Genomic DNA, 125,896 nt, shown 5'->3' on the forward strand with positions numbered 1-125,896 from the left:
TTCTGAGTGATTTATAGTAGTCTGCATGGGAAAAACTTGGTTTCTGACGGATGGCTCAGGAAGGGGACAGAATGTTGGCACTGTAGGGGTTTTTTCTTTGTTTTAAGGAGGCAATACTGTCCAAAACTAAGTGCTTAGTTCAGGTTTTCGCTCTTAATTTTATTGCTGAGAATTTTTAAACTTTCATCACAAAAACTATCAGAAATAAACTTGGACAATTTTTGCTTAGGAATTACTCATTCAATGACACTGGCAAGCACTGCACTCCCAGGAGGCAGCCTTTGGTTTCAATAAAACATGTTTAGTTTTCAGTTCAGTTCCTCCTTAAAAAAAATAAAATCTTCAAATAAAAATCAAGCTGTCTTATAGTCAGAGTCCCTTTGAAAGAAGTAAATTCCTCTGCCTTTTTAAAGAATGTTATATGAAACTAGCTGGAATTTGCAACTTCCTTTCAAAAAAACAAAAAGGTTATATTGTTTACAACAGAAACTGAAGTTTTGAGTGCAAAATCTGAAATTTATTATTAATAGGTAGAGTTATGTTTTACGTATCATTAAGGACTATCACTTAAAACATCTGTCAGCATGGCGTAAAAGATACTAGAATACCACTGAGTAAGATGGTTGACAAGTATGGTCACAGGATAATTGCGGCTGGAAGGTGTTCCCGGCGGTCTCTAGCCCAACTTGCCACTCAAAGCAGGACTGGCTGCAAGATCAGACCAGGTTGCTCAGGACTTGTGTCCAGTCAGACATTTAAAACTTCCAAGGACAGAGATTTCACCACCTCTCTGGGTAACCTGCTCCACTGCTTGACTGTCCTTGTGGTGAAAAAGATATCCCTTGCTAATTCGAGTTATACATTTCAAAAGCTGGCCAATGTAAGAGTCAAAAAGAGACTATGGACGCAAAGATCTGAATACATAGGAAAAATCCTATTCTGAACGCTCACGCAAATATTTAAACTAGACTGGTTTTACAAATACTACTACCAGTAGCCTAGTTCCCTAGATAAATAATTTTAAAAACTCATACATCCGAAGGATTTTTAGAGCTATTTATTAAATCAAAGTCCCGTCAAAGCCCAACCAGGCAAAGCACTAGGCAGATACCTGAGAGAAAGTGGAAGAACGTAAGTAATTCGTCCACTAACAGGCTCCCCTTGACTTATAAAGTCAGGTCCCAAGGATTGCTCTCAAGGAGGTTAACGCTCTTATTCAAACATTCAGCCTCTCCAGCTAGTGCCTACCTGAGTGACAGTTATGATACAAGCTATATAATCGACAAAGGAGAGTCAATGTCATTTAAAAAAAAAAAAACATTAGTGGAAAAAAAAGAAAAAGAGCACTAAAAACCAGTACTCTGGAAATAACATTTCACAACTGAAATGAAAGCTGATCAAGTAACCATTCTCTTTGATCTATTGAGGCTATTTACGCTACATTTATAAAAGCATTTTTAATACTCATAAACCTGGTACATTCCATTTAAGAAGACACAAATTTCAGGGTGGGGGGAGGTTTAAAATAGTCCCAGATTTAGTTTTATATCTTAGCATTGTTAAACATCAGCTTTATGACTGTAAACACCAAGGAAGATAAATGACTGCAGTACCAACTGAAAGTCTGCAAACCATGGTAACTGCTGTTCAAACACAGCCTGAAGTACCAATGCTGTCAGAGAAGGTTTTAATATATCATCTGGTTCTGAAATACTCATGACTTCTTTGCTCATAAAGGTCTCAAACTTAAGGCTCACCCTCAAGATTTATTGACAAATCATTTCATCAGCTAAGCTCATGTAAATGTACTATATACTTCTAATTTACTCACTTGCAAAATGACAATATTCTGATTTAGGCATTAGCAAAATGGTATTTTTACAGCACTTTTCACCCTGAACACCTAGGCAAAATTGGGAGTGTTCAATGCTAATAATGAACACTGCACAGGTGCTGGGTCTGAGCACCTACTTCGCAGCTGGTGGCACAAGGGCTTTTGTGTAGGGATGGCTTGACAAGTCTAAAATTCAGCAGAAGATTACCACAGAGGGCAAGAGAAAGAAAACTTGACAAAACTGTGGCAGAAAGAGAAAAAGAGAACACTGAGTAGTTCTGCTTTGTGTCGTGAAGTATGAGAGAATTCAACTTTTTTAAAGAGAAGAAAGCAACAAAAGAAAACAGTACACTGGAAACTCATTTCTCTGGTTATCTAGCAGTCAATAAGCCTGTGAAAAATAAATGTGAGCTCAGTTTTACACAACGTACTGAAAATACTAATAACAGACTTATAAATTAAACACTTTTTAAAACCTGCCACTTATCAATAGCACATGCCATACTTGCTTGGCTTTCGGTCTGTAAGAGGTCAGCTGCCTCAGAATAGGGAGCTGTCATGCCAACAGAGAGCAGCTCTTAACCCCTGAAACAGGCATTTCCCGAAACCTGTAGCCTGCCCCTTTCGCACTGGAGGTGGTGCCGTCTGAAAGAGAAATCAGCAACACTGAATCTCACTATGTCTCATACACCTTCCTATGGGCATCAGTTTCCAAAGAGATGATTCAATGACTTGAAGAGACAAAGCACCAGGAAGGAAATTGCCTACTGTCTCCAGAAGCAAATCCTGTCTTGAATCCCACTGGTACAGCAGATGAGCAAGAAATTAGGGGGATAAAGAAATAAGCTCAAACACAAGAAGATTACTCTTTCCAAGCGTAATTTCTTACCCAAGCATTCATAAAGAGACTGGCATTGCTGTTACCAAAGTCTACGAAAGCAGTAATTTTAACTTACCTGTAAACTGAATATAAAATAGCCACTAACACTTTGTTCTGCAATCACATCCTCCATGGTGCGCAAGGTAGTGCCCAAGTATGAGTTCAGGAGCTGAGTAGGTAGCAGCCCAACTGAAGAAGCCATCAGGTAGTTGGGTAGTGACAAATCTGTAATCTGAGTAAAAGACAGCGTAAGAAATCAAGCACCGTTACAACACAATCTATGTGCACAAACAAGTAGTCTGCCGTTTCCACAAACATCCGTGCAAAATAATGAAATAATTCCTTACATTCCTTCACTGAAACTTTCCACTGTGCATGAATCTAAGATAACACAATAAACCAGTATGCGGCCAGTTTTCATCTGGCCTTTTTAAAGTTTCTAGGTTTTCTTTCATTTCATCTTTCATTACACAACATCTCTGTGCAGAAGTCATTAACTAAGGATGCGATTACACTGTCCACTTAAGATGTTTATTTCTTCATGCTAAACAGAGCCCTGCAAGTTAGGAGACCTCGCTTGCGGGAAGAAATTACTTTATCAAATATGAAGGTCTAAAACCAAAATCTGTTTGTTTTGCTTTTTACAGGTATGGCAACTAATAAAAGAGGTAATTGTTCAAAATGTCACAGTATTAAATATGATCTAGGTAAACACAATGGCAGATACAATTTGCCTCTGCAAAGGAAATTATATGCTCCTTAAGGGACATGTATCTATCAGTGATCTCTAGCAGCAATATCTGCCTGTATCTATCCGTTACACACATGGGTATCGTTAAGATTCTCTACCAAAGATATTATATATCACACGAATTAGTGAAGAAAACAGTACACATGACTACAGCTTTTGTTAGTTTCTCTGGAAAAACCAGTAATAACACTTCAAGGTATTTTACTCTTTGCTGTGAAATTTCTATGCTGAGTAAATTCGTGGACAGTTTACATGGGAACAAAGTACACAGCAGTAGCTAAATTATTATCAGCAGCCATTCCGAAATATCAAATGCAAAAGCCAAGACACCCAAAGATATTTATGCAAGAAAAAATGAAAACAAGAGGAAACTATGGGTTAAAAATGAGTATGAAAAGGGTGATTTTGAAACACGCAGTCTAAGGAATTTTCCAGACAATTCAGTTGATCACATAGTAATAGAACAAGTTCTAATTAAGAACAGCCCCTAACACCGGGAGCCTGCATGGAAATTATTGACCTTGACAGTTTCATCCAACGTCAAAGACAAGAGAATAGCAGCAAAGTTACGCATTTCATCATGCTATTCTTAAAATAAACTTTAGCTACTATGAAAGTCACAGTGCCAAATTCTCAGAGCTCTGAGCACCATCAGTGGAAAGTTTTTAGGAAGAAGGAAGGGCAACGGAGGAGGAGAATGCAATGAAGCATAAAGATTAATAATAATTCACTGGAACAAGATCCAATAAGCCAATTCCAAACTTCACACTGTGAATTATACTTCCCACAGACTGAAATATATAGCAGCAAGACAAATAATACATTTCCCTCTCTATACAAGATTAATTTAGATTTATAATGAAAAAGCACTACATAATTATGTCAGAACTTCATATTTGACTGATGCTTTGAAAAGACTATTTTTTAAAAAACATTATAGTAATCTGGGCCATGTAATAAGAATGCACAAGCAAAACTTCCCGTACTGCCAAGGGAATGAAGAAGCTCCTATTAAAAGTGTCTGAAATACTAACGCTGAGGCAAGATTTGCTAAGTAGGACACTGTCATTAAATCTAATGGAGCTGGGAAACTTCCCAAAGATTGTTTTAACACTCCTGGGGACCTCTTTCATTTCTGTACACGTATTCAGGACACTTCAATTGCAGAGCAACGTGTCTGCAAGTCAGGATCTGTCCTAAGCAACTGGACCTCCTGGGCCATGAGAGAGACTGTTTCCAAACGAAGGGGAGGCTGCCAATGGCCTGGACTGAGACTCGAGCTTCCCACTAAAATGAAAGTTAATGAGAGGGGGTAAAAAAGTGCACGTGCCCTCTTACAGAATCATAGAATGGTTTGTATTGGAAGGGATCTTAGAGACCACTTAGTTCCAATCCCCCTGCCATGGCTGGGGGGGTTGTTCAAAGCCTCATCCAGCCTGGCCTTGAACACTCCCAGGAATGGGGCATCCACAACTCCTCTGGGAAACCTGTTCCAGTGCCCCACGACCCTCACAGTGAAGAATTTCTTCCTTATAGCTAATCTAAACCTACTCTCTTCCAGTTTAAAGCCATCACCCCTCATCCTATTACTACATGCCCTTGTCAAAAGTCCCTCTCCAGCTTTGCTGTAGGCCCCCTTTAGGTACTGGAAGGCTGCTACAGTCTCCCCAGAGCCTTCTCTTCTCCAGCCTGAACAGCCCCAACTCTCTCAGCCTGTCCTCACAGGAGAGGTGCTCCAGCCCTCTGATCATCTTTGTCGCCCTCCTCTGGACCCTCTCCAACAGGCCCACATCCTTCTTATGTTGGGGACGCCAGAGGTGGTATCTCACAAGACTGGAGTAGACGAGGAGAATCACACATTGCCGGGTCATGTTGAGCTTCCCATCAACTAGCACACCCAAATCCTTCTCCTCAGGGCTGCTCTCAATCCATTCCCCATCCATCCTGTATTTGTGCTTAGGATTGCCCCAACTCATGTGCAGGACCTTGCCCTTGGTCTTGTTGGTGTCGTCAGCACATGTGCTGAGGGTGCCCTCGATCCCACTGTCCATGTCACCAAAACAGGTGTTAAACAGTGCTGGCCCCAATATCGACCCCTGAGGAACACCACTCATCACTCGTCTCCGCTTGAACATCGAGCCATTGATCACAACTCTTCGAGTGTGACCATCCAGCCAATTCCTAATCCACCGAGTGGTCCATCCATCAAATCCATGTCTCTCCAGTTTAGAGACAAGGATGTTGTGCGGGACAGTGTCAAAAGCTTTGCACAAGTCCAGGAAGATGGCATCAGTTGCTCATCCCGTATCCACCAATGCTGTAATCCTGTCGTAGAAGGCCACCAAATTTGACAGGCATGATTTGCCCTTAGTGAAGCCATGTTGGCTGTCAGCAATCACCTCCTTCTTTTCCATGTGCCTTAGTATATTTTCCAGGAGGATCTGCTCCATGATCTTGCCAGGCACAGAGGTGAGGCTGACCGGCCTATAGTTGCCCAGGTCCTCCTTGTTTCCCTTTTTAAAAATAGGGGTTATGTTTCCCCTTTTCCAGCCAGTGGGAACTTCACCAGTCTGCCACAACTTCTCAAATATGATGGATAGTGGCTTAGCAACTTCATCTGCCAGCTCCCTCAGGACCCATGGATACATCCCATCAGGTCCCATGGACTTGTGCACCTTTAAGTTCCTCAGATGTTCCCAAACCTGCTCTTCTGCTACAGTGGGTGGTTCTTCATTCTCCCAGTCCCTAGCTTTGCCTTCTGACTTGGGCGGTGTGGCTGTAGCACTTACCAGTGAAGACTGAGGCAAACTCCTGGTTTGCAGGGTTCAGACCTGCAGTGGTATCCTTTCCCCCAGCAGGCATAGGAAGTGGATAGCATTCCTACCCAAGAAACCCGAGAAATTTTCAATGAAACCTACAGTTTTCCGTGTCTTTCCTTCTATGAAACTTTACCTGTTCTAGAAACCTGCCAGACTGGGTTCTGTGCGGCCAAGCTGCCAAACAGAGGCTACCAGGACTCTGTTTCTACAGAAAGCTCAAGCCAATAAAAATTAACAGTGAAATCCCAATGGAAGCATGGATGCAAGCGTTATAGGCCATATCAATGTATTAAAATAAAATTAAGAACTATCTAACCACTCTGGTAACAAGACTGTTAGGCAGAAATTCTCCCACTAAGCCTTGGACAGGCTTTGTCCAGTGAAAGTTTTGTGTATTCTTTGCAGCTGACACCTTTGGTTCAGTCCTGTCAAAGAATAAACGCTTGTGTCAGGACTTTATTGTAGGCTCACATGCCTTTGTGGATTGCAGCACATTTCTCTCTCCTCAGTTTATGAAATCCCGTGTTGCAGATCAGGTTGGCTTAGCAACTGAGAGCAAAATACAATTCTGATGCTCTTTACTTCCTCAAAAAAAACCAACCCCAACAGGTAGGGAATAAAAAAACAAAACAAAACAAAAAATAGCTAGCAACTTTCCCACGAGCAGAGTAAGCAGCCTGCATGTTCCTGCTAAGCAGGTACCATTTCTTGAACTCTGATTTCACTGCATGCATTTCTGGCACCAAAGATGCACAACTGGACAGATTATTTCTTCCATACAATACTTCTCTCAGAAGAGAAAGAAGAAATATGAATTCTAATCTTAGCTACACCTGGCACTACAAACAATCAGTCTGTACAAAGCTAGCTCCAGGGACCCAGCAGTGGGAAGGAGGTGATAACCTGCATGCCAGGCCTCCTTACAGACCTGCATTCAGAACACTCACAGTTGCCAAGGGGAGAGGGCTGTGCGTGGGCAAACACTTCAGTAAGAGCTATCACCCTGGCATCACAGGAACGACAATTAAGCAAACACCACGCAAACAGAAATACAAACATGCTTTCAGTTAAGAAGTTTCTAGGTCTTCTAGAAAGGCAAGTAAATGCATTATGCCACTGCTCCTACTATCAGTGCTTTCCTAAAGAGCAGCAGAATGACCTTAAGCAGCAAGATGTTCATGCCTGGCTGGTAAGAAACTAAGAACTTTGTGTTAATTTTCTTCTTGTCTCTGCTGTTTCAAATAATATGATCCCATCACTAATCAAATGCTAGGAAGCTCTTCCTCCTGTATGTTCCCCCGCAATTCAACCTCCCCAAAACCCTCAGCAAGTGGTACCTGCCACTGAACAAAGTGCTTGTAGAAACCCTTTAATCCCAGCCCTGCAGACGACCCCTCTCCCCTCAAGGTTATGTCTTGCGCTGGACCTTATGTGTCACTTCCTCGCTACCCTCTCATTTAAATATTCTCAGTATCTCCAGTTTACTCACGAATATGCACATAGAAAACACTTATAGACCAGACTGCTGGAAAATTAAAGATGCGTAGGTTTTCTTAAGTTCACTGTTCTTACTTCTACTATTAACAGCAATCCTTTCCAAATTCATTGCTGAAGTTGACAGCATTGGGAATGGATAATTAGGGTACTCCAAACCCCCCTGCATTTTAAGCTTAAGCTTAAAATGCTTAAGCTTTTCCAATAAGTCCAATTTCAAAGCAATGACAGCTCGGCGTGTGTAGGTAGAATTTTGTATTCCATATGTAGCTCAAACTGGACTCACAGTGGGAAACTGCCTTGAATTCCCAGATTTGCATGCGTTTTTATTTTTCAGTAATCTAGTAGCTCATATTAAGTGTTCCTGGTTAAAAATTGAACACATCGTGCTTTATTTGACTATGCTGCAAAATAATAAATCTGAAGTAATAAATGCAACCCAAACTAATTATAGCAGGCAACATCCAAGTTATTTGGTATACTCAAGAACCTGGTTTCATCTCATTTTCTGTTACTTTAACCCTGAAACTTTCCACTTGGAAAGAAAATTATTTAGCTTGCAGTACTCAGAGAATACAAAACACTGATTTACAGCATCATTTTAATACTGCACTGGCCTGAATACTCTGCTGAATCGTGTTTCCAACTGAACAGTTATGCCAGGAAGGAAATAATTTTAACTTGGTAATTTTCTGGTCAGTTCTTCAGAGCCAATACTACCCTACGACATCAGCTGACTACTTCAAGTGACACCCAGAAGCTGTGAACAACCACAGCACAACAGCTCTCCCCACTTTAGAAGGGTCAAACTGAAGCTTCATTTGCTACATCGAGACCTTGGGCTCCAGGGGGACTCTGCTTCCAGCTGCATGGGTCTACGCTTCCTCAGTCCTGTACCAATATAGGTAAATAAATAGAACAGCTAAGGTTTGTCTCATTCACAACAAGGAAATGGTTAAAGGATCTGCTTAAAAAGAAACTGTAAGTTGCTGCAGCTTTTACAGAGATTGCAGCTCTTGAGATGAATGCTCCAGCACACAGTTTTATGCACAGCAATTTTACATATTTGACATGGGAGTTAACCCCTGAAAATTGTGTAGATTAATTTTTTCTTAAATAACAGATTTGGTATTTGATGACCTACTAATTTCAACCAGATGATTCTGTCAAAATTAAGTAAGCGCTTCAGCAGGGTACGGGATCAGAATTCTAGATGTGGGAAAGGAAAGCATGCTGTAAGAATGTGGCAGACCAAAACACTCATTTAGAGGGTCTGCTACATTAAAGAACATACAAGTTACTGTTAAACGTTTTAAATATTTCACAATCTGGTTTCATTGTTTTGATTTCACTGAGTTAGCAGACACAACTGAGGCAGAACACACAGCCAAAACCAGATCCTTCAGATCACTTAGGAAGAGATAAGGGTCTGAAATTGTCATCATTGCATGATGGCAATCAAAAAGGGTACCTTCTATGTTCTTATTTTCTCCTTTAGGATGAACAAAGAGAACAATAAGATTATAAATTTTAAATAATTATTCTTAAGGAATGTACCAATCTTCATCTAAAAGTAGAAAGAAAAGCAAGACTAACCCTTGTCCAAACTAACTTTCAGTACCACTCTGCTGTAGAGTCCCTTTTCAGCTCTGAGTCTGCATCTTACTGCTCTGCCCAAAATACGCAGCTTCTCTCACGTGCACAGACTTAACACCCTGTATGGATTTGCCAGATCTATGCTACAAACATCAACCGAGTGGAGCAAAAGTTTTAATCTGTTCACTTCTTCCTCTCCAATATGATTATTTATATTAAGTAGTTTAGGGAGATCTGGCAAGATTGCTTAAAAACACATTTCCTCCCACTCGGATCAATTTAAAAAACACAAGCACTTTAAAACTGTCGAGTTCTCTGCACATTTTGCTACACAGCACCTTGGTGCTTCTTTCTAACACCAGAATACTGTCTTGAAAGCCAGAGAGCAACTCTAATGCAGTGCCACTGAACAAGGCGCCTTGAGAATTTCCCTGCCGCCCCTCCACAAGCAGGGAAGAGCCACTAGCAAGAGCAAGCAGGAGAGCTGCTTTTATTGTTAAAAGAGAAAGAAACCAAGGTTTCTTCCCAGCAAAGGAGGCAACCTCCATCCATACAAGCCATCCTTCCAGACAGAGCTTCTTCCTTGGCTGCACGGCCCAGGCTGGGACTCACCGCGAAGACTGCGTTCTGCAGCCCGAAGGGGATCGGCGTCAGCCGTGCCAGAGCCACCACCTTGAGGCCACTGCCGCCCTCCACAACACGGACGACGGCGCTGAGCGTCTCGCTGCCCTGGATCCTGGCCCGCGCCCAGCGGGCCAACAGCCGCTTGCAGGCCACGTGGGCGACGAAGGTGCCGACGAGGACGCCGAGCACCATCAGCCCCATGCCCAGCACGAAGCCGTAGAGGTAGCCGGCGGCCACATTGAGCAGGATGTAGCCCCAGCTGCAGGGGAAGGACACGACGATGAAGCCCACGGTGAAGAGCAGGAGGCCGGCCAGGCTGTCCAGGCTCTCGGCCCACAGCAGCAGGTCCCGCAGGTATTGGCGCACCAGAGCCAACGAGGCGAAGCAGAGGGCGGCCAGCACGCACACGCTGAGGCAGCTCTTGCACCAGCAGGTGCCCAGGAGGCAGCAGGAGCAGCGCCAGCCCCGGGCCTCGCCCAGCCCGGGCCCGCCGCCGCCCGCCTCGGGCAGCTGGCAGAGCAGCAGCTCCGCCGGCGGTAGCCCGCCCTGTTCCCCGTAGGGCCCCAGCAGCAGCCCGCCGGCCCCCGCCGCCTCCGCCGGGACGAAGCCGACGGGGTCCCCGCCGCCGCCTCCCGCGGCTCGGGACAGCCAGCGGCCCACGTCCTGCCGGGCCCCCTGTGCCGCCGCCTGCTTCACGGCCCGGGAGAGGAGCTGCAGCGCCGCGGTCCCCGCGCCCCACATCCCCCCGCCCCGCCGCCCGGCTCTACCGCCGCCCAGCCACCCGGCCCCGTCGCTCCCCGCCTCCCCTCGCAGCCTGCGGGCAGGGGCGGCTGCTCCCTCATCGCCCCGCCATGGCCCGGCGACGGAGCCCAGCCGAGGGCCGGGCGAGGGCGGGGAAGCGGCAAGCGGGGAGGGCGGGGAGGAGGGGACCGCGCTTCGCCGCCGCCCGGGCCCGGCGGGCGGAGGGACCGCGGCAGCCTCCGCGCCGCCTCCCCCCTGGGCCGCGCCGGCGGGGCTGCGGCGTTAAGCGGCGGCGGCGCCGCGCTCTCCGTCCCGGCAGTGGTAGCGGCGGCCCTGGCGGAGCGCAAGTCCCGGGGGGCGGCAGCGGCGGCGGCGGCAGCAGCAACCGCGGCAGCGGGGCTCCATCTCCCGGCGTGCTGGGCTCCCGCTTCGCTCCGGGGAAGCGCCTTCTCGGAGCGGCGGTGCCGATGTGGCAGCCCAGCCGCCGCTCGCAGCGCAGGAGGAGGAGGCTCGACTCCGGCGGCGGCGGCAGCGCCCAGCCCCGCTGCGGGGCTCGGCGGCAGCGCCGCGGCCCGCCCCCCGCTCCGCCCCGGGAGCGGCGGGCCGGGCGGGGTGTGCTTCAGCGGGGCGCCGCCGCCGTCCCGCCTCGCCCGCGCCTCGGGCTGCCGCGGGCGGGGACCGCCCCTCACGCCGGCCTTAGGCGGCCCCGGCCGGTGGCCGCAGGCCGGCTGTCCAGGCTGCTCTCCTGACCCCTCCTCCGAAGCCCTCAGTCACGGCTGGGCCTCGGCCAGCGAGGTTTGAAGCCGCCGTGCTGAAAAGCTGGTTATTTTCTGTCAGAGGAGCGCCTGGTTGAGGCGTCACTGTATAGACGGTTACTCTCGGGCTTCCGTGAGATGTCAGCCGCTCTCCCTCCCTTACGTGAAGGCTTTGTTTCATAAACACCTTGGTTTTCTCCTCTTCACAAGCGAGACAAACCCCTCCCAGCCAGCAGCCGGGGGTTTGAGCTGAGAGGTGACAACCAAGGCCCCTCAGCCCCACGGCCGCTGCATGGTGCTTGTGGCATCTCCACATCAGAACAGCTTGACTTGCCTGACTGCTCGACTGGCATGCCTGAAGGCTCAGACACACTTTTGGATGGTTTAAGCTTGAATTTTGAGCCATCGCTAGAAAGAAACAGCCTGACTACACAGCGAGGACTCAATTTAGAGAAGTGTTTTCTCAGGAGCCTTGCCGAGGCTTGACAGCGTCATAGGTTGCTGCTGCTCTGGCATTAGTAACAACAGGAGCTGTATAATGCAGAAAGGGTTTTGTTCTCTTTAAAACACTTAAACGTACAATGTGCACCCGTGCAGTTATACTACTCTGCTGGGAAATCTGCAAGCATATATAAAACGAGAATGTGTGTGGGAGTTGCAAATGTTGAAGGGTGATTGGAAAAAATACCCCATATCTCAGAATGAAGAATTATCTTGAAGGATGTACTGTAAATATGTTCACTTGCAGAATACACCATTAGAATCGATATAACCTGAGCAATCCAACACGTCAGCCTAAAAAAATGATAGATGCAAAATAAAAAAATCCTGGGAGATTCTGTATAATAGGTAATAGGGAAGTTGCCAATAAATATCTTCAGCATAATTTGCTTTCTTGCTGTTACCTGTATTCAAATGTGAGCATTGGATTTTGTGTGTGTGCTCTACTTATTATGCAAATACAGGCTGGACTTACAGCCATCAGAATAATAATAATGTCAAGAAAGCCCTGCATTACGGCTCGTAAAGGATGATGGGCATACCTGTACATTCAGTAAGACATTTCAGCAAACTGGGGAGGGCTAGAAGTTCAGTGGAAAAACAAGAAGACAAAATATTAATTTCTGGTTTTCTACTAAGAGCATGTATGTCTTTGATGTGGATTCTGTTTGCATCTATTTTTGTTCAGTACAGTTGCTTTCAGAGAATATGAAAAAGCCTGAGCGGAAATTTCTATCAGAATTACAAGCTTTATGCTGCCCCTACATTTCTGCATTTAAAGTGCATAACCTTGTACTCAGAGCTGGAATGAATCTGCTGCTGCTCCTAAAAGCTACAGGGTTCTGTATTTATAATCCCAAAAAACATTCTTGAAAAGGGGCCACAAAAGGGTTTGAGGAACATAATGGCCTATCTAAGTGACAGTCCTGACATTACACTCCAACCTATAAAAATATTTTAACTAGTTAGTTATTGGAGATGCTTCTCCAGTCCCTAGGAATACACAGGCTGAAACTCCTTGACCTCATCCATCACTTGGCTCCCCTAAAATAGCTAATCCTGGCATTGTACAGATCCTTGGAGCAACAGCTCCGGAAGGAAACAGAACACATGGTCAGATTTTGAGTGACACAGAGCATGGTCTTGCAGCAGGAGCTGAAGCATCTTTGGATAAACATCCAAGCGAGGCCGCAGGAATTGAACAGGATTCCGGCAGAGCTGGGAGCCTCTCCCGCACGCAGAGTGGGTACAGCTACAGAGCTGAGAGGCAGCGTCAGCTGGCTTCTGGTAGTCTTCCCGGCCCACTCCTATTGTCTGAAGGGGAAAAAAAAACAACCTCACACACCCTCGAAAATTTGCCAACTGCTGGACGAAATGGTCCACCTTTCAGGCTTACTAGTCAGCGAATCATAAGATATTCCTATACTATGGATGATGCAGTTGCAATGGTGTGATGATATAAGCAAGGCAAGGTCTGTAAGGAAAAGCAGTTATCTTTTCATAGACCAATCACGACACTTAGAAAAACACGCAAGCTCTTGAGCACACAGCTCCTGGACAAACACTTTGTGCTCCAAAAGATAGCACTATTTTTTTTTTCCCCAAGTAAGTTACTTGATTTAGTGAATAATTTCCAACAAATGTTGTCTAACCTGTTCTTTAAAAAAGCACTGCTGGCCTGGTTAGCTCCAGAAATTTTTTAAAGTAATAGGAATAAAAATTACAGGTTTAGTACATGCAGGCTTAAATGGTTACATTGCATCAACCAGAACTGCTCCTATACTTCCTCAGGCTGAGCTACTTAGATTTTCTCAGTTACTCATCTGTCATTTGAGCTGATTTCTTACCTGTCTTTATATTTTATTCTGGTATTTGTCAGTGAATCAGTTTAAATCTGAGAGGCACAAGGTAACAGCCAGAGGACTGTTCTGCTTCAAGAAAAGGTGTTTCTATAGAAGGATGCTCTTTTGATGACGTAGACTGTACTGGATTTTGAAGAATTTTTGCCATGCGAGTGTTTTTCCAGGCCCGTGTTCCAGGAAATTTCCTTGATCTGGCACAAGCAACTGAGAAATGCTGTTTTGCATTTTGAAACTCTTCTTCTCCTGTCTCATTTTTTTTTATTTCCAAGAATATTAGCATGCAAACACACCCAACTAAGCGTGTGAGTCATCCTGTTGAAATGAAAGACATGACTCACTTGGGCCCATGCGACTGGCCCACACTGAACAGGGGTCCTGAAGCTGGACAGTAAGATGCATTAAGCCACGAGTCAGGAACCAAAATAGTTCTGAGTTATGGGCTCCTCATAGTTATTTCTGAATTGTTCGTTGGAAGAGAGAAGCAGGACTTTTTTGAGAAAATGATACTAAGGACCATAACTTCAGTGTACTTCTAAATCTTATTCTATTTAATTCTGTCAGCATTAAAGTGAAAGTCATTTGGTGGGAACTGCAACATGAACTGATTTATATCAGGAGTAACGATTCTTTGGCCACAGCAGGCTATCACCAGAAAGTGCCTCCATCTTATCTGTAGTCTTCCTCATCCTGTGTTCCTGTACATTCGCATGAAGGATGGTGCAAACACTTTGCTCATGCTGGGAATACACTTTTTGCTGTTTAGCAGAGGATGAGTTGCAAGGATTTGGGGGAAGATATTAGCAAGGAACAAGCCAAGACCAGATAAATTATTTTTGTAGACCAAATGAGGTCTGCAGGCCATGGCCTGGACACTACTGATTTGGGTAGTTACATTTTAAATACATGTGTATTCACAGTTTTGTCAAAGCCAATGAAACGTATGCTGAAGGAAAACAAACTAGCACATAACTTTATGTCACATGGTTAAATTCCCAGTGAAAGGTGATAGCTGTGAAGTTGCTGTATCAGCAACTGAATGGGAGGTACAAGAGGAGAAATGGCACTATTAGGAACTTAGGGTCATCCAGTGTTTTAATTTTTTTGACAAATACTGATCCAGATGTAGCAAAGCTTGCATTTCTTTCACCTGGAGCTACCAAGATCAGAAAATATTTATAAATAAAAGATACAAACATTAAAAAAATGAAATGCCCATAAAACTCATTTAAATGTATCCATAAAGAGTACTAATTTTTAAGTCTTAGGGTGGGAATCCAGACACTGTTATTTTGCAGCTTGATGGATTAGGTGTTCACATATAGGACTAGAAACTTTATTTCAAGACTCCGCCTCCCAGCTAAGTGCCACACAGTCATGTTAAAAACAGTGAATGATTTTATATAATATTGTAAACTCATACAATTCAGAAAATGAATGTGTTTATTTTCATACATCTTTGTACATAAAATATATGGTTAATACAATGATTTTACAAGAAACATTTCAAACAGGTTTTAATAAAACTATATGTAAGACATGAACAAAAATTAAGTGCATTAAGCAGTGTGCTGAAATATTTACATGGAAGGGAAGATTCTGAGACATCACTCTGATACTAGGTATTATATAAATAGTGAGCCATCTAAAACAGGTCCATTTCAGTAGAACTGTGAGGATTTATGATGACTTACATTATGTTCCTTAGTGTCTTACCCCAGAAATAGCAAATGAGAAACCTTGACCATCCTTATACATACGGCAAAAATACAGCTATATACTTGGTACATCTATAGCTGCTTTCAGCTGTTGCAGTAATGGAAAATTTAAGCTATTTCATCTTAAAGACTCACATGGGATTCTTCCTTGCAAAAGGATATCCTTAGGTTGACAGAAGAAACTTCCGCCAATTTTTCTTTCCGTGAAGTAACTGTTTTGTTGCCAAAAGACCGCATTAGTCTGGGGCTATTGGTCTAATGCAGAGCAGCTAGCCTAAAGTTTGGAAGTCACAAAATTGTTCATGTGGACTTGGCTAGCATTGGCAGCCCTAGGAAGTGGTAAGCTATAGAAGAAAGACCAAGTTTATTACATTCATAGTGTTCTCCTGAATTGCACAGTGCAAATATTGGATGTATCTCAAAATGTTAACTGTACAATTACTCCTACCAGGGCCACACATTGGGAATCTACATTCTCATGCAACAGAATACTTGAGGCAGTTCTTGAGAGCACTAATGTTTAGACAGGACAAGAGGAAACAGCCTCAAGTTGCACCAGGGGAGATCTAGATTGAATATTAGGAAAAAGTTCTTCGCCAAAAGGGTTGCCAAGCATTGGAACAGACTGTCCAGGGAGGTGGTGGAGTCACCATTCCTGAAGATATTTAAACGACATATAGACGTGGTGCTTAGGGACATAGTTTAGTGATGGGCTTGGCAGTGTTAGATTAACAGTTGGACTGGATGATCTTCAAGGTCTTTTCCAACCTAAACCATTCTATGATTCTATAAGGTGTGCTTTCAAAATTAATTTTGTGTTTTATGAAACAAGGTACAGTGAGCAAAGAGTATCTGAGGAACAGGAAACTCTCTCAGTAAAGTAATTTAGTGAGATTTTTTACATACAGATTCTTCACTTAGAAGTGACTAAAAAAAGAAGTGTATCTAACTATATACCATGCTCAGGGCACTTTTAATGGGAGGGATGTAGGAAAATTGAAATGTTAGCATATCCTTAGTGTCATGTTTTTATCAGTTCCCACACAGCTGTGGCCTTCTAGCAGTATAGTTTGATATTCTTCAACAAGCTATCACACTCCTTTTGATACATCTGGAATGTTTTTTATCCAATCTCAAGCTGTATCTATCTCCTTTTATATAGATAATTTTAAAGTACACCAGACTAAGTTGCAAAGCAATGAAAAGTAGACTGCGTTTTCACTATTTCCCTGACAAGGGTATAGACCTCAGGTTAGTTTCTCCAAATATTTTTGGATCATTGATTTTTGTAAGAGTATTTAACATTAAAGGTTAACCCAAGATCCAAAGATTCTGTTTTAACAGCACAATAATATTTGACTGAGTGTTATGATTAAGCTTTACCAAGCAGCCTTAAGGTTAGCTTCAAGTCAGCACTGAAGCAGAACATGGTATTTGAGTTTGCGGGTTGGATACACAAACACACACTTAGGTTTGCTGGTATAAAGCAGGCCACTGATCTCAGTTACAACAATCTAAGATCAGAAAGAAGTTCATAGGTTTATTTTTTTATATGTTGCTTTGATTTATCATTAGCTTTTACTTAGCAAAGTTTGAGCAGCCTTTTCCCATTTTTGTTGTTATTCCTTTATCTGAGAAACCACAATGTGGTAACCGCCGGCAGGCATTGAACATAGCAAGATTTCATGCCTCTGAAGAAAGATGAGGACTGAAAAAATCCCAGCTTCTAAAAATCAATGGCAGAACTCTTGTCTGAGTGTTACATTAGATCAGGCGCTGCTGCTGCAACAAAGCTCAATTATACCAGTCTACATGTTTACAAACCTTGTTGTAGCATATCTACTAAATTATTTCTTTTTCTTAGTTTCCAGTCAGACTAACTCATGAGTTACAAACCTCCTCCAAGGGAATATTCACATTTTACATTAAACACCAGTGAAAACATGATGTGAAGCCTAATTGCCTCCCATTTTAATTGTTATGGCCCATGCAAAAGAGCATCTTAACTAGAAGCCCACAAAGTCAGAGTTTGGTAGGGAGCCTGGCTCTCCTCTGCTGTGTAGTTCAAATGAGAGGCAGATTCTGACTGAATTTGGAAAACGGTTCCCAGTTTTTTCTAAATGTTCTCACCTCTTATTTGCTGAGACTGCAAAATGGAAACTCCATTTTTTTTTTGCCTGTTTTTTTTAGGCTCTGGTATCTGCACCACTCCTCCAGCAGCTGAGACTGAGGGCACAATGTAGTTGCAAGAGCAGCAATCCATTAGGTTCACAATAAAGATTTTGCCAAAGGCTTGGAGTGTCCTCTCTTCCTTTTGAAGGATTCAGTTATGCTCAGCAGTCTTAGCGGGCACTCAGGAGCTCCTAAGAGGAGCTCCACATCAAGCAGCTTAGGAGATAGACACAGAACACAAACAAATGATTGATCAGACGAGACAGGGAGGGCGGCTGACAGGACTTAAAGAATGTTAGTGTTGATAGGACAGCACATGAAAAAGGGCTATGTGTTCTTTTCAGTCTCATTCTCCCTCCCAGTCGCAAGAGGTGCTGTAAACATAAAAATGCCTTTTAGTACTTTAATGGAGTTTCTCAGAAGGTACAAGAAATAGGGCAGAGGGACAGGGTCTGTGCATGACAGAGCCTGCTCTCTCCAGCCCCAAAACCACTCTATCCAAGGCAACCTTCATGCACCGTTTTCTGCACTTGAGGGCAGCTTTTCCATAACAAGAAGGAGGAACCTCTAACAGCATAAGAGACAACCTTGCACACAGTAATGAAGATTAGTGTGTTTGCTAAATAAGAAGCCTGTGTGCAGAGCAGATCTCTATAGGGCACACAGCTTAGGCAAGCAGGAGTCCAGGTGCACAGCTATTTGGACTTTTGAAAACAAACATTCCCAAATTGCACCTCTTACCAGATTCAATAGAGCCAGAATAGCTGTGTTGAAAAATATTTAGACATGTTGAAACTATTTATTGACTTTGAGACTGACTTACACTGCTTATACATCAATAACCAAAAGCATGTGTTTAGACTGAAGTTATTTAGTAAACCTGGTTTAAATGATATCATTAGAAAAAAATCAGACAAAAAGGTTTCCAGATGTGGTCTTGCACGGAAACAGCAGCATAGGAGTTTTAATCATATAAGGAGATACTTTGGTCTGCCCTCTTTTTAATGTATTCTGGACAAAACTGTGCTTTCTGCTGCCAATAAAACCCAAAGGAATATTGTAAAGAACTGCATACAGCATTATCAGACACACAGAAAAGTTACGCATGTCACTGGTAGATGTGTTCAGGCAGAGACATCCACAGAACCTGAAAGCATCCAGAGGTTTCCATCGATGTGCTCTACAGCTCATCTCTTTATAGCTCAGATCTTTACCTGGATTTAGAGTTTGTTTGTGAAGGTGGCTGGTGGAGGTTTTGAGCCATCTGTACCATTGCTGCTCAATATTTATGAAAACATTTTCAATTTCAACAGTTTTTACTGGGCTACAATGAATGTTTCAACTGTCTGGCTCTCTTGTATTTTGCATCCTCAAAACACTATATAAGCATTTTGTGTTGGATTTTATTGCCTCCATCTGTCCCTTGAAGCACTTAAAATTACCTTTATAAAATATGCATACATTAAATCAAACACACTGTATGTTTGAATGAGTCTGCTCTAAAGTGCTTTCCAAGTCATCAGGCAGAACAGGTCTGATGTTTGTGAGTTCTTTTTCAAAAAAAAAGAAGAACTTTTTCTCTTAAAAAATGTAAAGATAATATTTTTTTAAATAAGTTTGTGCCACGGGAAAAGTTCTCAAAATTTACTTCATGTTTTTCACAGTTTCTTTAACGTATTCTGAAATCATTGTTTCAATGTAATTTGTATTCCTTCATGAAATAGCATGCTTTATTAATATGCAGATACCTTGTACTTCTCCATGTTTAGGAAAATGTTAGCTTTCGTCATTATGTACAGTCCCAGCGGTAACACTTAACGCCATCCTTTATTTCCTCTTTCCAGTCAGTAACGGTGAGAGGTTCACCTCTGTTTTCCTTCTTCCCCTGCCTCCTTTCTGGCATTCTGCCTATGGCCATGGGGCAGCAGGAATACATTATTTCTGCAAGCAGTTACAGCAGTTACTTCAGGCACGCATATCTCTTCAAATTAACTTCTCCATGTCCCTTAGCAGCTGTTGCTGCTTTATCACTTTACTGCCAGATGGGCAGCAGGCACCAGACCTAAGCCAGGACCAGCTAAGATGCCATTCCATCCTCACAGCAGCACTGCTGTTAAATTCCTGACTGGAAACTGGATAACCTAATCAGCTATATTTTTTCATTAGAATCTAGTTTCATTCTTTAGGTGTGTTATTAATAATTGTCAATAAGACAGGACTAGTTTTGTACCAAAGGAAATACTGAAGAGCTATTATGTGGACATGTATCTATGATTCTTCCATGGGTTCTGAATGCAACTCCACACCACTCCAGCACAAAATTAGCCTTAATCTCAAGTATTCCGAATTTTCTTCTTTATGTGTCAAGGCCTTCCAAATTAGCCTCACATCTAGCAAGACATACAAGTTTATTAATTTGTTTTTGCTGTGAAATAGTTACATTTTAAAGTGTGAACTCTACCTCACCTTCTCTAATGTGCACAAAAATTTCCGTAAAATAATTATTTCACAGGGAGAAAAAAAGACAAAATCATTAAAATACATTTGGAGTTGACTTTGATGTTTAGTAACTTGAGCAAATTGTTACAGTCTGTGATAGCAACATCCTTCAGTATAAAAAGCAGACAAAGTTACACTGCTAAATCAAATATACGTACTTCCTTGATATTCTCAAATACACTGTATGGTTTATAGGAACTAACATGCTATTTGCTAATTATGGCGGCAGTAAGATCATGGTCTATTATGAGCCTCCCTATTCCACACTAGCTTATTGCAATCATAAGAGAGAAGCTGTGATGCCTTTTTTCTTAACCTATGACTTTTTCTGTAACATATACTTTGAGCCAAGGTGCCAAAAGAGAACTGTGAGATTCCTGCAACAGCCTTTACTTCCTCACAAAGCGGATGTCCTACGTGGCTTCCTTCTAGATCACCTTCATCGATTGTATCACAGACACATACTCCAGTAACAACAGAGACATAAATAACCTCTAGTCTGAATTCATGGGCAAACTCTACTTGCTGTCCCTCAGGACCTGTACTACCCTCAGGAGCACTGACATCAAATGTGCAGATGTCCCAAACTGTGAAGACCCAGTTCAATACAGGTAATGTCATATATTTTGCCAATTCTAAGGAAAATTGTGTTATGAATGCAAACTACTTGTCTGTCTTCTGCATGGTTATTGTGCTTACAGAGGTTGACAAGTATAGAGGAAGATCATATCTTTCTTATTTGCATCCACTGCACTAAAAATATTTGGGGCTTTTTTGTTTCTACGTTTGTTTTGTTTTGAGGTAGCTATTATTATTTTTTTCTGGTTTTTTTTTCCTTTCTTTCTTGCATGAAGGTAGAAATGGAGTCCCATGAAGCAGTTCCTTAAAGAAATCAGAAAACTGGGAGGAAAACTGGATTTAAGGTGTTGAGTTTTTGTTGAGAGCAGAGATCAAGTATCTTGGGTCTGTGTAAGGCCTTCAGTCTTTATGATTTCATCCTCTTGTTTGCTAGTTGCCCCTTCCTTTAAAATTTGTCATGAACTTCAAACTTTCAACCCTTCAGATGCTTCATGTTACTTCAATATCCAGTACTCCTTCACTTGCCCACTTGGCCAAAACTTGCTGGGCAGAAAGCAGACTACATTTCTTAGGCAATGCCTTTGGAGATTGCTTCTGAATTAAGACAACTGATCATAAACTTGGTGTGTAGTGATAAAGTCAATCCCTGTAGCTTCCCAAGAGATAAAGAGTGTTATCCTTTACAGACATACCAAACAGAGGAACAACTCATTGCAGTGGCATTTGGAATCCATGAAGCAGTTATTTATTTTTCCTTGTCTTGATTTTTAATTAGTGTTTTACTTAGCTAGGTTTGAGCAGCTGTGTCACATATACCCACCCCAAGCTAGGAAGCTTCCAGAACCATGTGGCTTTTGTAAAGTGGAATCTTCAGCCAATAAGAACTGATGTGACCATATGTGACCACAGCTCAGATTTGACTAGGGTAGAAATGAAGCCCACCAGAGGGTGAGTTTGAGCCAGTCCTCCTTGGAGCAGCGGGTCTGCAGTTGGAGACTCTCCCTTTAGGTCAGGATGCTGCCTCAGGAAACTCCTGAATGTTGAAAGCCCTCCCTTTGTTAGGCGACTGCACATTTTGGATCATCAGAACTCCCGAGTGCAGTATTAATTCCTGAGTAACATTTTGAATCTGTGGATTGTTAATGATACTGGAGTCTTAAAGCAATTTTTGTGAGTTTTCTGTGACAGCAGCCCTTTCCAATCTGTTGTTATTCCTTTATCTCAGAAACCAAAAACTAAGTCCGTCAAAGGTAATAAAATTCCTCAGGCATGATTTTCCCTTGGTAAATCCATGCTGACTGCTCCAAATCACCTTCTTCACCTTCATATTCCCAGAAGGCTTTATTTGCACTGGGTATCTTTTAGATAACATGCAGAAAGTATTTAATCAGAGTATATTTTTATTGCTGCTACACATTTCTCACCACATATTTTATGATACAGTACACACACTATGAGCACTGAATGTCACCAGTACATAGCAAATACAAGCAGGGCTGCATTCAACCCTGATCCAGATCTGGGGACTGTGTTGCATGTGAGCACAGACACACCATGTGTCTGAATCTGTTTCCCACACTGGAAGAGGCTAAAGAAGGGTGCACAGGGAGAAGGAGAAGGAGAAGGTGAAGGGTCCAATTACCTGCCTCCCTTCCCTCTCTGCCACCTTGCCTCTTCCAGTGAGCCTTACCTGCAGGATATTGTCCTCTCGTTAAGAACTATTTCTGTAAACAGATAACAAACTGAAGGAGGGAGATTAATAAAAACTCTACACAACAAGTAGTCACACAGCTGAACACTTGATCTGATTCAACAGAGCATTACAATCGCTCTAGGACAAGCTATCCTCCTTGATGTCAGAGGTTTTGCATGAGCAGAAAAGCAGGGAAACACACAAGTAGTCAGGCTTACCTAGCCTTCCGTGTAACAGAAGGCTGCTTCAGCAACAGAGCCAATAAAGAAGTTGTAACTCTGCTCAACTAATTATAAAGTTCCTAATTATGAATAATTATTTAGGATTTCCCCCAATTAGTTCTTTTTTTAAACAGTACTGGAGATAATCTCTAAAGACCTCTTCTAACCTGTCGCACTTAAAAGCATTCCAGCTTCTCGGATGTGCTGCTCAAGGGAGCTCTTTCTATTTTAATGATAGCCACTAGAGAAAAATAAGCAATAGCCAATTTGTAAAAAGGCTGGGTTTTATTACTTAACATTACAGCAATTTGCTGTTGCTAACTTCGCTAGGAAATTGCAGGGAGCTGAAGATGAGTGGATGAGCTGATTCACTGCGGAGTGTGATTGATTGATGGTGGGAAAATAATGAGAAGTCCCAGGGAAGCACATAGCAGAGAGAAACTTCAGCAAAATGAGAGTTTTAAAGGGAAGCACTCTATTTTTCCCTTTTTCTTTTTTTTTTTTTTGGCAAAAGCACCCAACATCTTCACACTACACTTTGATCTGCACAATTTTGACTAGGTTATTTTCAGAGCGCAGAAGGCCCTTCTTTCTGTGTGAAGCACTTGCCACCCATGGAAACAGCTGTAGGAGTCGCAGTTCACCCAGAGCTCCTAAGAAAGTAGATTCACATATGTAGCCTGTATTTCCTTCTAACAGCTGTTTTTAAGCTGTTTGTTAAGAAAAGTCTAGAGTAGGTCACTCGTGGTTGGAGAAAGTGGACATATACCATGTATGACTGGACAAAAAACTGCTCCTCCACGTGTCAGGATTTAGATTAGAGCAAATCACGTGTAAAAAGCCCCAGAATATTTCCCCAGCTGTTTCCTGCCTTTACACAAACTGTAACAGTCTCTGTGGTTTGGAAGCAGAACCAAAGAGGGAAGCTGTGATTTCAAAGCAGCACAACGTGAGCAGCATTCAGTGTGGCAAGAGGGCCTGCTGTGCCCACTGCTCCGCCATTATGAGGCACGTGCAGATTCATTTCATCTGTAGCGAAGATCACTCTGTGGTCTGGAACAGCATCTCTGCTTTACTATGAGCAGAAAAGAAAGAAAGTCTGGTCAACTGAGGGGACAAACTACAGAGCCAAGGGATTTCTTTCTCAGAGCTCAAGCAAGACAAAAATGTGGCAAGGGACGATGAAGACACTTCATACCAAGATCTCAGAGAGGAAAGGACAAGCATGTGTGAGCGTTAGAAGAAAGCCACACTGGAGGGAAGACAACTGACCTGTCTCTAGCAGACCTTTGCTTTCAGAGGAACTCAGGAAATGGGTGAACTTTCGGGTTCTTCCTCACTGCTCACGTATACAGGCGGTTCTGCATATAGATTACCACACAAACATGATTCTCCATTTTCAGGGTTTTTTAAAAGTAAATTGAAACATACACTGTAATAGCACAACTAGTGTTACCACTGCAACTTTACTTCCTATATTTCTGCAACAGGGGAAATAAAAATTAAAAGAATGAAACTGATTTTAAGATAGAAGAATCTCCTGTAAAGGAAATAGTCTCATCAGCCTTCTGAACTGAACTAAATAGTCCTGTTTCAGTGCAGAGCAGACCACAATTAATACTGTACCAAGGTGGCTTAAATTTACAGTTAAGCCTTATGCCTTCTTAAGGGATTGCCACACAGGAGCTCTCTTGGAGGGTTTTTCTGAAACCCCATGTCTTGGATGCTGCAAGTCCCTTGGCAACACCACTGTCAACAAATACACACAAAATCACCTGATGGTGTACACAAAACTCTCTACTATGACAGCAGAACCCAACACTGAAATATACGCCCCAAGATATGGACATAACTTTTCCTGTAAAACTTGGCTGGAGGCTGCAAGGCTGCTTTAGGAGTCGTGCAAGAGATCCTGTACTGCTTGTGCAGCTCTAGAAAAGGGGAGCAATTGTAAAGAAATTATTCCCAGCACTTACTTTGGACATCACTTTTCAGCCCAACTTTGTAACTAAAAGTAAAGAAAACAAGGATTATGTTATGATGTGTCATCATTAAGATATTAATTAAGTAATGAGACAGCTTAAAAATAAAACAGGAAATGATTCTTCTATTTTTACTTCCCGAGCTTTTATTAGCTAACCAACACAGGCCAGCTCCCGAAAAAGCATTTGTTTAACAATTGGACAAGAATCAAGAGATAAATTTGAAGGCCATCTCCTTTGCAGCCCTCATGACAGACCCCCTTCAGCGTGCAGTAATACTTCTTTAAAAATATTAAAAGTCAGTCCATCTAAGATGCCACATACCTCTCAGGAGAGGCTCAAAGTGAAACTAATCTGCTAGAGCTGTTATGTCCCATAATAATTTATTCTGTCTGTCCTCATCTAATGTTCAGAATATCTGCATGCCAGTCAGATTTTCCCAGAGAGCATGTTATTAAACTTTGCCATTTATAAAGTGTTGGTTTTAGCTCTATTGCACACAATATAAACCCAGGATCCTGTCAAGGATTCCTCCTCTATGGATCTCTCACATCCTGAGACTGAAAAAATGTCCTTTGTGATTTCCTTTACCATATGGAAAGGAGGAGAGGGGGAAATTATATTAACTATACACAAAGATAAGTAAATTACAGTGGCTTCTGTGTGTCCAACGCCAGTTCCAGGCATGCAATCAGGTGCATACACTGCAGCAAATGGGGACAGGCTCACACTTCTCTCTCTGGAACTCAATCACTCTCTGAATTAAGCCAAGCTTCCTCTTGGGAAAAGCCCCAGGAATTAGAAGCTTTAATGGCATTATCCAGAGAGATTTTGGGCATGGTGAGCAGCGACAGCCACGAATGAGACCTTGATACAAACTCTCAGTCCCTTGTCCATCTCTAGACACTTTCCAGAAAGTTTACCTATTTTAAGTCTATTCCTTGTATAGACTATACAGCTTTATAAAGCCAGCCTTGTGCCGGGAACTGAAGAAAAAGAAAATAGGAATACTTGAAGCTGGAAGGCCTGAGAGAAAGAGCAATGCAAATACAGCCCATCCAATAAAAGACTTGCTTGTGTTTTATTTAGATTCTGTTGCCATTTATGTTTAAAATAATCTTATTAGTTCAGGTTATTCAGCACCTGGAGCATTCTCTTTACTGCTTGCCAAAAATAAATCATTAAGCCTTGTTCTTTGTGATAAAGGACACTGGAAAGGGAAGCCATGGATAAAAAAACAGGAGAGCAGGCTTTGATAAACAGTCAGAATACTCAGAAGTGGGTTTGTAAGTATTTCTAAGTCCACCTGAGGCCTACAAGAGACCAAGATTTCTGTCCCAGGAACATGAGAGACTTCAGGAGCGGCTCAGCTGGGAATGATGGGCAGAACAGGTCTCACAGGAGTGCTGAATGGCAAGGATGCCTGAACCCTTGTCATATCCTTAGCAAAGGAGAAAATTTATAATTCTGTAATTTTGCCACTGATTAAGTATGAAACTCTGTGGGAAACGAAGTGTCTTGATGCTGTTTCCCTGCTCACAGAAGATGTTTTCATGCAGAGTTCTGTTCATATTTACTGCTGTGCATCAAATGCTGCTTTTTTTTTTCTCTCAGAATCTCTGCCAAACCATGCAATCTTTTTTTTTTTCCCAGTGTCTACAGATCGTTTGAGAGTATATAAACTGTAGCTCCTGCAATATACACACAAAAGCAAGGGAAAGAGATGAATAAAAAATCTCTTTCCTGCTTTGATGGCAGAATTGTCTATATAACAAGGAAGTGTAAATTCTTTTGCTCTTTTAAGATTCAACAGCTGCCAAACATAGTGCACTAAACTCCACAAAAATGCAGCGACTTAACTGCAAGGGATTTTGCTGATGGAGTGCCGTCCCTTTTGTTCTGAAGCTAGCTTTTCCAAACCAGCTTATACAGCCTGTCTTGTGTCTGAGTATAGAGATTCTCCCAGCTCCAACCTTAGCCGCCATCTTCTGGATGTAACGATCCTTTGTCATATTCTCTTCCCTCTGTTGTCAAAAACAACTTTCATCCTTCAAACTAAAGATGGAGATGTTAATTAGTACTAATTATATTAATATAGATGTTATAGTGTGTTGGTTTTGTTTAGTAGGGGGAGCTACGGTGGCTCCTGTGTTTCCCCTGTGTCCGGTAGACTCAACTCGGCCTAGGGTGGACCCACTGCTGGCCAGGGCCAAGCCAATTGGTGGCAGAACATTCAGTGATAATACCTCTGTGATAACATATTTAAGAAGGGGAAAAATTAACAAAAAAAAAAACCAAAAGAAGAAGAAGTGAAGAGAAGCTGAGCGGGGGCAGAGAAGGGGAGGCGCGAGCCTTGTGGGCCTTGCAGCCCTCACCCTCTGGCCTCCCACCGGGCAGCCGTCTGGGCCCAACTCGGCCCAGCCGAGCTGCAAGAAGTGGAGAGAAGATGAGATGTGAAGAGAACCTGAGAGGTGTCTGCCTGCCTGTTGTGAAGATTTTTTCTTGTGAGAGCAACGGCTGCAGATGCCGAGGTCAGTGAAGACGGAGGGGGAGCAGCAATGCCACTACTGGCCAGAATTCCCCTGCAGCCCACGGTGCAGCCCATGGTGCAGCCCATGGTGGAGCAGGCTGTCCCCCTGCAGCGCATGGAGGCCCACGGAGGAGCAGAGATCCACCTGCAGCCCGTGGAGGACCCCACACCGGGGCGGGTGGATACCTGAAGGAGGCTGTGGCCTGTGGAGGGCCCACACTAGGGCAGCCAGTTCCTTAGGGACTGCAGCCCATGGAAAATGACCCACGCCGGAGCAGTTTCATGAAGGACTGTAGCCCGTGGGTGAGACTCCACGATGGAGGAGGGGAGGAATGTGAGGAGTTCTTCCCCCAAGGAGGAAGGAGCGGCATAAAGTGACATCTGATGAACTGACCGTAACCTCCATTCCCTATTCCCCCCTGTGCTGCTCAGGGTTTGGGGAGGAGGTAGAGATAATTGAAATGAAGTTAAACCTGGGAAGAGGGAGAGGTGGGAGGAAGTTACTTTGTTCTCGTCCTCATTATCTTGCTTTGGTTTTAATAATAAATAAATAGTTTTCCCCAAGTCGAGTCTGTTTTGCCTGTAACGGTAACTTCAATCATCTCTCCCTGTCCTTATCTCAGACCTTGAGACTTTTTTGTTAGGTGGGAGGAGTGAGTGAAAGTAGCTTGGTCCCAAGTGGGGCTAAACTATGACATATAGTTAACAAAGGACTTGCCAGTGGAATCTGGGAAAGGAAGAAAGAAGGAAGAGGAGGAAGGAGAAGAGAGAGTTTATTTGTGGAAACCACTTCATAAGCACCAAGGACACCTCTGTTGCTATTTCTGAAGTACAAAACCAAAGCAAAGACCTGCATTTGGACCCGTAAGCCTGTCTGAAACCAGTACAGCTGCCAAATAATTAGGCCATCTTGGGAAACTCTTTCACTAAGCAGTACTCTCTATTATACTTTTGTTTTCTCATCTAAGTTACTCAGTAATGAGAGCAGAAGGAATGGGTCACTGACTGAAGGAAAGTCTCCAACAAAAGGGAGAATCAAAGGCTGTTACACAGTGCCCAAGTGCAAAAATTCTTCTGCTGGAAAGAGCACGCAAAGCTCAACTGTTGCATTCCAAATAAGTGTATTTGTCCTGCTGGATATTAACAGGAATAACTGCAGAAGAGTTGTGGGGGGAATGAAGCAGAGCAGAGCCATGGCATCTAGACAAAAGCAATTTCAAACGTATGCCGAGAAGAGGGGAGGCCTGTGTTGGCATTGATTTAACACAGGATGATGAGGTCATGTGAGCAGAGTAATAGAACTGCATCCCAGAGATGCAGTTCCCACTGACCCTAATAAACGCTATACAATGTATAATAATGAATAATCAGTCACCATCTTGATATGAAAGGTAATTGTCTTACACCATGGTTGTCACGTAAATGGAGATGTGCTAACCCAATTGAAATTTGTGCAAGTATCATCAGAGACTAATCATACCCTTCTTCTCTATGGGTTTGCTTGAATTTGCTTATTTTGGAAACAAAGGAAAGCTTTTACTTCATTTGTTTAAACTGTATAGGCAGTAGAACTAGCCAGTATTAGTAAAGTTCCCAGAATCAGCAGATTTCCAGGTGCAGAAATTTTAACTGGTGCCAATGCAAGGGACAGAAGTGACTTGTGAGTTGTAAGATTAACAATGAAATAACTAGCACCGACGTGTGTCCCAATGATGTATTCCACTGGTGGATATTTACCATTTTAAACCAGCACATTTCTGTAAGATGTCCTGAAGGTCCCCAGCATTAAAATTAAGACAACATAGTTGAGTTCAGTCATCACTCAAAACAGTACAGATCTTGATTAACATCAGTATTAAATTTACATCTGCAAGAGAGTGAGACACGAAGAGCACTTGGCTTTTTCTGAAAAGACCCACAACAGAAAACATTAATGTTAGCTTTCCCACAAGATTTTACACTGACAGAAGTGACGGGAGAATGTGGCTAATAATTCACCAGCCTTAGAATTAATTTCTAAATGTTACTATTGTCTTCACTGAGACTCTCAAATTACTTTTGCTATAACTTTATTCCAATTACTTTCAGCTGCTCAGCAATTAGAATTTGTAGAAAAATTCTGACTTTTTTGAAAGCTGTGCTCATTGTGAATAGGAACAAAATCAACTTTTAATAGTTTCCTAAAACACATGGTTCTGGAGGAGATACTGTTTCAGGAAATTTGAAATGCATTACCCTAAGATAATTAACCAGAAAAGAGCTTTGAGTTTCACACATGACAATTTATTCTAAAAAGGATAAAAATTAATCACACTGACATTGTTAAATTTTTTTCAGTTCTTTTCACCATAGAATTTCATGAAAGGCAATGCATTTTTCAGATGGTTCAGTTCTTAATGAACCTTCATTTCCCAAAGGAGAAATTTTCCTACAGTATATTTCTTACCTTTTTAATTTTATCCATTGTTTTATATACTCTGCTCATCTGAAACTCAATTATATAAATGCTGCAGACACTTGCACAACCACCACTACCACTTTTTCTAGGTATGAGCCTCTTACTCCATCTGCCAGTACAAAAGTGTATTACAACACAGACATTACAGCTCTATGTATAAGGCATTTAATCGTTTGAAGATTGTCTAACGGTTAAATATTTATACCAAACAATACCAGTAAATACTGCAAATCTACAGTACACCCCAGCTTTACCTCTAGTTTTGCATGATTGAAGTGAGTGCTAGCTAAATGAGGCCCTTCTGCTTTTTAAGAGGTGATCAGAGAGAAACGGGTAGATTAGGAAAAGAAGCTTAACTAAAAAAAATTAGAAGGAAGGAATAAGGCTTGAAGCTGCAAAATACACAGACAGTATCTCAATTAACAGGCAAAAGCTTTCCAAAGAACGGATGTACTTGGAGCATGGTGAAAAAATTAATTGGTTCTCTTTAGGGTAACAGGGAATTAGAGGGAGGATGGAGTTGCATTGCAGACCTGTTGTGTAATTTCCCTGTCTGCTCTTACAAATGAAATGGATGGAGATTTGCTTTAGCTGGATGTCCATTTTCCCAAAGACAAGGAAAAGAATTCTGAAATAGTGCTCAGGTGGTGTAGGTACAGGCAGGATGCAGCAGGGTCAGAGTTAAAGCAAAAGAGTTGTGAGTGGGAAACTGCCAGAGGTAATCACTGACAAATATTTGCCAGGCTGGTTTTGGTAGATTTGAACCCAACATCTGTTCTGAAGGACAGGAAGCAAACAAGTGTAAAACAAATACCAACACAAGAATCAAGGCTTATTTGCCAGAGATTGCAGGCAATTATTACTAAGCACACAGATGGAAATCTGACCTTTGGCAAGGAGATACGATTAGACAAGAGTATGCACACTGCAGATGGCATGGCCTTCCCACTGAAGGAGAACGCTAGAAGAAGCAGCGGCATTCTGTGCACATCATCTGCGTGGCAAATAATGCACGTTGTCCTTGGGAGGAGGAGAGGGTGCACACCCTCTTTGCAGCTCTAGCACCTCACCAAGTCGGTGAGATGCATAAGATCTGGCCACAGCCTCTCCAGCAAGCCCAGGGTTTTAATCTTCTGCACATGCATCTTTGCCCTTACTGTAAGTAGTCCAGAGGTAGAAGAGGACTTATTTCCAGGCTCCCATGGACAGTGGTGATGTTATTTTACTAAGGGCTGCTTTACGGCCTTAAAAAAAAATGTCTTAGATATAATTTGCTTCCTTTTCAAGTGAGATCCACCTGATATGTACTTATGTTTTTTATTCAGCTGCCTGTACCTTCCTCATTGTTGACAACATAAAGCAAGATGGGATGGTGAATCTTAGCTGTTAATTAAAGCTATGCTGAGAGTTAAGGACTCTGCCACAAATGGCCAATTTGTTGCCACACACAAGAACCAAGGAGCACAGCACAGACCATTTCAGTGTGAGCTACAAAACGTGAAAGGATGGTTTATAGAACTCACCTGCCAAACATCCTTAATTTCAATGTAGATGCTCTTCTGGAGCATGTCAGCTCCCAGGCGGACTCCTGTTTTCCATGTCTGCTGAGTGGGTAGGCAGGATGGTCAGGATCGGGATGGTCCATACAATGATTTGCACAACATGAACCAAGAAAGTTTGTGGGAAGAAAGCTGGCGTGGGGATAACACAACTGCAGAGGCAGATGAAGGGAGAGACTCCTCTGGATCAAGGCCCTGGGGCTAGAAGGATCTTGTCTGTTATAGACAAAGGAGACATCAGCTAGGATCTTGTGAATGTTTAAAAAAAGAAAAAAAAAAGGGGGCAAAAATGCAGCTCCCATACATCTCCATAAACTTTGTCATCCATACAAGGGTTTCAGGCATTAAATCCCCTCTCAGTCAAGAAACTGGAATTGTCTAAGAATATTCATGCTAACAAATCAAGTGCTGAGTAAAGACAGATGGGGAAAGGATTAAATCCGGCACTTTGGTAATTTTTTATGCATTGTGTCCATGACAGAATTTCTTCTTCTATTCACCAGAATTAAAGCTTCCTCCTCGTAATCTTTTCTCATCATTCAATCACTTTCTACGTTGAGAAACAGAATCAGGAGCCAACCGTGAAAGATGATCCAGTTAAACCCACAGTGCTACTAAGGAGAGAGGAGCATCCAACAGACCACGCCAGCTTCTGCCAACAGTGGACGTCCTTGTCTTCTATGACCAATGGGCATGCGCTCTCAGTGTAAACACTTTCCGTGCTTTAATTTGTGGTTTGTAGAAATTGTTTGATAGCCCATTAGTAGGTCTTAGGTCATCATCCTATTAATTGCTTTCATGGCTTAACCAACTACACCACAAATACTACTAATCCTTGTTAACTCCCAAATTCTTAACCATGAGGAAGGGTCAGCATGGACAATGCTCTTTGTGCAGATGGAGTTTATACATGTATGCATTTTATTTCTGCTGCTCTCATTTAACCTGTTAATATACTTTCAATTGTAGAAATTTAAATGCAAATCAGAGGGAAAGAAAAGAATACAAGTTGGGAACCAGACATGACTGGTAAACCTCTTTCCTATGCACCACAGCTTTCTAAAGACTAAACAAAATTGGTGAATGTCATACAGATGGGAATAGAAGACTAGCTTTGCACAGCTGTTTTAATGATTTGGTAGGTAAGAGTCAGAATTTCTAAAGCATTCAGTTTCAGAAACTCCCTGGAAATGACAAAGCCAATAAACCAAAGAAATTATGCTGTTCAAACCACCTTCATGGTGTTTAATCAGATTACAATTCTTTTTTTTTTCTTTAAATATAATAAGTTCAAAGTGAGTTAAAATGAATATAGCACCATGTTTATACTTAAAAATATAAATTATAGATTTATAAACTCTATATTCTAAACAGGTAACATAAATGAGAGAGCTGAGGCTGTTCAGCCTGGAGAAAAGAAGGCTCTGGGGAGACCATATAGCAGCCTTCCAGTACCTAAAGGGGGCTTATAAGAAAGACAGTGACAAACTCTTTAGCAGGGCCTGTTGTGAAAGGACAAGGGGTAATGGTTTTAAAATAGAAGGAAGCAGATTCAAGCTAGACATAAGGAAAAAAAATTTTACTATGAGGATGGTGAAACACTGGAACAGGTTTCCCAGAGAGGTGGTAGATGCCCCATCCCTGGAAACATTCAAGGCCAGGTTGGACGGGGCTCTGATCAACCTGATCTGGTTGGAGATGTCCCTGCTCCTTGCGGGGGGGGGTTGGACTAGATGGCTTTTAAAGGTCCCTTCCAACCCACATTATTCTATGATTCTAAATTTCCTTTCCTTTTACATTTTAAGGAAGAGTGATCTGAGTATTTGCCAATGTCATTTTAATGTTTTACAACTTTTGTCAAATGCATTATTCACAAGCATGTTTGATGATTTACTTGTTTAGTTCTGAGCAAACAATTTAATGTGGAAAGTTGGAAATATTATTCAAATATTATTATTTATTCAGTCAACTCTCATTGAGAGCCAGAAGAAGGCACATTTGCTGAAAATATGCTGTTCTAGCACTTTAATTAGGAGAGAGCGGAGAAAATTCCCTAAAGCTTTTGGCTAGACGTTATTAGGCTGCTGTGTAAAAAATAAAATCTAAATTAAAGGCGGAGTGCTCCTCCCATGGCAGATTAGAGTTCAGATGGGAGACTAGAGGTGCCTGCAGCCTGGGTCATTTTGCTCGAAAGCTGAAAACAGTTTGGGTTTTGTAGGCTTCTACAGCAAAATTGCAACAGGTAAAAAGAGGAAAATGACAGATATCTGAGATTTAAGACAAGACTAGACTATTTAAAATAAAAATAAAAATCTGAGAGGCACATGCTATTCAGAGACTCGGTAGTGGTGCTCATTGGAGGCGGAGTATTTGCTTCTGTGGCCAGAGGACAGCCCGAGGCTGTGCCCAAGCAGCCCAGCTGGAGTACGGAGAGCCCTAGTTCTACAGCCTTTGCGTGTGATATTTCAGTCCTGACTTCTCTAGCACAGTCTGTGGCAGATGTGAGCGCAGCATTTCCTAAGGCTATAGTCTGTGCTGTACCTGATCTGTGGATTAATGGAGTTCAGCAAGCCCAGCTATTAATCTCCCGCTTTTCAGGAACATGATATGTATATTTATTTACACTCATGTTGATACTGATGAATGTAAAAGCAAATGTGAAGGAAACAAAGGAAAACCATTAAAGCAGAAATAGAAATGAGACTCATGGGAACTCTGATTTCTAATTAGAAACACTGCACAGCTATTATAATTTTAGCTCACAGAGGTTAATAGAAAATGAGATCAAAGGCAGCATGTGTTTACCAATGGTAGATCATGCCAGACTAAGCTTCTTTGATGTGCTAACAGATCTGAATAGGAAATGCAGATCTCATCTATCTGAACTTCAGGAAAACATTTAATGTGCTGCCACTTGGGACCATCTCTGTTAGATGAATGAGAAAGGAACTCATAAAAGAACTATAAAAGTGCACGAGGTTTGGAACAAGGCAGATGACAATCTAATTCTGTTGAAAGAAAAATGACTGTGCTGGAAAGAGGTTAGTAGTAGAGGTCCACGGGGATTTGTGGTGGGTTCGCTCATCTTCTGTAACAGTACTTGCACTGTTCCTCCTAACCCCAACCCTGTACGTTCCTGAGATTTCTTTACCAGATGCTCCAAGGCTGACCACGAAACAAATGCAACGCTGCCCTGGATGCTGAGCTGCATCACCCAGCCAGTGTGACTCCACATTGCAAGTCCCTCTCTTCCTCCTGTGGAAATCCTCACTTGGGCTGCAAGCCTTCCAGGGAGGGCCTCAGTATCCAGCAAGGGCAGGGGTGGCAATGCCTCCCACTTTCCTCGAGCATGAACAATTTCAGAAGAGCTTTGCAGGCCCACACAAACACCGCAAAACCTTCTGGACTGAAGTCCAACTGATAGCACTGACAGGTCATCTTTCAACTGGTAAAGAAAGTAACTTCCTGTATTGGTTGGAAGCAAGTAATGAACACAGAGAGGGCTTTTGTTCTTAACCTTAAGATGTTATTTTTAATTGAAATTCCAGATGTGACAAAGCAGAAGACTGCTATATGATTCAGGAGGTACTAGAGGACCTTAGTGCATGAAGTCACAGCAGTGCAATGAGCTTCCATCAAATATATTGTAAGGCCAGGCCCTTTGGACCTACTATAAGATTTGTGTTACAGACTGGAGTTCATCATCTGGGGAGACGATAGACCAAAGATGCATTTTCTAACAAGCAAAGATACCTAGAAATTATTGTTTGAGCAATCCCAAGCACAAATACAGGATGGGCAGAGAATGGATTGAGAGCAGCCCTGAGGAGGTGGACTTGGGTGTGATGGTGGACAAGAAGCTCAACATGAGCTGGCATGGACCTGTTGGAGAAGGTCCAGAGGAGGGGCCACAAAGATGATAAGAGGGCTGGAGCACCTCTCCTATAAGGACAGGCTGAGAGAGTTGGGGCTGTTCAGCCTGGAGAAGAGGAGGCTCCAGGGAGACCTGATAGCGGCCTTCCAGGACCTAAAGAGGGCTTATAAGAAAGATGGAGAGAAACTCTTTAGCAGGGCCTGTTGCGATAGGACAAGGGGTAATGGTTTTAAAATAGAAGGAGGTAGATTCACATTAGACATCAGGAAATAATTTTTTACAGTGGGGGTGGTGGAACACAGGAACAAGTTGCCCAGAGAGGTGGGCATCCAGGGTGCCCCATCCCTGGAAACATTCAAGGCCAGGTTGGACAGGGCTCTGAGGTCCCTGCTCCTTGCAGGGGGGGCTGGACTAGATGACCTTCAAAGGTCCCTTCCAGCCCAAACCATTTTGTGATTCTGTGATTCTATACTTCTAGCAAAGAAACATATAACAACATTTCCCTTGTGCAAGATGGCATAAAATCTTTGTCCCTTGCTTTGAAAAAGATGAGCAAATGTGAACCAGTGCAGAAGAAGCAGACATGACGAGACAACTGACAGCTTCACTTAATGAGAGGAATACTCTGAACTGGCAGATGAAGTTTCCAAGACGCTGGCCATCGTATTTGAGAAGTCGTGGCGGTCTGGTGAGGTCCCCGATGACTGGAAGAGAGGGAACATAACCCTCATTTTTAAAAGGGGGAACAAGGAAGACCCAGGCAACTACAGGCCGGTCAGCCTCACCTCTGTGCCTGGCAAGGTCATGGAGCAGATTCTCCTGGAAACCATGCTAAGGCACATGGAGAGCAAGGACGTGATTGCTGCCAGCCAACACGCTGGAAGGGAGGGATGCCATCCAGAGGGACCTTGACAGGCTGGAGAGATGGGCCAGTGCCAACCTCATGAAGTTCAACCAGGCCAAGTGCAAGGTCCTGCACCTGAGTCATGGCAATCCCAGGCACAAATATAGGCTGGGCAGAGAATGAATTGAGAGCAGCCCTAAGGAGAAGGACTTGGGAGTGCTGGTGGATGAGAAGCTCAACATGAGCAGGCAATGCGCCCTTGCGGCCCAGAAGGCCAACCGCATCCTGGGTTGCATCGAAAGAAGCATGGCCAGCAGGTCGAGGGAGGTGATTCTGCCCCTCTACTCTGCCCTAGTGAGACCCCGCCTGGAGTACTGTGTCCAGTTCTGGAGCCCCCAACATAAGAAAGACATGGACCAGCTGGAGAAGGTCCAGAGGAGGGCCATGAAGATGATAAGAGGGCTGGAGCACCTCTCTTATGAGGACAGGCTGAGAGACCTGGGGCTGTTCAGCCTGGAGAAGAGGAGGCTCTGGGGAGACCTTATAGCGGTCTTCCAGTACCTAAAGGAGGCCTACAAGAAAGATGGGGACAGGCTGTTTAGTAGGGCCTGTTGTGATAGGACGAGAGGTAATGGTTTTAAAATAGAGGGAGGTAGATTTAGATTGGATATTAGGAAAAAAATTTTTACACTGAGGGTTGTAGACCACTGGAACAGGTTGCCCAGAGAGGTGGTGGATGCACCATCCCTGGAAACATTCAAGACCAGGTTGGATGAGGCTGAGCAACCTGATCTAGTCAGGGATGTCCCTGCTCCTTGAAGGGAGGGTGGACTAGATGACCTTTAAAGGTCCGTTCCAACCGTAACCATTCTATGATTTTTTGATTCTACTAAAGAGTTCAGTTTAGTTTAGTTTAGTCTAGCAAAACCAACGGTGAAAGACGAAGCAGTTATTCTCTGTAAAGCTATCAAGACCAAACCTCAGGGAAGAAAAAGGACTTTTTAGCTGACACAGTAATACATGGCAATAAATCGGCCACGAATATGTTTAGGCTGGAAAATAGGAAAATATTTTTAACTATCAGGGAGAAGGTGGTCTTCCAGAAGACAAATAAAAGCGTGTGCAATTTTAGGACAGCACCTAATGAGCATATGGAAGGGCCACCCTGAATACTGCCATCCTACAGCAGGAAAAAGAAGCCATAAGGCATTTCTAATTTGCAGCTGCACATACAGAAGCCCAAGGGATACCAAATCGCATGGCAGTAAGTAAAACTATCTCTTCTCTCAACAGAAGAAACTGCCATCTAAGCACAGGTTATTAAAGCTGGGATTTAAAGGCCAGTTCTACATCAAAAAAAGCAATTTCTGTGCTCTGGAGTTATAAGTGAAACTGGAATCAACTCTATCTAGCTCCTGTAGACCCATCTGCTGCTGCTCCTAAAAGCAGAGAAAGGCAACAACAAGAGCAACAAGCCCACAATAAGTAACCTCAGCCAACATTCAGATCCACAGCTTAAGCTGGACTGCGAGAGCAAGGGGTTGGCTATAAATCCTCTGCTTTGGAAAAATCACAAGACCTTACAGAAAAGCTTACATACACTTTTGCTATGAATTATTGAGACTCCAGGTAGGACATAGGTGCATTTTGAAGGTGAAAAAAACCTCTGGACATTATCACAAGGCAACCCTTGCTCTCCCTGCCTGCCAAGCCAGGAGCCTGCAGATCTGAAACTTTGGTTTGGGCATGTATCCATCTGTGAAGCATCCTCTGCTTAAGAGGGTGCTTGGACGATGGCTTAGGGGGCTGCCATTTGATTCCTGCCACCTTGGCTGTGGCCAATGACAAGTCATTACACTTCTGATCAATTTCCAAGCTACAAAACATTCCAAGCTTTGTGCAGACCACAAGATGGCACAGCTGCAGTAGCTATATAGAACTGGATAAGGCAGCCCGGCGTGAACAGATGAAAAATAAAAATTACCAAAGTATTTAATGTCAATTTGAGATGGGTGGATATGAGCAAAAAATACCCTATTCTGGTGAAAAGACTGTATTTCTAGTTGAAGGGCAGTGTTCTCTGAGCCTATAAATAACAATGCTGAAATTTTTACTTCCAGTAATGAACTGCTTACATACTTAAAAAAAAAAATTAAGCAGAAATGACTTTTGAATAAGGAAACCAGTTTTGTCTGAGACGTAATAGAATCCTGTGACTTCAGATTATTTTCAGTCAAATGTTACAATGACTATGGAATAGTTTTTTAGTTTGTTTTTTTTTTAAGGTGGAAAATTCTTTAATACCAACAAATTCTCTCTTTCCCATTTGCAACCACTTTCAATTTTTGAACAGCAAAAGAGTTTGAGAACAATCCCTAATTATTGTTAAAATCAGTAACAAAGAACATCACATCCTAATTCCTCCCCTACTTTTTTTTTTGCATTTTCTTACTTTATTCTCCTTAGCCTAGAATTGAACATAGTAACAGCAAACATAGTGCTTGTCACTGAATGCTCTGACAATACAAAGTTACTAGAGATTTTTTGAGATAAGATGGTTCCATATCTGCTTTTTCTGCAAGATTTCGGTCCCCTTGCAAAATCTTGTGAAAGCAAAACAGAGTATCAGCTACAATTGTAACAGCATGATCACAAACATCAGTCAAAAAGACCTTGAAGAGCCCTTGGCTTTCCTTCATGTAAGAAGTACCAGGAGATGTGCCACCAGCCTGGGAGCATTGCCCGTCATGGGGAGAGGGGGTTGCCAACAGACTCTGTAAGCGTAAGTGATGAAATCACTGAGCTGGAATAGGGCAAGTGGCCATTTCTGAGAGCAGAATTTCAACAACTGTCAGGGGGTTTCTGAAGAAAAGAAAAGAGCTGAAAAGGAAAGAAAAGCAAAGAGAAAGAGCTGGCATCGTCACATCAGGTACTGCTTCCTGGGTGATGTGCACCTTAGGAGCAGCAGCAGCCTGGGAAAGGTAGAGAGAAAATTATTCATTTCACAAAACCATTGGAATAATACAATATTTCTAAAAAATAATTGCAATTTTCTCAAGTCTGGCTATTGAAATGGATTTGAGATACTCTTCTCAGATCTATGACCTTGCTACTGGATCCATGTCATCAAATCTCTGTTGCATATGAAGGATGATGGCCTGCACCTAGGAAAATATTTCGGCACCTGAAGCAGAGCTTAGGGACCAAAGCTTTGCCAAAGTCCAAAAACGTGACTCTATGTCATAGGCCTCAGACACTCTCCTAGATGGCTGTGCTGTCTATTATACGTATATATGTGCTTACTTCTGGCCCGGTTGTGAGGCAGAAAGCCTTTGGCATTTTTCTCAGTGGCAGTCCTCAAACAATTCTTAATTCAGAACTTTTTACTCATAGGTTGCCATTGGTGGGAGGGCACAGATGGGAGGATACACAGGCACAGAGGAGGAAGGAAACAGTAATTATTTACACACCCCAGCAAACCTCAAGCACTTGAATAAATTAACCAGGCTCCTAAAATTACTCTGTAGTCAATGGCTTCTTCAGAGCCAATATAGACCGGGATCCTTAAGACTGGACTTAACCCTGTGGTGGAGCCTCACTTCCTTCTTCAGCTGTCTGGAAAACTGTCCTTCCAGGTTTGACCATTAATCAGTGGCTAAAGCTTTGCAATGCAAGTAACCTTATGATCCCCCTTCTGAAGGGGAAAGCAGCTGGGGTGTATGGACTGCTCAGGACCGTTGCCTATATCTGAGTCTGACAGGTACTGTGAACGGGATCTCTTTGGGTTTGGATTAAATATGAAATTATTCTTAGCTGCAGACTCGCAATAGCAGTTTTCTTCTACCTTTTTTTCTGGGAATGTTGTAAATACAAAGAAAAAAAAAAGTGCATCTTTTTTTTTTTACTGTGCTTTGCGTTGTTACGCTTCTGACTCACTGTCATGTTCTGATCTCTTCCTTTTTTTCCTCTTCTTAGATCTTATAAGTAAATATCTGGCTTAGCCATCCAGCCACACAGCAGGCTTTTTCACAACACGAGCTGTAGTCTCTGCTGGATGCCCCATTACAGTCATTTTTATTACACTGCTTGTTTTCAAAACGCTCCCGCAGGGCTGGTCATGAGCAGAATGTGCATGGGAGAGTCTACACGGTATATTAATTATCATCACACATCCTATGCATCTCACAGGTTGTTGTCCTAAAATTTACCTGTCCTAAAAAGTTGTCCTAAAATCTACCCAAATTGTCTGGGTCTACCTGAAGGAACATGTAAAAAATATGTGTTACATCTTGCAAGGGACAACCAATGTTCTGTGTACAGTGATGAGCATATGGTTTACTCAGGCACTTCTAATGCACCGCTGTGCATTAGTGACCCAGAACTGTTCCGTCTTTACTATGTTTATCTTTATAACGATGCTTTCCTATCCCAGGAGTATTATGTGTCCCCCACAAACAGAAGGGGGCCAGTAAAGAGAGACTGAGGTTCATAGCTGCTGGTCTAAAGCCTCCCTTAGATGCCAGGAGATCCCAGGCTTGGCATTTCCCACTGGCTGGGAAGAGTCTGTCAAAGGCACCGAACTATTAAGGAAAATTAGACTTTGGAACCTACATGAAAACTGGATTGAATAAGTAGGTCTTTGGTGATTTTCTCAAACATTTATAGAAAGAGCATGCAAATAAACAAAAAGAACAAAATCATGTTCTAGTGCAAGCTGTGTAGTTTCCTCCTGCAGGAGCTCTTACCAACACAGAGACCAGCATCTCCCTGAATTCCTCATGTGTAATTATGGCTTTACACTACATTTCTTTTCCTGGTGATATAGCAAAGAGCTCCAATACACACAGAGTGCATCCAGGTTCACCTGCTGATGTATATCCTGCATCCCAGTTGCCTACACTGAATTGCTGTTGGAATGCACTGTGGCTCCGGTCCAGCCTGTGTCTGTGTTTCCTTTCCCCCACAGAGTGGGTATAAAATGGAGGGGAGGAAGGGCACGGGAGTAGACTCAGGTCTTCCCACAGAAGGGATCAGGATGAGAGCAAAGTGACATCCCAGAGCTGGAGACTTTGAGGTGGTTTTCATCCAATGAACCAGACATAGCCACACACTCCTTATAGAGGTAGCTGACCCAACATTTTTCCAGATGCATCATCACTCCTTTTTGGATTTGGTAGATCTGTCCTTGCTGTCACTGGCACAGATACCATATGGAAGGGGACTCACTTTTCCATCCTCACAGTCCCATTTGTGGAAGCATGGAGCTGTAAAGATACTGGCTGGGATAAGATTAGTCCATGTGCAAGACACAAGGTTAAGGGAAACGTGGCCTCTAGCATCCTTTTACCGTTCATATAACAAGATACAGCCACACACATCCTAACTCTGAACTTTCTCTGTTGTTACAGCTTACAATCAAGAAATGTAATGAGGGAGCTATTACAGCGGGCAGCAGTTGGGCACTCAAGCCAGAGGCTGTTTTGGGGTTGGCCTGCAGAGCACCAGACCAGATGTTCAAATCGAGACAAAACTGCATGTTCTGAGAGCTGAAGAGAGACATCTTATTATGCTGACTCAGCTCCTTTAATTGAGAGGTACCAATCCACTCCTGTGGCCAAAAGAGGACCATAAAGCAGATCCATTTCCCGAGCCAAGGGCAAATCGTACTTTTCACCCGTGGTGTACCCAAGCGTGCAAGCTGTTCTGCTGGAAAGGCTGTATTTTGACACAAGCACTAGATAGTGTTTTTCCTGTCATTTAGAGGCAACATACATCGCTAACCATCATGAAGGGATTTAGAAACTTGATTAGACAGTTAGGCAGCTTGCATTTCCTCAGTAAAAAGGAAGCTTTGCTGTCTATCTAAGCGCTGATGGCTCTTGTTGCACAGCCCACTGCACCGCAAGTGTAAGGTAGCTGTTGCTGACAGTTTTCATTTGTTTATTTTTTCCCAGATAAAAGGGCAACATCATTAAATACTGGCTGACCATTTCATTTCACATGAGCGAAGATGTTGGTACACTATGCTGGTTTCTAAATAAAAGTTTAACTATATGACATGCGGCAAGAAAAAGAGCAGGCAGTTTTAGGTTTTATCCTCATTCGCACACGAACAACTCTATTTCTTGTAACAGATTATGAGCAGCATGGGTCTGTGGCTGCAGAAGTGAGCGTATCACTCTGTGCTGACCTCTGCTAACCTCACCTGGGTGTTTCACAAAGCCATCATCCTCCCAGTAAGGTAGCAAGTACCATACCCGTACTCCCACATGATGGGGAACCACGGGGCCATGTTCTCCTCTGCGTTCCCCTCTCTTCCCCCTCACAGCCTCTTGCTCAGAGACAGAGGGAAACCATTGAATGAATAGGGAAGCTGGTAAAATTCAGAGCTTTCATCCTGCTTGTGTTGTTAAAATGGAGATATTACGTCAGAAAATTTTAAAGTGGTATAAAGAAGAATCACCAGTAAGTTATGCACCTGCTCTATTCAGATATGTTTGCTTATCTGAACCTGAAAACTGAAGTCTCTAAAAATGATTACTTTCATGTTTCTATGTCACGCAAAGGTGATTTGCAAATAAGTTTTTAAATAGTGGAAATAAGTTATTTTTGCTTCTTATGTTTTAATTTTTGCCCTATAAAATATCAAGATTACACTTTTTTTTTCCTTACTGTTTTTAAGGAAGATTTCTCTAGACAAACTTAAAATATTCATGGTAAATGTTAAGACTTAATAAAAGGGGAAAGACACTGGCTCTTCAACAAAAGTCTTTTCATTCCAAGATAGTAATTAATCAATGAAGTTAAATATGTAAATTATTGTTGTGGTTGTTGTTGTTGTTATAACTGTAAACAAAAACAAGCCCCTGTACAATCTAAAGCAGCTTTTCCTTACCTCCACTAACCCTCCTGGCTCTTGAGACAACCTTTGGACTTTTTTCTTCTTTTCTCTCTTTGGAAAGAAATACATTCCCATGCTTCCACCAGAAAAATCAGATTAACTAAAAGCCTTTCAGTATTATTAAAAAATAGCCTGAGATAATTTTTTTCCATCACTTTTTAAAGTCATCTTTAGGAAGAGAGATAAAAATTTCTCACTCTGTGAAATGCCTTGCCTTTCCTTTTCGACAGTTGTCTCTCTCCTCTCTCAGATTTTGTTTTGAAATGTGGAAAGGGAGATGGAAGGAGCAGGAACACCCACGCAGAACAAGCCATGCCATGACCAAGGCTTTTCATACAAGAAGGTGTTTTAAAGTAAAAAATTCACTCTACCATCTATTATGAAGTGTAGTATCATCTATAATAACATATAATGAAATATATAATATTAGAGTGACCTGGTCTAGTGGAAGGTGTCCCTGTCCAGGGCAGGGGTTTGGAACTAGATGATCTTTAAGGTCACTTCCAACCCAAACCATTCTATGATTCCATTATATAATTTATATTATTGTAATATACAACATATAATTGCAATGCTGTCCGCTGGTGGTGTGTGGTGGGAGAACACAGACAGTGCCACGTAATAAACCTCTTGGCACACATCTGAAGTAACATGAGAGGGCAGTTTCCCTCAGAGCTGCTCTCCCCCCTCGCCCCGCCATCCTCCTCCTCACCTGCCCTCGCCCCGCAGAGCCCGCTCCTGCCCTATCCTGCAGCTCCCTGCTTCCTGCCCTCCACAAACACCAGCACCCCCGAGTCCCCTCAGCCCCTGATTTTTGGCCAGGCCACCTCGAGGGACTGTGTTATATTTACGGACCTTAGTTTGAAGCCGGAGAGCTTTTGCAGAGCCTGGCTTATCGTGACACCTGCATCGGCCATACAACAGGAACGTTAAGCCCCAGCACCCCTCCACGCTGCTGAGGCTTCCAAGCACGTGCAGTCTGGGGTCCTGCAGTCCCAGAAAGATCTTCCCCCCACCCCAATGACCGTTATTGAAGGGGAAAACAGCCAAAATGAGGATGAAAACCCGGCCTGACAAAGTCAGACTACAAGGACCGACTTTCTCGTGGAGAGAAAGCAGTGCCTACCCACGAACACGCTTTGAAAATGCCACAGGGGGGCTGCAGGGCAGAATAGGCCAAGCCCCCACCACGACCCCTGACGGGTGAGCAGCACCAACGGCCGCCTCTCCTTCAGCGCCTTTCGGGGTGGTTTCCCAGCGACGGGCGAGGCGGGGCGTGCGGCCCGGCCCCCCGGCACAGCAGCCAGCCCCGGCGCCGGGGGGGGCGGTCCGACACTCCCGCAACCCTCCACCCTCCCGCCTCCAGCCCCGGCCCCGGGCCAGCCGGCGCTGCGAGCGGTGTTGGCGGCGGCGGGCGGATGGCGGCGGAGCTGGGCGCGGGGCTGCGCATCTTCCGCGATGTGAGTACGCGGCACCCGTGACATCAACCCCTCCCTCCGGCACAGGCAGCGATTGCAAGCTGTTTTTGGGGGATAGCGTCTTTTTTTTTTTCTGTTTTGCCTTTTTTCCTTGTCTTTTTTTTTTTTTTTAAAAATCCTTTTTTAAAATATTTTTTTTTCCTTTTTCTTTTCTATTTTTTCCTTTTTATTTTTTTCTTCTTTTTCCCTTTTTTTTTTAAATTTCCCTTACTTTGGTTTTTTGGTTTTTTTTTTTCTGTTTGTTTGGGTTTTGTTTCTTTTTTTTTTTTCCTGGAGCTGGCATTTCCTCCCTGGGGTGGAAGGGGGTGAAGCTCAGCAAGGCTGTAGGCGTTTCTCTTTCCCTTTTCCCTTTTCCCTTTTCCCTTTTCCCTTTTCCCTTTCCTTTTTCCTTCTTCTTCCCGTTTCCCTTCCTCTTCCCCTTTCCTTTTTTAAAAATGTTTTTGCCATTTGAATGTTAATAAGGGGAATGAGTTTACTTCCGATGGTGTGCATGTGTGAGGAGAGCAGGTTAGCTGTTGGGGGTGGTTAGGAGAGGTGCTGGGTGAAAACGCTGTTACTTTTCAAAATACACTGCTTGGATTTTTTAATTATTTTAGGGTTTTTTTCCGGGCTTTTCACTGAAAAGTTTCTCACCCTGCAAAAGTTTTTTTTTTTTTCCCAAAATGCACAGGCTCCCTCACATCCCATTAGACCCTGGTGGATTTGAGGTGCTCTGGGTTGATGTGCGGAGCAACCCTGAGCCCCTCAGCCCATTGACAGGGAGCCCAGTGAGGTGCCCTCTTGTGCATTTGCCATCCTACCCCTCAGGGGTGCTGTGCTAGACCATCACCAAGGGCTCAGCATCTCACCAGATGCAGCTGTAAAGTTTTTTTTTGTCTAAACTTGTCCAGCATGGAGCGTTTCTTTGGTCCAAGGCGAGTTCTGATAAAAGGCAAACTCCTACCCAAAGATCTCTGAAGTATCCCCAGTCCTTGATGAGACCTACAAATCTCCAGACCAGCTCTACTGCCAACTCTGATCTGCTTCAGACCAACTCATATACCAGGGTTAGTCCACAATATCAGCTGGAAAGGACATGTTCTGTATTAAATGACCCTGTATCTAGATGTTTTCTCTAATGTGCCCACATTAACTTCCCCAACCTTTTCCTCAAATTATTTCAAACAGCCCTCACCTGCTTATCTCCTGATTTCTCTAGCCTCCATGAGAAATCATTTAAAGTAGACTTTGTTGACTTTTATTATTTCCATTCAAGTGTACAATGAAAATGCAGCTTTTTTTGTCTTATAGATACCACTTGTAGGAGAAACAGGAAAATTGCAGGCATACATCGCAAAGACAGAAGAGAAACCTAAGTTGCCAGGAAAGAGTTAAAAAACATTAAATGGAGCCAACTCTCCAATTTAACTCAGTGTACTGGGTTAGGAAACTGCATATGGTCAGAATATCTGATAAACTGAAAACTTTTGATTTCATCCGAAGTAAAAAAATAAATAAAATGAAAATTATTTGTTTAATTTTCATCAATTTCTTAAAGCAGTGTCAGGTTCATATTTATAGAAGAGCAGGGGGACACCCACTGCTCCTTTTTATTGGGTGTAACTGGGCCGAAGAAAACCATTAGATCTCAGAGCACCGTGTTTCTCCACCCTTCTCCAAATTTCACAAATCCCTCCACTTCCAGCTGAAAATCTGCAAAACCTTTCAGCACACCGGCTTTGCAGCCTGTTAACATAGAGTTACTAACTCCAGCACAGCACCAAGTCCTACAGGCAGCGTGGAGGTGGGTACCCTGACAAGCAGGCTGACTTTTCCTTCAGGTGACACAAAAAGGACACAAGGCTGCCTGCCAGTGAGGTAGGAGAAAGACCAACAACAGTTCCCCAAAAAATCCAGCCGAACCGGCCAGGAATCTAGGACTGTATTTTACCTGTTACGGACAGTAGAAAGAGTTTTTAATTTATTTTAATAATGCTTTTCATGATCTTTCCTTTGCTCTCTACATTCAGTCTTTAGTTCTCATTAGGAGAAAATTTTCAGTTTAAGAGTAAAAATTTAAAACCCCTAAATGAGTCCAGTCCTCATTCTGAAAACTGAGTTGCAATATATGATTTATTTGGATATGTAAGGAGGCAAGATGTCATGTTACTAAGTTTATTTCATACTTCACATGCTGTAAACTTGGGTCAATGCCAAGTTCAGCTTGTAGTGAAGTCCTGGATGTGGGTCACAATTCTGTGAGTCTCCCTGCCAGCCCCACCCTACAGAACACAGTCATGAAGGTTCTATTGGAACAGAGCTCAGCACCAAGATCCTTGGGTTTCTCATTTGGTTTCACGTCTAGGAGCAGAACAGTTACGGAATGCACTGGAAAGGCTGTTTAAATACTACTAGCAGTTTATCAAACCGGACAATGTTTCTATTGCTGTCAGCTCTCAAAAATAGATGTGCCCATTTTGAAACTCCTTTACTGATGTTCATACCAGCAATAGAATCACAAAATCATAGAGCAGTTTGGGTTGGAAGGGACACTGAAAGGTCATCTAGTCCAACCCTTCTGCAAGGAGCAGGGACATCTCCAACCAGATCAGGTTGCTCAAAATCCCATTCAACCTGGCCTTGAATGTTTCCAGGGATGGGGCATCCACCACCTCTCTGGGCAACCTGTTCCAGTGCTTCACCACCTTCAGTGTAAAAAATTTTTTCTTTATGTCTAATTTGAATCTACCTCCCTCTGTTGTGAAACCATTACCCCTTGTCCTATCACAACAGGCCCTGCTAAAGAGTTTCTCCTCATCTTTCCTGTAGGCCACTTTTAGGTACTGGAAGGCCGCTATAAGGTCTCCCCAGGGCCTTCTCTTCTCCAGGCTGAACAGCCCCAACTCTCTCAGCCTGTCCTCACAGGAGAAGTGCTCCAGCCCCCTGATCATCTTTGTGGCCCTCCTCTGGACTCACTCCAACAGGTCCATGTCCTTCTTATGTTGGGAGCTTCAGAGCTGGATGTAAATAGAAACTATATTCAGAACACAACAGAAACTATATTCAGAAGATCTGCTCTCTTCCCTTGCCAAAACTTGTTATTCCATTGCCCGGATGACTCCCCATTGTGGCCCAGTCTGAAGAAGCGATGGGGGCTATATCCGGAAACGTGGCAGAGTGACAACGGATGGCGGTTGTGCATATCTGAAGTGTCACATGTGCCACAGCAAAACCACTTCATCGGGAGCAAAGAAACTGGGGGAGACCCCGCTCTGTGGCTTCCACTCCCTGTCCCTGATCTCTTCTCCAAAGTGGTATGTTGTGGTTTAGCCCTGGTCACCACACAGTTTCCTGCTCACCCTCCTCAGCGGGATGGGGGAGAGAACTGGGAAGAAAGAAAAACTCATGGGTTGAGATGAAGACAGTTTACTAGAATAGCAAAAGAAAACAATAATAAAATACAAGGATACTAAAATATATTAAATAAACAATGCACAATTTCTCACTACCTGATGTCCCAATGACTGATATAGCCCGTCCTGAGGAGTGATCACAGAAACAAAACTGAGCGGCAAGCAAAGGAGCCAGCAAGGTAGAGAGAGCGATGCACCCCCTGCGGGCAACCCCCACTTATGTACTGAGTGTGATGTTTATGGCATGGAATACTCTCTTTGGCCAGTTGGGGTCAATTATTCTGGCTGTATCCCTCCCAGCTTCCTGCACCTGCACATTAGCAAGACCTGGAAAGCAGGACAGTGTCCTTGGTCTCATTAGCAACAACTTGTATCATCAGGGTGTTTTATCAACACTCTTCAGGTACGAAATCCAAAACATACCAGCTACTGAGAGGAAAATCAACTCCATCGCTGCCAAAACCAGAACATGGTAGTACCTGCGGTGGGACTCCAGCAGGGACAGGCAGGCACACCGGCGTGTCACTGGCAGTAAGACAGGGCCGGGGCACCTGCACACAGTCCCAGATGGGTTGGTACTGCGTCCCACCGCCAATGGGCCTGGAAGGCTCTGCCACCTCTCCTCGCGGGATCCCCCCACTATTATCTTCTTCTCAGACTTTGCACAAGGAGTTACAGACTCTCACCTATGTATTTAAATAGCTTCTCCAGCAGGTGCCATTTACAGTGGGGTGAAAAGGCAGACCGGCACACCGTGAGGGTAAGCTGGGATCACATACAGTTTTTGTGGCAGAAGTATTGCAGGGAAGGATCTATAGGAGGCACCCTCGTGCAGCCCTTGCCTTCCCAAATCCATTAGGGTCTAATGGGATGGGAGGGAGCCTGTGGATTTTTGGAAAAAAACCCAACTTTTGCAGGGTGAGAAACTTTTCAGTGAAAAGCCCAGAAAAAACCTAAAATAATTTAAAAATCCAAGCAATGTATTTTGAAAAGTAACAGCATTTTCACCAGCACCTCTCTTAACCTCTATGTCTTCCCTCTCCCCTTTCTTCTGTATCTGGCTCCTACTTGCTGTCAGAGCAATCCTCAAATTTGCTCCCGCACATCTGATCTCACTGCCTCCCACACCCAGTCTGATCCCTTCATGCCGCCCAGCTCCTCCACACACACAAGCCCTCGACTTCCTCCACACAAGCCCTGAGTCTTTCTCACCGTCACAGATGCTCAGCGCATCCTCCCAGCTATCATCCTTGCTCTGCTTCTTTAAATCACTTCTCTCAACCCCAAATCCATTATCATGGTAGCCAGATGGTATCAGGTTTTGTGCCTGAACATAATCCTTATAAGCTATGCATAAACCAGAAAATAAAGCTGGTTCTTATTATAGTCTTGGTTTTCAGTGCACACAGCACAGGAGGAGGTAAAGAAAGTGATACTTTGAGGGAAGGATGGAGACACACTAAGGGCTTTTCAATTTTATGCAGCGTTGTGAAAATATGATGTAGAGCTCAAACTATAAATGCCCACTAAATACAGCATTGTGTGCTATTAACACATTAAAAAAAAAGTGTTTCTGTTCTCTCTCTCTTTTTGTTTAGATATTAAGAAGAGCAGACAAGAATGGTAAGACCGGTCATGTGTCTTCCCCCATCCTTTTGTAATAAAAATATCCATCATTGATTCAGCATTTGAAGTCATGTTTTAAACATCCTAACAGGAAAAACCAGTCATCTCTCATGTCATTTTGTGGTTTTTGCAGGTTCAATGCAATGTATTTTGTTGTGCACTGATCCTCTCTATGGGTTCTTTAAAGGCAGATCTTGTGCTTTCACAATTTGGCATGTGAGTTTGATTGGCACTTCTGGTGCACATAGGTGTTTTCTTAGTGACCTTGTGTTCACAAGAAGGTTTGAAATACTTGTTAGTAGCTCTGTCTTACTACTTTTTAAAAACATCATAGGCTATATCCAGCAATCAATCAGACTTCTTTCCTGCATTTTACAGCTACATAGTTGTTTGGCATGTTAAGTCAGTGTAAAGTCAACTCACATAATTATAACACAAAAGTCATAACATTTTAATTATGTTCTTAACAGAAAGTTTTTCCCACATGCTACTGACTGATTTTCCTTCTGCAGATGTTTTTTCCCTTATTAAAATTCAGTATGTTGGAGCATAGTACCGTAAACTTCAGAAATGCTCCCCTTTTGGCTGCAGCAGGGGAAGGGCCTTGCTGTAAGGACCACAACTGTAACCGCTGGATTTCTTTGCTAGTGTGCATAGTCATGGTCTTGAACCTGACTTTAACTCCTTTTCCCATCTCAGAACTGCCGTACAATTTTGGACAAGTTACATTGTTGTTTTTGTGCCACATGCCCCAGTAGAGAAATGAAGCCACTCCTGTGTCCCTGGGACACACAGAGTGTGAGATTCAGTATGTTTCAGGCTGTGAAGAGCTTCTGTAGCTCTGCAGTTACCGTGATAGTATTTATACTTAATGCAGATACCCAGAGTTGCAGGACAAGAAGGAAAGACCAGCTTGCAATTATTTAGCATTGTAATACCAAAGTATGGGAAGAAGGAAGATGCGACTTCGATTGCAGAAGCACTGGCCAGACTTTGGTCTTTTCCTGAAAGCAGCGTCAAACCCACAGCTCAGACACATTTAACCCTGACAAGCAATTCCCACTCAATCCTCAGAAAACATGTGTTGTGTGGTTTCGATGAAGTGTACTCTCAAGTATCTTAGGGCAAATGGATGCCATTGAAAAAATCAGACAGAATCACGGTCAAGGAAGAATTATTGGATAATAAGGGGCTACTGTGGTTTGATGGTATAGCTGTGCCTGTTGAATAACCATTCACTGTTGCTAAGAGAGCAATCCCACTCCGGCAGCCCACCTCTGGTTGCTATTCCTGCCCCAGCTCATGTGCAGCAACTGGCACATCCCACAAGACCATGGCAGGCTCCTTCAGAGAGCTCAGGAGTCACAAAATCCGTCACTCTGAGAGTTTTTTGTTAGTGTTTTTGTTATCTCCCTCAGTCAACATGCCAGTGGCTTGCAAGGGCAGTGATTTATTACTTCTGTGATGCTATTAAAATAGGGGAAACAGCTGACATGATTAGTGACCAGCTTGCTTGTTCCACAACAATACGAAACCACATCAGCCCCAGAGACTTTGGTCACTGCCTTTCATAGCTCTATATGGATGCTTTACGTATTACTGGGAGAAAAGTGGCTAAGTTCAGCCACTTTAGTTCTATTAATTTAAGTCCATGAACTTGAAGTGGTTTCAGCTCTTACGTGCTTAATTGTGTTTGCTGAACCACCAGTTGCCTGTGGGACTTACACTTTGCTAATCTAGCACAGGCTCGTGCCACGTTAATAGGGAGGAGATTTGTTTCAAGGCTGGGAAGTGAAGTAGCTTCTCAGAAAGGTTTTGGGATATGTGAACACTTACCTAACATGTTTACGCTGTTGTCAACACAGATTATTAGCTTTTGTAAGTGACTAGGTTACTTACACTTTCAGTGTCACCTTTCTGTGCTACAGGAAACCAAGTACTGGCTTACAGCAACAAATACTGCGTTCCTGTCCGTGAGACAGCCCTGTTAACTTCTCCCATACACTTTGAATGGGACTCTCTTAGAGCTGCTGTGTTCATTCTCTCTGTGAGCTTGAAACACTCCCAAAAAACTTATCATCAAAACCCTTGCCTTGACAGCAAGAAAAATATACATCCAAAAAAAAGTGGTTCAAGCTGATAAAGAGGAGTATTATAGGAGACAGTGGTCTTGCTATGAATTTAGGGACTGTGGGACTTAAGGTTACCATTTCACAGTGAGGAAAGACAACTGTTCTTGCATAGACAATGTAAAATAAGACATCAAAAGAGCCAAGAAATCCTGCTGAATTGCTGTTATTCAAAAATACTACAGTGACTTACAACAGCTGGGTTTAATTGAGAAGCTCCTTTATCAAACAATCATTCCCCTATTTGAAAGAAGCTGTGCGAATGTTATTTCTTTAGGGGTGGTGGCTTCTTTCTTTGCCAGCTCAGGTACACATATCATTCTGTTACCCTCCTGTTTCTGGAAATACCAGCTGTGCACAGCTTCCACAAGAGGATCAACTTCAAAAACTCTGTCTATAGTTTTTATTTCATGGCTGAGCAGCTCTGCTCTGTATGGAGCAGATGCATGCTCCTCCCATAACAAAAAGGTCCTGTGATTTTCTTAGAGGGAGAACAAGGCATAGGGAAGGAATATTGCATTTCTAAGAAATACATGGTAATGTTGACAAAAGCAACAAAAAACCCTGAGGGAAAAAAAAAAGTAATTTCATAAATGTGAGATGCTGCACATTGACCTTTTTGGAAAGGAGAAGCTTCAGGTTTGCATCTCAAAATTAAGTTTTGTTCAGGTTTACTGTACAAAACTCCATGTGTTCAAAGGAAAACGTGGATTTCCCACAGAACTAATTTGGGAAAACTTCAGCTAAAAGACAATTTCTTCATTTATTTAATTCATTTTCCTATTTAAAACAAAATCAAACTCATTAAATTCCTCTCAAAAAGTAAATCTTGTCCCTAAGCTGCAAGGGAGGGAGTAAAGAAATATGGGAAACTGTAACTGCTGAATGCAATTAAGGTTTTTTTTTTACCTCCCTCATCTCACAGGCAACAGTGGTTACCTCACACGTCTGACTTCAGCACCTATATGTGCTTGTCTGCATGAGGTGTTCGTCTTCTACCGTGCTAAGCGGGGCGTGGGACACCCCATTAGCCTTGCAGTGATTTGCAATCAAGTGAAACGATACCCGTTATTGGTAAAGGTCACCCAGGAGCCTCTCCTGACCATGCACCAAAATGTTATTAATGCCAGAACCAGTGCGTTGATATCTGGTTTCATTATTTTTCTGACATTTCAACCAAGCACTCACTGAAAGTGTTTTTTCCTCCCTAAAAATACGTCTTTTATAACATCATTGAACTAGAATTTATAAAATGAAAAATACAGTCAGATGAGACTAAGCTTCTCATTCTCTCATGTGTCTTCATTCATCATCCCCTGATGTCCATGATACAGAGCAGAGACATCACACTTTTAATCATAGAATTCTAAAACTGTGTAAAATAGGATAATAATACATGCAGTAGCAAAACTTTTCATTGCAATGATCTGGATATTTCAGCTCTGAAACCATGCAAACATTAGCCCAACAAAAAAAAAAACTGTGGGTCATAAATAAAGGTTTCTTTAAAATAAGGCAAATGCAGCAGTAGAATCCTATTGCATCCACTGGTGTCAGTGACCAAAGGGATTGATTCGCAGGGCGTACACATTTGAGTCACCCAACAAGATTTCCACAGAATAACCAAAAAGCCACCGAGTTGCACCTGTAGGATGATCAAGAGGTCTCGCAACGCTCCCTCTAGGGTCACTTGCAGAGATCAGAATAGTTGTTTTCATATTCATTATTTATTGACAGTGCCATTGCAGGACAGACACTGACTTTGCAGGTGAGTCTTCTGCTGCATCTGCTCATGTATCTCCAGGTGAATACTGGCAGGATGACGGCTGCGTCACCGCAGCAGTCCTCAGGCAGTGACTGCTCTGGCCTGTAGCCCATCATTTCTGACATCCCAGAGGACTGAGAGAATATGTAGCCAAATAGATTCAAATCTACTTGGGTTTTGCCACCAACAAGCTCAGTGATGTGTCAGTCAATGTCAATAACATTCAAAATGTTATTGAGAATAAATAGCAATGAAGTAAAAGGCAATCTCTGCTCTTGGATGGTAAAATTAAAAAAAAAAAATAGCTGGAGTGCCCAATCTGGCTGTTGGCAGGTCATTGATTTTCTAGATTGGTGTAAAACCAGTGATCCTGAAGAACAGAGATAAACAGACAGGTGTTTCAGGTTTTCTGTCATACCCAGACTGTTCTATGAGTAGACTCTTAGGTTTACTACTATGTTTATCTCAGGAAAGTTGCCAAAGGTCACTGGTTTCTTAGGTACATATATAACTTGTGTGCAAATCACCCTTCCTAGCAAAGGCTAAAGCTGCAGAGGCAGTTAGATTAAACAATGGATTGTATGTGTATGAGCCAAAGGGAGCATAGCTGTGAAAAGAAGCTCGTTTCTACGCGCTCAATATTTGATATTCCTTCTCTGCAACCAGTGCCAAATGGCAGATGTATTTAGATTTTCAATTAGTTATCATGGCAGTTCTGTCAAAGAAAATTGCCTACCTTCAACACAGTATTGTGCCATCTTGGTTTTAACTCTTGTAGATCTTGACATTTTATTTTGATTGTAATGATTATTATCTCCAGCTACAATCTGTCTTTTCATATTAAACATTTCAAAATGTTTTTGTTGAAGCAGACATTCAATTTGTCCAATTTTGAAACCTCTTGTAGATTACATATATGAAGCCATATGTTGAAGTCAAAGAAATTATGAACTAAGAGCAATTAAAAGAGTGAGGGACACTCCTCGGCTTTACTCTTTAAATCTACATGCAGTAGTACAGCATGTAGTTACAGGATTCAGACACTGCCTTTATAATAGAGTCTTCACCACTATAAAATTAGGCCACAATATGTTGTAGATTTGTCTGGTGCTTAGGACATCTTAGTCTTACTGTCTACAGGTTTTTAGTGCCCTATGAGTGATTCAATATATTACTGAAGGAAGAGAGTCATGTGAAATTAAATTTAATGCTACCCCAAACAGAGTTATGAAGTGTTATGTTCTGAAAATATTCCTTATGCTTCATGCAAAAGCTCAATAAGTTTATTGAGCTTTATTAAGTAATAAATTATTACTTAACTACCATTTAACCATTCCAACTTCTTCTAAGTAAAAGCAAAAAGTGGATCTTCTTCCTTTGGCTTTTGTTAGCAGATTATCAATCTTGCATTTAAAACTCACTCAGATAGTGAGAAAAATCAAAGAATCCTAGAATCATAGAATGATTTGGGTTGGAAGAGCCCTTTAAAGGTCATCTAGTCCAACCCCCCTGGTAAGGAGCAGGGACATCTCCAACTAGATCAGGTTGCTCAGAGCCCTTTCTAACCTGGCCTTGAATGTTTGCAGGGATGGGGCATCCACCACCTCTCTGGACAACCTGTTCCAGTGTTCCACAACCCTTAGTGTAAAAAAAAAATTTCTTTATGTCTAGTCTAAATCTACCCTATTTTAGTTTAAAACCATTACCCCTTGTCCTATTGCTACAGGCCCTTCTAAAGAGTTTCTCCTCATCTTTCCTGTAGGCCCCCTTTAAGTACTGAAAACTCACTATAAGGTTTCCCTGGAGCCTTCTCTTCTCCAGGCTGAACAGCCCCAACTCTCTCAGCCTGTCCTCATAGGAGAAGTGCTCCAGCCCTCTGATCATCTTTGTGGCCCTCCTCTTGCCTCGGTCCAACACATCCATGTTCTTCTTATGTTGGGGACTCCAGAGCTGGACACAGTACTCCAGGTGAGGTCTCACCAGAGCAGACTAGAGAGGCAGAATCACCTCCCTCAACCTGCTGGCCATGCTTCTGATGCATCCCAGGATGTGGTTGTCCTTCTGGGCTGCAAATGCACATTGACAGTTTACGTCCAGCTTTTAATCCACTAGTACCTCCAAGTCTTTCTTGGCAGGGTTGTACTCAATCTCTTCATCCCCCATCCTGTATTGATACTGAGGGTTGCCCTGAACAATGAGGAACAAATTGCTATAACTGTTTTAATGCAGTTATGGATTTGCCTCATTCTGACCTGTGCACTTCAGAAGTCATAGCTGTACAGCAAAGAAAAGAGGACACTTGTTCTTTAGGACAGAAGCAAATGTCATCTGTTGCAGAGGGATCTCTGATGAAATCTTGTGGACTTATATGGGGTCAGCTTTCCATTTACAAACTTCTTTCTTTCACTTCTTTAACATCCTGTTGACAAACATTGGTTAGTTTCTTGCGTCATTTTCTATACAATGTCATTCCAAGCTCCATCCAGGATCTCATTCATTTCAGCAGCCAGAATTATTTTACATTTCTTCCTTTACTTGACTCCTTCTCCTTGCCTTTGAATCATATAACCAGGAACAAGTTAGTTGTGCTGACTGTCATATGTTATTTAAATAGTCATTGTGATATGATCAGAGGCCAGAATTGTCAGAGTCTAATGCTCCTTGCATCCCAGAGTCCTACTTTCCAGAACAGACCGTAGCCTAAGTCTGCTGCTGCTGTCACTGCAGGCATGGCCACCCTGTGAATGGGACAGGCTGTCCAAATTGCAGCACATTTATCTATTTCTGATGTCACTAACAAAAAAAATTAATTAAAAAAAAAACAGGCTTGGAAAATCTGCAGTATTGCACCTTTTCTGGGGTTTTTGGACATGCGTAGATGAGGTGAAATATAAATACCACCTCTTCTTCAATGAAATGCCAAAGCATTCATGGTTGTGCAGAGTTTGATCTGACAAAAGGAGGGTAGAGCCTCAATCTGAAGTGGTAACATCTGGAAAATACCAGATTAATTAATCTCTGCTTAATACATCTCCACTCAAGGATTTTGCCTCACGTAGCCAAGGATTTTCTATAATTAAAGCTAAATTAAGAAACAGATGAAACAGACTCCACTACGTAATGTAGTAGAGATTGTAATAAGGACTTGCTCCTCTTGAATTAATGTACATTCCATTACTGTTCTTCGAAATGTTGTCACACGGTACTTTCCCTCCCTCTGAGTCCCATTATTCCTGTAGATACTTCCTAACTACATGAGCATGTTATTGAGGATGATCAGGGCCCATGTGGTGATGACTGTTTTTGTTCCAAACAAATGAGAACATCAGGTACCTAGAAAATAAAAAGTCAACTTCTTCATGGTTAGGTTTCGCTCTATATTACATGGCCAATTCAAACTTCACCTGAGGATTTTGACTGACCTCTGATACAAGTCTAAAACAGTTTTCTCATTCCTAAATTTTGGTGTAATCTCCAGACAAATTACATGCTGGAAAATCGCAATTTATTATTTTCTATGCTGACTAAAGAAATTAGCTGAAATTCTTTCCAGTGTAAGAGGATGGAAAGCTGGCTTCCTATTCCATGAAAGTCAAACTTATAAAATGTATTTTGTTAATTCTGCACCAACCACAGAGCTTTTTGCGGCAGATGCATTTCATGAAGAAAGAGAGTATCATAATGTTGCAAATCGGTACAGTGTATTGATTAGTGTCCTTGGGCAGACAAGATATTCACTGCTATTGAATTGTGCACTTGAGTCTCAGTCTCCTAGGTAGAAGGCAGGGAGCAGAGGAAAGAAAGAGAAGGAAAAGGAAATAAATAGACAGCTCTAGATAACTAAATAAATTTTGACTGAACCAACATATTCCTCCAACAAATGTTTTGTTTTGCATTTCCGTGGATTTCTTTGTCCCCCTCAGTCTCAGGAGGTCACTGATCTGCTATGCAGGGGTGAGGACGCTGGCAGGGATCAAGTAGGGAAGAGTGGGGCAGGACTGGGAGAAGCTACAGGGAATAGGTTCAGGGCATAACCAGGATTATGTTGATGTGTCAGTAGACACTTAACAAATCCAAACTAACTTTCTTTTAAAGATGACTAGGAGGAAGAATAACAGTATTACCAGACAAACTGAGCAACAGCTGATGCATTTAACATCATGTTCTTTATGTGTCTTGATCAAATACATAAAGTTTCTACGTTTAGTCTGATGAGGTAGAGTTTTTTAATAGTTTAATCTTCTACTGCAGGAAGTAAACAAGCAAAACCATAAATGAAACTAAGGTGCTTTCCATTTCTTCATTGTTTCAGACGATGGAAAACTGTCCTTTGATGAATTCAAAGCTTACTTTGCTGATGGAGTTCTGAGTGGGGAAGAACTGCATGAACTTTTTCACACAATCGATACTCACAATACTGAGTAAGTGTCCCTTTCTTACAATCAAGTGCTACTCTCTGTGTCTGAAAATGGGAAAAAAAAAGATATCAGTCTGGTTTTAGAAAACAGTTCTAAGGAGAAAGCTACTTCAGGGAAGCTAGGTTGTGTTAAAAGGCTCTAAACTGTACAAATGAAATGTTTTTAAACCTTGTAGAAATGTCTACATGTTCCAGCAAATGTGCTTTATGTACTGAGAACACAGAGTGGAAACTGGATACCTTCTGTGTTCCCCACCCATGACAGTAAGGAAAAGGGTCTGTGGCTTCCTTGAGGCTTAAATAAGAGTTCCTCAATTCTTGACCCCTCTTCACTGACTCATTCCCTTAGATGAATTCTTGGAGCAGATATTGAGCAGGGGAAAAAAAAAAATGAAGCAATCATAGATAGTAAAGAGCAGAAAAAGCCATCTTGTCTGGTGCTGGCGTGGTAATTGTGTTGGTGTTGTCACTCAGGCTGTTTGGTCGTTTCCATTACAGTTGGGCTTAACAAGGCCACAGGTTTAGGGTGTGAAGAACCACACTTATTGCTTTTCACAGAGCCAAACTTGTGCCATTGTATGCTCCCTTAAGCTAAATTTTCCCTTGTGTACAATGATTAAGGTAGGTTGAAAACAGGATGAATGGCCAGGCCAGAGGGTGGTGATCAGTAGCCAGAAGTCTAGTTGGAGGACAATAACTAGTGTTGTACTCCAGGGGTCAATACTGGGTCCAATCCTACTTAACATCTTCATTGATGAGCTGGATGGTGGAGTACAGTGTACCTTCAGCAAGTTTACTGATTACACAAAATTGGCAGGAGTGTCTGATACACCAGAAGGTCTTGCTGCCATCCAGAGAGACCTGGGGCAATGAGTTGACAGGAACTTCATGAAGTTCAACAAGTGCAAAGTCCTGGACCTGGGGAAGAACAACTGCATGCGACAATATATGGTGGGGGTCGTCCAGCTGGAAAGCAGCTTGGCAGAAAAGGATCTGGGGTTCCTGGTGGGCATGAAGATGAACATGAGCCAGCAACCTACCCTTGCCACAAAGGCGGCAAATGGTATTCTGGGCTGCATTAGGCAAAGTATTGCCAGCGAGTCAAGGGAGATGATCCTTCCTCTCGACTCTGCACTGATGAGCCCACATCTGGAGTACTGTCCAGTTCTGGGCTCCTTAGTATGAGACAGACATGGACATACTGGAGGGAGTCCAGTGATGTGCCATGAAGTTGATTAAGGGACTGGTGCACTTCACATATGAGGAAAGGCTGAGAGAGCTGGGATTGTTCAGCCTGGAGAAGACAAGTCTCAGGGAGGACCTCATCAATGTATATAAATACCTCAAGGGAGGGTACAAAGAGGACAGAGACAGGCTCTTTTCAGTGGTGCCCAGTAACAGGACCAGAGGTAATGGGCACAAACTGAAACACAGGAGGTTCCTTCTGACCATCAGGAAACACTTTTTTATTGTGAAGGTGTCTAAGCACTGGCACAGGTAGCCCAGAGAGATTGTGGAGTCTACATCATTGGAGATATTGAAAAGTCATCTGAACATGGTGCTGGGCAACTGGCTCTAGGTGGCCCTGCTTGAGCAGGGGCGATTGGCCCAGATGAGCTCCAGAGGTGCCTTCCAACCTCATCCATCTTATGATTCTATGACTGAAGAAGAGAATGAATTTCCTTTTTATTTGCTTTCTGGCCATCAGCAGTTATTCACAGCAGGTCTCCCATTTGCTGTTATTTAGGCGGGTGTTACTAAGCTAGTGGTTTTTAAATTGGACTATTCCTGGGTAGAGAGGTCCTGAGGAGAGGCCATTTATTGCTTTTGCTAAGACGTTATGAAGACATTGTGTAGCAATCACAGCCTGGGTTGTGGTTCTGGTTACAAGGATGTAGTACACAGTAAATCAGTGTTGCTTTTCTCAGCTGCATACAGTGGAGGAACAAGTATTTAGATGCTATCGCAGCCCTGTTTCCTATGTTTACTGTAAAGAAAAGTAGAAGCAGTATAACAGGACCTTAGCGCATCCAATGCCAAACTCCACTGTGTCTCTGTTTTTTTTTTATCTCCTATAGGCAAAAAAAAAACCCAACACACTGTTATTTTGTATTTCATCTACTTCATAAACATCCAGACACTAGCTCACAGTAAGATATTAGTAGCCTTCTTCCTCAGACACATGAACTGGGCAATCACCTTAATACTTTAGGACTTGCACATTTCCTCAGGTAGTTCCGGATAGGCCTTTTCCCTTGGCCAGTTCTTTCTAACAGTGACTCTCCTACGGCTTTTTCTCCTTTGGATGTCTGTGTCACAGCATCCCACTCCTCCTTGTTCCCCTCTTCCTCAGTTTCTGTCACTCCTCGTCCTCAAACACCCAGTTCTCCTGACAGTTGTGTGTCAACATCCCTAACGCCGAGTCGAGACCAGGTCTGTCACCCTGGCAGCCTGTCAATGACCAGGCCCGATGTTGGCCATTGACATGACAACTACCTTTGCAGCAGAAGGGCTGGAAGACCAGTTGAGGGCTTTTTTGTGAACAATCTCAAGTTCATTCTTCTGAAGGAGCCTCAGTGAAGGGCTTGTGTGCTTAGAAGCTTGTCGATTTTTTCCACCATTATCAGCTAGTCTAATGAGTATATTCTCTATCCTTGCAAATTTTGCCTACCTCCAATCTAGGTGGAATTATTAAATGATTTCAACTTTTCCAGAAAGTATGAAGAAAGAAATCAATTGAAGTCTGAAATCTGATCAATATTGTACAAGTGTGTGCTAAGGAACATGTATCTCAGTTTATCATCATTTATGAACATCTTCCAGGATGATAAAAATAAATTTTTTAAAAAAGTTTCTAGACTTTCTTTAGCCAATATGCAGATTTTTTTTTTGTAAAAAAATTAGTAATTAAATTAATTCAGATATTAGTTATTAAAACAGTTGATTACTTCAAGCCATTTAAATATACAGTCTATATGCAGAACCACATTTCTTTGCTGTCTTAAGAGCTTGGTTACTTTTTTAAAAAGGTATATGAAGTACTTTTCATGAGCAGTACTGTCTGTGTGATTATATCGAGCCATGAAATGCCTATAGATAGGAATCCTCTTTTAGATCTTTTGTCTACAGTCCTAAAAGTATTCACATAGGAACCTAATGCATATAAACAGAGGAATATTTCCTCTAGGAGGGGGGAATAACTATGGATCTGGTTTTTAGCTCTGATCTCACTTATGTTTCTTTAAATCAGGCATAACCTCCTCAGAATTATTAGATTTAAGCGAGCACAAAATGGAAGTATGGAATTGGACTCCTAATCCCAAGGCCATCCTAAAGCATCCAGTAAACCACCGTGTGTTGAAGACTCTTGGTATTAGGATGCAAGAGAGAAACAGATTTCCCACATAAATCATTCTCCTTAACAGGCAACACAGGAGAAGAAGCAATATAAACAGATTATCTCTTATCTTAGGAAAAGAAGAGAAAAATAAAATTATTTCCCTAATTTCCCATATTTCCCTAATTTGTCAAAAGCACTTGTGTGCTATAAATTCACAGCAGAAGGTTTCAGAAATAGTGCTCAATAAATAGGTATTGTGTACAGAAGAAATAAGTGTAACATTTTAATTTTCTCAGGTTTCTTAAAATCAGTGGCAAAGACTGAGAAACAAATACAATCTTGAACAAATACGATGCATGCCATCTACCTAATCCTAGCAAAACGGATCACATGCTTCTTAGAACACCATGGGAATTTGCTTAGCAGATTAAAGGCCTTCAAGCAAATTTTTAACCCAGAGTAAAAGACTCATTTCAGAGCCAAAGATTCATTCATACAGCTTTGGATTTCCTGATCTGTACCATGTATCTGCATGAGAGTGGTTTTATTTTACCATGATTCCATTTGTCTGCTTTTGTCAAGGAGCATCCCGATAAGGGCAAATATCCTCGATGACTATGTAAGATTTATAAGGAAAAAAGATAGATGTTCTCCTACTTCTTTTTATTTGTAAAGCTTTTTTAATTTGTAAAATATTTTTAAGAAAAAAAAGAAGTAAATTTTTTATTATTTGTAAACCTTTTTCTCTTTAGCAGAGAATATTTGGACCTGAAAAATGTGTAGAAAAGTGAGATTACATTTTTCCTCCTGCGAGACAGGTATACTTGAAGAACAGGTGCAACTTTGTTGAATGCTACAGTTATTAGCTGAGAACAGGTCATGAAACTGGCACAGCAGCCATCTGAGAGAGAGATCATTCTCACTGTCCAGGAAAAGACTGACAAAAAGCAGGGCACAAAAGTCACGGAGAATGTATACTGGAAAGGATCGTATCTTCATGTATTTCGAGGACCTGAATAGGTGGAAGACTAAGAAAACCTACTAAATTACCTTTTCCAACCAGAGGAAAGGGTGCTTTCTATTGACTAGTTAACATGTGTTACAGAGTAGAACCTAGATATAGATACTAAGAAAACATGCTTAAAGCTTGGCTTTAAAACAGCAACAAGAAGCTTTTTGAGTCTGTTTGTTCATGAAGTCTTTAACTGATAAAAGGCTCAGTGCCTGACTCAGAAGCTGAAAAGCATACTACACCACTTGATCTTTCTCTTTAACAGAGGCAAATATATTTTAAAGGCTGTCCCTTAGCACTTTTAAAAGCTTTTGAGAGCCCTGTCATTCGGTAGGCAGCAAGACAGAGCATGACAAGTATTAGATGAATATAGCAAAGAGAGACAGTTTGGACAGTATAATATAAATTCCTTGTTAGTATAGCTTTCCAGCAAAAATCTCATGAACTGATATAATAAAGAGACAAAAACTTTACTCACTGGCATTTGCTGAAAAGGGCAGATTATGTGAAATGTCTCAAATTAATCAGCTGGCTAAGAAAAGCAGCAAAATGTTCATTGAACCTTGGCAAGTTTGGTAATGTAAGCATGAGGAGGATCATGTACATATCAAACAATCCCCAAACCACCTATTTTGTGATGTTTTCACTTTCAAGTTACCAAGGGAATTAAATGAAAATCATGGTTTGTGGCTCTAATTCCTAAGTATTTTATGACTGATTTTCAGTAGGGGAGACGGAGAAATTGCATACATCTGCGTATCTAGTAGCAGAAGATTTGCACAGATTATTTTGTTTCTGTTATCCAGTTAAAACACAGACTCTGTTAAACTCTGGGAAATTCATTTGTCTTCTCTCTGCTTTGCTTCACTGTTTACAAAATGCAGACGGTAGTTCCCTATCCCAGAAATATTTCGTAAGCATTGAGGTTGTGCAGTGATTTACATGACATGTAAATGCCTAGAACAGATGGCTAGGGAAGCATGTCATGATCTGCTAGATCATTTTTTGGAGTATCTCAGGATTTCATACCCAGCTTGTCACAAGAGCAGACATTGGGTTTTTTCCACCTGCATTAAATCTTTTTAGCTCTGCCAGCATTCAAAATCTCACTGTCTGTGTGCATGAGTCTTTGTACTTCAAAGCCTGAAGATAAAACAGGAGTGGTGGCCTTGGGGTGACATCCATGGGCCACCAGCTCAGGAAATCTGAATTCCCTTCTCAGCTTTGCTGCAGCAGACTTTCAAAAAATATTCAAAGCATAAAAGACTTACACTGACTTAGCACTTCTAAGGGAACTAAATTAACCAAGTATTAAAAACCCTTTTTACATGGGTCCTAATGTCAGTCTCAGTGAAGAGAGATTTAGAAGATTATTAACTTTTAAAAAGACCAACCCAAGCTAATGTAACATACCTGAAACAGAATAGATAGGATATGGAAGACTGCTAAAATGAGCAATTACCATTTTCAGTGTGATAGCAGGGCAAATAATGGGGGATTTAACTTCCCAGTAATTAGGGCTGTGTCTGCCTAACTGACAATGATCTCCGTACCTTGGTATTCGGTGCAGACAGGTGTGATCTTTTTACAAAGTAAAAGAAGAGTCAATTGGTACTGCAGTGACCATGACCACTAGGAAAAAAGATGAGTAGGAATTAGTTACCACCGCATAAAGTTTCCAAGAGATAGGTGGAATAGGAATTCCTTATGCTAGGATGAATTTATGTTTGCAATTTTTCTAGACCCTAAAGTACAAGTTATTCATTCAGGGCAGATCATTGCTTTTACTAGGATCATAGAATCACAGAATCATAGAATGGTTTGGGTTGGAAAGGACCTTTAAAGGTCACCTAGTCCAACTCCCCTGCAAGGAGCAGGGACATCTTCAACTACATCAGGTTGCTCAGAGCCTCATCCATCTTGACCTTGAACGTTTCCAGGGATGGGGCATCCACCACCTCTTTGGGCAACCTGTGCCAGTGTTCCACCACCCTCATTGTAAAAAATGTTTTCCTTATATCTAGTCTGAATCTACCTCCCTCTCTTTTAAAACCATTACCCCTTTTCTTGTCACAATAGACCATGCTAAAAAGTTTATCCTCATCTTTCTTATAAGCCCCATTTAAGTACTGAAAGGCCACAATAAGCTCTCCCCACAGCCTCATCTTCTCTGGGCTCAGCAACTGAACTCTTTTTGTAATCTTTCCTCAGTACATCATTTGGACATATATTTTGCAATTTATGAATGTAATTGTGTATAGACTGGCTATTTTCTTCTTTCTGTTTCATAAAATCTACATTACCTTTTTATAACATTTTAGACATGAAGTAAATACCAGAAGAGAGATACACCGTACAATTCGATTGCTTGATTGTTTTAACTTCCTTTCTCCTTTTGATACAGCCTGAAACAAATGTACAAATAAATATACATCAGGTACAAAATAGATTAATAATGATGCTGCCACCGTCTAGAGAACCAGACTAGGTGAAGTGTGTCCATGCAAAAGGGAAGTATTTTTTCCCATATTTTAGTACTGCTACAGTGTTTTACCTTTCTTGAAGGTCTTTTAGTAGAAGAATTATATTTGTAAGAGCTGGTAATCAAAAAGATAAATTGTAAATAATTATATTTTTGAAGAGATCTTCTGTCCACCATAAGCCAATGTAATAATTAGTTTAAAGGCCAACTGCTAGATACACGGAGTTACACAGAAGTTCCACCCATGGGCATACTAGCTCGTACTTGTTCAGAAAGGCTTAACACAGGTGTTTTCTTTTTTTTTTAAAAAAGCCTCCTATGACCACAAAGAAAGAAGAGAATGCTGGACCTATGGGCCACTGTGGTGACCTGGCGGATGTCAGTCTCTTGTTTGTTAATCAAAGTGGGGAGATAATACCAAGAATTAATTCATACATTACATTAATTTTAATGTTCTTCTGTAAAATAAGCAACTCCTGATTATTCAGAGATACTGTGCTTCAGAAGCTACATAAAGAGAGGGTAGACAGCTTTGATTAGGCCACGCAGCTAGCATTCTTGACATGTAATTAGCACGAGGTGACTGCATTAGGGGGGTAGCAGTTAACTATTCTTCCTTAAATGCAGTTTCCAATTTTGTCATTCCTTCAGATTGAAGCCGAAAGCCAATTAGGCATTTGAATTCCACTGGAAGTCACTTCTATTTGTGCTTTCCAGGATCTCTTGAAACCTTTGGGCAATTGGTATTCAATCGGTTACCATTAAATAGTTTAAAGAAGCCATTATGGAGGGTCCCCACTCAGATGCCCTCCCTCTCTCCATGTAAGAAAAGTCTTTGCATTGCTGCAGCAGTGATCAGGTCTGGACTGTTACAGCCAGGTCTCCAGGTTCTCGTTTCCTAGCATGCAGCACTTAGCTCTTGTATCGACTGCAAAGCAGTGTCTTGTATTTAAAGACCCTTTTTTAATAAATAAATAAATAAAAGAAAGTATAGTCAAGAAATCAAGATCAGTGATTATTAAGGAGTTCAGCTTCAGCCTAGGGTTGTATAATGATCCTTCTTCCCCTCTTATACATAATGGTTTGTGTTCTGCAGATAGACCAGAAATAAGTGCACTATGAGCATCTGGGCAAGATCTTAAGCTCTACTGAAGGTATCAGGAGGCCAAGGTAGATCTTCAGTGTGTTGGGTAGGAGTCAAGCCACCACAGTATAAGTTAGATCACATAAGGGCATGGCTGTGGGCAGGGAAGGAGGAAGAGGAAGAGTTTATCTTTGCCTCCTGATTTGACATGTATTTGACATGACATCTGTATCACACATCTGTAATGTCACAGTTGGGAGCCTGTCAGTGCTTATCCTGTGACCTCAAAAAGCTCAATGCACTCTACTTGAAAGCTAAGTTAACCTCTTTGGAGGAGTTTTGGGAGAGTGACGGAAACCCAGTTCCTCACTCCTCTCTCCCCCAACCTCATCTCCAAGCTATCCAATACTCAGTGAGCCCCTGCAGGGCTGATGGAAGCAATGGGAAGGGTGTTGGGGGCAAATGCAGGTGCTGCAAAGGCATCAGAAGTCTTTCCTGGGGTTTACAAGGAGGACATGGAGGACTGCAGGTCATAGAAGAAGTAATTTTGAAGCTGAAGATGCACATGCTTTGCTGTTTTTGAGCACCTTGGTTATTAACTCCTCTGTCAAATGAACATGAAACACTCATTTTGGGAGGGCAGCACTTTGTACTATCATGGCATGAGTGTAAATTACTACACACAGCTCAAGACAAAGGCTATCAGAGACTGATGCTCAAAGCCACCTGAAGATAGGAGAAGTGAGCTGGTGATGTTAACTACAAGAAACATTTTTATGTTTTCAGAAATCGGAGACTTTTAACAAGGGAAAATCTATGAAGTTTAAGGCTGAGGAGAAAAGAGTGGAGTTTCCTGCAAACTTAAGCATTGTGTTTCTTAACATATTCTCCTAAGTACTATTTTTAGGAGCAGATAGAAGCACAAGAATATTTTACAGATTAAATAGGAAGAAGAATCATTGAATGTGACTAGCTTCTGCTGACTTTCAACTTGAAAAATATTGGAGAATTTTTTAGTGTTATTTCATTTATTGGCCCTTTTCAATCACTGAATCCCAATGTACACATCAAACACAAATCCGAAGATCATCTTCTTTACATATTTGCATCTAATCAGGAACAGAAGTGGTATTTTTAATGTAAACTTGGTATTTTAGGTACAGAAATAATGTGAGCATTGTTCCTACTGCACAGTTTGTATCTTAATATTTCTATGAACTCTCATCTGGTTTCTAAATCCAATGTGTGCATATGTTCAGGGCAGCTGCCTGGGGTTTGTAATGCTACTGAAGAAGCTATTTATACTCCTCGTTATCCCAACTCAGAAAACCCTAACTTCTGGGATTAGTGTTATCTAAACAATTCATAGATTGCATTACCTGGACTTCACATCTGCCTTTACTGAATGCTAAACAGCTTGCATGTAGACACTACTGCAGAGCACAGTTCAGCTTCAGAGGAGGTACCTCTGCAAGAATATAGCTGTTTTGCTTACATGTTTTATTGCCTGAATAATTGTACTCAAAGTAGAGAAAAGTATCATCAGGATCTTTTTATACATGGAGAGAAGTATGCAGAAAATGTCTGAAATTTGTGGCTTACAGGGTGAATGCTTTTACAGCTCATTTCCTTGGTAAATCTGCCCCTGCTTAATTTTAATGGCAACTCTGATGAGCCCATGCTTCAGTAGAGTAAGAATCCTTAACATGGTTCATGGTTTAGTACATAGGTTTTAGCAGTCATCGCAAATCTGCACCTCCCTTTTATCCTTCTCCCTTCCCTCTCCTCACTCATAACTTTCAGGGAAATTGTTTTTGCATAATGACATCCTCAGGGAAAAGGTGTCAGAAGATAATGAGAAGATTTGGCAAAGTTACAAACTAAGAGATATTCAGAGGATCTTGAGGGCATGCAGTCTGCAGCACTGCTGGAGAGATAGCACGATAAATGTTTCACTGATTACTGACTCATATGAGTCACTGGGGAACCAGACTTGTTTTTCTCACTTTTCTCGTTGGTAAAATGAAGTTCTCAGCCAGAACCTTACTTACAAGGTAGAAGGGATGCTAGAACTATTAAGGCAGACCTCAGGTACAGGCAGCCTCCCAAAGACAGCGAGGTCCCATTAAGCCTTTGTGTGTGGCACAAGCTAAAGAGGATAAACTATGCACAAGTCAGAGATGTATTTGGTGAGAACCTGAGAGTTTTGGCAACCTGCAGCACGGAGCATATGCTGGGAATTTAGAATCATAGAAGCACAGAATCATAGAATGGTTAGGGCTGGAAGGAGAGTCTGTCATGCTGCTTGTACTGCTCATGTAGGGATGGGACTTGGCACTATGGAGAGATATCTACATGTGCATGTGTACATATTGGCAAGGTGTCTAAGGCCCTGTTGCAGTCATTGAAGTCTCCTCAGAAGCACTACTGCTCACTCAGGCTTCAGCAGTGTTGCCCAGACATAAGGGTTTTAAGATGCTCCCACTTGAAACACCAGTGCAGAATGGGCAGGATGGCACAGGAGAAGCAGTTGGGATATGGCTGGTGAGAGAAATGCTAGAGCATCTGAAACAACACTAGATGCCTATGTTATATCCAATTACTCGGGCTCCTGCTAGCTGGTCTACTGAAAATCCCCCACTCCATTGAACACAGTGGGTCCTGGCAAGGGAGGTTGGACACCCAGCACTCATATGGCCATCTACTTTTAGGAGTCAGCCCCAAGGTGAATCTTCCCTCCCACCTGCCCAAGTCTTCTTTAGCAGAGCCCTAGTTCCTCCTTTGGGTCAAAAGAGAAATGCTGAGATCACCTGCCCCAACAGCAGACTCCAAAAGGACGCAGATTTCATGCTTGAGAGCAAGAGGTTGGTTAGCGTTATCCTTGCAATAGTGGGAACCTGTCTGACTGCATTAGCCTGCGGCCCAGTACTGTGCACTGAAACAAAAATGAAATGCATTTTACATGGGACCACAGTGCTTCCTTCAAGACTCTGACTGTAAAGATAATAATGACAATTATTAGAGTTTAACAGTAGTCTGAGGATAGTAATTATCTGTGCCTGGGATGGTTTTCTTTTGTTTCAGTTGGAAGGCATATTTTAGTCTCATGCTACTGCTGATTTATCATGGTTCAATACAAGTACACAGAAAAAATAATAAGCTTCTAAGTATAATGATAAAAATAAGAAAGATGTATTAAAATCAACATGAGATACAGAGAGTCTCTTTAATTAAGTGAACTGCAGGTGAGTGTAAAGTGTTTTTTTTAAAAAAAAAAGAATTCTTGAATGCAAAAAATTGCGGGAGGAAAACAATACATTGGGTTTTGACCATTTTTTAAAACAGGGTCTTTTAGATGAAATAAGAATTTCAGGCACAGGGTGCAGCACTGACATCAGAAACGTGTGTTTGCTCCTATTTAAGAGACGTAATTGCAGCTGTTGGCTTTAACTCTCAGTCTTTTCAAGATAATAGCTACAGAAATCAGGCTGGAGATGAAGTACAGAGAAAAAGGCAAGATGCTGGTCAGAATGAGCTAATCATACGGTTTAGTATTTAATGACTGAACAAAACAAGTTCACTGAGAATGATTTACACAGTCCTGAAGCTAATGGATCCTCTGGTCAGATAGACAAGCTGCAAATAGAGTTGCTTGAAAATTTTCCATATGAATGGTTATTTTTAATGGAAAAATCAGCTTTCTGCAGAAAAAAAAAGAGAATCACTCACACTGGGAAAATCAAACGGTAATGATTAGTTTCAGTTGCATTGACCTAAGTGGAGCTGACCTAGAATGTTTCATTTCAGTTCAGTTCTTCAGAACATTGGCTTCCTAGCAGTGAGCTCATTGCTTAACAGTAGGTGTAGTTTGAGAGCCTAGCTCTTTCCATAACCTGGGTTTCCCAGAGAATCACAGCAATTTTGGTATCTCTATCAGCATATTTCCAAGCAGTTTAATAAACCAAAATAAACATTTTATTTTGTGTAAAAATAAATAACTTAAACTCAGTTAAAAAAAAAACCAAAAAACAAAAAACATCTGGGGACAAAACCAGAAGTTGAAACATTATCATCTACGGGATGAAAACTCTGAAATTTGCTCCTTGTGGCAAAAGAACCACCACGATGTTACCTCTCATCTCCTTGTTTAGGTTGGTGTGATTCAGACTGCTAAAAAACCATAGCCCTTGTACAGTTTTCTACAGATTTTAGCATGCACCGTAACTTTAAATAGTATTACTAAGACCCTTTCAGCAACACAGAGACTGTTATAGCTGGGATGATTAAGGTGGCTAGCCAGCTACGTGGTCATTGCATCCCTGTGAATCATTGGCTAATGCAAAGGACTTTTATTCAGATGAGTTGTTACTCAGGAAAAAAAACCCTTATTCTCTCTTCTAGTCCTGCCACATGCAGAGCAGTAAGTGACAATTCTGAAGTTATCACTTGGCTTGGAGCTAAGCACAAGGAAACCAGGCAATTACATAGTGAGGCACAATTTGGGACATTGAAACAGTCATGACCCTGCTGCCTGTGTCAGAGCCCAGAAAGCCAAATTGTCTGCTATGTTTGAAAGGCCAGAGGGTGCACAGTCCAGCAGAGTCCTCAGGGCTCCCCAGGGACCAGTCTTGGGAGCCTTGTCCCACTTTTGCCCCTTCTTCCTCCTCTCCCTTTTCTGTGGCAAGAGGCCAACACTTGGGCTTGTACCAACACCACATCGTACTCATGGTGAAAGGTAGTTTTGCCTCCACTGATAAGAAACCTTGAAAAAACCTGGGCAAAAAGGTCTTTGCTGTTGCAAAGGAGTTGTGAAACAGAATATCCTTTAAATGGAAGTGCACACATAAGGCTCCTTTGCGCAACACACTCTGTAGTGTTGAAGCATTCACCTCATTTTGCCAACTTGAAGGGGGATGGTATCAGGCTTTCTTGTCCCAAAAAGCTTGCAGCTTTTTGGCTGAGATTCTCCATGGATGACTATTCAGTTACCCTTGCACAGTCTAAGTAACACTTAATTCCTTTCAGTCACAAATTATATGCTTCTGCTTAACAATAGGAGATACCAGCCTCAAACTTTCCTCCCTAAAACCAAATTTAGCAAAGAGATGTGCAAATGGGACCCAAAAAAGAGTTGGTTCAAGCCTCTGAAATAAATCCTTCTCACATCTGAGAATGAAGAGATATCTGAAGAAGAAAGTGTTACCCTTTGCCAGCTATGACAGTCATGGTAATGAATTTCCTAATTTAAGTTGGTTCATAAAGTCTTTCATGTAGTATTGGATTCTTCAATAAAATAACTGCTTTAGATGCCAGAGTCCATAGTTTATATAAAATTCCCGTACTGAAGAGATGTCATTGCCTCTTGTAGTCCCGGGAATATATGTGGATCTTCTGTTGGTACCTTTGCCTTAGAGGTGCCTTTTATCCCAGAGAATGCTATGTGTCAGGTCAGCAGATAGGGCTGTGGATTGGTGGATTCACACCAGTGGGAGGGTGGAATGGCTTTAGCTTTCCCTCCTTCCTGGCTGGCCCCAGCTGACTGTGGTGGGCAGAACAAGAGCGTGACCACAACTGCTTTGCACTTCTACATTTTGGGCCACTTTCAGGAGGATCACAAATAGGCATTGTTGGCACAGTTCATTCAAGTGAATTTGCTTATATTTCTCTCACCGAGCAACAGGTACGATCAACTTTGCAGTGATCAGGACTGCTCAGTGGAATAGAGCTCATGTTATTAGGTAGAGAACATTTAGACACAAAGTCAGATATGTACAAGAACTGAATTTAGTAGTCAGAAAGCAATTTGTGTGCAGAAGTTTAAGAAATGGTTGTGCTGACATGACATGAATGCATTTCGCTGCACCCTATGTTTCGGGTGCTTATCAGGAGTGGAGCGGTGGCGCCTGGATGTGAGTCATCCAGCAAATATTGCAAATAACATGTTCAGTGTTGCCAGATTATAGGTCTAAGCAGAAGCATCCTTGGCATGTGTACCCACTGACATGATGAACAAGTGCTCACTAGAAACCTGAGTATTGAGTTGCGGAAACAGGCCTCTGGTGTGCACCTCACTCCTGTACTGCTAAATATATTCCAAACTTCTTTAAATGTTTCTTGTAGCATCCTGCAAGGAGCTCAAAATTATTTGTATAGAGAAAAAGAATTTCTAGGTTTGTTCACAACAGTGTTTGAAGCAGCTTGTTATTATTTCTGAGAGAATGAAATAATCAGCGACACAAAATTATAGTTTCTCTGCCTAGAACATCATCCCCTTCAAATAGGATGTCAAGAACAATGGAGCCTCAGAGGGTGTTTATGGTAGAGAATGAAATACTATGACTATGCCAGAGTAAAATCCATGCTCTTTATGTAATTTCTATGTTCTGTCACAGGCTTCCTGAAAGCTGCTGCACAAATCACTGTGGACAATAATTTTCTCGTTATTCAGGTGCCCAATTCTAACTAGAAATGCATTCAACACCTAAATACTTTTCCATTTTCACTCGTTGTCTATTTGCAGCTCCATCACTTCTGTCAATAGGACTAACAGCTATGTTCTGATGGCAGCAACACTGAAAGCCTCAGCCACTCCCTTACTATATTGCTACCACACTACTGAGGATACTGCAGAAGAACAAGGACCAGAATGGATTTTAACATGAAATTTGAAAAGAGAGGATGAATTTGACTGGCTAACAACATGAAAAACTGTTTTAAATGCAATTATTGAGCTGTACATTAAGAAATACATAAATGTATTTTACAAAGAGAAGGAATTAGGGCAGATGATGTGAAGGGGCAGAAACCACAGGGACCATGAGCAAAGAGCAGGCATCATAACAGCAAACTCCTGTCATTTAATGTCATCATATCCTGTCACTGCTCTTTAACTCAGGCAATCTTCCAGCTTTCAGAGTTTCAGTTTGCATTCAAGGAGTGAATGTCTGGACTGTTCCAAAATGACTGCTGAACTGCAGAAGTGGTTGTTCAGACACATTTGATCATCGATGCCATAGTGATCTGTGGTGAACAGCATTAAGGAGTTGCGGACACTTTTTCCCATCACATAGTTTGTTATGTTAGAGTTAAGTTTCTCAGCTTCAGCATCAATTCTTACAGAGTATGAATTTCATTACACCTTCCATCAAGGTAATTGGAAAAATCAAATGCAAGATTCATTTGTAGCCATTCAACTTGGCCTGTTCAAATGCAGATAAGGTCACCTTTAATTAATAAAAGTTGTGGGAAAGCCTCATTTACATAATCAATTAAAAGTTTTCAGAAGTTTTAGAGACCTGAGTATGCAAGTTTGTGACAACACAGAATCCTGCAATTTCTGTCCCTCATGAAACAGATGTATGGAAGTTAGCATTGGTGAAAGTGACTTTAAGATAATACTGTGTCATCATTTTATTAAAAGGTCAATTAAAAAATCTCATTAAAAAGATAAGTGAAAAAATCCTAAGTGCAATCAGCCATTTAATATTCACCCCTCAGCAAGAGTGAAAAAGGACATTCACGCTTTTAAGTTTCTTTAATAATCCATTTTTTCTCCTCCTTGGAAGAAAGTCAATATGCTAACTTTCAGAATTGAGCTGTAAGTCAAATCATTTTTTCTTTTGACTGTTAAAGCCTCAGAGACAAAATATTGCTTAAGAGAGAAAATATTGCTTAAGAGTTGATCCAGATGAAATTTGCTTGAAGTTAACAGTTTTGAATTGTTTAGAATACTTGCATACATTTATGTGTTTATATAATGTTGGCATGGGAATATGGCAATACAGCTATACTTTTCACATCACTAATTTTGCTGAAGTTAGTGCTGGTGAAACAATTCTGTATGGCCAGAAAGTCTTAGAAATTATGTGTGCTGATGGGCTATGTCTGGTTTTATTCTCTGACTGTGAGGACTGCGAAAAGGAGAAAGTTATGGGGTTTTCCCTCTTTTAGCGTGGAGGGCTGAGCTCTCTGAGCTGTGCTGCCCAGCATGACAGCCACAGAAGAGGAGTACATGCAGAAAGGTGGGGAAAAAAAAAAAACAACAATTTCTGGTGTTTAGATGGATTTCTGCCAGCACTGGGACCAAATGTAAGCCTTCAGTTTAGGACAGGCCCCCTTAAGGGAGCACAGCAAGGCCAGCAAGGGCCAGGTGCTCACATCTCCTGCCACAGCCCAGGCAGGGAGGCTTCGTATCCCAGTCAGGGTAATCTTTGACTCCTACTGTTTGTCAATCCAATAGAAAACATTACTGAGCTCACTAACCTTCTGTCTTCTTATATTTCCAGCAATCTTGACACAGAAGAGCTCTGCGGTAAGTTCCTTTTTGGACAAGAACATAATCTCTGCCTGCAGCCGCCCTGTGCAAGCAAACATACCATGTGATATGATTTTTTTTGTTTAATCTTTATAGCTCAAACAGAAAATAATTTCCATTGAAAGAACTCCAGGGAAAATGTAGATGGCTTATAATCTTTTCAGACTCTGTCATCCAGTACATGGAGAAATTACTTGGAAGATATTTTTCCTAATCAATACTTCACATTCTCTGAGCTTCAAAATCTGTTCTGATATAATATAGATAGATAATTTTTATCTTACTTCCCTTTCACGTGAGATTTTTTTTTCTAGTTAGTTCATCACTTTCAGAGGTATGAGAGCTTTGGAAATTGTGAAAGAGATTTCCATATTAGTACCCCACTAGAGGAATATTCATTGCTTTCCTCTGACTTGAAAACAGCAGTTTGACACATTGCATCATCCTTCATCACAAAACACTCCTGCAAGGACTAGAATATGGCCCAGTTACCCATTTCTGTGCCCTGTTCTGGGCCGTGAGTCACTTCCCCAAAACCTGTTTGCTCTCCAGCTGATCTTACAGTATCTGATTTAGGAGTGCTGCTTGCAGCAGAAAACAAGTCACAGAAAATTTCTGCAAGTCCTCCCACAAAATGTCAAAAAAAAACCCCGGTTATACTTGTGAAAACCAGCCTGTTTCTGAGGGGAAGATGTCAGCAAATGGCAGCCTGATAAATTTTCCAGTGGTCAACAAAGTTGGAAGACCTATAAAAGCTAAAAACCCTGTCAAGTTGAATGCCAGCTCATTTACTCACCCACAGGATGACTCTGCCCACGGCCAAGAACCCCCTGAGAGGCACCCCAGCCTGTGGCTTATGCATATATTGCAAGAGAATCAGCAGAAGGGAATTGGGCTGTGACGACCTCCTGGTTGAGAATCTGGCCAAAATTATACAAAACTGGCCAAGGAAGACAGAGGATTTTGTTCCATGAGGGAGTTACTGCCGTTGATGTTGCACTGGAGGCTTACAGGTTTGCTCAGCACCTGACCCTCACTGGCCAACTCAGGCCAGAGGGCTGAGGAGGATCTCAGCCCAGCCCTGGTTCTGTTCACTGTCTGTTTTGATTAAATGTGGGCCTCTTCAGCTGCCTTTTAAATCTTTCGCAGGTTGCTGTCAGGGTGTTTCTCATCTGTGAATCTGATACTGAGTTTACTTGGCCAGCTGTTATATAGCTTTTTCTGAGTTATCTCAGTTCTCCTCAGAGATGAAGCTTCACTTCGAGGATACTAGTCCATAATATTCTAAATTCATTCTAAATAATTTCATTTAATCTTTCAGCAATACCAGGTTATGTCACAGTGCTCCTGAAAACTTGTACTTTCATGACTCAGTTGAGAAGCTCATGCTGACCTCTTAAAAGCCTTGAAGTATTGCTGTTTATTATTTCAAAAAGCTCCAACCTAATCTTGTTCTTCCTGCCTGCTATTTAGATGTTGTTTTTCATGGTCTTCTGGATGATCTGATGTCTAAGTGCCCTGTCTAGCACAGTCTTTAGCTTTAACATCATTTTCTTTCTTTCTTTTTCACACAGTTTCCTTCCTATGCCTCCCTATATTGTTTTTCCCCACATTGACCAAATGGGAACTTGGGTTGTGATTTCCCAGGTTTGCCTCCTCCTCTTGCTATAATCACTCTGATTAATTATGTCCCCTGATTTTTATATCAGTTCTTTCTGTTAAAATGTCCTTTGCTTGGAGCAGCTACTCAAGGACATAGTGCAACTTATGTTACTTCCATGATTTTTGCTAAAAGTATTTTGCATGCATCATAGTTGTTGAAAATATTATCACAGTACCTGGGACCAGAAGCTTATCTGGCCAACTGATGGTCTCAATTTCTCAGAGAGAAACAACTCGTCTCAGCTGATCCCAACACACAACAGCCCCTACCTGATCTTATCTCCTCTAGGGGCTTTACCAGAATTATTCATTTTTGAATCAATATAATCAGATTTAGTACATACACATGAAAACTTAATTTTCTGCTAGTAACTGTGAAGTAGATGATTAAACTGAAAATCCAGTTTAGAAAGAAAATGTATATATTTTGAAAGGAAGTCCATTTCAACTCTCAAACTGATATTTTAAATGTTTGTCAATTTGGCAACCCAGTTATTGAAAGAAAATGTTTTGAAACATTGATTTTGGTATTTTAAGTACTCCAGGAATGATTTTGAGGGAAATAATGCAAAACTTAAAAATAAAATAATCTCTTTCTTTGTAAGTCTTGTTCATTTTATTTATTTGGATAGTTAATAATACCAGAACTGAACTCAGACTTGATAAAATTGATACTTAATGAAATACTGTTTTTTTCAGGTGATGAATAGGTGACGTGGGTTTTATTTTTCTTTTAGAATATTTTTCCCAGCACTTAGGAGAGTATGAAAATGTTCTCTCTGTCTTGGAAGACTTAAACATAACCATACTGAAAGCAATGGACAAAACAAAGAAAGTAAGTAAAAACTGTGACATTTTCTTTACATTGTATATTTTGTTTATTTGAACATGTATCCAGTATTTTTCTTATCTAGATAAAGTTACTAATTCATATTTAAGTTTTTCCACATACACATGTTTATAGCAAAAGTCCAGTAGGAAAAGGCTTGTCAAAATGGTTGAGTATCAAAACTGTAAATTTCTGTCTGCAAAGTATTACAATTTGGATATAATAAAAATTGTCTTTGAGAATGATCTGAAGGATGTTCTTCATTGTCATACCAAGAGAGGGTTCCATGTTCCATGCCAAATGCAGGTAAGTATTATCAGCATATCAACATTTGAATATAGTCTGAATTAGAAAAAATAATCCAAGTTTTTGAAGTAGAAAACATGTTAGTAAAAGATGCTAATGACTTTAACTATATTAATGGCTACCATTAAATTAGATAGGCAAGAGTCAACTGGAGACATACTGGGGAGTTGTATTGATGTTATTGTAAAATGTAGATTCCAGGATAGTTTAAAAAGATTAAAAAGGGCTGTAATATCTCTCTATATATTCCCTGAAGCTAACCCCAGTACTCTCATTATTATAAAACTACCCGGTAGGTAGCGGCTGTGCGTCTCTGCTACTTACTCCCAAAATATAACTGGCCAATGTAAATCACCTGGAAATATTTCTGATAGTGACAACAGAAGATATAGAAATATTTAGGTTGAGTGAAACATCCTGACCAAGAACAAGATTTTATTTCCATTTCAGGCATTTTAAACAAGAGCAGCACTCTCAGAGTCAGCGAAGAGGTGTTAGGGCTTGTTACCCACCAGTGCAGCAAGGGGACATTCACCCTGGAGGGAGGAGAAGTTTCTCAGGAAGCTTGGTTTCCCCATCTCTCCATCTGATGGGGATGTAGCCATACTGCAGAACATGCTAGGTGGCCAATACACTTGGCACTTAGTTCATTATCGTCATACTTGCTTGTACATTCAGACCTGCTCATTCATACCACATGCCAGCTAGATATCTGATCAAAAAGTGCATCAAGACAATGGGCAATACGCTCCTTCTCCCTGGCTGAACAGTTAAATATTCCGCACAAGGTGGAACAACTTCAAAAAGTGAGGGAAAATACAAACTAGGGAAGGATCCTCCAAATCCAACCCCAGACCTGCACCACAAGACTATTCACTGGAAGGCGAGCTGTCAACAGAAATTTCAGCCAAAAGTATTCACTGAGATCCCATGGTGTAGGGGAACTGATTTTTTCAATCAATCAATGGAGAGATCAATGGGGAGAATGTTGTGTTTCTCTAGAGAAGCTGTTATCTTTGGCATCCAGGTGTTTGCAAGAGTGCAGTACTCATACATTTTACATGAACTGCCAAATAAAAACCTGAAAGTGTAGCTTATTTATTTAGAGCTTGAGCCAGTACATTGAATATCTCTTTTCATGCTGTGCATCTTCCACTCCTAATGAAGTGAATGTGCGTTGACTCACTGCCTTGTTGGGCTAGAGGCTGAAAAGCAACAGATTACTTTATTCTAGCTATGCATAATATGTAAAACAAAAAGGCATGTATATAAACATATGTATATAATCTTCCCCTCCTAGTACAGAATAAACCTTTGTCATTGCTCTGCCATTGCAGCCACCTCGTCTCTTGAATAGTCATCAAGTAATGGGAGCATTTATCATTATCTTCCAAGCCATCATCTAGTCAGAAAATTCATATGTAGAAAAAAAGCCTTAAATATTCAGTCTTAAATATTTGAGGGGAAAAGGAGCAACTTGGTACTTCATTCATTTTATTTATCCAGTTTAGAGTCAGATAAACAATCACCACTTGGTGCTTCCTATAGAAAATCCCTGCTTTCCTACCAATTCATGTTGCTCGTATTCAGTAGGTACTTTGCACGGGCAGCAGCTGTGGAATTGGAGCCTTAGAAAAATTGTTCAGATTCAGTTTCCAAGGAAACCCCAGAGAAGGAAGATGTGTCAGTCTTCAACAAAAAGCTGAACAGTGAATGAAAAATCTAAATACCTAATCTGTAAACCCTCCTTATTCCAGCTATAAACAGAACTAGAATTTTTTAAAATGTTAAATGTAGTTTAATGTACTTTTCTTTACTTTTTGGTGTACATTAATCTAATTTTGATAACACCAAGGTGTGTGGCATTATTTGATTCATCTCTGTCAACCTGGTACAAAAGTGTGCACCAAGTAGCTTTTGCACATGAAATAGATTTGACGCTTCATGTGTCTTGTTTCAGTTTTGAAAATCGCATGCATTAATGAACAAATACCTTGGGTTTTTGTTTACAAATACTCCAAACCTGTTCAGCCTTTAGTCAGAAAGATCTCCCACCAAAAGAAACTGGAGTCTGGCTCAGCAATAGACTCTTGAATTTAAACCAAGATCAACCAAATTGTCCCCATCACTCCAAATTGTTTCTATGTGTAGATATTTTTAACCCAACAGATTAGCAGATAACTGAATCCTGCAAGTTAATTGCAACATAATTTCTGTGTAGTTTATTGCCCTCTGCGGTTTGAAAGGGTTGTCAGCACAGCTTTCCTGAACTGAGCTTTTCTCCAGTCTTCCAGTTCTGTGAAAATACCAAGTCATCTGTGGGAGAAGATGTTCCAGCATGTTAGCAGGTTCAAGAAACTTTGAAACCAGACTTCTTTTCACTGTTCTGGGGCCAGATGCCTCCGGCCTATCCAACCTAAATAGAACCTGGGAAGACAGGCAGCCCTCAGTGGTGGAAGAGTGGTTGGTGCTGCATCGCTTGAAGGGAAGGTGCTAAGCTAGAAATGCAGAGAAATAGTTACAGCAAGGAACATCTTTCATCAGGGAAAAGACTGAGTTGCATTTGTAACAAACAATGCTTTTAATACAAAAGACATCTTACTGGAGGATGCTGGGAAAGCTACAGCCCTTCTGTTTTGGTGTTGGTCTCTTGTGTTTTATCCTTACACAAGGAAGCGAAACACGTATCTGAGATTCTTAGAGGGACTTACAGCATTTGATATTTGATCATTTCTCTCCTTAGGATGGAGAGTCTGCATGAGTTGCTTAGACGGGAGTGGTGAGGACAGATTATTCATTGGTATCAGTTGTTTTCTCTTGTACCTGCCAGGTTGATATTTTCCTGATCAAAGTACAAGCTAGGATAGTTCTGTTTATCTTCTTTCTTCTTCACCTTATACACAGGAAGCATTAAACATTAAAGACTCAGCAAAACTTTACAAATGCATTGGAAGGCTTCTTTCTATGAGCCTTTTTTCCTCTGATATATTTTATAGCAAAACATAGAAGCGTATTTCATTGAAATTTCATTGAAATATTACCCAAATATACATAACATTTTCAGCAAGCTGCATTTCTATTACTTTCTGTAGAACGAAGAGAAACTCTGCAACCCACAGCACAGAAAATAAAATTTGTCACTGAGTCATGATGTAGCTAGATAAAAATAGACCTGTTTTTTTAAGGTGCTTGACATCTTGGTTCTATTGACTTGTGAATACAGAAAATCAGAAACTTACAGACTAAAGAACATGTCTTCCTCGAGTTATCAAGCCATAAAATTGTTGCTATTTGTCAGCCATTCAGTAAGAAGTTTTGTTCTATCATTTTTATTTCTGGTATTGTTATAGTTTATTGCAAATGCAGCCTGCTAGTGGTGGTGAACTATTCTGTGCCCAGTAAACTAGCAAAAACTCTCACCAAAAATGTAATTTTCATATGAAATGAAGTTGGCAATATAGGAGCATTCAGGTGTTTAAACAGGCATCTAGTGGTATTTTAAAAACCCTGGGATATTCAAGGGTGTCAAAGTTGTCTGCACAGGCCTGACAAAAAGCCCACAGGACCTCCAGGAGACCCAGAGGCAGGAGGAGACTCCCTTTTGGGGCAGCAGCTAGAAACCAGGTGGGTCTCTGTAGGGCACTAGACTCCGGTTTGGGTACTTGAATAGCTCTGAGGTCTCTGAAAGGCTTCTCCCAGAGGAACTGTCTCACAGTGAGCTGGCAATGGCTTACCCTGATCCGACAGTGCCTTCTATCAAAGTCATAAATCTATTTGAAGTTAATTTTTTTTTTCACCAGCTGAAGAGCCTTCCCCTCTCCTCCTGCCTTCCCTTTTGCCAGTGGCACGGGGTCATTTTCCAGCCGGGACTGATCCCCATGTGTTGTCACGGGCACCCGCACAGTGAAGGCTGGCAGCAGAGGCTTGGGAGAAAGCAGAGACCGTTTCAGATTACTTTAAACCCCCTGCTCCCTAGGGCAGTTTATGCTGCAGTGGTGGCAAAAGTCTGACCACAGCTGGCTGGTGGCCAAGTGACTGTGCCAGGGGGATTTCAGGATGGGACATGCTTCCTGCTCCGCTATTTCAGTGACTGTTGGCTTGAGCCTCACCTGGCCCATTAGTCTGTCACAGAGCTGACAACGGTGTTGATGTAGAGCGTACCAGCTCTAACTTACTGAAGTAACAACTAAAATTCAAACTTTTTGAACTGGCATGTCAGCAATATGGTGGGAATGGGGAATCACTGGGAGCAACTGAGCCTGGAGAGCGGCCCTAAGTGCCCATGTTGTCGTTTCTTTTTGCTTGCAAATGGAGGCCACACTGTGAGCTATCTCAAAAGCGACTTAAGACCTGTTGTAAAAACAACAAAAAGTTTTGTATCTAAGCTGTTTCTTAGGTTATATTGGTTATATTTATTAGATCGTATATTTTCACTTCAAAAGGAATAGATTCTTGGGTTTTTTTAAAGTAAACTGAAACTGGCTTTTATAGTTAACAGTCCTTATAAGATGAAACTTTGATCCAGTGAGTGAGGGTAGGGCTTGACCCAATATAACTTTATATCTGAAGCGCAAATCCAGTAACTACAACGCAACAGCAACCTCCTGGATGGACTTATGTAGGACTTTTGTATAGGAAATAGAAAGCATTTGTAAACAGCAAAATGAGAAATTAAAACCTAAAGTAAAGGGAACATCAAAATACCCAAGAAGGACTGTCAGCACAGTAGGAAATTGTTTAAACAAATATTGAAAATCTCACCTTAATCTGTTCTTCTGTGTCATCTTTTCATCATCATTATTTTATTGTCCTCATTCCATTTCTTTACATCTCTTTTCTTCCTCAGAAGGACAGCAAGATCTTTCTTCCAGAGATGAAAGCCAGAAAGTGCTTTGGCTAGAATAGTTAACGTACACTTTTTCAGAACTGAGTCAAGAGAGAGATGACCTCTTGAGTGCACGCTTCTCCAGTAAATACAGAGATACAATTCTTTTGGAGACAAAAGCACTGCAGACTTCCATGGAAAGGAGTGGCAAGTGAGCATAGGAAATGAGGGGTGGGACACAGCAAAATTTCTCCTTTTCAGATTCTAAAGTCTCATGTTCTTTGCTTTGGAGGGACTTTCTTCCCTCCCTCTTGTGCAACTATTTCATGAAGGGCACCAAATGATCTCTCTGTGATAGCTGGGGACCGGACTCTGTGAACCAGCAAACACCACTTAAGCAGCAGTAACCATGACTGGTTTATGCCCAGTATTTAAATATGCAAAACATAAACACATTAAGTTTAGGATGGAAATGAAAGATAATTCGTATTTGTATATACATATAATAGAGCAATCAAGTTCTGGAATAGCTTTCCAAGCATCTAGGGGTGAAAAATACCTAACTGCTTTTTATATGTTGCTTGCAAAAAGATGGAAAGGGGAGTACATGGTGTGCAACAGCAGATGCTGGATTCAGTGACTGACATAGCATGTCTATCTTTGCTCCTATCAAATCATTCATTTTTCTGCTTTGCTCAAAAAAAACCCCAAGCTAAGTGAAGTCAATGCAGCCTTGTTATTACTGGAAAACATCTTGAATATTCTAAAAATAGGAGCCAAAGTAAGAGGGAAGATTATAAGAGCTGAAAGAGTAACACAGTGACATGCAATTTAGTTATTGATGGTGCATTTGTAGTAATTATGTAAATCACTGCACTCTGGAGGGTTGATAGCCATTATAAACCAGAATACCTAGATTTTTTAAATTGCATATTTGAGTAATAGTAACAGTAGCAATTATGTAAATTATCTTGCAAAACAAAATAACTGAAAAAAGCCAGACAAGCATATGTCAACAATAGAGTTCCACAACTAATAATCTGTTTGAGCAGAAATGGAGTTTTAAATTAGAGGTTTTTTGCTGTTTTCTCAAAATCTGTGTTAAATTGGGTGGCACTACTTTTTGCACATGATTAGAATTTATTAACAGTTTCCACAGAATCTAGTCTTGTTCTCTTTCAAATTGCACTTTTTACAAATGCACCTTTTGCAGAATGAATGTAATGAATAGCTGCTGCCAAAGAGTAACTTAAGACAGGTATTACTCAGTTTATCCTGATTATTAATTTTTATGCATTGGCTTTGAATACAGTTCATTTGTTACTTGCATTCATCACTAAGTTTTTTTTTCAGGTCAGCATCAGTCTAAAATATCATAGCCATCTCCCATCTTGATGTTTTAAAATGGTCAAAATCTCCAGATTTCACTGGAAATGAAGCATCAGAACAAAAAGGAGTGATTCAATTGGTTGTTTCTTATAAAGAAATAGAAATCTATTTAGGATGAAGATTATATAAAGCACTGAAGGCAGACAGATGAAGTTCAAGACATAAAAAGTAGCAGTGGTACATACTGCAGCATGCAATGATTAATAGTTAATACTCTAAGCCAACTGACAAAAATACAGCAATCTAATGCATTTCTTAACTGCACACAATTAATTCTTCCTGTATATTTGATTTTTTCAGATGTCTTTTAATTACAGTTAACTATATTGTACTAGTTTAATTGGAAAAATATTGTATCTCCTTCCATTACAGTGAGTAGGGGTTTTGATTCTCATAATTATTTAGATGATATAAGATTCTGATTAAAAGATCATAGATGAAGAAGACAGTTTCATGAAGAGTGAGCGCTTTCTGAACTCCACATCAGAAAACATCCTCTGAGAGTATTTATCATCCAGCTACTCAAGCAAAATGCAGACTCAGGATTTGTCTTTCTTGCTTTAATGGTGCGTTTCACATCCTATCTATTGCCTATCTTCAGGTACCGTCAGTGGCTAGGCACCCACTGCGTGTCGTAACTTCATACCGTGGAGGGGAATGAGGGTTGAAAGATTTGCTGTAAATTCATGCTTTTCACAGAGGAGCCAAAGGGAAAGACAGAGCCAGAAAAACAGTAAAAGATGTGGCTACCTACAGGTGACGCATTACGTGCACTGCCAGTGCCCAGCCTCAAGAATACAAAACTAAATGGAGAAAAAACCATCCTACCCTTCCAGGCAGATGTTGGCTATATTGCAGAAAAAAAAAAAAAAAAAGAAATGCATGAATTGTTGGGCCAAAAGAAGAACAAAAGAAAATTCTTATAGTCAAAAAATAGTTCCATTTTTCATTCTAAGAAAAAAAATAGCAATAATTTCAAAATTTCATATATACTGTTCATTCAAATAAATGACAGGTGTGGTGCCCCTCCCACCTCCATTTCTCACAGGCATTTCATTCAGCTCTAATAGCAGACCAAACATACCCCTCTAAAATATTAGTCTTCAACATTAGACCTAAGAAATGAGAGAAGATTCTAATGCAATTGTTGAAGAAAGTCCTAAAGACTCAGTTTTCTTGACTGAACTCTGAAAAATTGTCAAAGGATTTTTAGTAAAAAATAGAAAAAAAGTGGAGTAAACCAGATGCCTTCCATGCATTTTTTGTTGTTTAAATGCCAAAGCTTTATGAAGTTAAATTTTTGGTGGGAATTTTTCAGCCAATCTTTTTTGAGTAATCAGAACTCAACAAAGGGATAAAAAGTAGTAACATCAAAGTATCAGAGCAATAAATAAACTTGTTAGTAAGCTCCAGCTGCACTAGGCTTTTAAGAACTCTTCCTATTTGGAGGCATAATTGTTTCTCATATCCTACTTTTTTTTTCTAGCTAAAACAGCTATAAAACTGATTAAACACAGTCTGTTAATTCCCAAAAAGAACCATCCGGAACATTTATTCTTTTGACCATAGATGACTTGACCTAAAGTCCTTGGGCTGTTTTTTTTAATCATTCCCTAATGTCTGATGAGATAGACTTGCCAGTGGTTACAGTTGGAGTCTGAATCCTTTTTGCATAAATCAGTGTACTCAACTGTTCATCTGCAAACTCACTTGAACAAAGGAATGCTGGTGCTAAATATATAAAGGAAGGTGGTGGAACACTGGCACAGGTTGCCCAGAGATGTGGTGGATGCCCCATCCCTGGAAACATTCAAGACCAGGTTGGACGGGGCTCTGAGCAACCTGATCTGGTTGGAGATGTCCCTGCTCCTTCCAGGGGGGCTGGACTAGATGACCTTTAAAGGTCCCTTCCAACCCTAACCATTTTATGAGTCTATATCACCAGTTGCACCCTGCCACAAGACAGAGAGGATCCTATGAATAAACAGCTACTTTTATCTAGGGACATTATTAAATGAGGTTTTGGAATTTAATTTCATAGGATTTTCTGTATATAAAATTTATTTAAGATTGTGACTTAAGATGCAAGTCAAATGCAGATAAATTATAAAAGCTGTAAGCGATGAATTCTGAGCAATTGTACAAGGATATTCCAGAGATTCATCCCTTTCCTCCAAGCTCCTTAACAGAGTAATGAGAACTCTTGGGAACCTCTTTGATCTTTTTTCTGGAAGTCTTATACCTACTGGGTCAGAAAGAGACAATGATCAAATTTTTGCTGGTAGCAGATATGTGTTAAATAGTCAGAACTTAAAAAAAATAAACAAAACAAAACAAAACAAAAAACCACCAAAACCCTTTAATTAATATCCATACCTTTAAACATAAAAGTGTATAGAAATAAATTCACAGCAGAAGAAGAAACATTTAATCTAGCCATTCTCCTGTCAATACCTATCAAAACCACCAACAACTTTGATGTTTTCCTTGTATTCTTGCAACCTTCTCCCAGGAGCAATGGCATTACACATATCCCTGCTACGTGCGCATATAAAACATGGCCAAAACACAGCTTCTTGTTTCTAAGCTACATTGTGCACTTAATAGCAGTTAAATAGGAGTTACTTTTTATCCATGCATGAATTTTGTGCATGCTATTATTGCAATAAGAATATATTACTTCTTCAATAATCCCAGTAAAGGAGAGTGATAGACTTGTGCTGTTCTGGTGGATGCTGTTACAAATATGTGCCAATATTCTCCTATAGTCACCCATGGCTGCCTGTTTTATTTCATTGCTCTTACATCAGCATTGCAAGTGGTTAGTAGAGATTGTCCCTGTTCCGGTTCTCTAGGCAGAGTTTAAACACGTATTTTATTTCAAATATAGTACTTCGATAATCTTGTAATGTTTGTGCCACGCTCTACAACTGAAGTTGAATCTCTTTAGTAGTTTGCCATGTTCTGCCTTTGCTCACTCTTACAGTGAGGATGCTGTAAAAGTTGCATTTGTGTAAAGTCAACACAGTGAGCATCTCTGGATCTGGCTTCTGTTGAAATTATTATTTTATTCTGACTCTATCCCACAGTCTGAAGCATTAGATCTTAGTGACTGAAATGAAAAAAAAAAGCTTGAATTCTTTTTCATTTTAGTACAATTATTCTAACTTATTTAATATCTTCAATTTGAAGTTGTAACCCAGGGCATTGTCCCACTAATGTAGCATCTGCACACACAGGGGAGGAGACAATCCATGATCAAGTGAAATTTAAACAGATTATTCCTTACTGATTTTTACTTGATGATAACTACAGTTTACCTGGGGGTATTTTCCGTAAAAATAAGCATAAATAATTTTTATGAAATTATTTTGATACAAAATATAAAATAGGAAACAGAAAATTGCAGAGTAATATAACAGTAATAAAGAACTGTTACAAGTAATGTTATACATGAAATACAAATAACAAGTTATAAAGTAAAGTGTTATGTAACATAAACTACTCTATAGCACAATAGCAACGTAGAAAGGAGGGGCCAAGGGGACCAGGTTTGTTCAGCCGGGAGAAGAGGCTGAGGGAAGATGTACTTCTGCTATTTAAAAAAGAGTTATCGAAAAAACAAAACAACATTGTCTTTTTCTGGGGTGCACAGCAGAAGCGCAAGAGCCTGCAGAAGGGAAAATATTGACTAGAAATATGAAAAAGACTTTGTACAGAGACAGTGGTGCAACAGTGGACCAGAGAGACGGTGTAATCTCCATCTTTGGAGGTGTCCCAAACTCAGCTGACATGTCCCCAAGCAGCCTGAAGTAGCTTTGAAGTTGTCCCTGCTTTGAACAGGGGGTTGGACTAGGTGAGAGTCAAACATCCTTTCCCATTAAATTTGTGGAGCTCTTGCCTAAGCTCCCACCCCTTCTGAGAGATTTCAGAGTTATTTTTTTGTCCCAACCAGGTTTAGTTTTCTTGCCTCAAGTATGCGAACACAGGTTTCTCCCTCTTTCCCCATCTCAAGGGGCTGCTCTTCTGAGAAGTGGATCAGCGTGGCGTCAGGTCACCCAAGGGGAGAGGATCGGGGCTGGCACCAGGGCTTGAGAGGGTCAAGAGAGTCACTGAATGTGTGGTAGCCCTGAGATATGCACTCCGTTAGGAGATACCTAAGCCTTGCCTCCTCTGCCTTTATAAAAGGAGAAGTTCTTCAGCACCTTTTAAGATAGACATAAGCCAGTTTGAAAGACCACGGTGACCTTTTCCACAGGGAAATCACTAATCATGTGGTTTTCCAGATGTGTTAATGGAAACTCAAACTTTAGCTGCTCACAAAGGCTGCAGTTGTCTCTTGATGAGAAAGATGTAGGAAATTACCCTCATTCACTCACAATCAGTAAAACTAACAAGCAGAACAATATGTTAACACAGACCTATTTCATCTGGACTGCCCAAACTGCTGTGCAGTATAATGTGTATGTTAATGAATGGTAACATACAGCAAATGAAATTCAAGAAACAGACCATTTTTCTAGTTTACATACAGATGCCATCAGTGGGTCCCATTATTAATTGCTGGCATAGTATACAGATAACACAAATGCTGGGCTTGCCACTTAAGCTGATTCTACCATAATATACACTTAATAAATTGGTACACATTTTTCTTAATTCAGAATTAACATTTTATTTCTTCTAGGGAAATCTTGTACCAGTGTGCCTTTAGTAAAATGCAAATGATGGCACTTTTCTGTAGGAAATAGAGTGGTGAAATGATTACAATTCCTCATTGCTGAGATGGAGTTGAGGTTTAAGTTGAATTATAATGGACAATCTTTTTCCCTCCATGACTTAAATTATAATAATGCTGAATTTATAGATGCTGACTACCTTCTTCCATGATCTTCAAAGAATTTTAGAAGGACAGGTAGGAGTACTTGTCTTTCAGCAGTCAAGAGTCAAAGTTGCCCAACATTAGAGAAAATAACCTTAGAGAAACTAATTCCCCCCACACCTCCAGTCATTGTTCCACACCATATGTAAGAAGTAATGTGGTACTGCGATCAACTGGAGTTAAGAAATGTAAGGAAAAGGGATATTTTTGGTAGAAGAAACTATGTTGTGCTATTGTGTACCTGGGCCTCTTTCAGCTTGGGTGGGATCAGTGCCTGTACTTGGAAATTCAGAGGTCTTTTTCTCCAGAAACATAAAAGTTGATGATGTGGTTTGCATGTATAAGCACTACAACATTCAAAATTCTTCCTTTCTGAATTACCTCTGAATTTTCCCTCACATATATTTCTAACACAGTAGGTAAATCCTTACCCTTTTTTTTTTTCTTTTCCCATGTAATTTTTAGGGTTATCAAGAAGCTTCTAATTTGGAGCAGTTTGTGACTCGCTTCCTTTTGAAGGAAACACTGAACCAGCTTCAGTCCCTCCAGAGCAGCCTGGAGTGTGCCATGGAAACCACAGAGGAGCAGACTCGGCAGGAGAGGTGAGCAAACCTTCTGCCCAGTTGCAGTGAAGGGGGTGAGGAGCGGGCTCACCATGAGCCTCCAAGACCATTATACATTTCACCCAGCAACCTGACGTAGAGAGTAACAGGAGAAATAGGGATACACTTTTTATTCCATATAGGAACTCAATAATAGGGGTTTTCCTGAAATTGAATACAAGCAGGTTCCAATCTGATCCTGTGGTGGGTTGCATGTAGGAGGACCATTTTGTTATATCCTAGGCTTTGCTTCTTTGACTTCTTTTTAAATACTTTGACTATTTAATATCAAATACAGAAAACAGACCACTGCAATGTGAAGAGCTCTGAAAAGACTAAGACCATTGACTGTCTCCTTGTTTGTTTCTTCCAGCTTTATGATTTTTTTTTCATTCCTGGTTGCACAACAATCCCAATGTTAAGAGGAGAAATAGCCAGGTTCTTGTTTGTTACAGCTTCTTCCTAGAATGTAGGGCCCATAGTATTAGTTAACGTCTAACTCTATAAACTCTCAGTCACCTGGGTAATCCATGACCTAATAGATGAGGGTTTGTATGGTCAAGGATCAAAACATTTTTTGAAAGGTACTTGGCTTCATGGGTTTGTTTTCCTCGGTATGTTATTGTTAAAGATGATAGGGAAAGCAAAATACAAGCTATTGGGTTTCATGGGCAAGGAAAATCTCAACACTTCATATGTTTTAAAATGCATTGCTTTTTTTGTTCTTTCTCTTGGAAATGTAATTTTCTTGCTTGCATTGCTGTTGGTTGTGCAATCTCTGAAGTACATGAGTAACACCCTGGGTTTTTTTTGCTGGCAGCTTGACTGCAGGAATCAAGCAGGTTTTGAAAGGCTGAGGGTGCACCGACTGTGCACAGTACATACAGCCCTCCGTTCATGCATATGTCTTTCCAGGCTCCCCACACAACTGAAGGGAGAGAAGGAAGCCTCAAATGACCTGTCCAGAGCCGGAGCCTAACTTAGATGCTCTAAACCATCCTCTGGAGTAATCATTGGCTTCTTCTCTGACTTGCCTTTTAGGACAGCCTCTCTAGAAAAGCAGTGACCTGGGAATTATTTACTGAACTGTTTAGACTACTGTCCAATATTCTTTGCAACCACTTATCCAACTAACTGTTCAAAACTAACCATAGTTCTGGTCCTTCATGGTCTGCCATCCACTATGAGATAATTCTCATTGCTTTTTCTTCCTTATTAACAGATACATGCTGCTGTTTATCTTTTCAATCTTTAAGCTGAAGAGGTCAATCTTTAAAGTTCATATCTCGTCTTTAGCTGTTCTCTGCAGAGATGCTACGAAACTCTTGAGAATGAAAAAATAGTCTGAATGGTTTCTTAGGTCAGGTCAGAAGCACATTAGAAAAAGGCACTGACCTTTAGCTTTCTCTCCCTAAAAGATAAGTTTATACCAGCTTAACCCTCCTTTTTTTCCACTTCTTTAATGACTAGCAACTTAAACACAAATATTTATTAATAGTGAAACTCTTGAAAATAATTCCGTGATCTCAATAGGTATTTCTCATTTTTTAATTCAAAAGGAACTATGGAAGCACATTTTTTGAGAGGAAAGCTCTCCTATGTATTTTACCTTATGAAGTCTCCTGTGTTTCTGTGCAGACAAGGCCCAACAAAACCAGAAGTGCTCTCAATTCAGTGGCCGGGAAAACGCTCAGCTCGAAGGCTTCAGAGGAACAACAGCCTATCAGCAAGTAGTCCTCTTTTTAACACAGGTATGGTATTTCACATTTTAAATATATTGAAAACACATGCATACACATACACAGACAGAGAAAAAAATATACACGTCTTCCTCTCAAAACTTTAATTTAGACATGGTAACTAACTCAGGTACTTTACTGACAGACCTGACTCTTACTTTTATAGAAACTTTCACATAAAGAAGATTAAGAAATGGCAAAGTAAGAAAAATATTAAGACAGGGAAACTTTTAACACACCTCCCACACCCCACAAGTTTATTTTGCATTTTGAACAGAAGGTTCTCAGGTTATGACCTGGCTCCATCTGCACAGGAGACTATTAATTTCTTCAGGTATCAGCATGATTTCAAAAGCACTGGCATTAATCTAGAATGTAGTTTCCATTCTATATTTTATTTCTACTGTATCTTAAAAAGAAAGAAAATAATTCATATACTCAAAATCATGCTTTCCTTTAGTTACACCTAAATGAACATTGAACTAGTTGCAACACAATCTTCAAGAAGCAATATCTAAGTTAAACATTTTGGAGGGATGCCATCCAGAGGGACCTTGACAGGCTGGAGAGGTGGGCCAGTGCAAACCTCATGAAGTTCAACCAGGCCAAGTGCAAGGTCCTGCATATGGGTTGTGGCAATCCCAGGCACAAAGGCACAAATACAGACTGGGCAGAGAATGGGTCTAGACCAGCCCTGAGGAGAGGGACTTGGGAGTGATGGTGGACAAGAAGCTCAACATGAGCAGGCAATGCACCCTTGCGGCCCAGAAGGCCAACCGCATCCTGGGCTGCATCAAGAGGAGCGTGGCCAGCAGGTCGAGGGAGGTGATTCTGCCCCTCTACTCTGCCCTGGTGAGACCCCACCTGGAGTACTGTGTCCAGTTCTGGAGCCCTCAGCATAAGGACATGGACCAGTTGGAGAGGGTCCAGAGGAGGGCCATGAAGATGATAAGAGGGCTGGAGCACCTCTCTTATGAGGACAGGCTGAGAGAGTTGGGGCTGTTCAGCCTGGAGAAGAGGAGGCTCCGGGAAGACCTTCCAGTACCTAAAGGGGGCCTTCAGGAAAGATGAGGAGAGACTGTTCAGTAGGACCTGTTGTGACAGGACTAAGGGTAATGGTTTTAAAACAGAGGGACGTAGATTTAGATTAGATATTAGGAAAAATTTTTTACACTGAGGGTTGTAGAACAGTGGAACAGGTTGCCCAGAGAGGTGGTGGATGCCCCATCCCTGGAAACATTCAAGGCCAGGCTGGATGAGGCTCTGAGCAACCTTATCTAGTCAAAGATGTCCCTGCTCCTTGCAGGGGGTTGGACTAGATGACCTTTGAAGGTCCCTTCCTACCCTAACCATTCTATGATTCTATAAAATAAATTAATACACTACGTTCCAGCGTTTAGCAACATTTTATTAATGTTCATTATTTATATTTTCCAAAGGCTGGATTGAGGAAGATAGCCAGTGGATGACCCAGATAAACAGACTCCAAAAGCTGATTGACAGGCTGGAAAAGAAGGTATGTTTCTTTTCACTATTTTATTCTCTCGTTTTCAGCAAAGCAATCCTTTAACAAATGCTTTCAATGCTCCAGTCACAGTCTTTCTGATTCATGATGAGTGAAACTTCAACATCACCTAAGAGAGCTAACACTCACTAAATGCCTACATATTCCTTTCATCACCTTCCTTCCTATTTCATGAAAGCATGATGTGGTTTTCCCAAGCTCCTCTTTCCCGTTCCCATCACCACAGATCCAATGTTTTGTAACGGTCTGAAAAGTCATATTATTCTATGACTGGAGGGTGTTATTGTATTTAGTTATACTTGTTTTGGGGAACGTGGGACAAGCCTTTCTTTTTAGCATCTGATTTTTTTCTCTTCCTCTCCAAACTTTCCCACTAACGCTTGACAGAAAGTTTTGTTTCCTCCTTCCCCATCAGAGAATACTAATTTATAAAGATTAAAACACTTTCCTAGTAAGTACAGTTCAACCAAAAGCTGATGCAAATCTCATCACTGTGCCTGGGAGCCGTGGGAGCCGCCCCAGTTCTGGGGCTGCACCAGCCCCCAGAGCCCTGAGCCCGCCTGCGGTTCCCACGCCAAAGCAGAGCCCTCTGGGAGTCTGACAAATGATCCAGTATCTGATCCAGTGGTACCAAGGCTTCCCAGGGCTTGCAAAAAACAGAATAACATCCATCTGTACAGAAAATACCCATTTCTTTTGTTTTCAATCAGATTTATTGCTACCCTAGGTTTTCAAAATTGGTTTATGTCTGTGTGATGACTTCTCTTCTCTTTGGAGAAGAAAGAAGAGCCGAGGAAAAAGTAAGGTATAAATTCCTGTGTTGCTTTCTACATAAAGTGTCCTTATTGAAGGACAGACAGACAATTTCAGATAGGTGCTATGGGAGTGGCTGAATTCAATGGATTTTGGGTCCCAGGGATTTATTCCTTCTGGTCCACTGGAGGGGAGCTGTTAGGTTGAAGTGCCCTTAGTCACAGGAGCTGCTCCAGTCCCAGTGCAGCTGATGCTGCTCCTCCTGCAGGTCAGCGGTCACCAGTGGTGAGGCTGTGCATGTTGTGCTCTCCAGACATGGATCCACACGCACCATCATGGGCACCTTCACCAGCACCGCAAACAGACAGATAGCACTTGCAGAAACATGAACATGCAGCAGTCTGACCCTCTTCCTTCCTTCCAGCTGATCAGCATGGATGCTCCCCAGTGAACATTATCATGGGCTCCAGGTCCATTTAGTATTTGTGGCTGGATGCATGCCCCTTACCCAGGCATTGGCTCAGACTTTGGGTGCTGGCAGACAAGTGTCTCCTACTTGCCCGGTAGTCCAACCTGAGTTCATCGCAAATTATACACACAGAAACTGTTAAGTAAGGGATTTAACAAAAAGACAGAATAAACTGTAATGATCCAGCACAGGGCTCAGCAAGACAAGCATATTGACCTTTCTCTGCCATCCCTAATTACTTCTCTGCTTTGGTCCCAGTTTGGGACTAAAATTTGGTATTTCTGTTATCTCAGTCTTATTACTGGATGGTTGCATTACCGATACGGTCACATCCAGCACCACTGGCCTTACAAGGCTCTGCTCTCCTAAAGGAGCCCAGTACTCCCTCAGTTATCCCTAAGGTCTGACAGTCTCTTGCACCACTTCTCCTTAAGCAGCTGTGAAATTCGGTCATTCCCTGTGGCACTCTCTGTAACTTCTGTCAGCTTCTCACTCTGTTCCTTGCTATGCTCAGCAAGCTCCTCATGGTCTGCTAAGTCCATTAAGCCTCTGGCCAGGGTATACTCATCTGCCTGCACACAACAGCTTCCTCCCAGAGGTAATTTCTGCATGAGAAAAGCAATTACACAGCAGTTGCCACGTTAATGACATTTTAGTAGCAACTTGTTTTTTTCTGAATAGATATAAATTGGACTTTGAAATGTCAAAGTCCGTCATGAAACATAACTCTTGCTTTTCGTCCAGCTTTACTCCCAGCTCTGCTTTGGAAACTGCAGCTCGCTGCCCTGCCACAGAGACCTCCTGACATAGACTCATGCCAAAAGGAGTTTAAGGAAACTTAACATTTAAAAGAACATCACTGAAAAAAGAAACTTGGCATAGAGCAATGATACAATGCAACCGTTACGGAAAACAGCCAACCATTTTGTAGTAAATGAACTTGTAACAAGTATGTTATAAAATGATCAAATCTGCTACAGATAACTGATGGAGAGCCTCAGCTTGAAAAGGAGCTCAGTGCCAAAGGGAAACAGTGGCAGGGCATAGTCCTTCCATAATTATCTCCTTTTCAATATAAACCTTGATTAATAAAACATAGCAATTAGATAAACCTAATTCGGCCAATTGAGAGCCTGCATCCACCTTTGCCTGACTTTGCAACTGTTTGACTTTGTACTTCACGGCCAGGTCTAACTGTGAGAGGTGAGAAGTTCACAGTTTCTGCAGCTTCTCCAGGACAACCTACTTTGATTGTTCTTCTCTTGGCACTTCTTTCTGGCCTCTGTGAACTAAAAAACCCAATTTACGAGGCATGCAGCTTAGAAGTCATAAAATGTCTGGTCCTATAAAGAATCCTAAGGCATATTAAAGAGACTGTGAGAATTCTTTTGCATTAACAACATTCCCTCTGGTCCTCATTTTATTAGATCTTACACTTCATTACAGTAGGAGGAGCTCCCCTGTGATCCATGTTTAAACAGCATCTAGCAAAACAGTGTCTGGGTCATGACTGGGACAGGCGTGTATTGCAAAAAGGATGTTGATGCCTCTTAGCAATAGGAAACTGTGAGCCCATCTACTCTGTTCCAAGGCAAGCAAAGCTTTTAAATCACCACTTTTTAAAATGACGATTGACTTCAGACTGAAATGGATTAGACAGAAACACCAAGTGGTTGGTCACCACTTCCCAGCTGGGATGAGGCAGTTACATATGTCATCTCTCTGCAGTATCTTGGTCGTTTTTAGCCCAGATGATGTTCCAGGTTAACCCACCACATCCAATCAAGTGTTCTGTTTTGGTTTTCAGTAGCTGCAAAAGCTCTTCTTTTTGACTTTGCCCTGAAACAGATTAGAAGGATCACACAATCACACTCAGAGGCAATTTCAGAAGCTACCACTTCTCATCTGAGGTGAGGTAGGGCTGAGGAGGCATTGTAAAGCCCCAGCTCTGAGGTGCAGCCTTGGTCAGTTTTCATTTCCAGGCTGCATGACAACTGTCCAGCAGTTCTCGTATTTGGAGGAGCCCTACATTGGGCTACTTCACGCATGCTCAGCGTTGAGTCAGACAATGCCCGGGCACTCTTTCTGCACAGATGAGGACTATGCACCACTGCTCGCATGCTCCGAGGTCACAGCAAGCTGTCTGTGTACACTTATCCCATCTGTGTAGTCATGGCCTGTCTAATGACATAGCATTACTGAGGAACTGCTATAGATTATTTTTAACTTCTTGAGGGTGTCAGCAAGTTATCCATCAGTCGTTTCTACTGAAAAACTACCTGGTGAATGGTTGATTTAGTGTTGTTTAACTCTTCTGCTGTCTTCTGTCAAAGGTGAATTTAACCATTAATCAGTATTTTAAGTCTTTTTTTTCCCTCAAGTTCTAAAGTTACACATACTGGGGAAAACAGATTTTTTTTTACTTGATACCTTAAGAGAAAGTTTGCAGTAAAACTCCAGTCATTATTTTCCTCCCTTTTTTCAAACATTTCCCTGGAAAAATTTTGCACTGAAAATATAGAACAGAAGAACATGCATTTTCCCTCAGGGTTTTTATCTGAAGTATCTGCACTGACAAATGAGCTATTAAAGCTGAGTGTTTTTTCCCTCCACACTCACATTTCATGCCTTTCTATGCACATTTTGCAGGAGAGGTACAGCTACACAGCCCTTAAAGTGCAACTGCTACTTCACTCCTGCCTTGCTCTGCCACCTGCTGCTGGTGGAGGTCCCCTGTGCATTTGAATTGTACCTGCACATCTCTCGCTTTTCAGCGAGTACAGTATTTGTGCTGGCAAAACACCTGCTACCTGAGGTTAATCAATCCTCACTCAGCTGCAAGTAGAAGAATTTTTTTTTATCTTTGTTACACAAGAATTCTTTGCAATAAGAAGTGAAGCACCACTAACAGAGAGTGCATTTTGCTCCAGCTGCTTATTGCAAATCTATCTGCTTTTTTTGAGGTATATCGATATTTTTCAGAATATCCATGTAGCACGGGGTTCGAGGGTACTGCATGTGCCTAGCATGCAAGTCAGAATTTTGTGTGCTTTACTAGATGGGTTTTGCATGAATCCCTGACTGATGAAATGCGCACCCAGTTTGTGTGCTAAGCAATGCAGCCTCACAGATGCACCTGCTTGCTGCTGCCCAGTCTGTCCTCAGAAATAAGTGCAGCAGTTCAGAAACCTGACTTGGAGCATCATCCACATCTTTTTTCAGTGCTAGAAAACAGTTCCTTGCAACCACAAACCCCTCGTAGAGAAATTTCTTCTGTATAAAGTTTTATGATGGCATAATAGTAGCTGATAGATCATTTCAAATTACCATCCTTGCTCATCTCCATAGTCCACACGACAATTTGAGAAGATATCTGTCTTTTCTGAATTAAGTCCAATATACGTTTGTAAGTGGATTTGTTACAAATTAAAAATTATCTGCTCAGTATTATAAATAAAACTACAGAACAGCCTGGGTTGGATTTAACCACTGAAATGTGCAAGACTTTACAAACAATGCTTGTATCTGACTTACAGCTAATAAAGAAGGGATTTAATTGTAACAGCTGGAGATATGACAGGATCTAGCTATTGGAATAGTTTGTTAAAAAGGTAAGACCAGAATACAGCTGTAGTATTGCCTCTTATATTTCTATTTTCTTTTCAACTGCCTGAAAGGACCTAAAGCTTGAGCCATTTGAAGAGGAAGTTTTGGAAGAAAATGCAAAATCTGTAAGTGCTTTTCAAGATAATGACTTTTGACATTTGATTTTCAATGCCATGTAGTAAGACAACAATCTCACCTGATCTCTCTTGTTAAAACATAAAAATTAAAAAATGTCCCTCCTCCCTTTTCCTAGTAGTAAGAAGCCATTTTAGCCAGCAGAATATATTGTGCAAGACACAACACAACAAAACGTAGAATATGTGGGCAAAACTTTCCTGTTAACTTTTGCATTGTTTTCAAAGGATATAGTGAGCTAAAAACCTCGGCTCACATAAGGAGTAAAAGGTGTCATTACAAGATTTACCGAATTTGGCAGCAGTGTTCATGGGAGCTTCTCAGCTCCCGATCACCTAATGCTGCATGCATGCTTTAAATCATGGCTGTGCAGCCCTCCCTCCCTTCCTCCCAGAACTGCTATGAAAGACAGGAGAGCATCTAGTGTCAAGTAGTAATCAATGTTACAACTTAGAAACCCCAGATAATAAGCAGAAATAAACTTACTTTTAATTACATTCATGTCCCAAGATCGAGATCAATTTTTCAAATACACTAGCATTCCTAAATGCAGGACTTTGAACCTAACAAAATGCAGATTGAATAACACATGAAAAAATAACCAAAATAAATGATCCATCAAAGTCCTTATTTCATTGCAGGAGTTGTATTAGATTTTTCCTTTTTTAAATTAGATTATACGATATTATTAGACAGGCTGCTTATGAAGAAGGGATAATCCATGAGATAACAGTATCAATAATTAAGGCAGAAACAAGTCAAAAACCTGTACAAGAGATGAAGTTGTATTAATTAAGATGCACATGGTGCTTCTTCAAATATTTCATTACTAAAGTTGATAACCTTCAATGAATATGTAAACTACTTAACATTAGCTAAATTATAATCATCATAACTCAAGATAAATAAGTCTTCTGTACTGCCAAGTGTTTCCATAGTCTTATTTATAAAGATTGTTCATTTCTGGCAGGTGAAGGAAAAAAAACCCTCTCTATTCATCATTTAACTTGGGCTACCTTAGGGGTCTCATTCAGATGCAAGTCAGAGCTCTGAAAGGTAAAAAACTATGACTGCATTTCAATGAAAGTAGTGCTGCATCCAGTACAGATTGTGGGACTATGCTCTTACCTCAAACCTGACACCTGCTTGCATACAGATTAATCCAAGTAAATATGCTGACTTTATTGCAGACTATTCCAAAGATCAACATTTGCTTTGCACTCTTCCAAAAAGACACTCTCATCCAGGCTCCAGATAACTCTCAGTTTCTCTAAGGTGGACACTGATTTTGGTTGTTTCCATTCTGTGCCTCAGCTTGCTGGAGATATAAAAGCTACACTGAGGTGTTTCTACTTCTCCCCTCTAGAGCACTAAAACAAGGACTGCAAACTCCGAAGGAACTTTTGTGGGTTTTCTTTGATGACTGTGTTTTTTATTTTTTATGATAGACTTTTCTGAGTTTAAAGTACAAGGAATTCAGAGATTGATATGGCAATAATATTGTAATGTTTTTGTATCAGCACATAATGATTGTTCAACGTCAAATGTCTGTGCTAGAAGAAGAAATCGAGGAATTCCGGCTTGCTCTGAAGCACTATGTGGAATCTGCTTCTACTCAGGGCGGCTGCTTGCAGTAAGTACAATGTTATTGCCCCTGGGCTGAAGGAAGGAATGTAGTCTGATTTCTTGAATAACTTTTAAGTGGAGCTGCATTATTTATGGAGAACCTGTAACATCATCTTTCCTGGCTGGTTATGCATGTGTGTAAGATAGAGTTTTTCAAAGACAACTAAAACTAGAAAGAGATGTCAAAGTATATACGCAGACTTTAACTAGTATCACAAAAAGACAATACAGGCTATTCCAAAGATGCTAAACAAGCTTTTAAGGCTTCTCAGCTCTGCAAGTCATCAGTTCATAGCTTCTGGAAGGTCCTAGGCTGACAATCTTTATTGGAAAACTCATTTGCCATCCTTCATTTGTGCTCACCTGCCAAGTGAACAACTTATTAACTTGTTTCTCTGCTTGGAAGTTTTAAAAATCTTCCCTTTAGGCTGTCATTTAAAAATTTTCAATAAAGATAATAAAAGCAACATTTTCAGTTAAACAAAGTGTATTTCTGCTTTACTCCTTTTAAAATTAAATAAAACATTAGAATTGGATTAAGAATAAATTTTAGTGACTCACCATTGTATTAAATGTCTTAATTTAACATATTGGAGAAATCTACTACTGTAGACACTACAGACTGTTATGAAATAAATATTTTTTATAATGTGTACACAGTACAGGATCTTCCTATATATTCAAAGGCTTCAAAAGCTGCCTATCACATCCCTGATTTATGAGCATTGTTGCTATGGGATCATCACATTCATAATCGTATCAGTAGTGTTCATACAGTAAAAGTAAGTTAAGCAGACAGGTAAGTGACCTTTTTGCAGTGGTTCACTCGTAAAGGCAGACTGATGAGGAAAATAAAATTCTCTTGTGGGCCAACACCTGGGGAAAAAAAAAAGTAGAGAAGCTCCCCAGCCACCTTCCAAAACCAAACACCCAGCAGAACGCTGCAGTCACTGCTAGCTTGTCAGGGGAGAGGGCTCCCATGACTTCAGAATGCAACTTCACAAATGATGGCAAGCGGTTACGCTCTTTCCCAAGTTGACAGGCACTGGTAAGGCTGCAGTGCCACCTGCCGGTTGCTTTGCACTGTAGCTGTTTATGACACCGACTTGTTTTTTCAAACCTAAACTCTATGCCAACTTTGATGCCTCTCTCATACAAAAGGATGACTTCTCACAGTCTAATTCTTCAATCAAACAGCAGAAATTGCTCCATAAATGTATTTGAGCTGTTCTCTGTGTGCAATATGCTGTATTAGCTGATTGTCCCTGAACCACTGTTGTTTGATTAATTTTCTGTATTACTTATTAGTATTTCTTTAGATAAATGACACTATTGGAGCAGTATGAAAAATGAGTTTCATAAATAAGTCCATTATACAGATAGTAATATAAAATATTAATAAATAAAAAGCCATGAAAATTCTCCAAGAGGCATTTTTTAAAAAAAAAAAAAAGCTCAGATAATTTGCAGTATGTTTCCCCTAAATCACTTAATTTTTAAATTTATTATTTGGGTTGTGTTTTGGTTTTGTTTTGGCTTTTTGTTGTTTTCCAAGATCGCTGCTTTTGATTCCTACTCATAAGCAATTTGGAATGAAATGTATATGTCCAACAACTTTATCGTGTTTGATTAAGTTAGTTCTATCCTACAATTCCCAGTGTTTCCATACAGAAGCTTCCAAGTGATTGCCGCTTCATTGTTTATGAGTTCTGGGAGAACAGCAATCTATGGAATAGGTAAGTTTCAGGGGTTTGGGGTGGTTTGTTGTTTTGTTTGGTTTTGGATTTTGGTTTGTTTGTTTTTTTTTTGCAATACAGAAAGTTTTGAAGGTTAGAAAGCAATTGTGTAGATGGACTGAATACAAATTACTTTAATATTGCTAACTGATCTCTTGCTAAATATATCACAGTTAATACTTCAGAACAATACTTCAGTGGCTAAAGACTAAAATATACTGAAGCACATAAATAAAAATGTCAGATACAGCTACTTGGAACAGAACATACAAAGTCTGAAAGCGAATAGAGAAAGCTATGGCATCAGATGGATGTGAGCTGATCAGAGACAAAAGAACAGAGAAACAGCAATATTGCCACAGTTTAATGATAATGAAAGAAACCAAAGGAGCCAGTGAGTGAGACAGGAGGTGTCCCATCCAGCAACACACTTAAGCATGCCAGCAGTCATGGAGAACTCTCCCAAAGCTTCCCAAGTCTACATCACAAAAAAATCCATCTGACATGTCTCTTTGGGCCCAAAATAGAAGTTACAGTGATTAAAAGTCTTACCAGCCAAATTCTAGTCTGCGGCAGACAGATGGATAAGAAATTGAGTAGAGACAAAGATTTTCCTTAACTAAATTTACTATTAAAAAACCAAACAAACCAACCCTGTGTATCTAAATCTGTAGACAGAAACCATCCTGAAGGAAGATGAAGTCTCCTGAAGCTTGGTTGCTTTCCTTTTGAACAAAACCCCAGTTCAAAGTTTACTTTCAGAAAGACTCGGGAACACTAGTAACTCACATCAGCACTATACTGGGTCACAACCAAGAGATGAGCATCAGAGTAGCAGTTAACTGGACAGAAAAAAAAACTGTGTTTAATGGAACATGCAAGCACTTCACAGCTTATCTGGTCTCCTCTCCCACTATCATCATTGCCTCAGTTTTGAAGCACAAAATCTCTGTTACAGCATTAATTGTAAAATTTCTAATGCTCATTAAAAAAATTAGCCCCTTTAAAAAACTTGATATATCCTTATTTTTTTTACAATTATTTAGCCACCTTCAAATGAATTACAGCAAGACATTCCAAAGAAGTAACGTGGACTTCTTAGAAACTCCAGAACTCATCACAACAATGCTAGTCCCTGGCAAGTATCAATTTTTCACAATATTTTGTTTGTTCCATGTGACGAGTTCTGCTGTATCAGTGTGTTCCATATGCAGGACCACTACATAATACCACCCTTAGTCAGATCGTCTTTGATAAAGTATGGAGTAGAAAAGAGATCCAAATGTTTTTATTTTAAGCACAGAAATGTAAACTGCATCAGTAAGAATGCTGACCCACAGTGCTTTATTTTATATGGTACAAGTTACACTAGCATATACTATTTAAGAAAATATCTAGAATAAACAACAGTATTTATGAATAGTAAAACAGACTTGTTTAAGATTTTCAGGCAAAAAAAAATTGCTTGCTGATGAAGACTTCAATTTAATCACACATACATTGACTGACATGAGTCTTAACTACTAATAATTGCTATTTACTAACCAATTAACTGAACATGTCTCCTGCTATGGTAAAACAGAGAAAAAAACAAACTATTTTGAAAGAGCAGTATGTTAATGATTCCAGATTATTATTTCTAATGCAAACCAATGAGCACGCAACATCTTTCTCAGAGAAATGGTAATTTTAAAAGACAGTGCAGGATGAAGCAAAGCAAGCAACACTCCCACATTTACAGAGGGAGGACAGCAAAATTTTTATCTTAGACAACACAAATCTACTACAATTAAACCCTAATTTATCCTATGTCTGAGTACAGACTAAATTTAAAGTAATAAAACCTCACCTAGTAGAAAAAAAATTACATAGTCCTATACCTGGGGTTTATCCTTTAAAGAAACCAGCCAAGACAGTTTCAGACCTCATGTGCCTGATCTGAGCACACAATTACATGCCAGGGATTCCTGCAGTATCAGAAGATTGCACTTAATGAACCAAGAATCCCTTCAAATCTTGTATCTGACTGGGAAATTGCTGGATTTAAGACAAACTTGGCTGTAGGAAACAACACAGCCTTCTTTGTGACCAAGAGCTAGACGGCATATGATCCAGGAGTGTTCTAGGGGTGGTTTACTCACAGCTAAAGTACAATTAACATAAAATAAAATGTAAACATGATTTATAAATGCCTAAAGATAGAAGTGTCTGAAATTGGATTCAAAATGCTCATTAAAGCATCCACTCTGCCTGCTAAGAAGGATTTCAGTCTGCAGCACTCTATCCTGGCAGACAGTTGCCATAGAAACAGCATTTCTCACTGTGCACTCCTTGCTGAAGGGGCCAACAGAAGTCTTGCATTCACAGTTATTTCTACAATTTTATAGATTATCTATAATTTAGAAATCTGTGCAGAGATTTGAACTTCCCTTTCATAGAAAGTACTTCCCATGTTTCATCTACACAAATAATATTTGTATTAGAAAAACAGAAAATGTACTTGAAGTAAAAGATGATGGCTGCAGTGCTACCAGTATACTTTATGAAAGAATTTTAGACACTGTAAAGTGATACCACTGTAAAATCAGGGGAAAAAACCCACCCTATCTGCAACTGGCACATAGATAGGCTGTATTTTAAAAACAAATTTACCCTAGCTCCAACATATCTACAGTTTTTTACACATCGAGGTAACTAAGAACTGAAGCAATTCTAAATTGCAATCTGCATCTGATTCAATCAAAAATTTCAACTCAAGAGTCTTTACTCCGCCAATTAAAATTAGTAAGGACACATGTACATGGCCAAGAATGATTCAGGAAGATCCGGGTTTTCAAGACTGTTAGATCCAATGTTATCCCAAAGCAAATTCATTTACCATCAGTTCACAGGAACTACAATCTATTACAATCACTTGCGTATCTGTTAATCGACCAAGTTGCTTCAGGCCAATCTACCAGCATGGCATGAATCACTCGGTTCATCTTCAGTGAATGCCTAGTTTTTATATCACATCTGGACTTGAGGGCACTGGAAAACCTTTTGGTGAAGAAAACAAAAGCTAGGGGAAAATTGGCATTTTTTTTTTACAAAATTCATTAATCCACTGATGTGTCAGAAACTACTAGGCTTTCATTGCTCAAATTCTGGTAAGATTCTTAAGTATTTTCTCAACATTCTTCTTCAAGAGTAATATTTTTCAGAAAAATTCCATAAATGGGAGGATTTACGGACACATTCACAGAAACAAGTCGTGTTAATGCATTTACTCCCCAAACTGTAGTGCAGAATCCTCTGAGCCTAGAAGACCCCTCTGTTAAGGAGACTTAGCATGTCAGATCCAGTCACAATTCCTTCCTCTCTCCATAAATCTTGTGGTTCCTTTCTGCCTAAGGTTCAATTTCAAAAGGGCAAAAGGTAGGGACTGTGGGGAAGAAATACAAATGTGTTTCACTCCATCCCTGTCTATAATCTGGTGATTACAGATCTTCTTTTATGGGAATGACATTTTACAAGTCCATCAATTCTCTCACTTCTGGGGCAAAATGCTCTGAATTCCTGGAGTTGTGTAAAAAGAACACCAGGTTTGAATAATATCACCACAACAGAAAGTCATTAAAGGCAGCACAGCCACCCAGAGGACACGGTGCTCAGCTAAAATACTGACACACATAGCAGAACAGGAGTGAGGATTTATATGGTTTGCTCTCTGGGATCTTGGCGTTTAATTCTATGCAGCCGCACCTCTGATACATTAATGCTTCTTTGGATTTTATCAAAAAGAGATATAAATTCTTGTGCTGAAGCCACCTCCCCCACCAGTTATACTCAGCTCTCCTAGTATTTTAAGTATTCTTCCCATGCCTGGTGAGGTTTTGTCCTTGAAAGTATGCAGCTTTCAAATAATACAGTATTAGCTACATATATAAATTAATTTTTCTTTATATATCTTATAGCTATTTAAGATTTTTACAAGAGGTAGAAAAATAAATATTGCTTATGTTAACAAATAAACAAATAAATTCTCCTCTCTTTCAGCATCGTGGTGGGTCCTCAATAACAACTAGAAGCTGTGGTTCCAAGTGATGTTAACGTTGCATTGTTTTTCATTATAATAACATTCATATAGCAGTGTACAGGTGTGCTGGGTTATGAATTTGTGATGTGATACTGTTTGCTATTATGGATGTGATCTTTTCCATTTTAAAATATGGAAAACTGCACATTTATTGCCTTCTCTTCTTGTGACTAGTTCAGTGAAATGTTCTAAAAGCTGAAATAAGATAACTATGCTAAACTGTTTATTGTGTATATTCAGTCCAAACTGTCACCAAAAAAGTGTGTCTTGATTGGTATGAATAAGTATTTGTGAACAGTTTTAGTCTCACATTAATAAACAATTGTTACTTAATGCTGCTGTTTTCTCCTTTTACAGAAGGGAAAGGTCTGAACACAAATACACATACACAAATACAACTATTATTGATGCTTGTCAACTGCAGGATACTTTAGGAAATACTCAAACTACTGCTTTCCACTTCACTACTAAATACTATTCTAATTTAAGAAAAAGAGTTATAGAATTAACTATGTATTGGTATACCCATACAAGACACGTCATTAAAATCTGTCATGTTCCTCAATTTTGCCCATTACTTCTGTATTTCAAAATCAGTAATACTGGACAATTAGTTACAAAGAACTTCCAGGAATGCAATGCATAGGCAGTTCTCTTGTTCTGATCCATGATGAGAGAAGATTTCTCATTTTAGTGAAACTGTTAGTAACAAGTGATTTTGTACCTTGAGAGAAGGTATGTATCCACAAAATATTAAGGAATCTGTGTAAAGATGGAGATTTCACATGAAGAAAGCAAGTGGAGTTTTGGAAAAAAAAAGCCAAACAAAAAAAAAACCAAAACAAAACAATTAAGCTAGAGGCGTACATACCCTAAGACACCTGAGATTTGACACAGCCAGTATTTGTTGTTCCATGATTAACTGCTAAGGAAGGGAGGTGAGAGCAAGCAAAAAGCCCCAGTCAAGTATTGGTTTAGAATTTATGGTCAGACAAACTATATGGCTACATAACACAGACAATTCAGGGACAAAATTCTGTCACAGCAAAATGTAAAATTATTTATTTTCACTGTAATTTTATTACCATCTCAGGCATTACAAATTAAACATTTGACTTTTAAAGCATTCAGGCAATTACAGGAAGAAACAGGCATTTCTGTAAGTTTCATAGGGTCCTACTTTCATCTGTAGGCACTCAAGTACCTTCAAAAATCTTAAAGGTCTACATCATATGTAGCCTCATATTGATGGATTTCTCATCTTCTGAACAACCCCTCACTTCTTGGATATATCAATAAAAGGGTTGCTCTTTTCCTGTAAGACAAACATACCCTCTAATTACTACAGTTATAAGAGGTCATTTAAACCAAGTTTTCATGGTTCTGCTTATAACCCTTTTCTACTCCACGTACATTTAACAATTTAATATTTTTTTCATTAATGCAAACAGTTCTCCTTTCATTAATCATAGAGACTTAATCCAAAATCTTCCTGGCAGACTTTGTCAACACAGTAACATCAGTTTAGTTCAAATGTTGAGCTATGTATAAGTATGCTTGATTCCCACATCTCAAAAAACCCTGATGTCTTTCTGGACAAATGCAACCCACAGCCCACTAACTGTAACAACAGCATTTCCCTTGTACAAGTCACTCCAGAAAGCTTTATCCATCTGGAAATATGCTTTCACTCATAGATGGGTATATATTTCAGCAGTGACTCCAAAAATTCAGAACTAGGGAAGTCTTTAGATGGACAAGAACCACCTGCATACACAATTCAGCAGCAAACTATTGACAACCGCCTGCTCCTAAATACAAGCTCACTGACATGTTGGAGGATTATCTGTTCATCATTAGAAAATTATCTGGAGGCCTCTTTCTGCCCCTTTTAAGCATCATTCATTTAATTTACACATGCATCTCATCAATCCCTCTGGTTTCTATGCAGCAAAATGGATGACGTGGGATCAGTTAACACACTAGTATTTTTCCCTGTAACTACAGAATCTGTTGCATGAAGGAAATGAGAGTGCAGAGGGAAGAGGATGGATAATGGAACAACTGAACACCACTTACTCTTCAATCTAAGTACATTAAGCAGTTTTCCACACTCCACTGAAAACAAGTCCTGAATAAAGATATCATCAGGATATAAACATTCTACTATCATTTCTGGTACTGCTCTACCAAAAGAGTACTATCTTTAGATGACTTGTTATCAGATTGCCACAAGCAAAACTGCACAGAAATCCACCTCAGCACTTACCTTAGAGATTTCAGGAACAGCAACATTCAGATAATGTCTCACTATCACATCAGCTCTGCTACAGGGTGTCCTTAAAATTAGTCTGTATCTCTCACACCCTTCTAGAAACCACAAAGGCTATGAGGAAGATTTTTTTTTTTTTTTCATTTTAACTAATGGGAACATCCGATAAGATCTGATGAAAGAGACATAGCTTTCACAGCCTCCCCAAACCAATTTTTTTTCACTGTGAGGGTGACCAAGCATTGCAACAGATTGTGCAATCCCTGCACAGAGAGGTTTTGAAGTATCTGCCTTTGGAGATAGTATTCAAAACTTAGCTCGACACGATCCTGGGCAAACTGCTCTAGCTGACTCCGCTTGAGCACGGAGGTTGGACTAGGTGATCTCAAGAGTTCCCTTCAAACTAAAAGATTCTAGGAAAATTAATTAAAAGCTACCAAAAACATGCTTAGGAAATAAAAAACACAAAATCAAGCAAAAAAAAAAACAACCCCCAAACCCAAAATAAGGCTGTAGGTCATAATTCTGTCTCATCACTAAACAGAGTGGAAAGAAACAGCACCCAGAAAACATTATTTGCATCAAAAGTACAGCTGTTTGTACCTGTCCTATAGGCTTTCTACTAATAATCAACTTGTTCTCTACTTCTGTGTGGAATGTTCAAACTCTGACACCCAATCTCAATAAGCAAAGTGTCACACAAAGTAGGCAATTTAACATGACAGACTAATGCTACTGTACTGCAACAGAGGAGCCTGCAATCACTGCCTCTTCTGGATAAATTAGTTTTGAATTTATCTTCACTTTTTCTTTTATTCCAGGTGCCTCCTCAGATTACATGGGCGAGAGTTATAAAATGCTTTTCCTCCCATCTATTTATTATAATAAGTGTTAAGAAAAATCCGTTAACAGGCTCAGTCCTTTTATGAGATGTTGGACTCAGACTATTCTCATCTGAGATAAATCCTCCCTGGATAGAAAAATTGCTTATTCAGTGTCACTGTTTTAAGAGAAGCTATACATCAACGAGCCCTACATTCTGAACAGAGGCCTCTCATATTTCCACACTGACTCCTCCGTCCTGTATTTCATGAGAGATGCAGCTAACTCAGAAGAGGAAATGATGCAGATCTTTGTCCCATAAAATCTTTGTAGTTAGGGTTTTTTTTCTTCTAGTTTTCAAGTGTGCTTTATCACTCCTTGTTCTTGAAATTCAACATGTCTTTTCACACTAATACATGAGACTTGAAAGTAAGATCCTTATTTGACAGGCCAAGTCAAGTCTAAGGCATTCCTGGGTAAGATTCAGCTTCTGTTCTATTCACAGATTCTTATATTTGGATTCCCATACAGAAAAACTTAACATCTCAAAGTGCTTCAACCTTTTCATAGAAAGTGACATAACAGTGTTATTGTATTTTTTTTCTCTTAGTAGACGAAGTATTTGAGGATTATTTAATCTCAAAGCTTAAACTGGCACTCCTGTATACCATTCATGGATATTGTTCACATTTAGCATTCGCTTCTATTCACTTCTCCCCAACAACACAGACCAGAGATAATGGTAACACAAACTGCATTGAGCTCATTAATGGTTTTGACTGGACACTGATGCATGGACAACTTAAACACTGGAATCAGACTGTCACCAAGGCAGAAATTCATCAAGATTGTTCTCTTTTATTTGGAAAAGACAGAGATGGAATTCACGTAGAATGCCAAACCTATGTACTGTGGTTTCATAGTAGAAAGCTTTAATATGATTTCATACTGACTTTAAATTGGAAACATACCTGACCTTTTTCCTGAAAACAAAGAAAAAACCCTTTTCCTTTGTATGGTACTTGCCATGGTAAGACACCAAATACCAGCTGGGGAATTTATACACAAAAGTAACAGAGCTGAACTGCACAATCTGTCTTTTGAATGTTTTATCAATTTGGCAGGCAGAAGAAAAATGTTTCCTATTAATGGGTTGTCAAAGTCTCCATGACTGTTTTTATAACTTCACTTAATAAGAAAAATGCACTTACTGGCTTTTCAAGTACAATTGGGTGATCAGGAAGAAACTCTGGCTTCTTCTGAGAGAGAGAAACACTTGAAAGTTTCAGAAGGAAATCTCTGCTGTATTTGATCCTTTCTGTGAATATACAAAATTACTAAGTTCAACGTTGTTGTTTAAGGCATTAAGGTCGGGAATTCAGAGAACAGATTTGGTTTCTTACAGAAGGGTATAAATGCTGCATGTGGAATATAAAAATCAATATTAAAACCAGCAGAAATTTAAGTCTGATCTTGCATCAGGACAATTTGTAGTAAATTACAGAGCATTTCACTTTAACTCTATCAAACTGACTTAGTAAATATTGAGGACTATTCCAAGCTAATAAGGGTTTGTTGTTTTAATACAAAAGAACACAAAAGGGTGAATCCAATCTTACATTGCGGACAGACTCCCTATAACTTCTCCTAATTAACAGAAACATCACAAACTGCTCTTGAAATCCTAGAAGAAAATCTGTTTATAACTCACATCACAGTGGCACACGTTTCTATGGGATAAATAACAAAAACTGAGTGTCTCTTTTCTTGGAGCTATTAAGTTGATGTCTTTCAACAGGTAAAAGTAATTATGAGATCCGCTGCATGTACACTGGCAAACAGATTAACACCAATTTAATAGTTTTGAGGGTTTTATACTGAATCAACAAGAGTTAGGGGCTTTGCTTAGAACGTGCATGTTATAGCTCAAGTTTGTACCACTATCTCTACTGTAGCATAGCCTCAGATATAATATTTTCACCCATGTCCCTATTTTAAGCTGGTATTCTTAAACAAGAGCAGAAACATGAGGAAAGGAATTAGGCAAAGAAGGGACAAACTTTATCTCTGGTCCTTGGTGACAAAGGAGCTTGTTCCTTTAACAATAATGGGCCTCCTGTAAGACTGTTGCACAGTCACTTGATTGACTATAGTTTTTGCTTCTCAGGCTGCAGGCTGTTGACAAGAGAGGCCACAAAGTCAACTATGAATGGGATTTTTTCCTGCCTTTGACCACAAGTGATCGTAACTGCTGAACCTATGTAAGAGCATAAGGATAACTTAAAAAATAATAAAGAATATAAACAAAATATTGAAAACTTACAGCTTGGGTTTTTTCCCCCATGCTTAAAAACATAAGAAGAAAATTACTTCTGTAAGGCTTTGACATGGTCTCCCACAACATCCTTCTCGCTAAACTGGAGATATGGATTTGATGGCTGGACTATATGGCGGATAAGGAACTGGCTGGATGGTCACATCCAGAGCAGTGGTCAACAGCTCAGTGTCTGGATGGAGATCAGTGACAAGCGGTGTCCCTCAGGGGTCCAAGTTGGGACTAGTACTGTTTAATGTTTTCATCGGTGACACAGGCAGTGGGATTAAGTGCACCCTGAGCAAGTTTCCAGATGACACCAAGCTGAATGGTGCAATCAACATGCTTGAGAGACAGGATGCCATCCAAAGGGATCTAACAAGCTTGAGAACTGGGCCCATGTCAACCTCACACAGGTTGGGACAACCCCCGTTACCAATACATGCTGGGGGATTAAGGGATTGAGAGCAGCCCTGCCAAGAAGGACTTGGGGGTGTTGGTGGATGAAAAGCTGGACCTGAGCCATCAATGTGTCCTTGCAGCCCAGAAGGCCAACCGCATCCTGGGCTGCATCAAAAGAAGCATGGCCAGGCCATCAAGGGAGGTGATTCTCCCCCTCTACTCTGATGAGACCCCACCTGTGGCCAGCTCTGGTGCCCCCAGCATAAGAAGGACATGGACCTGTTGGAGCGAGTCCAGAGGAGGGCCATGAAGATGATCAGAGGGCTGGAGCACCTCTCCTACGAAGAAAGGCTGAGAGAGTTGTGGCTGTTCAGCCTGAAGAAGAGAAGGCTCTGGGGAGACCTTATAGCAGCCTTCCAGTACCTAAAGGGGGATTTTAAGAAAGATGGGGAGAAACTCTTTAGCAGGGCCTGTTGCAATAGGACAAGCGGTCATGGTTTTAACTTGGATCACTGTCACAGTTACTGTGACATATTTAAGAGTGAAGAATTAGGCAGGAAGCAGTGCAGAGGAGGACTGTGAGAATACATTTGGAATCTGAGATTATCCCTTAATGAAAAAAAAAAAAAAGTAAATGTTTGGCTTGTTTTAACTGCCAAACCATGGCAAAAATACTATTATGCTTAATGAGTACCGAGTGATAGGTAGTACAGAAAGAAAAGCATAAGAACCAAATCTTAAGGACAGTATTTACACAAGAACAAACTGTCCAGGATTAATCATAAAAGAAATTAAGTGATTTCTAATCATCAGAAAATCACTTCTTCAGAAGCACTGTAGTAAGGGTAGGAGAAGGAATCCAAAGTAATAAATTCTTCAACTGTTTGCATGCAATAGTCGTAAAGATTTACATGATGACTGACCCCTGCAACAGGCTAAAGGATGCAAATCAAACCTATGCTTCTATAGACAGAAACAATTTGCACAAAAACAGGATTTGGGGTGAATAAATTGTTTTATGCTTGGGGTTTGTACTTGGTTTTGGTGGGGTTTTTTGTTTTTTTTTCCACTTAAAAAAAAAAAAAAGACAGGTACACCCTTATATGCAAGGAGGTCTACCAGTGGAGGTTTCCCACCTCAGTTATAGCCAAGTTTTACACTCTCTAGTGTGTTATGTATAAAACAGGAAGGTTTCATATTGCTCATATTGTGGTACAGAAGAAGGCCAAGCTCTCAAAGCACTGGCTAATTGGAAAAAATAACATGCAGCCCACATCTCTTCAAAGTTCAAATACAATTATGACACAAATCTCCATTCAATATTTTACCTTTTTTTTCTTCTGATTCATGCTGGTTTGGTTGACAGGGAATCACAGTTTGAGTTAAGATCTTCACTTCAGCCATTTCAGGTAACTAAAATAGGGAGGAAAGAGTTAAACCTTTTTTGATATATTACACAAAATTAAATTATGAACCTGGTTTCTTTTAAACATATTAAAACAAGGATTTATGTTTCTGGATTTCTTAGTTAAAAATAACAGTTGTAGCACAGTTTCAGTAATCAATTCTGCTTTCACCAGTCACCAAGATTTTGGACAATTCATAGGTTTTGTGCACAAAGAAAACTAGATGAGGATAACTAAAGTTTTATGATTGTACTAAAGAGTACTATTACTGTCTTTCCAAAAAGGCAGTAAGATTTAAAGCACCTGAAATACAGTGACAAGTTTGAAGAACAGGTTCTTGAAGTGGAATATGAAATAGAGATATTTTTGTAGGAACGGGGACATTATTTCACCATTATCAGAAGCCAAAGAGCAAATTGATAACAAAGTACAGCTTTCTCAGATTGTCACTGATGCTTTTTAAAGAGAACGTTTGGCGAGATTCATTAGAGTGATGATGCACAACTTTGTATCATCAGATTCAGGTCTTGGTATCTTCAAAACTAGCTACTAAATGTTCCTGCTTAGAAAAATATTCTACGAAGCTGCTATGCCAGCCTCCAGGCCAATGCTGCCCATCAACTAAAATCACTAAGTTCACAGGGTGAACAATCAGCTGGTATTTGGAGGTACCCATAAAACAGCTGACAGTCAAAAGTATTAAAAAGCCTTCTCAAAGGCCAAAGTTTAAAAATATATACTAACATCAAAGAAATGCAGTATCTACATACACATAGCCAAATATTGATGAAACTTGAGTACTACAACATTGCTGACCACAGGCCTATTTTAAAAGGGAATAGTTTTTTCGTCTAAATACACATTGCTCAAGAGACAAGTATAACCGTTAATTTCCCTATGTGTGATCAAGGGTAGGCGATCAACATCTTGACTTTTAAAAAAGTCTAAAGTAGCTTCCAGAAGCTTCATACAATAAATTAAGGACTACAGGATTATTAGACTTCTAAAATAAAAAATGAAGGGACACTTGGCCTAACAAAAAAAAAAAAAAACAACAACAAAAAAAAACCTCAACATTCCAACACATTCTGAAGAACATTCTAATCAGTATCAACAGAAAATCAAATTCAGACTACGAAATATTAGGCATTCCAGTTGGGACAATACAAACTCCATTTTGCAGCAAACAGCTACAACCAATTTCAAGTTTGAAAGATACATTGTACCATATCTAAAAGTAAGTATTTCTGGCAATAAAGCACTAGAGTGCTTCTGGGTTTTTTTTGAATGCTAAGGCACATTTATTGCTGGGTCCAGCAAAGTCAATTAAACAGAAGTACAGAACGCACTGGAACTGTTTAAGTATCCAGTTTTGTGAAGTTTGCTGCTTCAAATGAATTTGTGTATGTGCTAACAAAAGTAAAAAGAAAAAAAAAAGTATTTGTTATTCTTTACATATAGTAAGCAAAGACTGAATATGTGTACTTTAAATTTAAAATAGCTGTCTTAAATTCAATGAAGACTAAAACAATACCACACACACTCTGCTACGACTCTTACTCATAAGGTGCATTTTTCAGTTATTAGTGCACGCAAATATCAGGGAAAGGCATTCCTGAAACTTGTACTTCTTTTAAACACTTCTAACACTGTTGGTTTCTAACATACAGATTCAAGGACACTCCTAGCTGGAAATACAGTTTACTTTTCTTTTGGTAACATAAGGGATCAGCTGATCTGTAATTTATAGCACTCTAGAACACACTCCATCAACTTTGTCATCTACTATTTACTCAATACTCACCCAGTCAACAGTACTCTGCAAACATACCTCAGTGTTGCTAGGTAATTCAGTCTCAAAGTTTAATGGAATGGCTGATGCTGGTGAAGATAAAACATTAAGAAAAAATATTTTAAATAGACTTTACATTTTTATTTTGTGATACTTGCCACAAGAACATTACTGAAATCCAACCGCAAAGAGATTATATGGGCATTTACTCACAACTTAAAAGCTCTAAATGACCAGAGAACCATTTTTCCATTTCTTCCATGAATTTTAAACAAAGCAAAAATTTATCATGTCACTTAACTTCGGTCCACATCATCACTGCTGTCACTTTTTCTCTGGCCACCAAACATTTCTAACTTAACAATAATCATAGCTCTAATACTGCAGTATCTAGAAGGCATGCAGAAATTTAAAAACAAAACCAAAATATACACACCTGACATAAATAGTGCATGATTTTTTTCTTAGCCTTTTAAAAATTTGTTTTAAACTTGTACGAAGGCTATATAAGAATGGTATGGGAGAGTACATCATACTTGCAATAAAACCTAAGCAGTAATCTGTTTGTCAAATTATGTGAATTTTCTGTTTCCAATAGCGGGAATCAACTAACCCAAGAAATGGAAATTTAATAGAGAAGTCTGATCCGGCTTTCTGAAGGCAGAATTTCAAATGCCAAGCTAGATCATCACCACCAAAAAGAGTTCTGCATAAACCTAATATAGTTTAAATTCAGATTTTATCACAGAGATTATGTAGTAATATCAACACAGAGCAAGGGATTTATACATCACTGTAGTTTGAACAAAGGCATTTAAAAAAATCCAAGCCACCTAACACATCCATGTTATTTCCTTAAAAGCAACTGAAGCTTTGGCAAAGTGAACCGTATCTTAGCCATGCTACTCACCTTGTTTAGGAGGCAGATGATGCACAGGTCGCGCTGGCTGAAGGGATTTACCAATAAACTTTTTAGTTTCCCTTAACATTTTGAAGCATCACACTTTAAAAAAGTAGCAGAAATCAATACAGAGCATTCAGTTTCACATACAGATGTTAAGTGAGAAGAGCAGTCTATCTACCACTCGTTTGTTGCATTTGACAAGAGGATATACTGGTTTTTAGTATCTGGGCAGGAAAAAGAAGAAAGGCCCAACACCGAAGTTTTCTTAGATGACCAAAAATGCGGATAAAATTCTCATAAAGACAGAATTGGACATCTGTCATTTCTCCTTCCAAATGAGCTACCCTAGCTTCTTCTCAAAAAGGTTTTTTTTTTCCTGCATGTAAGTCTGTACACTTGGAGAAAGAAGATAGGGACACAGGATGGAAATTAAGGTATTTTCTAATGGTTATTTGGGGTAAATGGGGTTTTAATTAATTAACATCAGTGTGCCCTTTACAATATGCTGGCTGCACAGGAGTTTCCTTACATGTATCTACATAAAATTGCATAATTGTTTTTTACTATCTACTTTAGTTAAATTAATACAGTTTTGCATCTTCCCACTCAGGCTGCTACAGAAGCACCAAAAACTGCTAAGCTGGTGCTGGACTGATGTATCTCCCACTACAAGTAAACCATAAATCGTAATATCTTGATTTGTAATATCTGTATCTTAATCCTTCTCCTTCCCACTTTCATCTCCTTTGTCAACTGGGAGATTTCATTATTTGAAGGAACTTCGACTTATTTTAGAGGAAAAGAACAGCAGAAACAACAATCAACACAATAATAGCAGTACTGAAGTTCTGTTTTCTCTAAGAGACTTTAAAAGAAAAGGGAATAATTGTTGTAACAAAAAAGATTCAAAGAAAACTATAATGACTTCAAGAGTTAAAACTGTAGAGATTACTACCTAATTCCAGTATGGAACATGAAAAGATAAATTAGGCCATTTAAAAATATAATACAGTACCACTCCTCACTTCAACTGGTCTTTGCATTATAGAAAAAAAAAAAATCATCTATTTACTACATTACAATCTTTTGAACTTGAACACTGAACTTCTACTATATTCAAGTAATAATTTTCCAGCATAGCCAGTCTGAACACATTCAGGTCTAGAAACTAGTTGTTAAATGGTTACTGTCTGAATTTGAACAGCTGAACTAAAGCTAGGAAAAAAGTTCTGTTTTGGTTCCCTGTTTTTCCTACCTTCTCAACTTAAAAAATAAAGACTTGAAAGCTGTATTCAAAAGCAATGATGAAAATTCCTGCAGGATGAACTGAGACTACTGACATGGATGATATCTTTCATTTTCTCCAGATTAGGAATACCATATTTATACCACATACTAAATTTCTGCATAAAGCAATGCAGTAATGATATTTGCATTGGGAAAAAGAAAAAAAAAAGGCAAGTTTTCCTCCATATCCTGACTGCAAATGATAGGCACACTTTTTTAAAACAGGAAAAACTGTTTAAGAGGCTGGCTAGCTTCTAGAATGTTGCACACTTGTATTTTTTAAAGCATTGTCCTGTCAATGAAAACAAGATAACTTGCGGTGAAAGCAAAAGAATACATTCTGCTCCCCTGTCCCCAATTTCCATGAGGAGGAAGTCTAAGAAACCACATACTTCCAAAGAAAGCAAACTAGATGAAGATATGAGAGAAAGAGGGGAGTTTGGGCAGGCGTGAAATCAAGCAGTGTTGTAACAGCTCTACTTCCTCCTTTAAGTTAAAGGAAAAGGCTAGAAAAGATCTCAACAAGGTAGCCAGCCCATCCTTCTCGATTAATAGTGTTGTATCTGACCAATACCAAGAAAAGCTGAGAAAGATTATTTTAAATAGCTGAGAAACAAACTGCTTCCAGGAGAGACTACTGCTGCAGGGGCACCTTCTGCACCCCAAGACCTCCTCTCCCCCTTACAAAGCCCATATTGCTTCTCAAGAGTTACTCCAAGTGGCGACCTGCCCACCATAAAGGGAGCCCTCTGCAGTAGCAATCAGGCCCAGGAGGATTTCTGGGCATCTTAACAAGCTGGACATTCACAGCAAACAGCTTATGAGGGCCCATCAGAAATGTTCTTTGGAAGACTCTTTCCTGAACATGTGAAAGAATCATACAATCATAGAACAGTTAGGGTTGGAAGGGACCTTTAGAGGTCATCTAGTCCAACCCCCCTGCAAGAAGCAGGACATCTCCAACCAGATCAGGTTGCTCAGAGCCCCGTCCAACTTGGCCTTGAATGTTTCCAGGGATGGGCCATCCACCACCTCTCTGGGCAACCTGTTCCAGTGCCCTACCACTCTCATTGTAATTTTTTTTTTCCTAATATCTAATCTGAATCTACCTCCCTCTATTTTAAAACCATCATCCCTCATCCTATTAAGAGAATTAACAATTTTTTTTTTTCCCAAAAATCCCCTGAGCCCAGCAGGCCCACAACTAACCAGAAACAGACCATCTCCCCTTGCCCAAAGAGGCACAGCACTGCTTCACTTGGGGCCCCTCAACGCCTACCACAACCCAAAGCCGCTCTCCTCCAGCCTGACCGGAGCAGGGGGGAGGCAGCTTGCAGCGACCCGGCCCGGCCCGGTCCAGCTGCCTTCCCTCGCCCCTCCCCAGCCCCTCTGGCCCCGCTCTGACCCGAGAGCTGCCAAGGACACCCCAGCCCACCTCTGACCGCCTCCCAGGGCCGCTGACCCCCGCTGCAGCCCTCGCCTCTGCCCGCCCTGCCCCGGGCGGCCTGGGAGGCGCTGCTTTCCCCCAGCGGCAGGCGGGACTGGCCTTCGCGCGCCGGCCGTTTAACGGTCGCGCCGCCAAGGGGGTGGCGGTTGCAGGCGCCTCCAGCCTCCCGTCGCGGGGCTGCCCTGGCTGGTGACGCCTACCCGTGGCGTTTTAGGGAGGCGATGGATACTTGGAGGGTGCCGTAGGGAGCATGGCGGCTTCAGGCGGCCTGGTCGAAGCGGCAGGAGGGGCAAGATGGGGCGCTGCCGCCAGCTCCCTCTTGTGTCAAGACTGAGAGGAAGACTCCCTTTTGACACAGGACTGTGTCAGGGAAATAAAGGTGGTTTGTCAAGTACGCTGGAGTTGGTTCTTTCATGCGCAAGCAAGGCAGCTTCGAAGTTCTGCCATTTCAGGTTGCTGAGTGCTTTGAGGTTATGATTTTTTTTTTGTGCAGTCTTTTTGGTGTTTGATTGTGTTTTGGGTTTTTTTTTATAATGATGTGTATGTTACCAGCGTACCTCCACCCCAAAAGCAGGAAACACTACTGATGCGGGAGAGGCGCAGGGTCGGTAGGATGGAGTATGTAGGGCCAGTGCTTTTCCTCTGAGGCATAGGTCGAGTGTCCCTAAGGGTGATTTCTGATGTCAGTCACTACAGTGCCCATAAAAAGTGCAATTTAGGAATCAGCCTGCGTCTGGGTGATTTACTGGCTGGACAGAAAGTACTTCTCCACATATTCTTCATCCCTGTCTTTGTAGTTAATGAGATTTCCCAGCTCTTTCAAAAAATTAAGTCTGTTTATCCTTAGAACTACTACTCTGTCCCACAAAGGGTAGTCATGTTTCATCAGGGCCTTACAGCAGAAACTAGGAGAAAATAAGTGACTTTTGAACACAACCGTGAGGCCTCCACAACTGGAGTCATCCAGAAAAGAAAATCCACTGGTCTGGAAAAGCTGTTGGTTGTGGTTTGTGATCCAGAAAGCAGCTCCAGCCAGCCTGCCCAATAAAAAGTCCTTAACTTTTTTGATTTTTTTTTTTTAGTATTTCATAGCATCTACTAACTCTGACTCCAGAGGTTCAGAACAGGTAGGTAACATCAACTTATATAAATAGTAGTACTTAAATAATAGGTATTTAATTATTAATATCCAATGTTAAGATTTACAGTCCTGGTTTGTTATATATAAAGACTATTTTTATTCCACCGAGCATTGTGGTTCTTCTTTGCTGCAATTTCTGAACTTTATTTTTTTTCAGTCAGGTATGCAGAGTTGAATACTGTCCCTGAAATAGAGGCTGTTATATATACAGATGTCATGCTCCTGTAGTCTTATCTCATAACACATCATCTTCCAGTTAGTTTCCTGAACTGTTCACGCATGGTGTGCCATCACAATCTTCTTGCAGACACTGATGCAGTACATCTGCATACTTGCTAACCCACTCGCTGCCATTTAAAGTCTGGTTTCAAGTAATTTCTCCCAAGTGAATGAGTTTATACTCAGACTTACCATGTTTCTTCTGACCTGTTATCTGTTCTCACAAGATTATAATGTAAAACAGTTACTCCTCTATTCATGTCAACCATTTCCTTTAGCTAAATCAGCACTAATTATCAATTATTAATATGTAAGTGCACATAAATATTAAATGTCTGCTGCTGACAGGCAAGTCAATGGGGCCATCAAGATAAAGGTATGGTTTTTCAAGGGGCTGTTGTGTTTTTTTGAAGAAGCATGCTAGGTGCTGCAAACTAGATTTGCACAAGATCAACACAACCCTTTTTGTGGCTGACATATTGAAATGGTATCATGTGCAGTGATGTAGAATTACATATCCTTCTAGTATTGTTGCAGGTTTGTGGCACCCATATGCTAAGGATGAAGTAAAGAGGAAAAAACCTCACTTGTATATTTCATAGGGGCTGTGGACTGGGCTGCTGCTTTTAATACATAAGGGAAGGAGAAGGGGCAGGAGCAGAAACAGGGCAAGAGGAAAGAACAAGAGTGCCAGACATTTTGAAAGCTTGTTGCTCCTGGGCCTGCTGGGAAGTTAGGAATATTAGGGCTGATAATGGCTGGTTTTAGAGGCACTGACTATCCCAGCAGGAATAGTTATCACCTCACAGGCTGCCACCCATGTGTTGGCAATACCAACAATAGCAGTGAGGCCAGCTTTCCAGCAGTCTGGCACAGGCAGAGGGAGCTCTGGACCACAGCCATTTTGCAGATCCCAGCAACCTGCTGCCTTAAGCAATTTTGCCTGTGCCTAGAGAGAATCCTGCTTCTGATTGTGGGAAATGAAAACATAAGCTAATGTTTTTCCCACTTTAGCAACTGTCTCCCAGTTTGCCTGGCGCTGGTAATTACCCTACTGGAAATTTCTCCTTCACTTGGTACTGTTTATGTTCTTACATTACATGATGATAATCTAGTGTTCTCTCAAATACCTGATATATACAATAATTAATTTAAAGAGCCAATGACAGGTCTAGCCAAGGGAAATTTATTACATATAGCAAAATATAAATACTAAAAGTTTTATTTCTGTGTGAATAAAATGCATATATGTAGAAAAAAGCCACCCCAAAACCAACTGGCTTTTTCTATTTGGCAAACTAATCAGATTATTTTCTTTTTTTTTTTTAACCTTTTTTTTAAACATATTTCTTGTGCTCCTAAAGGCTGTAGATTGCAGAAAGCCACATAGTCACACTTACTCCCTTTACTACATATGGTTCAGGAAAGCATAAAATATTTATGAAAGACAATATCAATACTGCACATGTAGAAATGAGCAATTGCACATCTAAATGAGCATGTAATTATAATTGCACATGATTTTAGTTTTGTAATGGATGGCACTTAATAGGAAAGTAATGGCTTTGTGCTGAAATGAAAGGACTCTTGGGTCAGCCTGGGGGCAGACTTGTAGTTGCAGGTTTAAGAAGCCATTTTCAGTGTAATTTGTTATTCAGTTGTGCAGCCAAATGTAATCAGCCTATTTGCATATGTAATTGTGATTTGTTTAGCAGTACTTTTTTGGGAGAATTTTTTTTCCTAAAGCCACTTTCAAAGTACTGTCATCAGAGGGCAAAAAAAAAGAATAATTTCCAATACCATATGCTTTATTAGTCAGTCAATAGAACAAACACTGGGAAACAAGAACGTACGTGTAAATGTATATGTGTGTACACCGAATATTTTAGTTGTACGATTGTGAAGTGACTGCTTTAGCTGAACTAGTGACTTGTTCTGTGACAGCAGCAGAGGGAAAGAATGCAAAAGCTTTTTTACCTCCTGCCTATTCCTGAAGTTGAATTATGTACTGTTTTGATGCTGTTCTTTCAATGGACTTGAGAATTCAGAATATTAATCATGAACATTAATCTTGTTCTTTTTGACTAGAGAGACTGTTGAATTAAAAGTAGGAAGCTATTGCTGTATTTAGTGCTTACCACGTGTAACTAAAGAGGTTTGAATGTTTATGATCAGCATATAGTACTATATACATTTAAATATGCAAATATATTTTCTTCATATACAAAACTTCTTTCACTTCTGTCAACTCTCATACTGCTCTTGGATAAGGATTTCATATTTTTCTTTTAATTTTCTGAGATCATTAATTATAACAGAGTCTCAACATGTTTCTTCAAAATTTCTAATTTCTGTGAATGTGGAGAAAAATCTTGACAACATGGCTCAAAGGCACCATACAACTACCAAAAAAATCCTCAAATGGCAAATAAAAATAATTGTAGAAATAAATATATAAAAGACATATCAAAATTAAACATTCATTATTTTGGAGGGGGACTACCTTGCTCATCTCTCATCACTGAGAGATGGCAGTCCTGAATTGCAGAGGTTAATTACTGCACCTAAACTGAACAGTGCATTCAGGATTTATGAACTGAGTATTCTCAGTAACTGCAGCCACTGAACATCAGAATTCCAACGGACTTTATTTTGTAGGCTCTGAAAAACCACCTGCACGTCCTGCTTCTCAAAGGGAATCCCAGAAGCTACTGGCAGGAGGATTAACAGGCGGAAACGGCCTTGGAACCTGTGGGCTCTGTTGTGTTACATGGGTTTGACCCCAATAGCAGGGTCTGCTCTTAATGCCTGGACCACCACTGGCGCTGCACGCTTCTCAGAGTTGCCCTTTTGGTTTTGGTAGGCTAAACTGTGCCTCTGTTGAAGGAACTAGCATGTGGGGGGCACATCTCAGATGCAGAGCTTTATTTTGCTGTGTTTGCATCGGATAGTGGGAGAAGATGCCTTGGGACAGTTGATGCCTAAAGAAGAACTGCTAGACTGCAGCTAACAGATTGATGAACTGACTTTGTATATGAAGGAGGATATCAGAAAGTAACAAGATATTTGCTGTTTGCTTATTTTTTGTATTAACAAAAACATAAGAAAAATAATTTAGGCAAGATTTGTGGTCCTACATGAATCAATCAATCAAAATTCATGCACATCTATCATTATTCAGAACAACAAAGTTTTATAATCTTATGTACACATACACTTAGTAGTAGACAGATTTTAGAAAACCCCACATATATTTGTCTTGTGTGTGTTATATATATGCACAGGGAAAGAGACTCACACATTTAATAGCTGATAATAATATTCTGAAAGAGTTCAATCTGCTTTGGGTGAATAGAATTTTGAAATCATGGCTTGAGGAATTTAGTGCAAGTTTTGCACTTTTTTTTTCTGGGTTTGGGCCAGAAATTTCACCTGCTATTTGTATAGATTCCTTTACTCTGAATTCTTATATCTGATATATCCATCATAGTTGAATTACAAGACCTAAAAATCTTCATGTATGCTGGAGTTAGTCTCTGAATCTGAAAAGAAACTTCAAGAGAAATCAGCTTATACTCCAATAGAATGCAGAATTTTACTTTTCAGTATTTCAGTCATGGGAATTGGGTTTAGTTCTTACGCTGATTGAGATTGTTGTCTTAGCTTTGAATACCAGGAGTATATTTAGTGTCTTATGACTAAGACATTGCTCCCTTTAGATTCAGACTAAGTCAACGTGATTCTGCAAATCCCACCAAAATCTGTGCTGATAAATAAAAATACAGTAAAATGGGGATAGAAGAGTCAGGACCAAGAGCATAATAGGAAAAAAAAATACCCCAAATTTTTGAATGTGACACAAGGAAACACATATTAGCTGGGCAAAGAGTAGTGATTATAAAAATTACATACATTAAAGCTATGCATTCATGTCTCTCTGGATGGTGATAATAATCTGTTTATGGCACAGCTGTGGGGAAAAATGGTAATCAAAATTGCTGACAATTTTAGTTTACAAGCCAAATAGGAAATATGATTTCAAGATAATAAAACTGTTATGTGGTCAGATATGTGTATCTACATATGAAGGTAAGAATGACCTAAGTGAAAATTAATCGTTTGTAAATTCATCCATTGTCATGCACCCTGGAAAATCAGATTTGCTTTGTCACCTTGAAATATATTATTGTGAAATTACTAAATGCCAACTACCACATAGTGGAATGGAGTAAATCTGACCTCATTTAGCTTTTCCTAGATGCAAGATGTGGCTGATTTATAAGGAACAAAATAAAGTTTCTTTCTTACATTGCCATTTAAATTTTAATTTAATTACAAGAGAAAGAGATTGGTATTTCTATAGCTTTTGTGTTACTATCTGTGTTAAGTCAGTTCACTCTGTTCTTCTAGGTAGCAGTGCGTATCCAGTAGCTTGTAACGATGAACTGTCAAGGCAGCAGTCAGTATAACTTTAGCACGTATTGATCTTTCTGCATTGTGTAATGCATTGTTTCAATTTCTGTGTTCTTCTAGGTGCACGTGTATCAGAGTTTTAAAAGCTTTGTACAGCAAATGTGCTTTCCAGCCTTTTCTGTCTTTGCATCTGTGTGTATACCTACAGGCAGATAATGCTTCGTGTAATGCCCAGCAGGCACTATAATCATGCAGCTTCTCTGCAGTTCTCACTCCCCATTCCCTCTGGAAGCAGGACAGGGAAGAGGCAGGGCACGAGCCTTGGTCTTGTCCTAAAACAGAGTCTGGAGCATACACCTACCTACAGCATAGAGATCACCTGCTTGCTGTGAGTGCTGTTGAAGACAGTGAAAATGTCAAACATCATTCTGTGCTTCACTGTGTGGAACTGCAATCTCTTGCCATGCGAACTAGCCTGAGAACCAAGATAGTGCACTGAAGTGGTCTGAAAAAGAGCAGTTAAGAGGAACAGAGAAGAAAGTGTAGCACTGGAAGTTTCGTCTTTCCACTTAGCAACTGCCTTTCCTCCGGCAGAATGGCAGTTTGATAGAGTTAGTGAAATAACTCCTGCCTGGGCAGGGCCTCCTTGCAACAGAAACAAGCTGCCAGAAGCAGGACGGCTCTGGCAAGCAAAGACTTGCATAGGAGCACGCTAAGGGAAAATTAACGCATTGTGGGGCTTGGCTTGGCATTGCCTACTGGAGATTACCCTGCTAATAGAAGCCAGAAACTGTACAGTTTATGCTTCAGTACACTTATTGTTTACTTATTCTCAAGTTATCTCAGCTTGCCACTTCATCATAGCAATGGACCCATCAAACTTCAGCTGTTCATGTAACTCGGGACAGCAGGTTGTTCTGGCCAAGAAGGTGGTTTTTTTCTCACCCAGATGCTCTGGATCTTATCCTGTAATTTACTGTGAGCCTCTTAAAAGGTACAGAAAAAGCAAAGGTCACCAAACAGCAAATGAGAAAAGGAACAAGAGCAGGCCATAAACAAAAAGATTGTTGCTGTTATTAACCAAACACAGAACTAATTAAAAAAAAAAAAAACCCACAAAAAAAAACCCAAAAATAGTGCCTAGAAAGCCTGTTCTGGAACTGAAGCCATAAAAGCACTACAGAAATCAAAATCAATTTGATTTTTTGAATGAGCAAAAAATCTCTTTTTCAGTATATGAATTGGAAAAAAGAAATTCACTGTGTGCAAAACAAGCAGTTGAAGTCTTTGACATTATTGAGAATAAGCACAACATGTGGCCCCCTAACTGGCAAAAACTAAAATATTTTAGATTAATCTTACTAAAAAGGAAACAAAAAAAATTAGATAAAGTTCTAATTTCTTTGCAGGAAATACCGTTTGTTAATCAGTCCCTTCTCTGAGCATATGCTTACAGAGGCATTTGGCCCGACAAGGTAGTTACAGGTATTCCTTTGTTTTCATGTATAAATCTTATTTTCTAGTGCTTTAAAAGTATTACAGTAATACTATGCCTTGGTCTGGAACAAACTTACCAGTACATTGTATCTCTCTATTTTATATTTTCCAATACAGCTTATATTAATTAAAAAAAAAAATTGGATAAATATTTTTATGAAGGGCTTTAGTCCAGATTTAATGTTTGTCATACAAGTGTAGTAAAAGAAATTTTGGGGAAAAAAAAAAGTCTGTTTATATAATATGTAGCAAAAAAAGGATATTTTTTCTCAAAGGTTGTAAATATAAAAAAGATTTGTAGGCAAGTATTTAATTTTTCATGCTGTTGTTTAACTGCCACTGCCAATTAAAACCAAAGTTGATCAGAAACCTAAACTTTTCTGGAATAGTCTTTTTAATAACACGTTAACTGTAGTTTAATCAACAAATATAACCTTTTTTTTTTCAGATTTATTTAATTTTTAATCCAAAGCTTTTAATTAAGCACAAAAGCATTTAGGAAGTTGAGATTTTAAAGGGCTGCTTCTCAGCCATTCTTTGCAGAAGTCTGTTAGTACTCTCCAGAAATCAGTTTCAATGGCAAATGAAACAGCTTGTGAGCTGCTGCGACTCTCTCTCCACCTCCCCCCCAACCAGGGGTAGATGTGCATATTTTGAACATTAAACACGGACGTCAGTATCCCATTCTGAACATTAAGCGTGTGCTGCCCTGGCTCAGGAATCTGTTGTTCAGTCTGATCTCCCTCCTGGAAAACAGCTTCCAAGGGCTGCAGTGGTATCAGTCTCTTTATCAGCAATACCATTTTTGCAGGATAAGTAAATCCTAACTGTTGATGTCTTGAATCCAAGCAAAGTTAGCAACGTGGCCATCATGGAAACTATATGATGGATAGTGGTACTGAACAGAAAATGTTATATCAGTTTAGTCAAAGAGCATAAAAGAGAAAGGAACAGTTATATTCATTAAAACATCTATTCCTCATCCATTTAGAAAAGATTATAGACTTAGAAGAATGACAGAGATTCCATAAATAATAATGAAATAGGAAACTTAGGGTTCAGTCAGCTCACATAAATATCTCATTAAATCAGCTCACACCAAGCCTTTCCTTCAAGCCAAGATTAGGATCTCCTGTTATTTGAAAATTCCATTCAAGCTTTCTAGCTCAGCCAGCCTGCGTGCTTACGAGTACGAAACTAAAAGCAGATAATCCTGGTAGGGAAGTAAATTAAATTTCACAAATAAAAACATTTAAATTATTTTATTATTTTCTTCTTCCTCTGCCTACTTTCAGAAATCAAATCGGTATTAGCAACAGTCCAGTACACTTAATGCTGTATTAAAAAAACAGGAGCTGTTTTGGGCGTAACAAGATTATAAATTGTGCAGTGGTAATACCATTTCTCTGTCAGTGCCAGAAGTTCTTGCTCCTGTCACTGTGCTAATGGCCGGCTACTGTTACAGTGAGGATTCTGCTCTGGTGCGGAGCAGGGCAGCGTCGCACCCAGCACAGCGCCACGCTGTCTGTGCGTGACAGAAACATTGCTTTTCCCACACGCAGTGAAGCATGACATTGAGTTCCTCACACTCTTGACCTGCTCTGCCTTCTTACTGCTAAAAGCGTAGAAAAAGTCAATAGTTCACTTGACAAAGCCTGAGGTAGAGAAGGCAACAGTATTCTTTCTAGAATTTGTCAAGTAGGAAGCTATGAATTGGAAAGCTTTCGTTCACTCCCTCCCAAAACAAGATACATCCCAAGCTTTCAGTTTGGATTTCTTTAAATAAAATTGTATTTACTTATGTTTTTTTAAGCCAATTGCACTAATCTGTAGGAATTTTTTGTTTTAAACTACACTGTAACAGAAGGGCTGCAGAATTTTTTTTGTTCTGGTTT

At 40.6% G+C, this 125,896-nt stretch overlaps 3 protein-coding genes across 5 annotated transcripts in view; 1 reads left to right on the top strand and 2 right to left on the bottom strand.

Annotated features, from left to right (window-relative positions):
• TMEM64 (transmembrane protein 64) overlaps positions 1-11,306 on the bottom strand; it is a 14,412-nt gene extending 3,106 nt beyond the window's left edge. For both annotated transcript variants that reach the window (XR_015257721.1, XM_086741000.1), the window contains exons 1-2: positions 9,987-11,306; positions 2,791-2,946 (exon numbers count right to left, since the gene is read on the bottom strand). Coding sequence is in view for 1 of the 2 variants with exons in the window: in XM_086741000.1 (XP_086597126.1) it covers positions 2,791-2,946; positions 9,987-10,739 (909 nt within the window). In the remaining variant the exon portion in view is untranslated. The remainder of the gene's footprint in view (positions 1-2,790; positions 2,947-9,986) is intronic.
• Positions 11,307-44,228: 32,922 nt separating this feature from the next.
• On the top strand, positions 44,229-104,418 carry NECAB1 (N-terminal EF-hand calcium binding protein 1). Its single transcript, XM_086742472.1, has 13 exons — positions 44,229-44,344; positions 49,353-49,377; positions 57,587-57,695; positions 73,895-73,920; positions 76,323-76,420; positions 88,282-88,418; positions 90,057-90,169; positions 91,597-91,673; positions 96,582-96,635; positions 98,166-98,278; positions 99,930-100,007; positions 101,054-101,145; positions 104,046-104,418. The coding sequence occupies exons 1-13, from the start codon at positions 44,303-44,305 to the stop codon at positions 104,072-104,074; spliced, it is 993 nt and encodes a 330-aa protein (XP_086598598.1). The 5' UTR covers positions 44,229-44,302; the 3' UTR covers positions 104,075-104,418.
• A 943-nt stretch (positions 104,419-105,361) lies between these two features.
• Positions 105,362-114,082, bottom strand: C2H8orf88 (chromosome 2 C8orf88 homolog). Of its 2 annotated transcripts, none has more exons than XM_086742524.1 (5): positions 114,004-114,082; positions 113,106-113,176; positions 111,224-111,308; positions 108,391-108,497; positions 105,362-105,400 (listed from the first exon to the last, which is right to left on the bottom strand). In XM_086742524.1, exons 1-5 carry the CDS (start codon positions 114,080-114,082, stop codon positions 105,362-105,364), a joined length of 381 nt encoding a protein of 126 aa, XP_086598650.1. The 2 variants fall into 2 exon arrangements, with proteins under 2 accessions (XP_086598650.1, XP_086598649.1); XM_086742523.1 differs by having other exon boundaries at positions 113,106-113,182.
• Positions 114,083-125,896: the final 11,814 nt, after the last annotated feature.

The sequence above is a fragment of the Chlamydotis macqueenii genome, chromosome 2 (genome assembly GCF_036417535.1).
Source record: "Chlamydotis macqueenii isolate bChlMac1 chromosome 2, bChlMac1.mat, whole genome shotgun sequence".
NCBI lineage: Eukaryota > Metazoa > Chordata > Aves > Otidiformes > Otididae > Chlamydotis > Chlamydotis macqueenii.

Coding starts and splice junctions, on each gene's coding strand:
- NECAB1 (XM_086742472.1), top strand. CDS start 44,303: ATGGCGGCGGAGCTGGGCGCGGGGCTGCGCATCTTCCGCGAT. Junction 90,170..91,596: donor TAGTCCTCTTTTTAACACAG/GTATGGTATTTC, acceptor TATTTTCCAAAG/GCTGGATTGAGGAAGATAGC. Junction 91,674..96,581: donor TTGACAGGCTGGAAAAGAAG/GTATGTTTCTTT, acceptor ACTGCCTGAAAG/GACCTAAAGCTTGAGCCATT.
- C2H8orf88 (XM_086742523.1), bottom strand. CDS start 114,082: ATGTTAAGGGAAACTAAAAAGTTTATTGGTAAATCCCTTCAGCCAGCG. Junction 111,309..113,105: donor TGCAGAGTACTGTTGACTGG/GTGAGTATTGAG, acceptor TCCCTATTTTAG/TTACCTGAAATGGCTGAAGT. Junction 108,498..111,223: donor TGAATCAGAAGAAAAAAAAG/GTAAAATATTGA, acceptor GTATATTCACAG/AAAGGATCAAATACAGCAGA.